Source organism: Prosopis cineraria, unplaced genomic scaffold (assembly GCF_029017545.1).
Source record: "Prosopis cineraria cultivar Desert tree isolate PC_DT_omini unplaced genomic scaffold, ASM2901754v1 PC4, whole genome shotgun sequence".
Taxonomy (NCBI): Eukaryota; Viridiplantae; Streptophyta; class Magnoliopsida; order Fabales; family Fabaceae; genus Prosopis; species Prosopis cineraria.
The window spans coordinates 40,309,674-40,446,414 of record NW_026555335.1 but is presented as its reverse complement, the minus strand read 5'-3'; the positions used below and the strand labels follow the sequence as shown (position 1 = coordinate 40,446,414).

Below are 136,741 nucleotides of genomic sequence, written 5' to 3'. Positions count from 1 at the left end.
TAATATTTACAATAATATATTGGTTAGAATTTGTAATTGATGAAGCAAATCCACAAATATTCCAACTTCATGTTATTCTCACTGTTCTATGCGTTCTTCAGGTAGACTCATGGCTTGTAGAATTCCTTTTGGGAATTGATTCTTCCCGGTGCACTGTACTGCTGCCTGAATTATCGCAATTTTTTGTGTGTTGTTCTGGTGCTGTATTTCCTATCACGAAATCTACAAAGTATTGTGTTTACATTTCATGGAAAACTGAAACCAAAATTATTTGCTACATGTAACGCCTAGATTTCTTTGCTTCTGTTGCTGAATAGTCCATGCATTAGTGGGGATACCAATATCTTTGATTACATTAGAAACATGGACAGTTAACCAAATTTAGTGAAACTATGTACATGAATCGCGCCCTGTGATAATTTTGTCTTTCATTTGATAGTTGATGGTTCCGGATCATCCGAGGATGACAGTAGGGAAGAGAGAGAAGAAAATGAGTGTAAGAGAGACACTGAAGGTCGAGAGCTGAAGGACAAACTTCTTCGTCGATATAGTGGATATATTATTGGTCTAAAGCATGAGTTTTCAAAAAAAAAGAAGAAAGAAAAGCTACCCAAAGAAGCGAGACAAATTTTACTTGCATGGTGGAATATTCACTTCAAGTGGCCATACCCAACGGTAAGCAACTCGCTGCTACTTCAATAAGCATTACGTTAACTTGTTAAGGGTCATGGTTTGGTAGACAAATTGTGAGCTTGCTTACCCATCATCGATTACGATTCTAAAATCTAACACATGGCTCTTGATGGACCAGGAAGCGGATAAGGTTGCATTAGCTGAATGGACAGGTCTGGATCACAAGCAGATCAACAATTGGTTTATCAACCAAAGGAAGCGACACTGGAAGCCAACGGAGGAAATGCAAGCTGCTGTTTTTGACGGCCTCTATGGACCTTTTTCCACGAGTGATTGAGGTTGTATCTCCTCACCATTGACTTTCTCTCTTGTATATATGGTCTGTTGTATCTGACCTGAAACTTTATTATCCCTGGCGGAATATCACTGATGAATTTCCTTTCCACTTCTCTAATAGTTGTATAATATAGCTCCCGCGGTTTGGTTGTATGGTAATAATTGCTATTGACGTTATTTGAACGGTTTGTGTGATTCCTGCATCGACACTGCATATAGCAATTGCTGCTATTAATCAGAATGGATTGCAATTCTATCTGCTTATATTTTTTTGTTTTTTTTTTCCCAACTCATTTTTTTTTTTTTTGAGTTGGTGATATCTTTTTGAGGTTGTCTTGATTATTTCTAAGTTAGAATTATGATAGACGCACACATAGCGTGTCCTCATCACATTCTTGATAATTTAATAACAATTATATGTGTGAAGATGGATTGCTAACATGGAACTAACCCAAAAGGAATCATGGGCTAGCATCAGTTTAATGGGTCTAATAAGTAACTCTTTCATTAATTAAACCAGTTAAAATCTAGCTCCTTATGGTCCAACTCATGTTTATAGTGAGTGCATGTATTGTAACGCCTTACATTATTTTAACATTAACTTGAAAAAAATATGTAATTAAGATCCAAAACATCAAACTATTTGCAAATTTGACCTATATATTGAAGCTCAAAACAATAGAAAACAAGTTCATGAAGTATTTGAAACTCTAAAAGATTGTCAAAACATGTGAAAATAGTGAAACAAGGTTAAAATGGGGTTTCTGGCATGTAGGTCGTGGCTTGCGGCTCATGTTTTGTGGCCTACAGGCTACAACATAGAGTAAGAAGTTCCTCATCTATTTCATGTGTCTCAGCCTGTCAAATGTGTGCGTCACGGTGCCTGGTACTGTGACAACATTTTGCACAGAGCCATATCAAACAGCAAAACACAACTAAGATTTTTTAATATGGGGATGTGAAAAATCTAACTAATGATTTTAGTATATCGAATACTCAGGAACAAAAACAGTAAAATTTCCACTTTAAATATCATACAAGGTCCCCAAAATATAAATCGAATTTCCACTTTAAACATCGCATTAGGTCCCCAAAACATAAATCGAAGCCATTAACGCTTGGTGGACCTTGGTGTTCAAACCACATTCAAAACACTAAACGTGGCATGTACAATAGGTGAAATTGTGACTACTACTCAAACAGATGAATTTCCATGCAATTCAAAAACTCAAAATACGTATATTTTTGTGGTCATGGTAACCTTAAAAGTAGTTGAGCACACAAATCCATACACAAATGTATAATGAGGTTAAGGTTCAATTTTTATGTTTATACCTTTTTTTTAGAAGCATTGGGCATTCTGTACTCTTAAATAGGGGCAAATTTTCTTTTGAATTATTTTTTAAGGGAGCAAAAATTCTCTTTCATCAATTGGCCATTTATTCTGCTGGTATATGGTGAGTTGTCATTGCATGGGGCTCGAGAAAAGCTAATTTGGCATGATCAAACCCTCTTTTGACTAAACAGTTGGAATATTTTAAAAATAAAAAAATGAAAAATTGCTTTTAAACCTTCTTCTTCCTGTGCTCTTATTTGATTTCATTTAAAGTAGTCCCCCCTTTTCCACTTCTTCATCTTCTTCGTCTTCTACTTCCTTTGTCCAAGAACCCATGACCCATTTCTTTTCCAAATTCATTAAACATATCAAGCACTATCGAACATTCGTAGTCGTTCTCCACTGAAAGTCGCTACCATCGATGTGTTGCTCAATATCAGCAATTTGCATTCGATTACAAGATCAAGTTTGAGATCATTGGTGGGAACTACTTGTTCATCTGATATCTATATGTAGCTTCCTCTAATCTCTATGGGTTCACAAATCGATTTTCTTTCATCACATATCTATGGCTTCCTCAAAGCTCTGTTTAAGCTTTTTCCTTGTTCTATGGTTCCCATCGTTGATCTATGGCTTTTGGTTCATGGTGTTCACTGAGTTTTCATGATTTTGTGATGATGTTTTATATGTTTACTAGAGCCTAGAGATGAACAAACATTATCTGGTTTTTGGGTTTGTGAGATTGTTCTTAATTTTTTTATCTGTAGCTATAATCTAGATTTGTGAGATTTTTCTTAGATTTTTGCTTGAGATTTGGATCTTGGATGGAACAGGAGTGGAGATATGAGTTGGGGAGAGAATAGAGAGAGAGATGAATCTAGTAAATGGATGGAGCTTGGAGTATTTTTCTGGGCAAGGAAGCTGAATTGGAATTTGGGTGGTGCCCACATCTTACACATCATCTCATAACAGGAGAATAAACGGCCAGTCAATGAAAGGGGGTTTTTGCTTTCTTAAAAAATAGTTCAAGGGAAAATTTGTCCCATTTAAGAGTATAAGATGTTCAACACTCTTGAAAAAAAAAGTATAAAGACCAAATTAGACCTTAGCCCTATATAATTTCAGATAGCATAGTGATATATGCTAAATTAAGTAGTCTAACATGTTTGAATGCACCATAATGACCTACAATGGAAATATACATTCAAAAACATGTGTAACATGAAAAGGGTGTAGCGATTCCATGCCACATTAGGTTTTTTGGGGCTTCTTCTTGAGCTCCTAGTAACCCTCTCCTAAAAAATGTTTATAACAAGGAAAAAGGCTAGAAGTCCCATTGAATATAGTCAATTTACAACAATGCATGCATATTAACATTTATTAGGTAGTAAAGTGGAATTAACAAAACAAATAAAGAGTTGAGACTTTCTAAATACATAATGACACGTATGAGGTAAAAACATAAAATTGACAAATGAACCTGCATCATGCATTTGTAATTAATATTTAAGTCAATGACAAAGACAAGAGGGAGCAGGGGAGCCATGGCCCCCTCAATTTTTTTTCTTAATAAACTGTTAGAGCGATATATTTTTAACCCCTAAATATATTTGATACTAGTAAAATTTAACTTTACCTAAATTTAAATAATTAATCACTTATTCAAAAGCTAAGATTTTATAGTTGGGATGGGATGATCTTCTAGAAATGTAACTTCTTTTTGTAACAACCAAACTATTGAAATTCTTGATATGAATTATGTTTTACTTTGATAAAATTTGGTGTGATTGACACAAAATTTAATTGACAATTGAGCATTATTATTGTGTTTATATACTTAATTTGTCATAAATTATCAATTGAAAAAACTAAATAATAGATTAAGTGAGTAAGTAACAAAGTTTTGTAAAGTGAGCACAGCTTTAAATCCTTATGATGCATTTAAATCATTTAATGTTAAGACCATTTCCAATCTTGTTGAGAAAAAAAATTTACTCTTCATATTTTTCTGACCAAGAAAACAATGGATTGGAATATAAACATATGAGCTTGATGCTCAAATATCCTAATAATTTTCATAACTTAACTATTATGGGTGAAATATATCTATTGTTTGCAGAGGTTGGAAAATCTAATTTTTATCCTTTCATTGACATATTAGTAAGACTTATACTAATTCATTTAGTGTCAACGGCAACCAGTGAACAACTTTTTTAGCCATCAACATTATAGAAACAAGATTTTGTAACAAATTGGAAAATAAAATTTTTACTAATTTATTGATAATATTGAGAAGTTAATTGCTATAAAGTTTATTTCAATCATGATAATTAATGATGTTTAGGTCATAGTTTAACTATCAAAACGTTAAAAAAAAAATGAAAGTTCATGTTTTTTTAGTTGTGTGTTTGTAAAATTGACTTTGAATATGTTAAAATATTTATATTATATATATATATATGGTTTGTAATTTAGACTCAAAATTAAAAATCCTAACTCTGCTTTTGGTTGGAGAGAATTTTATTAATAAAATGAAATTCAAATTAAAACCCCAAACAAAATAATCTATTGACAATGGAAATAAGGATGATCATTAAAATTAGGGTTAAATGATAATTTAAACTTTAAACTATAGACCCGTAGACGATTAAACCCTGAACTTTTATTTAATATATTTTAAATTTTGAATAATTAAATTTTCAACAATCTTGCTATCACCATTAATTATTAACATATATCACTTTTAGCACAATGAGGCAATCATTTTCTATTATCACTTACTCTCTCACTCTGTCTTACTCTCACTCTTTGTCTTCTCCTCCTCTCTCACACTTCGTAGATGTCTGAAATCCACATAAAGTGCAATGGTGCAAACATTAAATATCTTCCTGAATTTGACATGGACACCATCACCACCACACCAGTCAAGCCACACTAGTCAAGAAGAGGGTTCTTGCTGGCTAATAAAGCACCTGGACAACTCACTTCTATTATCGTCCTCCAATCTTACTTCAATGACGTCTTCTCCATCACTCTTTTTGCATTTTCAATTTCCCATAAACTATGCCACTATTAGAAAAATGAAATTTAGCGAGGACAAATCTCTTACTAAATGCCATTTTTCCTCACTAAATTGTGTTTTAGTAAAAGATTTTACTCCTCGCTAAATTCATAGCTAAAAAAAGGATCACTAAATTTAGCAAAAGATCATATTTTCCTTGCTAATTAGCAAGGAATTCAGTCCCTAATTAATTTTTAGCGAGGGCCACATCCTTCACTATTCCTTCAATAATACTATTTAAAATTTAATAATAATCCTTCGCTAAATAAGCTTATATTTAAAAATAATGATACCATATTATCCATCATGTGTGCATCAACTTGTGATATGTCTTCAACAACGTTGTGTCTCGTCAATTGTAATATTTTAATTTAATTTTTAGAGTTAATTAGAATTAATAAAAAATAGAAAGAATGTTTAAAGATAGATAAATTAATTAGGAAATTTTTTTAGTTTAACTGCGAATATAATTTTATGTTAGGATGCATTTTTAGAAAATGAAATTAAAAAAAAGGTTAAGACTTGTTAACTTAAATGTTAAATAATAATAATAATAATAATAATAATAATAATAATAATAATAATAATAATGAATGAGGAGGAAAGGTGGTGTGAGGAGTATATAAAAGTGCTCATTTTTGCTTTTTTTTCGTAGAAACTCATGCACAAAAGAGGAAGAGAGAAAGGGAGACAGATAGAGAGAAGGAGAAGGAAATGAGGAAGGATAAGGGTTTGAGAAGATTTTGAAGTAAGATCTCCTATTCAAAACTATTCCAATTCTTTAAACTCCTTTTATAAATATTTTTCTCCTCGTCTAGAGTTTTCTAATGATAACAAAATTCCAATGAATAGAGTAAATTTTAAAGTTTGAACTTACAGTAAGTATTGATTTTTACCCACAGAAACTATTAATTAGTAAAGATAAATTAATACTTAAATTTTATTAGTTTAGATTTTTTCTATTAACTGATTTGAGGGTTTAAAATTAAGTTTTTAGTTATAAAATTTGTGATTTTTGATGTATAGGATATCTGTATTGATTAAATTATGTTTTTAAAATTTAGATAAGTTAATTTAATTTAATTTTGGGTTTTTATTGAAGAGATTTAGATTGGAAGGATATGGTTGTAAATTTAAAAAGTTTAGTTAAATTTTATATTTTATATATATATAGTGATATTTGTATCATTTCATGTCATAGATTAATCTGTTATTGTGGCTACAAAGTTCCCTGCACGTATGAGCTAGTTATAGCTTAATAAAGAGGTAACATTGAAATATCATTTCATAAATTGAGATGCTAGTTTTAATTATTTTGTGTGTGTGTGTGTGTGTGTGTGTGTGTGTGTGTGTTAATACTTATGTGATTTTATTGTGGAATGTAGCATTTGTTTTATGTGATGCAAAAGAGTTAATAAGGATAACTAGTAATATGATTGTTTACTTGAGATTGATGGTTGAAGATTTATGCCGCATGGTTTGCCTCCACTACGCCTATAGTGCTTGGCTTTTTTCTTGTAGTTTCTAATGTTTTTAATATTTTGGGACGATGTGTACCTCCTTTTTAAGGAGGAGAGTCTTATTCTAATAGCAATATATATTTGGCTAGGTATAATCTCAATTTAGACTCTAGCTACTGGTAATAAGAGAGTTGGGAGCCATAAGGGTGTGGTTGGGAAATGTATCACCGCATTTTTAATTTGATACTAATTTAAAAATAGTTATATAATTGTGAATATTGCATTTCTTGTTTTGTATATTAGTCGTAAAATACATACATATATATATCTATAGATATGTTTGCGAACTGATTTCAAAAAGTATTATTAGTATATGTTAGAATAACCTACTATTACAGAGATTTTAATCTCACATGTTACTTCTTATTATTTTTAAGTGAGCAGTCAAGTGGAGCTACAGAAAGGGCACTGAAGAAGTGAGCTTAGGCTTCCTTCTCTCGGCTTGGCACGTGGTTTTCTATTTATTTTGTAATTATAGTTGCCATGACTTGGGAATCCTTTATATATTTTATTTTGAATAATTGTTATAGGTTATTTGACTAGAATTACTTAATTTTTTTTTGTTTGAGTTGGATAACTTTTAAACATGTCGATCTAGACCGTGGTTTTTTATTAGACCAGGCCCATTTGTTTTGGATTGTGCATATTAATGGTGTAAAAAAATGTGTGTTTAGCATAATTGATTATATCTATAAACTATTGTTGAACCCTGAACTTGCTGCAAATTGTTTATTGGGCTTCATCTACCTTAGGCCAGTAGGGATTTTTAATTTTGATGTTGTTTTGTTTGGATAGGTATATTTTTGAGAAAAATATTTATTTATAAAGGAAAAAGGGAGAGAAGGTTTTCTTTGGTAAAAAAAATTGTGATAAAAATCAGGTCTGTTACATCAATTGCCATGTCACCTACCATCTCATGCCCTATGATCGCCACATGTATGACAACTCATGACATGTCATTGTATGCCTTAGGCTATGTCACTTATTCTTTACCATATCACATATTTATTATATTTATGTCAAAACCAAGACTTAAACCTTTGACCTCATACCTTTCAAGCTTTATACTTTTTTTTGTCGGTTGAATTGAAAGGCATCTATAGTCATCATATAAGAAATTTAATATATATTATTTAACTAAATAGATATATCAAATAATATATTATAAAAATACATGCATATATACATATTAAATTTTATTTTCATTATTAATATGTTAAACTGATCTGTCTTCACCTTATAACACATACAAAGGTGTCCAAAATAGATAATCTAGTGCCAATAGACATGAAATCACTTAAATCAACTCAAATAGACTACATAAAACCTAACAGATCAATCATATCACTAAAATAATAATCTATACACAAATTGATCACCAAACCCAACACAACTATATAAAACGATGGCTAAAATTCATCGTGAATGTCATTGTTACCAATTTCACACATAATCATCACAAATATATTACTTGCACTAATATTTCGACCTCTCAACACAATTTCAATATAGATATATTATTTTAGGTCGAGATACACACTCATACATCACAATTTTCATGCAAGTGATAGCAAAACAATGTCCTAATATTTGTTATAGTATAAAAATGACAAGAAAAAAGAGCTATACAAATGGAGCCCTTAGTCTTCAGTAGTCCTTTTCTTCCCTTTGCCCTTCTCGAAGCCCTCACTTGTAAAATATAACTATAGGGTGAGATAAATATAGGCAAAAACATCCATTTAGTATAGTCAACAATAATCCTTTCTATAATCATGATGTATTTCCATTTTAGTATAATTATTCTACCATCTGAGCCTTCATATCACCCTGATTAAAACCATAGATCCTTGGACTAAGCGCACATTCACAATGGTCCAAGCTCACATTTAGTGATAGGATCACCCAGCTAAAGGTGTCCTATCATACTTTCAGACCATGTTGTTTCCCCTTATCACAAATGAATCAAGGTGTTGTTACTTTAACACCATATCATTGATGCTAAAGAGCATCAATCTCTAACATCGTATCCCATACATAGATACTAAGGAGATAATTTTCAACACCGTACCTTACTAGATACTAAGGAGATACATGCCATATGGACTTCTATTACTTTTTCTTGCGGGTGAACTCTTACTTTCTATAATGATTTTGCTCACACTTATTATACATATCATATATTTGTATCTAAATTACATTTAACTCATGCAAGAGGCTTTCATAAGTTGTTGTTATTTGAAAATCAATTTAAATGCAAAAAAATTTTCTTTCACAATATACAATTCTTTCAAACACATAGCAATACACATATCTACTCACTGATAGTTAAACACTTTAATTAAATAGTGTAAATTATTTCGTTACCTCAACCTTTTTGTCATAAAAAGGGTTACCGTGGTCTAACGTTTACTTCACACATTTCACACGTACAATAACACTCGAGCAACACTTAATCTACACAATCAGGCAATAATTATCAATTATCACTCCAATTCAACCTCAAAATCACTAATTCTCAGGTACCCATTATAACCAAAATCCTTATTTAATAACATCAATCCTTTCTATACATTTCATTAATTTTATTTAGCATCCAAACATACCAATATCATCAACCATTTACACACATTGTTTCAAAACTCCCAAATTATAATTGTGGTTCATTTAAACCTAAACAAAAAATTTCAAATTTGTGTAAAAGCCATAAACCAATGGTTAGAGGCTTGATTTAACTCTTTAAGATCTTAACTAAATAAATGGGTTCAGTTATAACCCAAGGAAACCAAAATCAAAGCCTATATTACACCCAAGAAGTCAAAAATTCACATAAGGGGAAAAGAGAAAGAATATAAAATTTATCCAATGATGACTCAAGCTTGTATTGCCTTTAATATGCCTTTAGGATCACACCCTAGCAGTCATAAGCCCTTCCTCAAACAATCCTCTTGATATCTCGCTTTCTCCTTTTTGAAATCAAATGCATTTTATGTATGATAAATGCTAAATTTTGGCGATGCACTGCGGCGTGTTAAGTGTGTGCCATGGTATATGGCACATGTAATATCCTCTTTCTTTTACCCATGATTAACTCTAGAACTCCCTAATTAAGGGATTAGCTCAAGATGAAATATATATTTACCAAATTTACAAATAAGTTATAAAGACAGGATCCCAAGTTTTCAAAATTTAATCCATTAACAAAGGTTTTCCAAATGACAAATCAAAGTTTAAACAATATGCAAAAGCATGGGATCATTATAAGGATCGGTGCATTTGCTTAAAAGTGAGAAATAATAGAATTCTGTAGTTTTAGAGGTGCGCGCCGTGACTTATTGGACTCACATTGCGGCTTGTGAGCCTCTATGCCATGCATCGCGGTTTGTTGCACAATACACCACGACGCATTGCACTTTTCATGATAGCAGAATTCTATTGTCAAATTGACAGCTTTTGGGACAACTTTCGATACTCGCTACTTCTCCATCCAACATCCAATTGATTCGAACTCAATGTCTATAGAAAGCTCTTTCTCAACTCTAACAAAGTCTTTGGTTTCACACTCAAATTATTAATCACTCAAAAGTTGGACGCTCATTTCACAATTTGTACTTTTCATCACTTTTCAAAAAAACTAAATGTCTGAATCACAAACTAAAACCAAAAACCATAGACACCACCCATACTACATGCATTAACCTAAAATGAAATCATATACTGTATTACCTCATACATAACACTTATAAATCACATTTTTAATGCTTAACCCCTTAATCTCAAAAATAGAAGGGGGAGCCCAAAACTCACGTTTCAATAAATAATCCACAAAAGTCACAAGTTAAACTCTATTTTTACTTGCACTAATATTTTAGCCCTGCTATAGATATCATAAATCACATACATACACTTTAGGGCCCAAAATATACTTTACCCTTCACAAAAACAAATAATGCAAGAAAGTTTCAAATGGAAATATACCTAGTTGGCAATGTCAATCATTATATAAATATAAATACTCAAAAATAAAGAGGCCTATTAATAGTATGACAATTCTATGCCTCAAGCTGTTTTCCTTTATTTGATCCTCTTAAGCTATTCCTGTAGTATTGAAGATAATAGAGAGAGTACAATCACTCAGTAACTAAAGTTTAACCAACTCATACTAATACATGTCAATTAATTCTAAAAGCAAGTGGCAGGCTACAATTTAATTTTCACAACATGTACACATTCAAGGACATAAATCCATATTTCCAGGCACAATAGCACATACTCATGAAATGATGCCTTACAACAACTTCCATATAGGAAAATAATTAGTCACATGATTAATAGACATATTCTCATAAGGAATTAAAGCTAAATTCACAATCTTCATCGATAGGGACATGATATAGAAAATCATGTGTCCTTTTTCACTATATACATGATCATACCTCCCTTATATTCTCCTTATTCCTCTGACATGAAATGGTAGGTTATAACATATTGGGATAGTCTATGATATAGGACTTTCCTAGTCTAAACACATGTGAGGGTTTACCCAACTAAGGTTTTTCCTACTCACTTGTGGAACACAGTTTCGCTAATCTTGTCACACTATGGGGTGTTATTCTCTCTAAACTAGCTTCCTTATTGAATCAGTGGATAGCTAGTTAAGTTTACGTCCCTCGATGAACCAGTGGCATAGTTCCTCTTTGAATAAGTGGGATAATATATATAAACATCAATCCATGCAAAACTGGGATGGGAACCTTACCATGTGAATTTAAATCTTTACTCCTCTACCTAAGTGAACTCCCGCTTTTCAAGATCATGTAGTGCATAGATATGCATAATTCTAAGCATGCATTTACTTGATGATCAAGCATGCATCACCTTATTGCTATACCTAATCATATACATGATAATAACATAATACAGACAATTAAATCGTTGAACTCCATGTTACCAATCTCATTGAACTCCACAATTTCACAAATCATTGAACTTTCAATAATTACATAGACTTATAATACTTCATTAACACATATTCATTGTATTCCCCTAAAACATGTAATCATTGGACTATTCACAATCGAGTCATTGAACTCACATTTCAAAAATTTATTGTGCTTCATTATCAAATTGTATTATTGAACTCCAACTTAATCATTAAACTCACAATTCATGATTTCATTGAATCTTACAAAGAAAACCAATATAGTGGAAGTTAGAATCATTCATGCCATCCTTGCAATTTATTCAATTTCACACATTCAAATTTTCAAACATCAATTAATAAACTAATTAACATACAAAAGCACAAGGTAAAATTTCTTCAATTACCTCAAACTTTTGAGAGGTTAAAAGTTTCACCCATTAAATTCTCACTTCCAAAGCTTCTAAGAAGCTTGAATAGTATCAATAAGATTACTCTACAACATTTATAATATAAATCATCAATATCTATTTTTTGGATAATTTTCATTATTAACTCAATACTTCTTCATTCTTAAGATTCATTCTTTACTCATGTGAAAATACCTATAGAGTTTTCTTAGCTTCCTCTAGCCCTCATTAATATCATTGAACTCTTTAGTGGCCATTTATGAAGCCACATTTTCCCAACCATTATATTCATGGTGGAATTTCACATATTTAATGCTCCCCAACCATTAATCATCATGAAACAATAAAACTAGGTTTCATTAACTTAAACTACTCCCATAACTTTATTTGAGTCAATGGGTTTAAACCCATAGCTTTTATGGAACAAAAATTATCATTATTAATCAAATTCTAACTTCTAACATCAAGAAAATGAAAGAAGATAGGAAGATTTAAATTTAGAAACCTTACCTCAAATGTTTTCTAACTCCAATGTACTCCCGCTGGTTGACTTCCTCAAACTCTAGCAGAGCCTCTTACACTTTCTTTTATTTTTCTTTCTTTTCTGCACCATATTTGCGATCTTGATCTGTAAAAAAGTGGCCATGGTTACGACAAATGCACAATGCGCAACGATGCATGGCATAGAGAACATCTCCTTCGAGCATATCAGCATACATGCTTTGCAGCGGTTTGACCCACAAGTTGTGACACAGGGCAGAAAACCTTACGCTTCAATTTTCTTACTCTTTTCATATCTGATGACCCAATTCTCATTCAGACCTGCTTTTAGGGCTGAAAATATAATTAAACATGCTCGTTAAACCTCCATACACCTCTCTAATAAACTTAATTAATTTAATCAGGCTTAAATAATGAGATTAAAATTTGAGGATGTTACAGCATAGAATATGCCTAATGCATTTTTTGCCACCTTCTCGAGCTTAGTTGATCCGTACACTATCTTAGCTCATTCCTAAAGTTGTTCAAAGGTCAATTAACTATGTTAATCCTTAAGACATCATTAAATTATAAATTCACTTAAATTGACCAAAATATCTCTCTCAACACTTAAAATTTTTCAGATTGAAATCCAAAATGTTACAATTAAATTGCACCATTTTAAAATGTTGAGGGAACAATTCGCATAATAAATAAATTCAAAGTCTATAGTGTTACTAGACTTAAAATTATAGAGAGTAATTTACTTATTTACCCTTTCATATATCTCCATATTATTATAGCATTATCTATTTGTAGAAGGTATTAGAAACATGTTTTTTTTTTAAGATTTTGATTATTTTAAAAATTTAAATAAACATCATAAATAGATTTTTTTCCAAAAAATAATTGAATTTTTTATGAAAAATTTTAAACAATCAAGCCCTATAACATCTCCTTTCCCCCCTCAATATTAGAACACTTAGTTGTAAGTTACAATATAACACCATGCATTTACATACATCATATTAAAACAATTTTAGCGCGTTTGGCTCACTAAATGAGAGGGAATGTAATGGAATATAATGCTAGGGAATGGGATGTAATGTAATGATGATTACATATATTTGTTTGGAATGTTATTGGATAAATATATTTTTTATAAGAAAAATATCAAAAGATTTATGAAATGACATTTTTGCCCTTAATCAAAAAAGAAATTCTACACATCTTCCTTCTTCTCCTGACGATAGCTTTTCGGAAACATCATTATCGCCTGGTACAGACCACACACAACAACATAATCAAACCCAAAAAACCCATATATAATATGAAAAATCAAGTTAAAGATGATGGGGATTTGAGGAAGATGCAAATAAGAAGATTGGGTTTGAAAAGAGGTGATGGACAAGTCTCGTGAATTCCAAATACCAAAACCGAATTAGAGGGCTTTAGAATAAGGCGGAGGTGAAGACTTTGCTTCGAGTGATATCGGAGAGCTTGGGATTAGAACCAAGGCCCTTGTGGAGTTCACTAGTTTTGATTTTGGTTTGTAGATTTTCATCTTCAACCTCCTATACTAGAATGGGATCAAAGGGCTTTAGATTAAGCATGCCGGCAGGTTACACTTGTTGTTCTCCATTTGTTTTCGCTTTGTCATGGATGGACTTGCTAGTGAACATACACCAACAAAAGAGATGAATAATAAAGAGGGAGGGGTATTTTGGGATAAAGGATGTTGTGATGGGGATTGCATATTTGAGGTAATTTTTTATCATATGTAATCCCTTTTACATTACTTGAGACTAATCAAACAACCAGAATGATAAAATGCATCAAGATTATAATTAATCCCATTTCGTGGATTCCAATTGAGTGGGCACTTTGTTGGTAAAAAAAAAAAAACTGAGTGGGCACTTTGTTACATCTACCCATAATGCATTATGTTTCCCGTTCTTGCCTTGAATAATGACACTCTCCTCATAAAATTTTAAAATGAAAAAAATTAAAATAGTGAAAGGTGATAAAAATAATTTTAAAAGGAGAGGTATTAATAATTATACTTGTAAGTCACCACTCACTACAACTATTTCCTTTAAATATAATCCTTAATATATAATACTAGTTTTTTAAAATTTCAAAACATAAAAACTAATGAATTTAGTTGAAAAGATCTACCTATTATTCTTAATATCTTGAAAAAGCTATTTTCTATTAATGGCAAAACCTATTTTTTATGCTTAACTTATCATGCAGTTACGTGCCCACACACACAAATTTAATTTCCTTCCCTCTTTTTTCTTGTTAGCTCAAATTTAAATTTTAATTAGCTTTTCTTTCAACCCTACCCCTATCTTGGGAGACAAGGAAATATATACACATATATATATATATATTCGTCGTATTCGTCGGTTCCTCTTAAGCAGCGAATGTCTCTTTGCCTGTTCGCTCCGTTCGTCCCGTCGCGTGGCATCTGTTCTCCGCTTCATATCGACGGTGAATAGTTCTCCGCTTCGTTCGACCCAGCTGCATGCATTGCAACCTAAGTACACATTTTCAATTTCTCAGGGATTTACCAAACCTCGTGCTCTATCTCAATCGACGAATATCTGAGTGGGTTGACACTCAAATTCCATCCTTCATGGCTTCATTCCTCTCAAACTAGCTTAATTTCTGTATCATTTTACTGGGTAAGTCAAATTTTCGACCCATACAGTTGCTTGAGTTTTGACTTTGATTTTTTTAAAAAATTGTGGTCTCTATGCTATTCTAATAATTTTTGAGTGCTATTTCGTTTGTGATGGACTGGGGGATCTTGAATGATTGTAACCCAGATAACACTCTCACATCTGTCTAATTTTGTTATTTTGAAATTTGGAGTTAGGTAATGTTTGGGAGTTTTGGTGGGTGAAAAAAGAACGGGCATGAAACTTATTATATTTAAGTTTTTCAATTTTAGGCTATGAGTACGAGGAAGAGGGGGAGCCGTGAGTAAGAATGCGATAATTGATTAATTTTACATTAGTGTTACTTGTTTCAAGCTGTTCTATCCTCCCTCTCGAGGGGAAAAGTGGGGTTATAATGACTAAAAATGATTTGAGTGGAAGGAATCAACTGGGTGAATTTTATGACATCATTGTATTTTATTTGACAATGGGATGGTTTGTTCATAAAAAGGCCATTTTATATAATGGCGCGATAAAACTTCTCATAAAGCTTAGTAGGATTCTTGTGATAACAAAGAACTCCTAGTGCTTTCTTAGATTTTGTCCAATGGACTTGTATCCTATGCTCAGCATCATCAATTTTACCATTTAGTTTGTAGAATTGATTAGAAACACTTAAACTTTGTGACTTGTGGTATGATTTGCTTTTCAAACTTCACCTCCTAGTTATTTCCAACTTTCCTTCTACAAATTTGCAATGCATGTAATCCATCTTGCTCCTACTTAAGCCAAAGTTTGACGAGCTAGCACTTAGAGATTTTCTCTTGCATAGGCATGGTTAGAACATTTAAAACCAATTCAAACAAATAATGGCCCAAGTATAATCCTTGATGTAAACCAATTCTTATAGGAAAATTCTTTGTTTCACCCCTATCATCCTCACATTAGTTGATGCTCCCTCATTTATATCTTTTATAGCTTTAATATGAGCAACACATACATCTTTCTTTTCTAGAGATTTTTAAATCACATCTCTTGGCACCTGATCATAAGTTTATCCCAAGTTAACAAAAATCATATGCAAGTCTTTTTTAATTGTGCTCCAGTACTTCATCAACCCCTTTGAGAGATAAAGAGCCTCCATTGTTGATCATCCTTGCATATGTCCAAATTAGTTCTTTGAGATAAAGGTCTCATTTCTTAGTATGTGCTCATTACTCTTTCCTATAATTTCACACAGCAACAACAAACCTTATTCTCCTTGGTGGGCCTGACTACATGATTACACAGCACTATTATGGTCTATTAATTACCAAGTTTTTGGGTATATTGTCAACCAAAAGACCTCTTTTAACTAGTTCCTTGCGTGTTCTCTTTGGTTTTTCTTTGCCCCTTTTTTATAGACTCAACACTATTTGTTTCTCTCTTCTCATCGGTGCCTTCTGGTCTTCTCTATATATGTCCAAATCATTTCAAACAATTTTCTACAAGCTAGTCCTTAATTGATGCCACATCTACTTTTTATTGTGTATGCTTAGTACGGATTTCTTCTTTTGTGTGTCCATACATTTATCTCAATATCCTCATTTATGTTTTTCCAATTTTATGATCTTGTTGTTTCTTTAAAGTTTAACATTTACTACCATATAACATGATTGATCTTATAGCAATTCGATAAAATTTTCCTCTAAATTATTAGATACCTTTCAATCATAAATAACTCCTGTAACCTTTTTCCATTTGAACTACCTAGCTTATCTTTTGTTAACATGTCCGTCAATTTCACCATCATTTTTGAAATTATTTTGTGTATTTCATTGAGGAAAAAGCTAATACATATATCGGTGATAATAGGAGAGAATGGATCTAATTAAATCCCTAAACTCTCTAATAATATAAAAGCTAATTAAATCCATAAATTAGTAACATTATGATGTAATCCAAAAAATGAAAAGTACGTCTAGATATATTAGCGGGCTTGAAGCCCAAAATATGAGGGCCTACATCCAATGCTCCCCTTCAAGCTAATGAGCAAATGTAGGCCATTCCCAACTTACTTCTAAATGCTTCAAACTTTTCTCAGGATAATGGTTTGTCATCACATCTACAATCTATTGCCCCAAAGGAATATATGATAGATCAATGGCTTTTGTATTAATTTCTCTTTGATAAAATGCTGATCAATCTCCACATGTTTGGTACGACCATGGTGGACCAGATTGTTGGCAATCTTCATTGTAGACATGCTATAAACCATGCTTTATTAGGTCCAAGAAGTCTGACAATCCATATTCCTTCACAAGTCCCTAGGGCAAATGTGCTATATTTAGACTTAGCAGAGATTCTTGGAACCACTAATTGCTTCTTCCTTCACCAAGTCACTAAGTTGCCCTACATAAGAGCAATAGCCAGTAGTAGATTGTCTTTCTACCTTTGAACCAGTCTAATCAGCATTTCTGAACAATTTTATATCTTGAGTGTCACCTTTTGTGGAAAAAAAAGCCCAGTATTGTAGTCTTCTTTAGATGCCTAAATTTCCTGTAAATAGCAGCCATAGGTTCCTTTTGAAAACAACTTGAGAATTGGCTAAGTGCACTCACAGGGAAACAAATGTCGGGTCTAGTATGAGATAAATAAATTAGTTTGTCTACCAACTTCTGACATCTTTCTTTATTTACTGCAGTCCCATCATATTTGATGGTTAATTTTTGAGTCAACTCCATCGGAGTATTTGCAGGCTTTGCTCCCAATGTCCCCGTTTCCTTTAATAGATCCAGGGTGTATTTTTCGCTGTGACACACTAATTCCCTTGTGCGTTTGCAACACTTCCATACCTAAGAAGTATTTCAAGGATTCGAAATCTTTGATCTCAAATTTTGTTGCTAGGTTGGCCTTTAGTTTGGCAATTTCTCTATCATCATTTCTTATCAGTACTGTGTCATCAGCATGCACAATGAGAGCTGTTATTTTATCACCACAATGTTTAACAAATAAGCTATCATCTACCTGGCATTGTTTGTATCTCTAGGCTTTGACAACCTAAGTAAATTTCTTAAATCACACCCTTGGTGACTATTTTAGGCCATATAGGGACTTGATCAACTTGCAAATCTTGTGCGAATTGTTAGAATTTTATAATCCCAATGGGATCTCCATATAAACTTCTTCCTCAAAGTTGCCACTGAGGACTACATTTTTAACATCAAGTTGATGCAAGGGCCAATGTAGATTTGCAGCAAGAGATAGCAAAACTTTTACAGAGTTAAGACTAGCAACGAGAGGAAAAGTTTTCTATTAATTAATACCACAAGTTTGAGTAATGCCCCAAGCAACCAATCAAACCTTATATTTGTTCATACTCCCATCATGGTTATGCTTCACTGTAAAGACCCATCTACTACTTACAATTGAATTCCCTTTAGGCAATTGGCTAGTGTAAGTCTTCAAGATTCTCCTTAGGTGTAGATACATAGTTATGTATTGGTATGGAAATGAGATCTCCATTTTGGTGTTGCTCAATAGAACTATTTGGTACTTCCACCTTAGTCTTGGTGTCAATAAGGATATTGAGAGGTTCAAAAGAATTTGTATCCTGAAATCTGGATCTGTTTGAGCAATTTCTGGAGCTTGGAGAATTTGATTTGATGACTTTAGAATTGTTTGGAGGCTCCATGGTTGAATTATTGTGATTTAAAGAGGCATTTGTGGGTAGTTTTAGTGATATATGGTGTCCATGTGGTTTAGTGTGGTTTAGAGAGGTCAGGAAAATTGTTATGATTTGTGGTAAACAAATTGACCATTCACTTGTTTCTTTCTCCCCTTGAATGGATGATTTGTGGAAAGAAGGCTGGTGTTCAACAAATTTGACATTCTTGGTGATGTACAAGCGATTTGTAATAGAGGAATAGCATTTATACTCTTTTTGAGTAGAGGAGTAACCTAAGAACACACACTTGATGGCACGAGAGTTTAGCTTCCCCTTAGCCTTGTTGTACACAAATGTTATGCACCCAAAGACCCCTTTTCAGTTTTGTGTGAGATGGGAGTTAGGATAGATCTCGAGAAATTTTTGAAGAGGGTTTTGAAAATTTAGAGTCTTAGAGGGTAAACAATTAATTAAGAAGGCAAAGGTAAGAATAGCATCCCCTCAAAATCTATTAGGAACATTACCACCAAGCACAAGGGCTCGTGCAAATGTCTAGTTTTCCTTTCAGATATATCATTTTGTTGGGGAGAATAGGCACAAGGTGTTTGATGGTGTATCCCATTTCTTTCTAAATAGTTTTTGAAGTTGGAGTTCAAATATTCTCTTTTGTTATCCCTTTGGAGAATTTTATTTGATGGTTGAAACTGATCTTTAATGAAGGCATGAAAATTTTTCAAAATTGTGAAAACTTCAGATTTCGCTTTCATTAGAAAAAGCCATGTTACCTGAGTATGATTATCAATAAACATTAAAAACCATTTGGACTTAGAGTTGGTTTCAAATTTAAGTGGACCCCACACACCACTGTGGATGAGAGAAAAGGGATGAGTAGGAGTATACTTGTTTAAGGAAAAAGAGGTTCGAACTTGTTTTGCAAACTTGCATATATTGCAATGAAAATTAAAAATGGCTTTATCATTGACATATGCGAACAAAAATTTTATATATTAAGGACTCGGGTAGCCTAACCTTGAGTGCCACAAAGCAAGATCAGTACTGGTCATAGCTTAATAAATATTATTTGATGAGGATTTGTGGATATATTAGAGCCCATTCAACTCTCTAGCATCGTCAATCATTATCCCCAAGGCCAAGTCTTGAAAATCACAACCATTGTGGTCTAAAATTACTAGACAATTTGCTTGAGCCATGATACAACTTGCATATAATAGACTATACTTAATAGTCAGAACAAACAAAACCTTTGTCAAAATAGTATGTTTAGAAATTACTATGGTTTCAGAACTTATGACTTTTGCATGTTTATCATTAGCTACTTCAACAAATTTGCAGTCAAAGATTCATTGAAATCAGAAAATAATTTTTTGAACCTTGTTATGTGATTTATAGCACCAGAATCCACTCCAAAATATTTTTGGGTGTTATTATCCCAGCAAGAGCTTTGGCAAGGGTAGTATCTGATTGGGCCAAGGTTACCGAATGAGTTTTGGCCTCACATACGTCCTAGTATTTTCTGAAGAATAGATAGCTTCTCAGCACTCTATGTCCCACTTTTGGAATCTGGAATACTCACAATAAGCCCTTTTTCTTCACCCTTAGCCTTATTTTTGAAATTTGGAGGCTTATCATGTAACTTCGAGCGGTCATCCTTGGCATGACCACCCTTATTGCAATGGTCACAATACTTTCTTGATTTCTTTCCCGTTCATATCTCCTTGGGTTCCTTGGACAACAAGTGGAGAGGCATCTTTTGTAAGAGAATTTGGTACAGTGGAGCTTTGAGTCAATACTTTCCTACACTCCTCGCATCGCACCATGTTAAAAGTTTCCTCCAACATGGGAAGGGGTGTCATGCTTGTAATTCGGCCTTGGATATCTTCAAAAGTATCATTGAGGCTTACCAGGAAATCATAGCATTGTTTTTGATCAACTAGTTTTTTTTATAACAAATGTCATCCTTGTGACAAGATCACTTGTAGATCTCATAAAGATCAATTCTCTGCCAGTATTTCATTAGAGCAATAGAATATTGGGTCATAGATTTGTCATTCTAAAGAAGGCTTCTAAGGGAACGTCTTACTTGGAAATTGGCAGTCATATTTTCTCAAACAAAATAAGTGTTTTTAGCTGACTCTCAATTGTCCTTGGTGGTGGTTGCAAGCAAATAATTCTTGCTTATTTCAATTGTCATGGCAATGTCTTAAAAGCCGGATTGGATGTTGAATCGAAAATTCAGTGGTTCTCAATTTTGATGGTTTAATCAGTTTAATCAACGGTTGGACTGGTAATGTAATAATTACATAATATAAAATGTCTATATAAAATAAATATAAGAAAAAAATTTAATAATATGTTAATAAAATGACATAAGATGAGTGTAAATTAATAATATTATAAATTATAATTTTATAACTTGTCAAATATAGATGGATTTTGGTTAAATTAGATATGAGTAGATTCAGAAGTATCTATATTTGCACCTATAACTATCAATATCTTTATAAAAAAAATGGTTTTAAATGATAATTTATACATGTGAATTATCCAAAAATAACGTTGGCTTTTGGTAGGATCTAATTTTTGAGTTTTTTTTAAGCTTGTTTTAATATTATGTTTTAAATTGTCCGGTTTTCTAAAAACTACTCTAGTTTCTTGTTTAACTCTAGTTTCCGGCTTAATAGCGGTTCAACTTTGGTCTGATCCGGGTCAATCATGAAAATGGTTTTTTAGTCCAAACTGAGCCGTGAATGGCTCCAATCCATGGTTTGACTGTTCGGTTTTTAAATCACTGTGTCATGGAGTTCACAAGTCAGGACATCAAGCAAGACATCATACTGGGTATTTATAGGTGGTGGTGGAGGAGGAATGCTTGTGAGATATTCTCTTTGAACCATCAGATTGTTCTAGGACTGTTGTAGATAGTTATTCCCATGCAAACGATGAGCAATCATGATTTGGGAGAATGCCTTGGGAGCTAACATGATTGTTCTAGGGAATAGAGTAGAACCCTTTGATCCACTGTCAATAATTGGACCTTTTGACCTATTGTCTCTGGTCGCGCCCTTCAACACAAATTAGTCGAGTTTGTCTTGCTCCTATTGCCTATATGAAATGTTTGTGGTGATGGATTTTTGACAGTGCCTACATGGGACATTAGAATAGAGGGGGTGGAAAAAGAGAAAGTCAAGAGAGCTGAGATGATGGCTTTAATTACCATGAAGTTTTTTTTTGAGTAATTTTTGTGTATTTCATTGAGGAAAAAGCTGGTATATGTATAGGTGAAAATAGGAGAGAATGAATCTAATTAAATCCCTAAACTCTTCTAAAATCTATAGTAATGTAAAAGCTAATTAAACCCAAAAATTTGTAATGTTATAGTGCATTCTAAAAATGGAAAAGTAGGTCTAGAAGTGTTAGTGGGCTTGAAGCACAAAATACGAAAGCCTACATCCAACAATTTTGAATAATGGCTCTCAAATATTTAAACCTTTACATTTGTGGTGTGATTTGATCTCTTAATCTTACTTCCAAGTTACTACTAACTAACTTTTTATCAAAATTGCAATGAATGTATTTTGTCTTACTTTTACTCAACTGAAAACCTTCAACTCCAAGGTCCTTATCTATAACTTAAGTTTGGGATTAATCTCTTTCTCTTTCTCTCTTTTTTTGACTGTGAGAATTATATTATCCACAAGAAAGTATGCAATTGGAGATTTCCTCTTTAATATGCTCAATTAAAATATCTAAAACTAATTCAATTGAGTAAAGGCTCAAAGATGATCTCTGATATAGGCCAATCCTTATAGGAAAGTTCTTTGTCTCATCGTCAGATATTCTTATATTAGTTGCTGCCCCTTCATACATATCTTGTATCATTTTGATGTAAGCAGCTTGAACTTCTTTCTTTTTTAAAGCTTTCCAAAGTACTTCCAAAGTACAATTATAAGCTTTTTCCAATTCAATGAAACCATGTTTGAGTCTCTGCCTTAGCTTTGATACTTTTTTTATTAATCTCCTCAATAAATATGTGGCTTCTGTTGTACCCATTCTTGGCATGAAACCAAATTAGTTCTTAGAAATACCATTCTCTAACCTCAACCTATGTTCAATCGTCCTTTCCTACAATTTTACTATATGATTTATACGTTTAATTTCTTTGTACTAAAGCGTTTAAGAACTAAAGTGCTTCTCCTCCATTCTTTAGGAATTTCCTTGGATTGTAAGATGTCGTTTAATAACTTAGTTAGCTGCTCCCTCTTCATCTAAATATTTCCATGCTTCAATAGAAATACTGTCAGCTTTGGTGGCTTTATCATTTTCCATTATCTTAAGTGCTTCCTTAGCCTTGCTATTCCAAATCCTATGATAACATGTTCTCCTTCTCGAGTTACTAAATCCTCCAAGTCACTAAACGAGCGCCCTCTATCATTGAAAATCTTGTAAGAGTAGGTTTCCCATATGTCTTTAATATCTCCAACTATAACCAAAACTTGTCCTTCTTCATCTTTCTTCATCCTTTACATATCTTGTTCCAAATTTCTTGATTTTCTTTCTCTACTTTATGCAATCTTATAAATTTTCCATTCTTCATCCTTTGTTCTTAAACGCTTTTGTACATGCTTTATATAATGCTTTCTCAGCCTCTTTCCTAGCCATACCATATGTTTCCAATTTTCAGTGTTACTTCACAAACGTATGCCTTTAAAATTCTCTCTTTTATGGTTGGCTTTTTCCTATACGTTTTCATTCCACCTGCAAGACTTCTTATCCCAAAACTTTTTGATTCTTCCAAAATTTTTATAGAAACTTTTTTTATTTTCTTAGCCATATTCTTTATTGTTAAGCACCCTAAAACCAAAACCACCATGAGCCCTTGCATAATTACCTACCTCCTTATCGACATGACTATTAAGGTCTCTTCCAATTAAGATTTTCCCACCTTTTGGTATGCTTTGAATCAACCCCTCTACCTCTCCCCAAAACAATTCTTTAAGATGGGCTTCTACCCCTACTTGAGGGGCATAAGCACTAATAATATTGTGAGCATCACGTCTAATGATTATTCTTGAAGAAATAATTTTGTCTCCAAGGCTTTTAACTTCTACCACATTCTCTCTTATCAGCAATAATATCCACCCCATTCTCTATGCTTACTTTGCTTGTGCACTAAAGTTTGAACAATTTGGGTTATTCTCTTTGTTCTTGTAAATAAGTACCAAAGTACTTCTCCATTCATCTGACGTTTCCTTTAATCACTGAATCTCATTGAAAAACTTAAGTGAGCTAAAAAATGTCCTTATCTCTTAAACACTTCCACAATTCAATAGGAATACTGTTAGGGCTCATGACTTTGCCATTGTCCATTTTCTTAAAGGCTTCTTTAACTTCTCTGACTTGAATTGTGTTAAAATGTCAAATTTTGTTCACTTTCATGGATTTTTAAATCTTCCACATCTCCATTCGGCCCCAATTCATTATTGAAAAATTTATAGACATAGTGCCCCCCCTGTCTTCCATAGCTTCATTTGTGACCAAAGCATTTCCTCTTTTTATCCTTAATACATCTGGCTTGGTCCAAATATCTTATTTTCCTTCCTTATTCTTTGCAATTTTATGAATCTTTTATTCTCCATTTTTCATTCCTAAATTTTGGTAAAACTCCTCAAATGCTACTTTTGTAGACTCCCTTCTTGTAGTTTTCTATTTTATTCTATTATTATTTTAAAATTTCAGGCTTGGTCTTCTAAGTTGTTTCTTCCCTTTCAGCATCTAGGAACATTGAGGCACCTAAGGAGCTCATCCTGACCAAGCACAAAGTGTCAAAGGCATCACTGGCTTGAGCTAGGGCATCTCATGGTGTGAGGGGCACTGGACTTCTTTAGAAGGCACTTGGTTGCGTCTTCAACTGCATTGCTGGGGCATGTCTAGCACTTGAATGTCTAAATTGTCTATGTCTTCAAGCTTTATAGTACCGGTACGAAGAAAATATATTATTTTTCTTTTATTTTTAATTTTTAACTTTCATTTTTCGAGGTTTTCTAAAAATCTAAACATTTTGCTTCTCTGCTTGCATAGAATTACTTTATTTTTGGTCGAAATACCACTTCTATGTTGGTTGGAAGAAACTTAATCTTACTGCCTTTTTAATTACACCAAACTATTGGACAATTTAGATACTTTATTTCAATTTTTTTTTTTGGATTAAATAAGGAGTGTCGATAATGTTGAGTATTGACCGTGGGTATTGCCCTCTACTATATGAAAATGTGATAAACCCAAGTAACTTAATCGCGGGTATAAGAGATATTTGAGAACTCTTTGTGCTTGCATCGTGATTTGGCATGCTACTTGCAACTTACACTTTTTCCTTTGTTTTTTTTCTGTGTGACGTTTTCCTCTTTAACTCCGCCTATGTTTATAGCCGGTCCCAAGCCCGGGTAAAGGAGGAGGGTTGTGTTAGGCCATCAACAGCCAATGTAAAAATTTGTTGAATCTATCATGAACATGGACAATAGACGTTATAATGTTAATGCTAGGTCGTTGCCCGTAAGTAACGCGCTGCATGGCTCGAGTACAGTGATAAGTGAGTTAGAGCCGCTGCATCGGCGCCCGGATGTAGTGTTAAATGAGCAAGGGCTACCGCGTCATTCTGGACGCACGCGGCTAAAGAAGTTAGTCCATAAGAGCAAAATTAGATTTGGTACTTGGAATGTTGGGACATTAAATTGTAAATCTGTAGAGGTTGTAGGGGTTATGATTCAAAGGAAAATCAATATCCTTTGCTTGCAAGAAACAAAATGGCGTGGAGAAGAAGCTAAGGATATTCAAGGTTTCAAACTTTGGTATACAGGAAAAGTAAGTGCACGCAATGGAGTAGGCATCATTATAGATAAGGAGTGGAAGAAGAACGTTGTAGAAGTTAGCAGAATTGGAGACAGAATTATTTCTTTAAAAATGATAATTGGACGTGAGACTGTTAATATTGTTAGCGCTTATGCGCCGCAAGTCGGGACAGAAGCCAGTCTTAAGGAATTATTTTGGGAGGATCTGGAGGGGTTGATTCGACACATACCACAGAGTGAAAAGATTTTTATTGGAGGAGACTTTAATGGGCATGTCGGGAGGGAAGCTGGTCAGTATGCGAGGGTGCATGGTGGTTTTGGTTTTGGAGAGCTAAACAATGAAGGGCAAACTCTTCTTGATTTCTCATTGGCGTATGATTTTAAGATTGCCAATACTTGTTTCAAGAAGAGAGATGAGCATCTCATCACCTACAAAAGTGGAGCCTCAAGGTCGCAGATTGATTTTCTTTTGGTTAGGAACACAGATAGAAAACTTTGTAAAAATTGTAAGGTGATCCCTGGAGATGCTGTAACGACACAACATAGGGTCCTAGTCCTTGATGTGTGTATTATGAGTAAAATCCAAAAACGTCGACAAGTAGTAACACCAAGGATTAGGTGGTGGCAATTAAAAGGTGAGAAGCAAGATATTTTCAAGCGAAATCTTTTGGATAAAGGAATTTGGGATTCTCAGGGAAGTGCTAACATCATATGGGAGGATATGGCTAAAAAGATACGGGAGGTTGCAAAAGTAGTTTTGGGAGAATCGAAAGGTCCTGGTCCGAGAGATAAGGAGTCTTGGTGGTGGAATAATAGTGTACAGGACAAAATCAAGTATAAGAAGAACTGTTTTAAAGCCATACATTTGTGTAACAATGAGGAAAATTGGGAGAGGTACCGTATGGCTAAGAAGGAAACTAAGAGAGCTGTGGGTGAAGCTCGTTCTAAAGCTTTTGAAGAATTTTATAAGAACCTTGAGACGAAGGAAGGAGAGCAAAATATTTATAAGATTGCCAAGAGTAGGGAAAGAAAATCAAGAGATCTAGAACAGGTAAGGTGTATTAAGGATGAAGAGGGAAGAATTTTAGTTACAGATGATGAAATTAAAAATAGATGGGAGACTTATTTTTCTAAACTTTTCAATGATGGAGAGGATTCATCTAGTAACTTGGAGGATTTAGTAACTGGTGAAGGAGAACAAAATTTGTCATTCTATCGAAAAATACGTGATAAGGAGGTAAAGGAAGCTCTTAAGAAAATGGCAAATGGTAGAGCTAACGGACCTGATTGTATATCTATCGAAGCGTGGAAATGTTTAGGTGAAGAAGGGGTGAGATGGTTAACTAAGTTATTTAATGTGATTTTACGGTCCAAGAAAATGCCTGATGAGTGGAGGAGAAGTACATTAATTCCTATTTATAAAAATAAAGGAGATATTCAGAATTGTACTAACTATAGAGGGATTAAACTCATGAGCCACACAATGAAATTGTGGGAGAAAGTAATTGAGCATAGGTTGAGATTGGAGACAAGTATTTCTGAGAATCAATTTGGTTTTATGCCAGGTAGATCAACTACAGAGGCGATTTATCTACTAAGGGGATTAATGGAAAAGTATCGTTGTAAAGATAAAGATCTACACATGGTTTTTATTGATTTGGAAAAAGCTTATGACCGTATACCAAGAGAAGTGCTTTGGAAAGCGTTGGAAAAAAAGGGAGTACGGATTGCTTATATTAAAGCCATACAAGATATGTATGAGGGGGTAAAAACTAGTATAAGAACGCCTAGTGGTCAAACAAAGGATTTTCCTATAAAGATTGGGCTACATCAGGGATCATCTCTGAGTCCTTATTTGTTCAACTTGATTTTAAATGTTTTGACGGAACATATTCAAGAGGAAATCCCGAAATGTATGCTCTTCGCGGATGATATAGTTCTTATAGCAGAGACAAGAGAAGAGGTTAATTGCAAACTTGAGTTATGGAGGAGGACATTGGAGTCGAAAGGTTTTCGTCTGAGTAGAAGTAAGACGGAATATTTATATTGTAAATTTGATAAAGGACTATTCGAAAATAATTTGGAAGTAAAATTGGGAGATCAAATTATACCTCAAGTGGAAAAGTTTAGATATTTGGGAGCCATTATCCAAAATGATGGCGAAATCAGTGGAGATATTTCACATAGAATTCAAGCTGGGTGGTTTAATTGGAGAAAAGCTAAAGGAGTTATTTGTGACCGTAAGGTGCCTAATAAACTTAAAGGAAAGTTTTATCGTACTGCTATCAGACCGGCAATGTTATATAGTAGTGAATGCTGGGCTCTAACGGGACAGCAAGAGCATAAAGTTGGAGTAGCAGAGATGAGAATGTTACGATGGATGTGCGGACATACACGTAAAGATAAAATTCGAAATGAGCACATACGTGAAAAAGTGAGGGTGGCACCTATTGAGGAAAAAATGGTAGAAAATCGGTTGAGATGGTTTGGGCATGTACAAAGAAGACCAAGGGAGGCACCAGTGAGAAGAGTGGAACATATAACTTTGAGTCCGATTAAGAGAGGTAGAGGAAGGCCTAAGAGAACACTCTTGGAAGTTGTTGAACGTGATCTCTTAATTAATAATATTTCTAAAAGCTTAATAAATGATAGAGCACAATGGCGTCTTGCAATCCATGTAGCCGACCCCACCTAGTGGGATAAAGGCTTGTTGTTGTTGTTGTTGTTGTTGTTGACGTTTTCCTCTTTAAAATCAAGCTGTGCCTGAAGTTATTCGGCTATGTATTGATAGGCTGTGCTATTGGTGGTAGATTTCCTGTTTAACATCAAGGCTCAAGCTATGCCTGAAGTTATCTGGCCATGCATTAAAAGGATTTGTTATTTGTGGTAGCTCCTTTTTGCGGTGTTCTTGGTTCATCATTCCACTCAATTGTATATGATTGACTTGGGTGACAGGGATAATGAAGGGGCCTTCAGAAATTATTGATTTATCTAGTGACGATGAATGTGATGTTGGTTTAAAAGCTGTTAAGCTGGAGTCAGATTTTGCAGAGCATGCAGAACAACAAGCTGAGTCCGACAAAGTCCAACAAGCCACTCATACCTGTTCTGCTAAACATGACTCTGAAGAGAATAGGAACTCTAGTGGCCCAACGCAAAGTACTGGTCACAGTAGCTCTAGTGTGTTGGAGCAGGGGCTGTCACCAGTTGATAACTCAGGCCTATCTTATACATCACCAATTGCTGCTGCACCCGTTTGTAGGCAGTTTTGGAAAGCCGGGAATTATGATGATGGGCTTGGTCCTAAAATCCCAGTTCAAAGTAATCTTTTTTTTTTTTTTTTTGGCCAGTAGTTCAAAGTAATCTGATAGCACTGATCATGTATTAGTACTTTACTTAGTGAGGAATGTGCATGCATTATGGAATATTTTGCAGTTGATTTACAGTAATTTTCGCTTAACTTTCATGTGGATTATAGCTTCAAGATATTAAACGCATCACGCTAAGTTTGTGTGTATTGGATTGTTTTTCAATCTGAGTTCATTAATGCAGAATGAATTTTCTTGAGATTGCAGATGCAAACCACTATCTACATGTTCACCCCGAGTTCCTTCATTCAAATGCAACTTCACATAAATGGGCATTTGGGGGTATGTTATTTTTTTTTTTAAATTGATATAAACCTATTTAGTTTGATTGCAACTTTGGATCACTGAAAGACAAACTGATTGGTTTTTGTTCCTTAGTTCTTCGAATAAGTTTGAAATCACTCATGATTCATAACTGTCAAGTTGCTGTTGGAAATTTACTTCCATATCAACAAATCGTTGGGTGTTGCATCAGCAACACTTCCATGTCTACCCTTGACATTAGTGTTTGACTAGGGTCTTATTGAAAAATAATGTTTTGTGAAGACTAGATTGAATTGATTATTTTTTAAGGTATTCAACTGATCAAATGTGTAATTTTAAGGATCCTTGGTGTAATTTAATCAGCTTATTTTCATCTTTACATTTCTCTTAATTGGTTTATTTTCTTTATAATCCTCTTATTAGTCCACCTTTTTGACCCTTTTTCTTAACCATTTTTTTTTCTTTGTTCTTATATACAGCCATAGCTGAGCTTCTTGATAATGCATTCGATGAGGTGATTTTTGTTTATATTTGAAGCACTTGCTTTTCTTATTTACCATCAGCTATTTAAGTTGGCTATTAGAATGAAAAATATTGCATTGTGTGACACTTTTGTGATATCCCCCCATTTCTAGTAATATTATCATAGTTTCTAGTACCTTACCCACCACCCCCTCCCCCCCAAAAAAAAAAAGAAAAAGGAATCTACAGTCAATTATTTTCTTATAATGTCTTTTCTTACTCTTGCGTAAAGAGTTTAAATGTATGAATTATTTATTATTGTGAGAGGTATTTTATGAAATTATGGCCACGCTAATGCAAGTACACTTTAAGGGATTGTTGGGGTTTACATGTTGATTGTTATTACTATGTTATAGAAATGTTTATGATATTATATTTTTTTTAAAGGTTATTGCATTGGTTAATGGAAAAGCCTATTTTCTTTTGCTGTTAACTTGTTACAGTGTTAATGTCGTGTTTTTTTCCCATGTTTGGTGCTTCCATTTAAACTTTTCATTTCATTTTAGTTCTTATGTTTTATTGCATTGTTGACTTTGTTCTTAGGATAGATCCAAAATGGGGCTACTTTTGTCATTGTAGATAAAACATCAAACCCAAAGGATGGAAGTCCTGCTTTGTTAATTCAAGGTATATTGAAGTTAATTGATTGTGTCGTTTTGAAACATCCTTTTAACATTGGATGTGGTGGATTGGGTATATATGTTGTCTTCGTTATTGTGATTATAAACTGATTCTTAATCAGCAGATGATGGTGGTGGGATGGATCCAGAAGCTATGCGTTGTTGTATGAGCTTTGGCTTTTCAGATAAGAAGTCAAAATTTGCAATTGGAAAGTGTATGTATGTTGACATTCTTTTTGTGAATATTTTACATTTCATGTCATATTTATTTGTCAAATCTGGCCTTCTAGATGGAAATGGCTTCAAAACCAGCACCATGAGACTCGGTGCTGATGTCATTGTCTTCAGCCGTCACCTGAATAAGGGGTAAGAGTTTATAATTGAAAAGTTTATTAGATGTAAATGTATTTTTGCAGTACATGTGACCGAGATGCTCTTTCCATTTATTTAAGGTTAATCGTAGTTCTGATTGGAAAATGAAATTAATCACCCCTTCAATTTTTATTCATTTAAGCCTTGCTGAAGGAGTTAAATTGTGTAGTGTTTCAGAACATTGGAATTGTCATCTACTTTAGAAACAAGAATTTGAGCATGTTTCTCAAGGCTGTTGCCTGAAACCTTTGCATTCTATGTACATATATCATCAAATTCTAGTTGGCTCTCCCTCTCTCTCTCTCTCTTTTTCTGTGTATTGTTCTCCATTCCTCACTCAGTCACAAAGATGGTGTTTTCTATCAGTGTGGGAAAGATGAACAAATGTTGAAATTATTGTAAATAATTATGTACGTGTTATAAACTCACTGTTTGTTCTTGATCAGGGTTATGACTCAGAGCATTGGACTTCTGTCTTTTACATTTTTGATGCAAACAGGGCTTGACAGAATAGTAGTACCTATGGTGCGTGGTATTTCTCAAGTTCTCTACTCTAATGCTGTGGGTTTTGGAAGTACATCAACTAAGAATAATACTTCTGCTCTTCATGTTGATTTTTAACTTGAGGAATTTAGAATTTTAACTGGGTAAGGACTGGAATTTGTTGATGGTCTATGTTAAATTACTTGGCTACGGTGTTGCTGCTTACATCTGCTTGAATTGGCAAATTTCACTTTTTGTTCTTCTTTTGCTCGGCAGTTAACTTGAATGGTTTGTTCTGGGCACTTGTCTTTTGACCTAGTATTATTAAGCTGGATGCTGCAAGGCCTAATATATTGTTTTTTTCCTGTCTGTCAATCATTTTGGTTGTTTGAAACATTCTGTTGGGCAGTTGTGCTGCAACTACTGCAGTCACACTAGCCCAAGATTGACAGCCACAAGAATGTACAATAAATCAGCGGTCACAAAAAATGCAAACGGAATCTCTTAAGATATGGACAATGGAATCTTGTTGGAAAAACTGTTTGTAACGTGCAGTCTTTCCTATTGTCTTACATTCTATATGACAGAAGGTGCAAGTATCTGTGTATAACAGAAGGTGCAAGTATCTGTGTATGCATGTCTGTCAGTCTGCGTGCACATCTATAGAGAGATGGGATAGACTAATATTAGAGGAAAACATGGTAGCACCTTTTAGATGACCAGCTTATAATGTAACTACTGGAAGATGACATGATAACTTCTAGAACGCTTATTGTACAAAAACTAATTTTCATTTCAACATTTGTGCTCTGGTCCCTTGAATGACACTTTTTTCAAATGATTCTGTTGTTTCCATGTCAATTTCAGGTTAGTTATGAGTTTAATACGTCAACCAATATGCTCGAAATGTTAAATGGTAGAGAACATTTTATGTCCAATTTATCCATGCTGTTAAGGTGGTCTCCGTATTCATCAGAAGCAGAACTTCTGAATCAAGTAATTTCTGAGCCTTCCTTCCTCCAATAATACTTTTGAGATAAAGTTGAATAGTTTTCATTTTTAGTCTTTCTTTGTTGTTGTCCTGGTCTTTCTCCTGTTCTAAACAATGCATACTTTTAGCTTAGAAATATAGTTTATGTTCTTTTGAGTCTTTTATTTTTTTTTTTTATGTTAAACTAGAGGGCACATGTGCATTGTATGGATCCTGATATCATGGTCACGATGACTTTCTTGAGATGTTTAGATTTGCCTTCAATGTTAGAGAGGAAAACCAGAGGTTCCCTTTATAGGATCTTATAGTTTTTGTTTGATTGATCAGCTGCAGCTCATGGCTTTTATTAGAGTGTTTGTGATTTGATATACAAGGACACTGGAGAGATGTTCGATGACATGCTCTATCTCTTCTTCCTAGTGCTTTTAGAGTGCTTTGGCGCATGGTATAATATATGTACTTTCTACTACTTATTAGATTGTTTATTTGACTAGAAATAGAAACATTAGTGGTTGAGGTAACCAAAATGCATGTTTATCCTTTAGAGGAGTCCCTCCACACAAGCAGCATCAGATTGATTTCTTAACTGAAATCATTGATAGCCATGGCGCTTCTTAAGAGGCAAGTTTACTTCTAAGCTTGCCATTTCCATGGCTCTCTTTGGTCTGCGTTTATGATTTTGTTTGGCAGTAACGATCCAATGAGATAGAAACACATTGAAGAATGGGGCTCTCATTGTAGCTTCAAGTATGTTATATTAGTGCAGATTTCACATGCCTGGTGTCTACAATGTAAGGCAGAAACTCTTGGATGAATATGGTGCCCTGTTTCATAATCTTCTTATTCTCCTGAGAGGTGGTTGCTACTGTTGTACTAGTCAAGATTTAAAGGAAAATTTATGTACATGGTCGCTCTTTTGTGGTATGCCATCCTGTTTAAATCTTGCTGGTTATATTACCTATGATGAAACTACAGCTTCTTTGGTATAGAGATGGAAGAGTAATCCATCACCAATGCACTTAATTTTTTTTTTTTTTTGGGGCAATGTCTTGTGTCGTTGTCATCATTATTTAACAACTTTGGTCCTTTTGTATTACTTCATGGAAGTAGGGATGTGCTGATTGTTCCCGTTCACAAAATCACTGTCTATTTAATTTTTCTTTTCATTCTATTCCATGTTGTGCACTGAATGACCGTCACTATATTCTGATTAAAATGGAACAGGTAGAAGGTCAACCCATTTGACCTCATTTACATTATATTATCATTTCAAGAATATGAGTATTGGCTAAATTTATCCTGTAAAGTAATTAGTGTAAGATGTAAATTTTTTGTAATGTCTATGCTGTTTTGCTACATTAAGAGCATAATCATTTTAGGATTTTGATTTACTCCAACTGCTCCACATTCTCTGGCAGCTTGACGATATTGGACCTCATGGTACTAAAGTCATAATCTACAATTTATGGTTCAATGACGATGGCAATCTGGAGCTAGATTTTGATAAGGACCCTGAGGTGGGATCTGCTGTTGGTTGGTTTTCCTGTTTTTACCTCGTTCCATTTTATATGGATTTCCTTTGATATATGTTGGGTGCAGGACATTTGTATTGCCGGGGATATTAAAAAAGTTGACACTATTCCTGCCTGGAAGACAGTTAATGAGCAACACATTGCTAATCGGTTTAAGTATTCTTTAAGGGTATGCTTGAATAAGATATTTTTTCCTTCAATGGCTGTGTATGATGATTTTTTTTTTTTTGTTTCTGAGTCTATTTTTATTTTTTTATTCTGTAGGTTTATTTGTCTATATTGTACCTGCGGGTGCCAGAAAGTTTTAGAATTATACTGCGAGGGCAAGGTGTGGAGCCCCATAACATTGCTGATGATCTTAAATTTCCTGAATATATCTTGTATCGACCAAGTAGTGGTGGATGTAAAGAGGTTGTTATCTTATTTTTGAAAGCCTTTTCACTATTGTCTTCAACTTTGTTGAAAGTGTGTCAATTGCATGCTTGTGCCTATGTCGATATGAGTAATTTGGGCATTATATCTCAAGGGATAATTGAATTGACCGGACTCTTCACACAGTAATTAACTCTTTTTTTAAAAAATTATTTTCTAATGAATTATCTGTGCAGGGAACGGTTGTGACTACAATAGGATTTCTTAAAGAGGCTCCACATGTTAATATCCATGGCTTCAATGTATATCACAAAAATCGGCTGATACTGGTAATTATCACCCAAAATGTATTGTCTAGTTTGAGGCAACTATTTTATGGTGTAATTGAGTAGTTGTTGGATGTCAATGAAATAGTTTGCTGAATGAACTAGTTATGTTTTCACCATGTGGAATGTGCGTATATCACAAGAAAACATACAAGTCTCTATCCCACTAGGTGGGGTCAGCTTAATGTCCATATCCATGTGAGATACGGCAAGGTTTTTACACGGGTGCTGGTTTTCTGATGCAATTAGAATGACAGGAAAATAATTTATGGGTAAACATAACTTTTGGCCCCTATACTTTACTCGCGTTTTGCTTTTGATCTCTATATTTTTTTTTTGTGTGTTTTAAGTCCCTACACTTTTGTTTTCCATTGTTTTGGGTTCTTTCAAGGTTCCTATACTTTGTTCATAAAGGGACCAAAAATAATGGAAAGCAAATGTGTAGTGACCTAAAACATCGAAAAAAAAGAATAGCGACTAAAAGCAAAACACGAGTAAAGTATGGAGACCAAAAATTATGTTTACCCATAATTTATTTTATTGTGTGCTTGTCTTTTTTGTTTAACCTGTAGGAGACAGGTAAAGCTAATTAGGAACGATCTGTTCTATGGCTTGCAAAGAGAGTGGAATATCTTTCTTACTGTACAACAGTGTTTGATTTCCACATTTAGCAAAATTTATTGATTTGATTTTGTGGTAGAAGAGTTTGGTATTCGCTGGATTTTTTTAAAGCAATTATGTTGTAATAAAGAAGGAAAAAGGGTGCTTTTCTCCCTCTTTAGAAAATTAGTTTGTCAAACTATGCTGACAACAAAATTTCAAGTGATTTATATTTATTTTCTTTACCCTCAACATAGATTTGCTACCTTGGTGCTTCTATTTTTGCAGCCATTTTGGCAGGTTGTGAGCTATTCTGATAGCAGGGGTAGAGGAGTGGTTGGTAAGCAGTAACTGCTGCTTGCTCCATGTTTTTTTGGGGCTAAGGTTAGAGATATTCTGAACCTGTAGAGAGCTGATACCTTACTGTTTAATCTCATTCCTTCCAGGTGTCCTACAAGCAGATTTTATCGAGCCTATTCATAATAAACAGGATTTTGAGAGAACTTCCTTGTTTCAGAAGCTTGAAATTCGCTTGAAGGAAATGACATGGGAATACTGGTATAGTTTTTTTTTTTTTTTTTATTCTTATCTGTTGCTGCTCTTTATATGTGGATTGCAGAAATAATTATTTTTGCCTGTTCTGTCTTCCCCTGGCCTTCATTTCTCTAATTCTGCAAACATGTTTGAATGTTTAGTATGATAACTGTGTACTATACCCTGCTGTAAAGATTCGGCTCTTGTGGATACTACTTGGAAAGCTTGCTTATTTATATTTTGTTCTCAGCAATTCAGATGTACCATTTAAGAGAAAAAAAGTCTTATTAAATGTGAGTTAAAAACACTTGTAACTATGTCATCAAAATCAATGAGAGGTAGTTAAATTGTTGATGATGTCTGAAAAAGGAAGAAATTTTCTAATTTATCCTTATTAAATGTATTATCTTTAGAAACACTTTCTCTCATATAACGTTTTATTCTCTATTCATCAAAAATTGTGAAAGGGTAAAATGGAAGAAAGTAATTAATGATCCACTTTTTATGCAAAGTCACTTATAAAAAAGACCATAAATTCCTTCTAGATTGTTAGAAGGTGACTTATAAATAGATTGTTTGAGTGATTAGTGGATTTTAGAAAATAAAAATACCATGTTAGCACCTGTATGTATATGAAGGATGTGTAATCTGAAATTATGCTATGCTTAATGAAATTCAGAGTACTATTCAGAAATTCTCCTCTCTATCTCTCTTCTCTATTCCTGTCCTCTCTGCTCACTTCTTTCTTTTCTTTCTCCTCTTTCTACCACTACACATCATACTATCTGACATTTTGAGGACTCTTCTTTAATTTCGGCAGGGATTATCATTGTGGACTTATTGGATATCAAGTAAAAAGGAAGTCTCCATTACTGCAACTGGAATATCTTAGCCACCCACCTGGTATAGAAAAACCGCTCACAGTGGACAGAAAAATTTCACCTGTTCTTAGTAAAAAGGCAGCATTGCAAAGCGGATCTCAGCAAGGTAACTGCTTAAGTTTGAAACAAGATATTACATCACTGCACTGACTTATTTTTATTGAATGATTTCTTAATGGTGATTCAGGATCTCGTACCAAGAGAAAGACACATGAATTGATAGACGTTCCGGATATAAAAAAGCATGCAAGGAGAGAAAATGAAATAACTGGTGTAGCGTGCAGTCATGATAACATACAGGTCTGTATTGATAACTTGTATACAAATTTTGTTGATACCGAGCTAGTTACCTTCATTCATTCTAATTTAAAGCGCATGTACCTCTGAATATCATTAGTTTTTCTTTAAATTTGAACTGCAATCAGTTAGTGGATGTCATTTCAAAACCAATACTTTTTTCCCCAAAAGGCAAATCCCTTTAAATAATGAAACCGATTAGCTTGTCTACTTACTCATTGCAATCATTACATGTCATAGAAAAAATAGACTATTTTCCTTATAGTTCAAAGCAGTGCCTTTGAATTGAAATACCAATCCATTCTATTAATTTGCTTGATTTCCTTGGCCATTGTGAAACCATCTCATCGTTAAATTCACTCATGTTTTCTAATTTCTATGTAGACCATGTCAGCACCTGCAAGATTAGTGGGGGACCAAGATACTATATATTTGATGGAAGAGAACAAGAAACTCCGTGCAAAGTGAGTATACCCTAATTATATTTTTCAGTACGACTGTTGGCAACATTCTCGGTCAACTGTTTAGCATATAACTTGATTTCTTTATTTTCCCCTTCCTTTTTGGTTATTTGGCTTTGTCAACTTCTAACGAACTAACGGTTGTCTTGAATTCTGAATTTCATGGCAAGTATATGAAGCATAGAACTTACTCTTCCACCCTCTCCTTTCTTTTCCCTCTCTCACAGATGTTTGCAATTTGAAAAGGAGGAGCAAGAACTTAATCTAAAGGTAAATTCTTGCAAACTAAAATGGTTCAGTGTCTTGCTTGAGTGTTGCTCTCTAATTTCAAGGTTTTTTTACTTTTTCTTTTTATCTGTTTTTTTTTTAAATATTCAGCTTCTCCATATCTTTGCTATCATATATTTATTTTTACGAATCAGCATTGTATTATTGTTTCTTTCAAAGGATTTGACACGCCATAAGTTTATAAAAGACCCTGATGGTAAAGATATAATAGATGGCAATCAAATTTATTTCGTTATCTTTTACCCCAACCTTTGAAAGGAAAAGCTGTTCATACTTCTGCTGTACTTGGTTGAAGTTTATTATACTTGTATCCTTTATTGCAACTGCAGACGGTACAACAGTTGCATGGTTTCTTGTGACTAGGAACTAACCAAGTTGTTTTTGAGCTATATATATTCGTGATGGCCTTTTGTGCATGGACTTGGTTGAAGCTAGTTATTAAGCTTATTAAGCTGGTTAAGTAAATGAGTTGAGCTTGAAAGTTTGATCTTGGCTTGCTAAGCGCAATACCTAAGTTATCATTATAAGTATTATTTTTTTTTTATTTTTTATATTTTATTTTATATAAAATTATATATAAAATACAATCCTCTATATACCATCAAAGGATTACATATAAAAAATCACAGTTCACTATACTTTTTAAAGTTTAACTTGTATTTGTGCATGTATGTATATTTGATTGAATGTGTGTTAAGATTAAAAATCTTAAGCACCGACAATTGTTAAATCTAAGGATTAGGTGGTGGTAGTTAAACAGCAAGAAGTGGGAAATTTTCAAGAGAAATTTTTTGGACGAAAGAATTTGGAAGTTTCAGGGAATTATTAACATTTTGTGAGACAATATGACTAAGAAGGTAAGAAAGGTTACTTAAGAAATTTTGGGAGAATCAAAAGGTTTTAGATCGAAATAAAAAGAGTCCCGGTGGCGAAATGAGAAGATATAGAAAAAAAATCAACCATAAAAGAAAGATTTTAAAGCCATACATTTGTGTAAGAACATTGAAAATTATGAAAGGTATCTTATGGCTAAGGAGACTAAGAAAGCAATGAGTGAAGTTTGTGCCAAAGCATTTGAGGAACTTTACAAGTATTTAGGAACAAAGGATGCAGAATGTAAAATTTAAAAGATTGCAAAAATTAGGGAAGGAAAATCAAGGATTTTGGACAAAATGAGATGTAAAAAGGACGAAGGAAAAAATATTGGCTGTAGATGGAGATGTTAAAGACAGATGGGAGGCCTATTTTTACAAGCTTTTCATGATGAAGGAGGCTTGTCTAGTAACTTGAAGAATTTAGTAACTTAAGAAGAACATAATTTGACATTTTATTATACAATTTGTGATAGCCAGGTTAAGGAAGTTCTTGAGAAAATGGAAAATGGTTGAGCTATTGAGCATAATATTATTCCTATTGAATTGTGAAAATGTTTAGGTGAAGAAGGGATGCTGTGGCTAGAGCTGGGAAAATAGGTTGAGCTCACGGGCTAACCTGTTCAACCTGTCAAATTCGATAGGTTGGGTTGAATTGGCCCATTTTTTAAAACGGGTTGCGCCCAGCCTGCAAAAATGGTAGGTTAAAATAGATTAGCTCACGGGCTAAACAGGTTGGCCCGTGGGCTAGCCTATTTTTTTTTTAAATAGTATATTTTCTTATAAATATATAATAATGACAATATTTCTTAAATCTATAATTTATAAGTGGTAAATATATTCTTTACATTTGAAAGATGATGAAATCTTTCTTACAATTTGCAAATGAAATTTTTATTATAGTTTGTAAATCAATTATTTATTAGTTTTTATAGAAATATTTTGAATACATATTATTTGTTAATCTCATAAGATTTATTGATTAAAATCACAAATATAAATTCATTGAGAAAAATAATATGGATTTATATTCAAATTTTATTTTAAAAAATAATATGAGAAAAATCATTGTCTATATATATGATGTGTTAATGATAAATTTTAAAAAATAAAATTGCATTTTGCAGGCTAGCCTGTTAATGTGCGGGCTGGGTTGGGTTTTCTTAGCTCGTTTATCTTGGTGGGCTGGCCCAACCCAACATGCTAAAATGCTAACCCCGTACGGGCGAGCCTGCAGGCTGGCTTGCAGCCTGTTTGTATAGCTATAGTTGTGGCTAACTAAGCTATTTAATGAAATCATAAGGTCTAGGAAAATGCTTGAATAATAGAGAGTAAGCACTTTAGTTTGTATTTTCAAGAATAAAGGAGATATTCAAAATTGTGCAAGCTATAAAGGGATTAAGGTTATGATTCATATAATGAAATTGTGGGGAAAAGTGATTGAACATAGGTTAGGGTTGGAGATTGGTATTTTTGAAGACCAATTTGTTTTTATGTTGGGAAGGGCTACAAAAGAAGCGATGTATTATTAAGGAGATTAATGGAGAAGTGTCTAAACAAAGGCAGAGACTTGTATGGTTTTCATTAATCTAAAACAATCTTCCAATCATGTCCTAAGAAAAATATTTTAAAAAGCCTTGGAATGGAAAAGAGTTCTAGTTGTTTATATCAAAGCTGTACGAGATATGCATGGAGGGGCAATGAGTAGTATAAAGAACGTTTGATGGTGAAACAAATGACTCTTCTATAAGGATTGAGCGACATCAAAGATAATATTTTAGTTCTTATTTATTTGACCTTGTTTTAGATATTTTGTGACTCATCATATTTAAGAGGAAATCTCCAATTGCATGTTTTTTGCGGATGATATTATTTTTGTTGTGGAGTCAAAAAAAGAGATTAATTCCAAACTTGAGAAGTGGAGAAGGATCTTTGAATCAAAATGATGGTAAAATTGATGGGGTTGTTGTACATGAGATATAAGTTGGGTGGTTCAAATAGAGAAAGACTGTAAGAGTTATTTGTAATTAGAAGGTACTTAATAAATTTAAAGAAAAGTCTTATCAAAACTGTTATAATACTAGTCATTATATGGTAGTGATGTTGGGTTTTAAACGAATAACATGATTATAAAGTTAGGGTAGTGGAAATGATAATGTTGAGATAAATGTTGTCCATACATGAAAAGATGAACTCTATAATGAGCATATGCGAGAGATAGTGGGCATGACATCTATTAAGGAGAGGATGATAAAAAATCATTTGGGAGAATTTGAACATATACATAGAAAGCTGTGAGGGGCATCGATGAGGAAAGCGGACCAAATAATCTTGAGTACTGTGAAAAGGGATAAAGGAATATAAAAGGGAACACCTAAAAAAGTTGTTGAACGAGATCTTTTGATTATCAATATAACCAAAGGCTTGGTTTTTAATAAGGTATAATAGTATTGTGCAATTCATGTAGTCGACTCTATCTAATGGGACAAGACTTGTTATTATTGATGATGTATATTTGATTGATGGTACCATTTGCAATCTACCCAAGTTTGGCCTAATTAATAATCTAGACAAGTTTGATCACAATTTTTCATAATGTCTGTTTACTTGTCTAAATTTAGATTTGGTTTTTTACATTGAAGCTTGACCTGGATCCATTATTTGCCTGCCATTTCAGAGTTGCGTCATGCTTTTTGTGCAGGTGACAGAACTTAAAAGTAAAATACTAGGAACAAAACGTGAGTATGAACGACTTTTGGCAGAACTACAGTCTCTAGGCATGAAGGAGGAGTAGTATTAGCTGTGCATACTGATGTTTCAATTCTTTTGTTTGTGAAAGTGGTGTATGTATAGCAAAATGTAGTTTATGATATGACACAGTCACTGGGGCTGAGGGTTATTAGATCGAACCAAATTGCCATCCAATGTCCCACTCCGGATCTCTCTCTGGTTGAGTTGCCCTCAGAAGATTTTCTGGCCTCCCTCAATGTAAATAGATGAAAGCAAGCAACAGGTCAGATCTCCTCTTTTATCTAAATTAATATAATCTTGAAGCTTCAAGCTTGCTTTTTTATTTTATTGTTTTTCGGTTAAAGAAGCTTCATGCATGTTATGCTGGCCTGTTGGTTGTTTTTGCCTGTGTCATGTTTCATTTTAGGATGAGGCATGTTTAGAACAAAAATGAGAAATTTAAGAGCTCACATACATAAATGACCTTCAAGCTGAAAAGTAGATTGAGTTTTTTTCCCCCGTTTTCCTCCTCTATATCTTCTTCAAGCTAACAAGAGAACACATGCAATAATCCTGCTGCATCGCTGCATTTTACTTTTCCAACATGCTCTGGACAATTAGTGAAATCCACGTTGAGGGCGGTTGGGAGGGCACTAAGAAAGTTAAGCATAAAATTTTTAAAATGAGAATCAGAAATGTATTTTAGGCATTTAAGTTTTATTGGTTACTTTTAATGATTTACATTTGAGTACTCGATATTTGTGACCATTTAAAATGGTAGTTATAAAATATCTTTTGGCAATTTTTTTGGAATCTTATTGTAAGTAAATTAAACTTCATAAAATGTTGGGTTAAAGGATTAATTTAACTTGGAAATTTAAAGCCATATACAATCGATTTCTTGTAACTTTCGAAACGTGATCTTTGAAGTTTCAAAATCGGCATAATGTATGTTTATACTAATGTTTGACGAGTGTTAATCGTTAGATAAACAATTATAAGGTGACAGAGCAATTTTGTTTTGTTTGGAAAAGTAATTAGTATTTTAAAATTTTACTTATAACAATCCTGTCATTTGCTTTGAATGAGCAGTAAAGGATGCTTTAAAGAAATTTCCATCAAGTGGTAAGTAGATTCTTTTGGTAAGAACTTGAATTTAAGATGGGGTAGGTTTGACCAAGCCTCTTATTTTTACTAGGGCCCTCTTATTTTATATTTTGAAATACTAGGCCGTGGATAAAGATTTGTGCCAAAAGATGACTGATTAGGTCATGTCATAATGCAAAAGGTTCTTACGTTAGCAAAGGAATTGAAAAAGTTAGAGAATTTAAATCGTCATGCATCGCCTGGTGAACAAGCCAATTGATGCATTTATTCGTTTCTTTATTAAAAATGATTGTTTAGTCTTTCATTGTGAGGTATCTAATATTCTTTAAGATAGTAAAAGGTAGGTAATTTTGGGAGAAGTCATACTCAGTGAAAATGAGCTCTTCAAAAAAATTTAAGTTGATGTTAATTTGAGTGAGTTTACTATTCCAACAAAAGTTAAGACTTTCTTGAATGGCTCCACCTATTTTGAGTTAGTTTATGTTGTCCGTGAGAGGGTTCGAGCAAGTTTCTATTTTTACAACCACTATAAAAGGCCAAATTTTTTTCATATAGACACTGCTTTGGACTTAATAAATTATAATTTTTATATATTTTATCTTGCATTTTTTATTTACTTTAATGATAATTTTAGGCTTGTGGGTTTGTTAGATATTATTTAGATTATTGGTTAATTTTAAATAATAATATATTTTTTAAATTAATTATAGAGATTTTAGATTTGTTAATATTTTTTTTCTATGTTTATGATGGTTTAATCTTGTCAATGATCTTATATTTATTTTTTAGCTTAATTTTCTCCATCTTTAATAATATATATTTTAATTAATTATATAAATTTTGCACTTGATTTTTTTAGGTCAAAAAGATAAAATTAATCAAGTTCAATGGGGAAGTTTGAATCTTAAAAATTAAAAGAATATTCAAGGATTATAAAAAAAATAAGACAAGGGAGGAATTCTCAAAAAATTTCGGAGACACGAGAGATATTTTTAACCAAGAAAAATTGAGGATGTTTTACACTTTCCTATCCTTTTTCTTCTTGATTTTTTTTTTAATTCAATAATTTAGATTTTTCTTAAACTCTTCCTACTCTTCCAGCAGTTAGATCAATTTTCCTCTAACTCTTCTTTCTCTCTTCTTTTCAGCTTTATGCTTGAACGTTTGTTTTTCCTCTTCAGATATCACTCACGGACACCACTTCAATACCATTATGAGCCACAAAAATGACGGTCATCTTCCACCTTGACTATGCATCACTCCATCCTTCCTTCTTCCATTCTCCTTTCCAATTTCTTGCAGTGCCCACCTAACCTCTCCATTCTCCCATTCCAAAGTAATTTCCCCCCAATCTCACATTCAACCACGTTCCATCTCCTCCCATTAATCATTCAATAATCCTTCATCAAATTTCGCATAGTAGTGACTCATAGTAAGCTTGGGGGAAGAAGGAAAAATCACGTGTGCAATAGCTAGCTTGAAAGACAACATTGGATGAGCATGGAGGACTGGGATTTGCACTTGAAGATCGCATGGGAGTGATTGTCCATTTATTTTTTTATTTCACATGTTTAACATTATTTAGTCTTAAATGATTTTAAGTTGTATTGATTGAGGACAAAAAATTAGTTCTAAATTGTAAATACATTAAATCTTGTATTTGATTGATATTTGGATTGAATGTGTTAAATGACTTGCTGGAATTTATATTTATAAGACTTTTGCTTTGCCAATTATATTAATAATTGAGTTCTCATTGTTAATTTAATTGTCATTAATGTATTTGTTATGAATTCAGGACATTCTTTATATATCTTAATTTTTTAGAATTATTTTTGAATTAATTGTTATTGGTTTTAATAGGTTTTATTGGCTTAATTTATAACGTAATAGTTGGATCATTGTGAGATTTTTAGTGGATTTAATGTTAGATTTTTGTGTTTAAGGATTTTTTATGCTTTAATTGGATAATTAAATTTATTAATTTCACTTTATCATTTACCTTTGCTCTAATTAATTGAATTGGGCTAGAAAAGTTAGCTCTACGTGAAATCTTATATTGTTCTTTTTAAGTGCAATTGAATGACTATTTTTTAATTTTTTATTGTTAATTGATTCAATTGGTTAATTAATTTTTATAGTTAGCACTTTTAATTCCATTGACATAAAACTCCCAATCATTACTTTGAACTTATGCATTGCATGTAAGCATTTAGGTATTAGACAAGCATTAACATTCATATCGAAAGTTTTAATTATAGAAATTCCATTTTCTAGTTTACATTTTAGTATAAAAACCTAGCACTTAGTTTTAGATACTTTTGGCATTAATAATTAAATACCTATAACCAATTTAAGATAACTCTCAAATTGTTTCTTGAGAAGAATGATTTATAGTGATCCTATACTATATTAAGTTGATTTTAATTTAATTGAGTGTTGACACGATTTAGATATCATCACTTGCTCATGAACAAAATGAGGGGAAGTTCATGAAGTGTTAGAATGGATTTTGCACCTAGTTAATTTTGATTAAGACCTTTAGTCAAAATTTAGGAACACAAATCATTTTTTAACATTGACAATGAATTTTTGGATCTTCAAATTTGAATATTGATAACACAATTGTGCTAACCAAGTGTTTAGAATACTACTGGCTCTTTTAGAAAAACTTTGGGAAAAATGGACCTTTAATCTTGATCAACAGTGTTTAACTAATGATCAACATTACTTGAACATTATTACAAGGCAAGATTACACCATTTTAAATACTTTTGGGTAATAGTAATCCAATCAAAAGATGAATACTAAATGCACCTAGTAGAAAACTTTGTAAAACAAATTTGCCCTGTAATCCTAAAACATTTAATATTTACTATATATTGTTTCAAAATTCTTTCATCATTTTAATGATCATTATTCAACCAGATATAGAACTGCAAGAATTTAGTGATTATTCAGCATGATTTTAGTGATTATTATTCATCAAGATTCTTTTATTTCATTTGCTGTTATTTTTCTTTATCTTTTTCTAATAATTTTAATGTAATATTCCCTCTAATCTAATAAATTACTTCGAGCATCTTTTACCAAAATTAAGAAAAACTTTAAACATTATTAACTCTGTCTTAAAATTTAACAAGTTTTCACCTTTACTCCTAATAAATATTGTTAAATTTTATTAATGATATTTTTATTCAAAGCATTTAATAAGGATAAAAATGTAAAGAAGAGTATCGAAAATTGACAAATGCCCTATAAATAGGATTAAATTTTTTTATTCTCTCTCTATCCTATAAATAGGACTAGAGGAGCATTTCTTTCTTTGATTCTGTTAGCCAAATCAACTCACCCATCCAGCATTCAAGGCTTCTATATAGATGCTGCTTCTCTAGTAGCTACTGTGAAACTTAACCATGATCAGCATTAATATCCTTACACAGTAATTGGGATTGAACTCCTAAATCATACTCTCTGCAAATTCCCAAGAGAAAAACTGCTGTCTTACTTCTCAAGAGGGCAAGTAAAACAGAAGCATAGGTTTCATCTAATTTACTGATCACAGCTCCCACAAAAAAAAAAAAAAGAAAAGAAAGAAAGACTTGCATGATTTATCTTGCAACTTCTTTTTACATTATACAGAAGGAAAATTTTGTCAGAAAGAAAGAAAAGGAAAAGGAAGAAAGAAAAGAAAGAACAAGGATGCAGCAAAGCAATGCATTTGTCAGTAGTTTATAATACTGTGCAAAAGCATGACAGTCCTTTGACAGCATGAAAGGCATTTTAGACACATCATCTCATTGAACACTATAAACTCTAGTACTTCTACCTCCATCACGAGAACTAACAAACACTATCCACTCCAACCCAACTGAGAGCCGTTTCCTTGGAAATCCCTCTCTTTTTCATTATTTCCCTAAGTTCACTCACACCATTCCATTTCCCAGCAGCTGCTAAAGTGTTTGATAGTGCCACATATGCCCCAGGTCGTCCATCAGTATTCAACTTGAAAAGCTCATTTGCTGCTACTTTTGCCATCTCTAAATTACCATGGAGCCTGCATGAACTAAGTAGAGCAGCCCAAACATCAGAATTGGGTCTCTCAGGCATCCTCATGACAAAGTCCCAAGCCTCATGCAACCTTCCTGCTCGTCCTAATAGATCAACCATACAAGCATAATGTTCCATCCCTGGCTTTAGTGAGTATTCATTCTTCATACTGTAAAAGATCCCCCAGCCCTGGTCTACAAGCCCAGCATGAGCACAAGCTGATAGAACACTAAGGAATGTCACAAAATTAGGTTCGATGCAATGCTCTTTCTGCATCATCCAAAATAGATCAAGCGCTTCATTCGAAAAACCATTCTTCCCATATCCATCAATCATAGATGTCCATGAAAAAACATTCTTTTCAGGCATGCGGTCGAAAACTCTCTGAGCGTCAGCCACTCTTCCGCATTTGGAATACATGTCTATTAGAGCACTTCCTATTTTTATGTTAAAGAAAAATTGAGTCTTTATCAGCTGACTTTGTACCTGCTGACCTATTTCAAGTGCTGCTAGCATTGAACAAGCACCAATTATGCTGGCAAATGTAGAAATATTTGGTCGAAAGTTCAACCTTTGCATGTCAATGTAAAGTTCAAGAGATTTCGAGGCATATTCAGATGATTTACTGTATCCTTCAATCATCGCATTGAATACTACAATATCCTTCTCCACCGTTTTGTGAAATATATATTCAGCGTTTTCCAGAGAGCCTTGATTCATGTAACCAGAAATGAGGGACGTTGAACATATCACATTGTTTTCGAACATCATATCAAAAACGACCCTTGCATAATCAACCTGCCCATTCTTAACATAAGAGTCAACAAGAGCCGTAGAAAGAACATCATCCAGCTCCACATCAGATTTGAGGATTTGCGCATGTACCACCCTTCCAAGATCACCAAGAAGAGTAACATTAGCGGGGGAAGTTGATGCTTTTAAAATCATTGAAAAAGTATAACCATCAGGTTTCTCCCCTGAGATTAACAGCCTACGCACCAAACTAATGGATTCTTCAACTTGTCCATGTTTAAGGTAGCCACTAATCATGTAGTTATAGGCAGATAGTGTTTTCACAGGCAATCCATCAAACATCTGGCGTGCAAATCTTAAAGAATTACATTTCAAATGCAATATTAGGAGTTTAATGGAAATACTCTTGTTTGGAATAAACCCAGTTTTTAGAATGTGGGAATGAATAGATAGACCATCAGAAGGAGCATCTGAATTGATGTAACTCTGTAAAGTGTTGGATAGCAGGATAGCGGGAGAAACAGAGGTTTGGGCAGGCCAAAAACTTTGATATGACGGGATGAGAGAAATATTCCTATGAAGTGATGAGAAGAAACGTGCAGCTACAAACAGCCTCCCATTTTTCATATTCCAACAGCTGAACCAATATTGCGTATGTTGGCAAGTTTGTGATGGCAGAACCAATACAAGCAAACCTTTCCGGGTTGCCAGAGAGACCCAGAAAAGGAACTGAATTATGACTCAGCAAAACAGCCTGACCACAAAACAACTATCAGCCCCCATGCACACGCTCTTTTTGAGCTCCCCCTTCAATTCAAGCTATTCTTTTATGAAAAAGTTGCATACTGCATGCCGTTTACCTGTTTAGCTATCTTTCCCTTCTGAAACAGTATATGATAACATCTCTGAGATCCCTTTGGTGGAAAGAAAGCATTTTTAATAGGATGGGAAAAAATGACAGCTAGTTTGGTATGCAATAGAAAGAAAGGGAGATTGGTCAATTAAAAATACCAAAATTGTGGTGGGGGTGGGGTGATTTCAAGCTGCCTAATATGCCCTTGACCAAGTAAAAAAATCCCAATCATTCATCGTTGTCGACTGTGGAAAGCCGGAGAAAGAAATTGTAAAAGACCAACAGGCACAAGTCATCGTCACAACCATTGAGCACAAATCGAAAACCAATAAACACCAAACATTAAACTCAAATCCAGATCAAACTCAAAAAATTACCAGTTAAAGGGTAAAAATATTTTGAAAATTTTTCATCAAAAATGCCTGGTGTTCTAAACTTTTATTTGAAACAATGTGGCATTAGGACTTTCAAAAAATGTGCAATATGATCCCACCACTAAATATAAAAACGTTGACAATTAAAAGTAAGGCTTGATTAAGGACATTTTTGACCAATCATTCCTTCTACATTGTTCGTTTGATAGGTTCTTAAAATAATAAAAAAATAAAAAAAATAAATGTATTAAAATAATATAAAACAAAAATTTTATTTCATACTTTTTTTAATAGCCATGTTTAGAAAATTTTTTTAAAAATTTAAGATTATTTTATTGATAATATGCTAACTTCTGAATTACTAATTATATTTATAAAGATAAATATAAATGAAATCTAAATAATTAAATAATGAAAGATTAAACAAAATTTATATCTAAATAAAGTCTAAATAAATGAATAAAATCTAAATTTAAATAGAAATTAAATATTTAAATGAAATCTCATAATAAATAAATTTTTTTAAATAATATTTAAAAAATAATAAAATTTAATGTCTTTGCGAGAATAAGTCTTTACGAGAAGGAATCTTATCATCCTTCGCCAGCCTTTCCTATCTTCTCTCTTGCTTCTTCTTCGACAAATCGATGGGAATCGAAGAACGCTTGAAAGATGCTACTGAGATTGAGGGAGCTGAGGCGGTACCCTCAGATGGTGAGACAGTGGAGAAGGCGAAGCTACGATTCTTGGAGCAAAGTCTATGAATCTTCTTCGTCTAGTAAGTCTTATTGGAGATGCTCTCTTCTGGTCTTCATTTTCAAATCTAGCATGAGGCTACCATGAATGGACAAATGAAGAGATGCTCGCGAATTTGAATGCAAGAGGAACTGATACATATTTCTGGGTGATTAGATGGAAGCGAGAGGATGGGGATCTGGTTTCTGCAACCTTCTCTCATTTGAGAGTGAAATCCACGATCCAGCGAACTTGGTGTTTCGACTTCTGGGATATGTCTAAAATTAGATTCGAGGGAGAAATTTTTCAACTTCTGACATTTCCTTCGGTGATGAATCAATGAAAGATGAACCTGGCGTGGAAATAGAAGAATTTGATGACAACGTTCTCATAGTTAAGGAAGGGGCAAGTCTAGGATGAACCAGAACCTCCAGATCTTTTTCTTTCTCCTGCTTGCAATTTCTACCTCTCCAAGCTGGCAGCCATGTTTTGTTCCTTGTTGAGTCTTGCAAGATATCTCTCCCAACTTAGTCAAAATTCGCTTACACTTTGATCATTTTTTTTTACTTATTCATTGTTATTTCCATGTCCCGCCCTTTAAGTCAAGATTAAGCTATTATTATATAGGTCATTAGTTAGTGAGTTTGTAGGCGTTTAGCTGCTCAATCCAGGAGATGGGTGGCCATGAAAATGACATGGGTTTTCAACACGGGCAAGAGACAATCCTAGCACATCCTCGGGCCTAAGCACAAATGTTTCTGAAATCACAATTAGCTCTATATCTATGGCCAAGCCTCTTGCTATGACTAATTCCTTTCTTGGGCCGTCTTCTCTTACCTAGGATCCCCTTTTAGACTCAAGCTTTTGGGCTCTTCCAAGGCTTCTCATAGAGTTTGGCATTTCATCTTACCCACTCATGTTGGAAAATCGAGGATTGAGTAGCACCTCTCACCTAGTTCAATAAATGTCCGACTCCAATTTTATTGTTCCTTCCTACGCAAGTGGAGGCTTCTCCGAAATGGAACTTAACAAAATCAAGGAAATTGCGAGTAATGAGGCGCTTCTTAGAAATTGTGCCATGGCCTTAGGAAAAATAGAAGAGTATTAGTAGCCTATTTAAAGTGCTTGGCCAAAAAAGTAGCATAGATCAGTTGTTGCTTACCTTCTTTATGTTTTAAAATTAACTAGTATTGTTTATGTTGTTAACTTTATTTTAAAATTAACTGTGTTATTAAACTCTTATTTTATGTGCTTTATTTTAAGTTATGAACAATAATGTAATAGTTGTTAAATTATGTTATGCAATTTTTATGAATTAAAATACATAGTCTTACTTATTACAATTATTTTTACAAAAGAAAGAAGATGAGGTTGAGGCTGTTATTGCAATAATAGCCAATTACTCAACAATATATTTATTTAAAAACCCTTGCAGAACTAGCTTGCAATCAAGTTATATATGGGTGCAAGAAATTTTGCTAAGGCATCCTTAGCATTATTATGACATGGTTCACATGGAAAAAGATGTTTTTTTTATTTTAACTTTGTAATGAATTTGTGCAATATGGCCTACATCCAATCAAAAAAACAGGGGTTTATGAAAATGGTCGGTATGTTTTTAGATATTATTAGACATGGGGTGGTGAGTAAAATGGCATAAGAATGATTTTAACATTTAACAAAGACTATTCACAGACATTTTAAAAAGGAAAAGTTATATGTAAATTTTGTAAAGCAAACTTATTTAACAATAAGTTTCGCAAAATTTAGAAACCACAACTAGGTTCCTTAAGATCTGAGTGTAATTTAAAATTGGTGTTCAAAAAAATAATACCCCCATTAAATATATATACATTACATTAGTCAAATAATTTATAGCCATTTCATCATTAATTTATAACTACAACTATAACTTCTTATATCTAATTAAACTAATCATTTTAACTATTGAATATGTGAAGTTACAGTTGTAAAAAATTGAAGTTATAGTTGTAAGTCACTAATGAAGTATAACTATTAGATATATGAAGTTACAATTGTAAAAAGTTAAAATTATAATTGTAAATTTCTAATGAAGTAGTTAAAAATTAGTTATTTGATTGATGAAATGTATATTTAATAGGAGTTTTATTGTCTTTACATTTTAATTTCAAATTATACTTAGGTCACAAGGGACCTGACCGTGGTTTTTAAATTTTGCAAAACTTATTTGTAAATAAGTCTATTCTACGAGACCTATGCATAATTTTCCCTTTTAAAAATGTATTGTATGCTTGTAAGAAGCTAGCAAAGGAATATGTCCAAGCAAAAGATCATACTTTTCAAGATATACATTCAAAAATTTTTGGTGACCCATAAATTGGCTATTCTTCAAAGATGCCATAGGAGTAATTGATGGAATGCATATCCTGTGTGTGATTAGTGTTGAAGAGCAAGGAAAATATATTGAAAGGAAAGGTATTCCAACACAAAATATAATTGTCATATGTGATTGAGATATGTGCTTTACTTATGTTATGGCTAGATAGGAATAGACTGCCCATGATGCTTGTATATTTGATAATACACTCAGAAGGCAGAACATGAATTTTTCACATTTACTCTAAGGTATATTTCATATTTATCTAATTTAAAATAATTTGTTTCAATATTTAATTAATTCCTACAATTTTTATCTTTTTATTGATAGGTAAATATTATTTGGTAGATGCTAACTATCTAATATCACATGAATATTTAGGTCCTTAAAAATCTCATAAGTATCACCTCCTAGATTTCAAGCATTCATCTGGATTTGTAAACAATAATGAGGTTTTTAATTATTATCATTCAAGTTTAAGGACCATGATTTGAAGGACTTTCGGGGTTTGAAAAAACAAATTCACAATCTTACAGCGCATGCCTAGTTATTCATTTGTGACACAAGTACATATAATTAGTGCAACAATTGCTATACATAATTTTATTAAAAAAAATATGACTTTAGGCATTTTGAGGATGAAAATATAATTAACACTCATGATGATATTAATGAGTATGCATTTCCATCATCAATTCTAAGTGCAATTTTAAATGTAGTTTCTAATAGAAAGATGAATAAGGTTTGCGATTCTATTTGAAATTAGATGGTATATATTACAGATCGAATCGTTAATTATGTAACTATTCAATATTAATAAATGTTAAATTATTTATTATATAATTTTTTCTAATATTAAACTTTATATTTTTTATTCTTATTATTTAACATATTTTATGTTATTTTAAATTTTTTTCACATTTTTAAACACTTCTAATATATTATATTTGTATAGCAAAAATTATAAATTATAATGAATTAATATCCTTTTTAGTCATTATATATTCAAAAACACAAATCATCATTAATCTAAACAACTTTTAATTTATCAAACTAACTTTTAAAAAAATGTATCCAAACAATTAACTTTTATTAAATGAACTTTTAACAATTAATTTTTTGATAAATTAAAAACCAAACACACAATTAAGCATATGACTTCCGCAAGCTCTAGTTTATTTGAAACCATTGATTTCATGGTAGAATTTTGTCAGTCTTCATTTGGAGAAATTAAATGGATGTTAATTGGCTAAGACTTATAAGATGATTGAATCAGTTGAGTTTTTAAGTTGTGATTTAGTTTGCAAATCCACAAAAGATAGTGATTTCTTCATTAATTTGTATAACTATTTTATTATATCCACAATTTGCATGTTACTTATAACAAATAATTGACATAATTAATCAATTACATTTTAAAATTTTATAGAAATGTAACAAAATTAATAACACATATTTAGATTATTTATGAGCGCTGAATGATATTAATGTCTAATTAGTTTACACTTTCCGTGAGCGTGGTCGTAAATGCTAGTTAAAATTGAACAATTTTCCTGCCCCAATTTGCTTTGTCTCCCTAACTCTAAACGTTGTTTATCCAATGTTCAGACCTTCGGACCAATTCTTCAGCATGCAGCATACGGGATATGTAGAAAGTGGGAGAGTGGGAATAATAGAAATGAAAACGATCAATGAAGATGAACAGTTGTCAAATCAAGCTCACTTACAGCCTCAAAAAAATGAGCAGTAATAATTCAATAAATAGACACAACCTCGTCTAAGAATAAAATACAATGTCGCGACCATTCTCGCTTAAAATACCAAGATCCCAGCACAAAATGGGACTGGCCACCTCCGTTTGAAAATTCTGAACGCAAACTCAGAAGATTACTAGGACTACTCTCAGAATAATTTCAAATCTAAATGAGATTAGCCCTCTTAAGAAACCTAATTGTCCTACAATAATAGGGCCATATTGATTCCACGGAATCAAGGTATTTCTCCACTATCCATTCTTCCAGTTCTTTCAATTTTCTTCTTGATTGTTCTTTATAATCAATATCTTTTATGCTCAATATAGGCTGCAAAATAAGAGATTGGATATCTTCTTTGATCTTGACACCAAAAACGTAGCTGTACGCCAAAATGCAGCAAGAGGGAAAATTCTTAATTACTTTGACAGTTTGCTTGAAGCTGAAGGCATAGAAGGACCATAACTTCCGGATTATTACAACGTAGAGAGCCACAACTAATGGCCCCACAACCCACAAAGGAGTTAATTCCTTTGAAACTTTGGCTCCGTATCTGACATTAACAGCCAAATAAAAAGGAATACTGCAAATAAAAGATAAAATTATAAGACACAGAAAAGACTGCAGCAATGTTGACTATCAATTCTGTTGACATTATCTACCAGGCAAGAAAAGCTGAATAACACAGTGAAATATTTGCCCAATATTGGGCCGAAGGAAAATTTTTCCTGTATTTTAAAACCCTGACCTCGAATGCATTTAATTTCTCAGACAAATTAACAAAAAAAGATCCACTAAATGGGTGATCCCACAATTACAAAGGATCCCCATAGAAGGGGGGAGAATAGTTGCCCAGACATCTAGGAGAATAGTTGCCCAGACATCTAACAGATAACACCAATTTTGAAGCGTGAATACACTATCTTAAACCTTAAGAATTTCACCATCGTAATGTATTTTCTTGATAGCATGCAGGACGCTGTGATAACAAGGAACAAGATAATCATTTAAAGTTTTAATCAAGCATTCCCCCTCCTTCCCTTCACAAGGTCCTTTTTACTTTTTCTCCGTGAAATCAAGTTTGATAGCATGAATTTTGCTTCAGCCAACAAATCCAAGCTGACAAATGAGAAGTGTCGTGTATATAACTGACTGATGGCAAAAACATTCAAAAAAAATCTCAGACAAAAATCCTTCTTTCCCGGATTCCGGATTCCCAGTATAGTGAACAAAAGCGATGTCCCAAAAGGCAGATAGCACAACATGCATGGAGGAGAAAGCCATCATACTTACAATACTAATAAAGGAATCTTTATTGTCTCGTCCAGGGCCAGAAAATGGGTCCATGCTACCTTCAAAACTTCACCTCTTTCCTTAACTTGTGTGCCATCAAGAGTTTCTGGTAAAGCCCCTTGAGTTGATTCTCCCAAAACTTCTTTCACTTCTTCACTTGATGGCTGTGTGAGCAATAATGTCAGCCACTTCTTGAAAAGTTTATGAATAGCAGTTGATGTTGGGAGATTATCATTTGCAAGGTCGTTATTTGCTTCAGAAGCATAAGAAAGTGGAACATTTTGGGCCTCTGGAGGTTCTGATTTGGCCTCCCCACTCTCTTCTAGTCTAACATAAGCATTAGGAACTTTCAATCCGCTAGGTCTACTTCCCTTGTGATAATTATGGGAACTGCCTTTGAAGGCTGAGATTCTGAAAGGTTCAATCTTGGCTCCAAAAATGTAAGAAGGCCCTACACTGAAACAAAAAGTTATTCAAATGATGAAGACAAAAAGGATCATGTGCATTAACTCATATGCATTTCCATATGTTCAAAATTATCAAGGGCATAGAGAAGGGGAAAAAAAATAAGTATGAAAGCTAGAACAAAGTAAAAATGAATTTGGTATTAGCAGTACAATGTTAGAAACAAGAGCCGCTGCTTTAGCATCCCATCAAACAATTAATTTAAGTATAATTTACATGCATAAACTCCCTCCCTAGACAGTTCTGCTCTTGCATAACATGAAATATTCAATTCTTCTAAACTATTTTGTCATATTTTAATTCAATTCCATTGAGTTGTTTTGTGAATCAGTACTGTCAACTCTCCTCTGTTTACCTCAGAAATTGTAAGGCAGTTCTACATGTTAGCTTCTCCCAAACATTTTGAAGTTCTTGAAACCAGTGACCCCAAACATAGGACCTTTATTAGTTTTGAGTACAAGGAAACCAGACACAAATGAAATAGCTACACCTTAAAGTACCCAGCTTAAGTAGGTAATGCCAATCAGTTCTTCCAACCCTGTGATGTTTTGTTAAACACTGCTTCAACTTCAGACTTTTGCTCCATGGCATATGCCTTGAGGAAAATGTCACACACGAGCCCTGGACACGAGAAAACAGAGGCTATAGATTTAAGCTGGCAGTTTTAATTAGAAGTTATGATCACTAAATTTGGGGTAACAATGGAACCCTCACCACCACAAAAGGTCATTAATCATTAATGCGGAATATCTCGTACTTCTCTAAATGTGTTGCACTAAAAGTGAACTTTGAGCACATCATATTGCCATAACAAATTATCTTAAACATTTCATTTCCAAATAATCATGTAGATATTTTTTTAGCACCATATGCCAAATTTAGGCCACTTAATGCGATGATGCTATCATCAATTCATCATCAGCCAACAATTTTTCTGCTCGCCCAATTTCATACGTAGGAGGCATAAACTTGAAAGTAGTCGTAGTTGGAAGATTAAAAGCTGACAAAGTGAGGTTTCTAACCAAATAAGATGTAAACAAGTACCTGTGGTTGAAAGGCTATTAAAGCCATTTCAACTCTTTATCCACCAAATGATCTGCGAGCAAGAATCTATTCAATAAACACCAAAAAGTTTAAGAGGTAGGCATCAGTTAACTATCATTAAATCAGAAGCATAATTATAAACATGTTGAATAACATGTGTAAGGTATAACATTTAACTTTGGGAATTGAATGTGTTCATCCAATTAGCTCGTGTAACAGTAAACACAATGAAGAAAGGTGAAGTGTGGCATTTAGTATGATAGCTCGTAGTGTTCAAATTTTAATGCCCAGGAAAGCCAAGGTAAGCTTTAAATTCAGCTAAACAATGATACACGAAAGAACCCATGACCCCAATTATGAATATGTTTCGGTTATGTTACATTTTAAAAAAAGGGCTCAAAAGTCAAAACAGACCACGAGAACTAAGCGAAATCGGAAAAATTAGTAGAAAAAGCGCATCCTTCTCTTATGGAGCAAGAGAAAGCACCGACAATTCAAGTGGAATGAGCTCACTGTTCCGTTTGGAGGCAAATAAAACAACATAAAAATGCAACTACAATTTCTTTTCCTCCCATTAATCTTTGATGTTCCCCTCACCCAAACTGGCTAAGATTAACCAAACTGTAGCACATATGAGATTAAGAAGCTTATCGAAACAAGCAGAACCCATATAGATAAGAAACAGAGTTGAATGCAACTGACCTGCGTAGTTGAAATCATGAGCAACTCGAATCAAAACCTTTCATCAGCATAGTTGTAGTTGGAAAATAACAATCCTTCTATCCATATGCTCGAAGGATAGAGAGAGAGAGAGAGAGAGAGATATGATGAATAAGGAGAAAGCTATGATTGGTTGATTTAGGGCTTTTAAGTTTTACTAGTCCTGTTTGTTTCTCCAAATGTTTTCGGGGAGCGCATGCGGATGAGCACCCCCAAAGCAATCTGGATGGTTAAGATTAAATTATTTTTTTTTTACTTTTACATACAAGTTTATAAAATTTAAATTAAATATTTATTATTAACATGTATTATTTATATTTAATTAAATGAGTTTAAATTTAATATTAAATTTTTTATAATTTTTAATAAATTGTCTATACAAATTTAGTTTGTAAGATTCAAATTTTTTAACTTATTATATTTTCAAATTCAAAATAACTCAAAGTAAATTTGTATTATCAATTTATAAAAATTATAAAAAATTAATATTAAATTTAGACTAAACTGATTAAATATGAATGGTACATATTAATAATAAATATATTTATTTAAAAATTTATAAATTTTTATTTTAAAAAATAAAAAAAGGTATGATCAAGATGATCCAGATTATTTTAGGGGTGATGGGCACGTGCCTAATGAGCATTGAATGTGCTCCCATGTTTTCGACCGTTGATGGTGCTGAGGTATGAAACAACAGTGTTAGATAAATGGAAGTCGTTAAGAGGAGAGAAATCAAAAATGAAATAGGGGCCAAAAAAAAAAAAGACTTAATTTTATATGGCTATCGTGGTTCGTGGATGCAAATATGTTTGGGATCCTAAAGTATCGGCTCCCCAAGCCAATATGTGACTGCGGTGGCCCACAAAAGGGATCTGGGTTATACAGGTGCTTTGATATGATTTTGTTACAAGGTTATTATTTCCTCTTCAAAGAGTTAATCCAATAGAATATACAATGCACTTATTCATTAAAACTGTCAATTAAAGTTAAATTCATCTATTAACCCTTTTAAATTTAAAAAATTTATTATCAGACTATTGCTTTAAAGTATAACCTTTTTAAGTTTTAAAATAAAAGGGCCAACCCTTTAGGGCTAGAGCCGGCCCTTTTATAATTTTTTTAAATTTTAATATTAAAAAATTAAATATTATACTAGTTTTAAAATTTTAGTTTCATTTTCACAAGGATAAAGAAAGAATATATAAAAAGCTAAATATATTTATCATTGTTGAAGCTTTACAAAGAGAATGATAAAATTATATTGATGTCGATGACAATAAAAATTATTGAGATTTCGATAATGATGATAGTAAAGTCTGATTGTTATTGATGTTTATTTTGTGATATTATTTTTTATTAGACTTAAATTTATTTTTACATATTTAATGTTATGTGTAATAATTTTTTTGAGATTTTAAATATGTTTTTTAGATTCTTTAAATTTAAAAATAAAAAATATATATAGGAGCCAAGGCCAAGCTAACCAAAATAGAATATTGAGGTATAATTGAGTTTTATAGGGTCAGCTCGTTTAGGCTCTGACCCTTCAAATGCTGGCTTTTTAGGATCAAAATAATTTTGATTGACAAGTCTACTACTTGTATATCTAATATTCTCCTCAGGTCCTTTGAATATAGGATGCAACAATCAGCTATCTATTCGTGCGCATTTTTTATCAAACAAAGTCCTTTTGTTCAATCAACACACACACACACACACACACACACTCAACACACACACACACACACACACACACACTCCTTCCATCATAGACGTGAGAACTGGTTGAAAGGTTTGATTTGATCTTAACATCTATTTTGTCTCCTAAACTTTATAGTTTTTTTCCCCTAAATCATGAACATATTAAAAAGGGTTTTTATTCTCTTCCTTCTTCTGCTTGTTTTTTTTTTAAAGGGGTTTTTATTAATAGGGATAATTCTTAATGTAAATGGTTAAAGATGGTATTTTAGAAAAGCAAATGCGTATTTTTTTTTACAAATAATTATCTTAACGAACTTTCTTAATGTTTAACTCTTATATTTAAAGTTAAATGATTATTTATATAAATGTTTAAATCTTATATATGCTGATCTCATCATTTTTTTTTAATCTTTCTTCTATTTCCGAAAACCAAAACTTCTATTAAACATATCTTATTATATTTTCAACCTTCATTCACGTTCATTTATTCGTTAAATTAGATGATAAGCCCTCTAGCACTATTTTTCTTTTGCCATTTCATTTGAAGCTTTAGTGGTAACTATAGGAATAGATCGTGCAGGCATTCAATGTCATTTTGATGCTTTGCACTCGGCAGGTGTCTTCACATTGAATTCAAATGCCATATGAGCTGAGTTCTCAACCATCTCATGACCAATTACATAATATATTGCTACCCTTCAGCAGTGCATATCACCTTCACTCACACACAGCAGCCTTTTGAGTGTCCATTGCATTACCTTGTTTTTTATTTTTTCTTTTTCCTTCATATAATTTCAAGAGAATGAAAGAAAGGTCCCAAATAAATTAATTAATTTAAATTAGATTTAAAATGCCAAATTTTAAAAATTTAAAAATTCAACTTTCAATTTTACAATTTCATTTAGATGAATTTGTAAATTATGTTTCAAATTTTAATAGAGAAAATAAATTTATTTATTTTTTAATCATATTAAAATTAAAAAATAAATTATAAATTCATCAAAATGAAGTTGCAAAGTTTAAAAATAAACTTGTAAATTTTTAAAATTTAACAATTTAATCCTAATTTGAAAAAACCTATCTATTATTCTCCCTGTAATTTCAACCAACTCTTATCCAATGCCAAATATTTTCTCCCTTGTCCTTCTAGACTGGCAATTTCTAAAGCCTTATCTCTGGGAGTCCAAAAAAACAAAAACGAAAAAACAAAAAGGACAAAAACGGAAGGGCGTGCCATGCCATCATTTTTACTGGTGGTTCAGTATTGGGACAACGTTCGAGGTTAATGCCATCAAGGCATAGCACTGTGAAGATCTTAAATATAGGTTTTCCTACGGGAAGGGATCCAACAGTTCTCACTGCAGAGGCACTCTCTACAGTCTACAATATGCTCCCACTTACTTTCGAGTGTTGTCTTCGACGCAAACGTTAGTTGGAAGGTGAACATGCCTTCTGAACACAATGTACAGACGCTGTTGCCCCAGTGCCTCAGCCCTGCTTTTGGCTTCTAATCTTGCACCACGCAGCCTGCCTACTAGAAGTTCTGGGGCTAGAATCTTTTTACTTCTGGCTAAATGAAAATACTCATTTACATTCAACAAAGGGATCGAGTAAGAACCTTAGCTATAGATTCATTTACAATAGTTTACACAAATAAGCCAGTGTATTATAGGTTTTATAGCGCAATTACATTGATATATACAGGCATGCGGAACCTATGGGCACTCAGATATACCTGATCTGGCGTGCAAATGGAATTAAGCTTTCTGCAATAATTCAATATGCTGCAACGCCAACCGATTCACAACCTGCTAATTTTGGCGCGTCAATATCCACCCAAACCTCATTTGTACGCCCAAAAATACGCAAGGGAGAATTGTATTGGGCAATTGAGTAACCCTTGGAAGAAGTAGCATTTGCCCATGGAGATCTGCTCAAGCTGATGTCGAGCTTTTCTGCCTCCTTTACAATATTGTCATCCCTTGCATATCCAGAGAACTTTCTGACGGCAACACAGTGACTGTCCCATTTACAGGGCTTGATATGCAGTTGGGGAAGCGGGAGTGGTGGATTAGCTTGAAACTTTACAGGCAAGTAAAAACGAACAAAGTAGGCCGATGAGTGAAGGGGACCTGCTCCAGGGACTATGCTCGTCAGGACAGGAGTAGTCATTGCAATTCGAGAGAAGTTGAGGTTAGCACCTTGCGTGTACTGGAACAACCTGCAAGATCCAAAAATGACTCTTGTATGAGGATGAAATTATATTTCATTCCAATTTGAGAGAGAGGCACCTGACTCTCCGCATGAATGCTATTAAGAATAAAGAAACACAAGATGAATGGGAGGACAAAAAAAGCTTATGTGGTAAAAACTGTTTCCAGAGGAGCATTTTTCATACACTTTTTTCCTTCCCTATTTCCAGTTTCCACCCCTTCAAGACAAAAAATTTACAAGTTTTGATCCATCATTTCTAATAGGATCACATCATGTTTACAAGCATTGTAAAGAGATAGATCCATGGTGTTATGAAAAGAGAGAAATGTCACAAGGCCACTAGAATTACATCGTTAAAGAGAATTTTTCAAAAGAAACAATTGCAACTTAACCAGGTGTTACATGCATATTGTGAGGTATGAAGCTAAGCCAGATTGAGACCAGTTAAAAAGTGAAAGCGTTTGGTTTTCACTCCAATTCCTGGTTCAGCAAGCGGAAATGGAAAATTCAAGAGCATTTACTTTCCTTTTGCTTGGTAATTGGATTAAGAAAGAAGAAAGATGCAGGGAAGGTGAAAAATAGCAAGGGAAAGTTGGAAGTAGAAAGATTGCTCTCAATGAGGCCATGAGGGCAGGGTAAAAAACCAATCATTCAACTTTAAGCCATTTACAATTTTTTCTTTTGGTGTCAAGGACAAAGTTTGCTTCCATATAAAAATTCCCACCCCCGCACTTACTATCTTCACTCCCATTTTAACTAGGACTGAGAATAGAATGCTGGGCGAAAAAAATTGTGGTGTATCTACATTTTCCCATAGTTCATGGTGAAGTCAACACGTCCGCGTCTTCTGCAGCAGAGGGTACACTGACCCCACACAAGAAAACCACTTTCTTCCGTACTTTTTATCCCCCTTGAATTGAAACATCTACTGGACACCAGATGCTGTCTGAACAGAGCATTTGTCTAATACACTCAAGTGGATAGATATAATAATCTCACTTCAAAACGTCTGAATTTACATAAATTTTCTGAAAGCTCAGTAGCAGTTTGGCACATACCTCTATAGGGGTTAAAATCAGAGTGCCTGTTTGGTTTACCAAACAATATATAATTTCCAAAACCAAAGTTAAACATGATTTTTTCTACCAACTTGAGTTCAACCAATATCAATTTTGCCTAAAACCATGTTTGAAAATCAATTAGGCAAGAGCCGTGTTTTTATTGAAGGTCAACAACATATTCATGATTGAATGTACAGTAACTTGTGAATGCTTGCCCAAAAAAAAAAAAAAACAAGAAGAAGAATCCACAATTTTCAACCTGGATATAGAATATTTCACAAGTAGGCACATTGAAAAGTGAGTATGATGAGAAAACCGAACAAGGTCCAAGAAATTTCCTACACTTTCCGGAAATCATATAAAAGAACTACACAATAAATATTTGAAAAATTAAGAGGGGGAAAGGTCCATCATCAACTAAACAGAGTGGAAATAAACAGAATCGAAGAGAAATATAGTTAGTTTAAACAAAAATTACCGGTGGAAGCCATTCCAGGTAGCCTTTACAAAGGAAATGTCCCGAGCGGGGGCAGAAATCCAGACGGAGTCTCTGTAGAGCCTGATCTCGAAATCGGACTCCAGGTGCACCACCGTGTACTGTGGAGACTCGATCGCACCACATACGAAAACTAAAGACATGACGTTGACCGCCACATACACACACCCGATCGCTTCCTTCCTCATCGTCGCTTAGCCACGAAGAAAGAAGTGTCTCTTGCGTTGAAATGCAAGATGCCGCAATTCAGCATCGGTATCTGCCATTGGTCTCATCAAAACTTGTGTCGTTTATCTACAGCTATACCGCTGTGCACGTCGGCCTTCAAATTCATTGATAAAGACAAGGAATGATTTAGACGGTGTTAATGCTCCGTTTGGATAAAAGAAAAAGTTAAAAAGAAAAAAAAAATAAGAGAAAAAAATAAAGAAAAAAAAATCTGAAGAGATAATATTCTCACTTTTTATGTTTGAATGGATAGAGAAAACTACCAAAAAAAAAACATAGGCAAAAATCAAAATGAAAATAGTACTCTTATATTTGGATATACTATATCATTTTTATTGAACAAAGGATATATTATGTCATTGTTCCATTAAAATACACTAAAAAAATAATATTAAAATCCATTAGAATATTTTGAAATAAAAATATTTGGCCAAAAATTATATTTTTATATTTTTCTACTTAAATATCAAAATGAATAGTTTTTTAACATAAAATATAATAGCCAAAAAATCAAAATGGATAATTTTCTATTTAAAATTTTAAAAAAATCAATGATAAGCAATAAGAGATTGTTCCTTTTTTGAAAAAAAAAATTAAGAGATTGTTCCATATTAAACACCAACTAGAGCACATAAAAGAAAGGATTGTTTAGAACTAAATAAACACCAAGTGAAAAGGAATAAATAAAAAAAAACAGCGTAACAGAAATTTCATCTTAAATCAAGTGGCATATACAAGTCCTCAAATTGTGGAGGTTTGAAACAGAGTCCAAAGTCTTGAAGGAATTGGCTTATGCCTTTTTAAATTTGTTCTTTTATGTGTTATTTTGTTTGCCGTTGGTTTATACTTGTGCTTTTGCTACTGTACTCTTGGTTCCCTGGTTTCAGTAATGAATTTGCACACTTTTCATGGTCTAAAAGAAGAAATGGAGTTCGAAGCCTTGGAGATCGAAGGAGAGTTCAAAGGTGGAGACTAGATCACTGGAAAGCTTGCGTAAGTGAACTAGAATGAAGGTGTGACCATGATGTAGGGGTTTTACCAGGGAGAGAGAGGTGAGGGCAGATGTGGAACCAAGAATTTCTTTTCAAAATCACTTCATGTAGAGAAAATATGGAAAGAAAATATGGGCAGGTCTCATGCTTTATTTTTCTTTCCATTTTTTTTTCTCTCACTTTTTTTTCATTATTCAAACAACAGAAGAATTGTTTTCCTCCCTGTTTTCTCCCATAATTTTTTTCATCTCATATTTTCTTCCCATCCAAACAGTAAAATAAAAATTAAATATAAATATTCTCCTCAATTTTATTATTTTGAATTACTTTATTATTTTCCAAAGAACTTTAACAGTCATGCCATGTGAACTTTAAAAGAAACCATTATTATTTGGATTTCGGAGCGAGAATAATAGCAAATCTTGGACAGGATTGATCATTCATAAGTTGCTAGAATACTAGTGTTTTTTCTTTATTGGCTGCCAATTAAATGGCTTAGCGTGTAAAGTTAAGGATTTGGACCTAGTAAGTGGGTTAAATAGTCGTTAAATTTAATTAATATTTAAAAATTATTAAGACACATTTCCTTTTAAATATTCAAAATGATTTTCACAATTAAAATATTCCTTACTGATATCATCCCTTCCAAAAGTTTAAAATTTAATATTTTAAATAGTATATGACAAAATTTTTTTTACAACTGTTTGATTTAATCAAACCAATGTTATTATGTTATACTAAACACTTATTTAGTAAATGTACTTAAGTTAGTTACCAAATCTAAATCTGTAAAGTGAATATATGCATATATTGACTTGCTCATTATGCATTAAATGACAATTTATACACAATCACTCCATTAGGATGGAGAGAAGAACAGAGAGAAGAAAAAATTAGGAGAACAAACTCTTAAAAATAATAAAAAATTATTATTTTTGTAAATTTCTTTTTTATATACACAAGGAAAAGCAAACTAAAAAAAGATTCTAATGTCTTGCACTAAAATAGCTACTAACTCAGGGGAAGGGGAGAGGATAGGGTGAAACCCAGTAACACAAGAAAAAGCTAATTTGGAAAGAAGGTTTGCAGCTTTATTAGTGTCCCTCGAAATCTGCTAAATAAGCACTGCCCAATCCCAAGCCATCAACGATTTGATTTCACTAATAAAATTGATGTTCAAATGGTCAAGGGGATCAATACCATTAATTACTTTGATGGCTTCACATGAATCAAGTTCAAGTATGAGCTTTCTAAAGCCAAAATCCTAAGTCATTTTAAGACCCTACAAGCAAGCCCAAAGCTCAGCACAAAGCAAATTTCCATCATTCATTTTAAACATAAATCCTGCTTCAAACTCCCCTTTCAGGTTACACATCAGTCCACCACAACCGACCTTATTCATATAAGTAGAGAAAGCACCATCCACATTAAGCTTGCACCAATCATCCTTTGGTGGACTCCAAAAGCCATTAAGTAATGGCCCATCCTATTCTCTCCACATAGTGCTTTTAAGCTTACTTCAATTCAATACTCCATAAAAGTATTAATGATGGCAACTATTTGTGCATTAATGGAAGCATTAGAAGTGTTTTTATCATGAAAAATCATCTCATTCCTTCGTCTCTAAATAAGCCAACAGGCTATCACAAAATAAAAGCTTCAAGGAACCCCATGTGTGGTTGTCATTGACCAAACATTTTGTTTAATCCATCGTTGCAGGTTGATATCAAAAAAAGTCCTTTTATCACCATCGTCTAGACTATCTAACTAAAATCTTCTCATGTTCGGACAATCTCTAAGTGTATGTATGATATCTTCCATCGCTATCTTGTAGATCCCACATCTATCCTCCGCATGGATTCCTCACTTCTTATTACCTGCATTAGTAAGTAACTTGTTATGATAAGATAATCATAAAAAAGACTTACATCTTTTAGGAATTTGCAGCTTCCAAATCTTCCTCCAAGTAGTATCACAATTAGTAGGAGGTGGGTCTAAAGATTCATAGGTTGACTTGACAAAAAATTGACCGTTACTGCTCCATTTCCACGAGACATCATTACAATTAGCACTCATCACAATTCCAGACTGAACTGACTCCTAAATTTTATACTAGTCCAGATGCTAGAGCTCAATCTTTTCTTTTCAACCCTTGGAATCACATCTAAGCCACACTTATACTTGCTACAAATGACTTGAACCCAGAAGGCATCTCACTGTTTAACTAAGCCCCAACCCAATTTCATTTGAAAAGCTTGGTTTTGCTTATGCGCATGCCTAAGATCAAGGCCGTCATTCTTCTTAGGTTTACAAATTTTGTCCCAAGCAACCAAGTGTACTTTCCTCTACTCATCAGTAATACCCTAAAGGAAGTTGCGATTATTCCTATCTAACTCTTCACAAGTAGCCAAGAGAGATTCATCATTTGCGTAGTATAAATGGGTATACTAGAGGTAACAGAGTTAATCAAAATATTTTGTCCCACAAGTGCAAGAGAAGATGTCTTTCAGTTAGCCAACCACCTTTTTACCTTACCCACGACTCCACTATAGGTATTCTTGTCAACCCAAGCTAGCACTTATTTTTGTAAATTTCTACTCTTAGTTTTTTCACCATCTCATTTTCTTACGACTTTTTCCTTCATCCTAACCTAGCTTGTGATTTTTGTAGAAATACTCTTAGGTTTTGGATTGATGGATTTGAATTTGAATTTAAAATTTAAAATCTTGCATTTTAATTCACACAATTGAGATCCATATATTTAAAATTCTTTATTTGTATAATCTAAAATATTTCAAATAAAAAAAGAGATAAATTAATATTCAAAATGAAAATAAAAAATTAAAAATAACAAATTTATTTCTATTTTTAATCGATGAAAAATAAGAAAATATAAAAATGATAGAGATATCAATAGTGAAACCATAAAGAGAATAAGATGTTTAAAGTGATTAAAATTTTAAATAACTATAGTATAGAAGAAATTTATAACTATAAAGAAATTATAATTTAAAATGGAAAGTACAAAAACTTCATATACTTTGACATACACGGATTAAATCCCTACGTGACTTTTTGTGGCCTTACATTGAAAAAATGGTTTAGTGTGTGTATTAGTCTTTTTAACCAATAGTAATTGAATTATCTATAAAAAAAATTGTATTCTTAAAATAATTACAAGATAATTCTCCTAGGAAGGAGTTACATTAGCCCTCATTAAAACTGATACACGAGGACTCAACGTTGTCATACATTACCAACATCACTGGATAAAATTCATATAAGTGTACCCATAAATTGTGCATCCTTGTACCGAATTCAATGATGGCAAAGTTTTCCATTTTGCCTCAACTGTAACACTGATGGCATACTCATATTAGCGAAGATCCTGTCATTTGTTTTCATTTAGGAAGAAAGCAATATTACTACATGAAATATAAAGAACCAAATCTGACTGAATAGTTCTGCACGCCAGCTGTAGATGAGAATGTGGTATGGTACAGATTGTAATTTTTACCCCTTTGGTGAAGCAAGAATAGAAATGGTCAGCACTCTGCAGCCTTTATATAAATACAATCTTATCCTTAAGAGGTACTGACAACTCTTGTTTTCCATTTAATACACGATGTCTGGTGCAACGTGAAAACGTTTGAAAACTATCGGCTCAATTAACTCAACTCAACATGATTTTTTTTCCAACTATGAGATTTGAATCCTCAACCTTGTAAGATGTCTACAACTTCAAATAAAATCAGTTACCTTTTACCCTAAAACCGTGGAAAATCTGGACTGCTAACATAATTATCAGGAACAAGGGATATGGATGCCAAACAGCGGCTCTTGACAGTAACGAAATCTATCAATGTCTTGAGAGGAAGGGGAGGAAAACCGGTGTCATCTGCCACTCCACATATGGACATCGACACTGCAACACAAAAGCTATAGAGTTCGTACAGTTCGCTGCAACTTTGTGTATCTTCCAAAACAAGAATTTCCTTTCATGAAAAGCCCCATCAATCTCCAAAGCTGGCAGGGAGTGTTTCTGGTGTAAAATATTCCTTCCTGACAGACTCTGCAGAGCAAAATTTCACCTGCAAAAGAAAACCAAGATGTATTTAATTTTGTAACCGGCCGCTCTTAATACTTAATGCAAGAAAACATGGAAATCGATCAAAATGTGAGCCATGGATCTTACCTTCAATGCCCGTATTACACAATTAACATGAATAAGATTCCTCTGATTAACTCAATGAAGCTGCATAGTTGATGCAGGACAAACACAGCAAGAGGGGACAAGAGGGGTTTGAATGCAGGACTAGTTAGATACGCAGCCCAAATGAATAACTATGCTATACCAAATTACTGATAGTCCATAATTTAAGGTAAGTAACCAAACCCATAATCCCAATTACCCCCCTTCAATTCCCTTTGTAGATGGAGAAAGCGACTGAACAGGCTGCAGACATGAGAGAATGTTCACTACAGATTTGACTGGCGACATACAATAAGTAATTTGAATGAATCGCAACTTAAAAATTGGACTCTCTGCGTCTAATAGGGATGCTCCAAAAGTTCAACCCTGAGAGAAACCCTTAGAGGTACAGTAGGCTGCCATCACTAAGCCAACACCACAGGCAGCAATTACCATAAACTTTTATTTTACAAGCTACCCCCGTCCCAACCTAGCCAACTCCAATATTTTGAGAACATCAGCCATAAAAAGTTGAGACAATTATAACAAAGTAGAAAGTAATTTGTGCACCGTAGTTGAGAAAGATAATAGTGGATCCATGAGTTAATCTTCATTACAAGAAGATAAATGTATTTTCTAGTGCATATCCATAAATACACAAAGATGATGGGTACTACTTACCAGAGAAGCATATGATTTTAACAAGGGCCTGACCATTTGCCAAATCGGCTTAAACACAACAGGAGCATCCACAAATAGTACTTGGGCCACTCGCCTTGGATAGTAGTAATAAAATACATCAAACTGGCAGAAGAAATAAAAATTAACTGCCAGAAGAAATAAAAATTTAGTCCATGACACTCTTGTTACAATTTGCTTCTAGCAACTACAGCTGTCAATTTATCCAAGTGTAATGCATATTGTTAATTCTGCCATGTGCTATATGAGATAAAAGTAGCATTGAAAAGAGCTTGTATATAATAAATTGATGGCTAATTAACAGTCAAAGCAGATTAAGTATCTTTTATCAGAAAAGCATAAAAGCAATTAATTCCATGAATGAGAAATAATCACCATTACCATTACAATTTATAAGCTCAATATTGATGGTAGTTTAACAAGAACAAGCATCTCTTTGGTATATTTTGTATATTAAATCAACTTATACTGTTTTACATCAAATGAAGCCAATGATTTCAGTAGGCTTAGAAAAACCAGCACATGTATCACAGGCATATATTGAATGATAACAATACAGGCCGCTCTTGAGCAACATTTTCAGCAGCTGGTTAGAAAATCTTACCAGGAAGGTCAAGAATTTAAGATCTGCATTTTCTGTTCTGAAACCCCTGAGGTCAACTATGCCAATTATCTGTTCTTTACCAGTTGGAAGCCTGCTTAATGCCTTCTCAAGTAAGAAGACACACAGCTTCTCGTCGTCTGAAGGATCAAATTCCTGTGACATAATTATTTATTTTTCTCATTACGAACAATTTTGCTAATTGGCAAAGAATATTTAGACAAACACCATCAGTATGCTACAAATATAAACACATTGCAGAAAATAACACCAACAAATTCAATTACTCAGACAACAATAGCTCATGCAAATTATCATTCATAACCAGGAAAATGTAAATTATGAAAATTTCCTTAAGAAGAGTGAAAGGCATATTCATTTTATAAAGCATTGCAAATTTCAGCCGCAGGCTTGTACCATATTTATAGTGTCTCCAATTAAGTTAACAAAGCTTTTGAAGTAGAATGCAATGCAATTGAGAGTAATTCCTTCAACTTCCAGACTTACTAAGGGAACATGCTTTGATCCCACCACGACAAGCACAGGTCTGCCATCAACGTCAGGAAAATCATGCACATATGCTTTTCCAGTCTGAGCTACAGCTTTAACATTTTCTTCAGACAATTCAGATACCCCAAATTCTTGACGCCATTTCTTACAGGGTAGAAGGAAAACTCGAAGGCATATAAATTTTGTGAACATGAAAAGAATTTGATCAACTAAGCCTAAACTAAAACATATAAAGGATGCGATGGCACATTTGAGGGAGATACTTCTAGGTCTGTTAACTTTTGAGCATGCAATTTTTTACCGCTCACCCAAGTACTTGAATGGGCAGCGAGACCTACACAATCAACAAATCACCAGACTTGAGGCCCATTTGGATAATCCTCAAAAGAACATTTAAACCACATTCAGAATGTACTTTTATCAAATGCAACAAATAGTTAGACCCCCAAATGGACTTTCGCCAGCTGTAAATTGAAAACTAAACACACATAGTTAGGCACATGATCTTACAATGATTTACTTATGTGAAGGATACAATGGCTTTACTCAACTTTGAAACAGCTTCTTCGACAGAAAACCTGCGATCTTTCAGAAACCAAAGTATCATATCATCGTCATCTCTTCCATTTCTACCTAAAGGGAGGCTGGGGTATTCTTTCTCAAGCTTCTCCTTCACTTCCAGCACTAGCTGCATAATTTTAAAAGATACTGACGATGTAATAGCTGAATAACTTGGTCAGGAAACAGTTTAATTACAGTACAAACGGTTTAGCCAAGTCTAATGTTCATTTACCTTTAATACAATACAATTCCAAACGTTCAGACTGAAATTTAAACAAGGTTCGAGATTATAAAGAGGAGCCAGCACCATCTAACTACAAAGAACATACGAAACCTCTCGTTTGCAAGATTAAAACATACTATTCAGAACTGAGGGGAGCTAGGGGGGGATGAGGGGAAAACAGGAAATTCCAACTGAAATTTAGTTTCTCCGAGTTTCTGAGCCACCGAACACCGTTGTGATTCAAATGAAAACGAGGGAAATACCTTGCGTGACTCGTTGGGTTCCAAGATACAGTTCCGAATCGAACACCTGCGGATTCGGCTAGTGTTTCCGACGGAAACGCTTGAAGCAATCAGAGGATGGCTGAAACTTGGACACAGCCGAAGCGCCATCTTCCAAATTCTTCACAATCTAGAGTAGAATCTACTAGGTGCAAATTGCATCCCTGCCTTACAGGCTAACGTGTGAGTATGCCGTTCATTCTACCAAGCAATGCCCACTTTTAGTTTGAATCCATTTTCTTTTTTCTTTTTTTTCCCCCGGTTTTTGCGAGACCGTTGGTTTTTTATTGGGAAAAGTTCATTAAGACACCTGACTAAAGTTGAAAATAAAAATCAGACCTAAAAATATTGTTTAAATAAAAATTTAAGTTTGAAAAATAGATGATTTTTAAGGTAACTGAATTTTTAGACCCAATATTGATATTTTAAAAAAAGACTCAGACTCAAGTAGTTCTCCAAACTCTATTACAATTAAAAAAAACTAAAAACTCACCATATAATTAGATTATGAATCTTTTTAAATGTAGGATTTGCTTAATTTTAAGAGTAGGAATGTCTCTTTCATTGAAAAATCTAAATTAGATTATCACTTGAAAGAAGCTTTCCTTAATGGTCATCGATTTCTAGAATTAGATGTGTTGTATTTATAGAAGATTAATCAACAATGATTTCTCAATCTTTTAAATATAGCATGTGATATTCTAAGTGTCGCACTCAAAAAATGCGACCCGAATGGCGCATAAGCGGAGGTCCCGGCCTTCACAGTGAGAACAATACAGAATGAGGAGTCGCCACCAAGATTTTAAGGTAAATCTTGGGAAATCGTTTAAAGGAAGATAAGGATGGTCTATGAAAATAGAGAATAAATTCGGGAGTCAATTAAGTGTGGGAAGGTGTTAGGCAACTCACAACACTCGTTCGTCAGAACAATTACCTGAAGTTTGTTATGCTCTTTTAATATAGTTTTATAATCATTTTAATTATCCCTTTTTATATTCATATGTTTCAAAAATGATAAGAATTAAATGAGAAATGTTTATTTATTTATGAGGGAGAACTTGACTCAGAATTTAACTGTGAGGCCTACATACTCTTTGATGAGAATCAAAGTCCACATACTTCAGGTTTGAAAGTTGTTGGTGAAAATATTTTTGAAGAGAAATTAATTAGAAATAATTCACTATTTTACAAATAAAACAATTTTTAAAATTTTAATATATGTGTTTTAAATTTCAAGAAGTAATTTAATTTTAATTATTTTCTCAATTTTGAGTTTTTGGAATAAAGAAAGAAAAGAGTTTAAAATTATTCTTCTTTTATATTTTATGATTGAGAATTCTAACTGCTATACCTACAAAGCCTTATTGGTTCATACGGTAATACAATTATTCTATATATCTACGGAGATTTTGAAATCTCACACGATGAAAGAATCCAGCAACTTAATATATTTATTTATATCCTTATATATATTTTTAAGTATTAATAATATATTATAAGTGTGTGTATATATGTTTTAAAGATTCTTAATCATCATACCTATAAAGTCTTATTGACTTATACGATAATATGATTATCCTAAATATTTACGGAAATTCTAAAATCTCATACAATAAAAAAATTAAATTTATTTAAATATATCTTTAATTTAATTAATTTAATATATAATTTATATATATATATATATATATATATTTTAAAAAATTAATCGTTATATCTGTAGAATCTTATTAACTCATACGATAATACAATTATTTTAGAAGTCTACGGAGATTCAAAAATCTCACATGACTAAAAAACTATAATTGATAAATATGATTACAATTTAAATACATTAATTTGGTTAATTAATTTTTTAAATTGTGTATTATATGATTATTTACAAAAAATAATTTATTTATTATAAAAATTAAAAATCACTATATCTGTGAGGACTTATTATCCCATGCGATGATGTGATTAATTTAAGTCTCTATAAAGATTCTTAAAATCTCACATGAGAGTTAAATATTTAGTACAAAGAGAGAATTAATTTTAATAATAGGCCTTTGAAACTCATATAAATACCTACAAGATTGATCTTCATACCTACGAAATTTTATTGATTTACATGGTATGAAATTATTTTAAATACCTATAGAGATTTTTAAAATCTCACACTACAAATTAGTAATTAAAATATTTGTATTTGCAGTCGGTGCATAATATGAGTTTAGCATTCAAAGGAATAGAGAAAGAAACTATTTTGACACTTTACTCCTCTTTTGACTTGAAGATATGTTCCTTAAAATTTTTCAAATTGGTTTAATGCTTAGATATGAATTTCGAAAGAAAATGATGAGAGTAGTGGTAATAGTATCCAACAATTAAAATTAACAAGATTCACATACCATCACTACCATTAATTACCTAATTTATTTCCTATAAAAATCAAAATGAAGTTAATGTCTTAAAATTATTTGTGAATAAACAATAGTCCTATAGAAGACATATGCATACTTTTAATTTTTTTAAAATAATATGATCATTTGAATGAATGAAGCAGGCATATGAAATTTTAAAAGAAGTATAAAATTTTAAACAAGAAAGAGCGTATTCAAGATGGCCTTGGATCCCCATTATGTGATCACTGAATCTAAACATTTCAATCCCTGTCTTCTCTAACCATGCAATAATCTCTGCCTTTGCCGGAAGTTCTCTTACCTCATCTCGATGGCATTGGATTATGGAGAGCTTTAATGGCAGCATGATAGACGTCAGAGATAATGGCGAGGATGATGTTAAGGTTATGCTTCTTACACCGATGTCCTAACCAGTATGAGATCGGCTAACCTTCCCTCCTAATGCACAACATAGTATCTAGTGACTGAAACAAATGCCGAGGATTTCCTTCTTCATGGAATTAAGTTTCTGAATGAGAGTGATGAGGCGATGGCTTTAGGAGTCATTTCTATGAGTGTTGTTGCAGCTGTTGGTGAAGATGAATCCATTATATAGGTTGAGATCACCATGTTCCTTGGTATTTCTTCCTCACGTACTCGGAATCCTCTACGTATAGCAACAGTGCATGCCTTTTTTCTCTCTCCTTCTCTTTCCTCTTCACTTAAAAGCTTTTTAAGGTCTCTTTCTTCTCAGGCTCTCCATTCCAGATTCCTTAGAAATCTCTCATGTTTTAACCTCTTCTCCATCATTCTCTTGCTTCCACCTTCAACTCTCTGTCTCCATTCGTTCCTTGTTCTAGCTGCTGTGCTCTCTCACTCTCCTTCTCTATCTCTCTCTCCTTCAAAAATTCCTCTCTCTCTTTCTTCTTTTCTTAGTTTTAGATCCGTCTATGCTTTATGCTCTATTTTTTCTTTTTTTTTTGTCTATCCTCAGTCTCTCCTTCCTCTAGTTTTCCTCATCTCGATGCTCTGTTTTTGCTTTCTCCTCTAGCTTTTCATGAGAACTCGATGCTCTGTTTTTGCTTTCTCCTATAGCTTTTCATGAGAGCTCGATGCTCTATTTTTGCTTTCTCCTCCAGCTTTTCATGAGAGCTCGATGCTCTTTTTTTTCTTCCTTCGGTTTTCTTCTGCGTCTACTGTCTTTTGCTTCTCCTTCATTGGTGTTTTCTCCCTCTTTTCTTCCTCCAGTTTTTTCTCTTCTCTGTCTAGTTTTTTGCATCTGCGGTAATGTCTTGGTGCTCTATTTTTTTTCCTATTTTCAATTTTCTCTTCATCTCAATTTTTTCTCTCGGTCCCCTCGTCCGTTCCTCCCTTCTTTTAGTCCTTCATCCCTTTTAAAGTAGAAATAGGGAAGAGCTTGTGTGTGAGGAGAGCTTATGTGCTTTCTGGCTCTACTCTGCTGTGTGCATGTTGCTATGTGTTTGCTTCCCTTTTTTTTGTCGTGTTTCTTTGTGTTTGCTTTCTGCATTAGTGTTTTGTGTTTCTGTTTTTGCTTTTTCAGTGCACACCTCTGCTTCTTCTATTTTTATTTTCTCTCGTCTGGTCTCCCTTAGTCTGGCGCTGTTATCATTTTGCCTTTCCTCTACGTGCTTTGATTTCGTGTTTTCGGTTGGTGGCAGAGTCTGGTTCTGCTTTTCTCTTCTTCTGTATCAAAGGATCTATTCTCGTCTTTTTTGTTTTTTTTTGTAGGTGAAACGCACACCCAGCAATTAATTAGGTTTTTTTATTTTAAATTAATGTTTACCTTTTTTTTGAAATTAGATTATATATTTTTTTAAATAAAAAACAATAAAATTTAAGGAGAGAAATTTAAGAATAATTGGGTCTCAAAAAGTTAATTCACAATATCTTTGGATGGTTGGGATAAATTAGGAGAAATGTTAAAAGATTTAAACAAAATTTTTTTATTTTGTTAAAATTTAATCTTAACAAGGATTAAATTTTATTTTTGTATATTTTTATATTTTTTGATTATTTATGAACTAAAAGAAATAAAATCCTAACAAAAAAGGGTTATCTAAAATAAAATTAAGCCCTATCAATTAAATTAATTTTTTATTTTGAAAATATAATCCTAAAAAGGATTAAATTTTATTTTTGTATTTTTATATTTTTTAGTTGAATTTATTTTGATTTTGTTAAATTTAAAAAATGCCTGAACAAAATATAGTGTTGACACTAAGTATGTTACAGTAGCTAGTAAATCAGCCTTTAACATAAGCTTTCATGTTTTAACAAAGTATCATCCTTGCCTCTTTTCAAATAATATGAAAATATTAATTCATACCCGTGGTTAAATAGTTTTGTGCCATTTTATGGTAATTTTTATATTTTGTCTTTAGATATATATATATATATATATATATTTGATAATAAAACAATTTAGTTAATATTCATTGTAAATAATGAAAAAGAAATTGCAGAGATAATTGATATTGAACACCCATCTCCATTTTCAACAAGTGGACCTATATTTGAGAAATTTAATATTCTATTTTTAGATGATGAGGAAGAAAATTCAGTTTTGGATTGATGAAAATTTTAATCTACATCTTAAATTTAAACTTTTCAGTTTTTGTTTGATGTGAAGCCCTGATTTGTTTTATGTTGAATTTTAGAATATTATGTTTAAATTATAATATTTATTTTTTTTAAATTTTTCTCAAAAGCAGGCTATAGGCCCAACCCTAAACCCTTTGAATAAGGGCTAGGCCTCAGGATAAGGTCAAAAATTAGGACTCGCTTGGTTTTTCATCTCTACCCTTGATCATTTTTAATAAAAAAGAGGGCCCTTAAACCTAAAAAAAGGAAAATTTTGCTAAAGACCCTTTGACCATACATATTAAAAAAGAAGACCTCAAAAATACTGATATATCACTATAAGGCAAAAGCACTAATTTGAGATTAAATTTCACAGCCAAATGACATTGCTCCTCATTGAAAGAAAAAAGATAGGCATAGATCAAGAAAATGAACGATGCATGTAGTAAAGCTGAAGATCACAGACACCCTCATCGTTTGAGATGAATCTCTCTAGGACTTGAACTAAGGTGTCTAAAAATCAGCAAGACCTCCATCGATGGAGAGGAATCTCTTCAGGACTTGAACCAAAGGATCAACTCTTATATATAATTAATTTCAAGAAAAGATTATTCATCATAATTACAAATCTTAAAATACAAAAATATAAATAGAGATTCAAAACTAGGGCATCTAAAGATCAATAACACTTTCATCGCTGTAATTCCTACACAAGAATCATTTAATAGAAGAAGAACCATAGGTAATGTGCAAAAAACTGGACAGAGAAAACATACATGTCATATCAGTGTATGTTTGATATACTAATATGTCTTTATTAGCCTCTATCACACCGATATGTTATTCTGATACTGGTAGGATTTCATATTTGAATGACTTGTTCATCACTTTAGCATGCATGGTTAATTACCTTATGATAGTTTTTAATTTCCTTATAGCAATTGTTTGTCACAACATTGATTGAAAAACTTTCAAGCAAAACATACCGGTAAGACTTGCTTATACCAGTATGATTTTATGTTTGAAAGACTTATTATTCACCTTAGTGTGTTTAGTTAATTACTCAACAATAGTTGTTAATTTCCATACATCACTTATTTGTTTCAATATAGACTTGAAAGAATTCCAAGAATTAGTTTCATACCTGTGAAACATGCTCATACCAATAGGATTTCATGCTTGAACGATTTATTCATAACCTTAGAGCGTGTGGTTAATTACCCCATTACAGTTGTTAGTTTCTTTATTGCACTTATTTTTTATAATATTGAAGGGTAAAAATTTTCAAGTGTTGGTTTAATGTTTTAATAACTTATTTGTTACCCTACTATGTGTTGTTCATTACCCTATCCTATATTATTAATTTTCCTACCTCACTTGTTCTTTACAACAAGCATATACGATAGAGAAACTAAAAAAGAGGTACCAGTATATGTAACACATATACTGGTAAGAAGCACATACACTAGTATAAGTCTTCGATAAGCATAGAGGAGTAACTGAGAAGGAGATACCGATATGTAACACATATGCTAATAAGAATGACATATACTAGTATCAAATACTCAATCGAACCCTCTTCTATGCCTAAGCTGAGGGAAGAATGTAAGGTCTCCCTTATTGATTTTCAAATAACTCCAAATTTAAGGTAATCAAGGAATTATTTCAAATAGGATTATCAAGTTTGTAAAATTAGAAATTAGAATCCTAAGTTTTTTCAAAATTTAAAACCCTCTAAAATATCTTTGCAAGTCAAAAATTATATTTTAATTAGTTACAAAAGCATGAGATTCTAAAAAGAGTTAAAGCATTTGCATGAAAGTTGAAAATAGTAAAATAGTATAGAAAACAAGCGTACATGCACATATTTGACAATAATGGGGGCGAACTTTTAACATGCTCCATTTCTCTATTTGACGTTTGATTGAGGTGTTTACAGAGAACTTTTTCCTAACTCTAGCTAACAGCATTGCACTCACGATCATAACATTTTCCAATCAAGCACCCATTTCAAAACTTTCTCTTTTTCAATCATATTGCACAACTCAATACCTAATACATATTTCAAGTGCTAAAAGCCAAATTCACACCCTATATCACACTCAATAAACCATAACAAACTTGTGCAATACACCACATCTTACAACCATCATATACAACACATTTTTTAATGCTCAACCCGTTAATCACAAAAATAGAAGGGGGAGCTTCATCAATATAATCATCGTAATCTTTAAACATCATAATCATTCAATAACATTCACATTTTTACCTACTTCTTACTTGCACCAGTAGTTTAGCCCTTTTTAAATTTCACAATTTACACATGTATTCAACTTAGAGCAAAAAATACACAGTTTAATAAAATAACACATAATGCAAGTAAGTGCACATTTAAACTCTTAGTTGGCAATATCATCAATATTTACATACATAATATACTCAAAATAAAAGAGGCTTATAATTTTAGGATCGAAATCCTTAGCCTTAGTCTATTTCTCTCGGTCGTGTCCTAATAAGCTAGTTCCTATAATATCAAAGAGAAAGGGGTGAGGGGTGAGTATAACCACTTAATAATTAAGGCTTATCTAACTCATACTAATGCATGTCAATTAATCTAAATGCAAGTGACAAAGATATAATTCTCAAACCATTTTAGCATGTTCAAGAATACTATTCACATTTCTCATTTATAGTAACATATAATCATGAGATAATAACTTGATAATACAACTTCACATAGATATAAGATTAATCACATGATTTTCATCACTATGGTTACAACACAAATAACCATATGCCTTTTATTCACTATATGTATAATCGCACCTCTCTTATATCCTCATTATGCCTTTTACATGAAATCGTAGGCTATAATACACTAGGATCATCTATAAAATGAGACTACCTTAGCCATTCACATGTGAGGAGCTACCCGACCAAGGTTGCCTAACTCACTTGTGAATCACAGTTTTCTCCAAATCTCACACTGTAAGGTGTCATTCTCCCTAAACTAGCTTCCTCTTCGAACAATTAAAAACTAATTAGGTTTGAGTCTCTCATTAAACAAGTAAAATATTCCCTTATTGAATAAGTGGGATAGTTCCTTGTCGAATAAGTAGGATAATAAGTATAAATAAATTCAGGCAAACCATCAAGCTTTGATGGAAGCCTTACCACATGGACTTTCAACTCACAACTCCTCTTTAAAGGCAAACTCTATTAACCTTTAGAATTTCATATTATTTCATCACATTTTCCTTAAATTCTAATCCATTTTAGTTCATGTATATATATTTTTATTGCCCAAATTAGGAAAATATGCATTTTACTTTAGGTTTGCATTCTTGGCTTTAATTTAATACTTTTAGGCTAATTTCATGTTATTTTAGTTTAAAACTTGATTAGAAGCATTTCTGGAGTTTTGTTGATATTTTTGAAAAGCTTTTGGATGAAGAAATCAAGTACAAAGTGGATAATTTTTGTTAGCTACAAAAATAGTTCAAAACTACTAAAGTCGTCCTAAAGTCAAAACTTTCGCTCACGACTTTCGCCGCTAACAGCAAAACGCTTCATTTTATTTATTTGAAAATGTTTAGGTATGATGTGTATATGCTGTGAACTTGAACCAGAACGCATTTTACTCACTTTTAAACACATTTGGAGCTTGGTTGTGTTAAGATTTGAGCATTGGAAGAGTTGAGATCAAGAGATTGAAGCTTTAAAAATATTTGGAGCTCATTTTCTTCAGTTTTTTATTCCTCTTCCCTTTAGTCTTTGTAATTTGAAATGGGTCCAATTATTTTGTATATTTGTAGTTTGTAGATGATTATGAGTAGCTAAACTCTTTGTTCTAAGATTATTTGAAACCCTTGTATGGATTAACACTATGTTCCTCCTCTCTTCTTGTGATTAATTATATGTGTGTGTGTGTTTTTTTATTTTACTTTTTTCTTAATGCTTCTAAGTGATTGGCCACCATTTAAATATTAGGTTTATTTAATTGATGCTTGAGAAGGCTAAGTTGAGTGTAGAACTTGAATAACATGGTACAAGAACTTGATATTTACATGTTAAATCGATAGTTTTACTAGTAAGATAGAGATATACTTGCTAGCCTTGCATAGCCACATTAGGGTTGGAGCAAAAAATTGAGTTTTATTAATTGTAATAAGAGATTGGGTAACTAATTTAACTAAACACTTATTTGTGACTTGAGAAAATTTGTCCAAGTATTTTTAAAACCCTAAATTAACACTTATCTTTATTAAAAGTATTTATGAGAGGAGGTAATTTTAGTGTTATGAAATGCAATGGAGATAAATAATCTTAGGTCTCAATTTGTGTTTAAAGTGTGTAAATCAATTGTTTTTGTTTATTTTCTAGTATTAGTTTAGTTTGCAAGATCAAATTTTTCCTAATTATATCACTTAATCTTTTGTTTAATCATTGTTTTTAAACAAATCCTCAAAGGAATGATACTTTACTTTCATTATATTACTTGCTACGACCCATGCACTTGCGATGAACAACAAACTCCCACCTATTGTAATCATGCCGTGCATAAAATGCAATATCTTATAGCATGCAATATTCATTGTATAGGCATGTATAAGTTTATCATTGTACTCTAGTCATAAATAGATATCATATAACACATATATACCAATCATTGAACTCCCTTTCACTTCACCTTATCGAACTTCTCACTATACATATTCATTAAACTTCACAAACATGACATCATTGAACTCCTAGTAATCACATCATTAAACTCCCCTAATCATTTCATTGAACTCCATACAATCATTTTGTCTAATTTTTAAATATTTTATGTCATACTTGGATTAAGTAATTTCACACACTTCAATTATAATATATAAATTAATAGATCAATTAACATACAAAAGCACAAAAAAAAATCTCTCAATTACCTTAAACCTTTGAGAGTTCAAAGATTTATCTCTCAATTACTCACTCTTAAAGCTTTCACAAAGCTTGAATGTGCCAATAAGTAGTTGATCTATAATGAATCATGATACAATCATTAATACCCTCTTTTAGGATAATTTCAGACACTTAGTTCAAACCTTCAACACTCTCAAAATTCAATCCCTTCAATTATAAGGGTAGCCATAAGGTTTATTAGCTTTCTGTAACTCCCTTAACTTTATTAAACTTCTAAATAACCATTAATGGAGCCATATTGCTCTAACCACCTTATGAATAGTGGAATTTTGAGTATTTATGACTCCCAACAACAAAAAATGCATAGAATCATAAATGATAGGTTTAAATAGCTTAAAAAAGTTACATTAACTCTATTTAAGTCATTAAGTTTAGACCCATAGCCTCTATGGACCAAAATTTATCTTTCTCAACTAAACTTTAACTCCCAAATTCAAGAAAATGCAAGAGGAAAAGAGGAAAAGAACTTAAGAGTCTTACTTTTAGTGTTTGAAAGCTTTAAAAAACTCTTAATATGCATCTAAATCTCAAGCCCTAGCTGAGGTATCCACAATCTCCTTCATTTATCTTTTGTTTCTCTTTTATTTTCTATCAGTTTCACATGTTATTTTTGTAGAAAATGTATTGTGTCCAGAACACCTATACCATGCGCTACAATATATGGTACGGAGAGGGGATTACTGCTGTAATGACTTTAAATTTTAAATTAAGTAAAATTTTTTTCCATTAAAATTTTATTTAAACTAGTTCCATAACAAGTGAAGGATGGCGGTTCGTAGGAGCTTATGTTAGCAATTTTCTTGAGGGTTCTAAGTTTAAATTTTATTGAGCAAAAATTTGGTTTTATTTTAAAACTTTGTGCCTTCTTGTGATTTTTCCCTTGGGCCATTCTTGTATTTTCTCAAATACTTCCTTCAGCATTTTTATATCTTCGTAAGAAAGGAAAAAACGGAGCATCTCACTTTACTTCTCCACCGACCTTGAGCTTCTTCTCTCTCATCACTGTCAGGCTGTTCTTCTCACCGTCGACTTGATCTCCTTCTCGCTGTCGGTCTGCTTCCTACCTCACTGTTACGTTTCTGCTACTGGAAGTGTTGGGTTGCTGGAGTTTCTTCCTTCTTTGCTGTTCTTTCTGGTTTCTCGGTTCAAGGTCGACAGTGGAATGTGTGTGTGCATTCAGCCTCAATTCTTGCTAATTCTTAGCTGCTGAACGTCTTGTGTATGTGTATATTAAGCTTAATTCCTTTCTTTTCTTAGCTAGCAATTTTTGGTCTTTCTCTTCCTTGCTCGAGCTGCAGATTGGTGCCCTTCTTTCCTTCATTAGAGTCAACCATATATTGGTTTTAAGTTGTCATCACTACACTTAAGGTTATTTAGCGGTTCTTCTTTCCTCTCCTTCGATTTCAGTAGCAACCTGAATTTTCCTTTCCTTTTCCCTGAACGAAGAACGTGTTTCTGCTCCTCATAATGGCTGTTATAATTTTGTGGAAATTCATTTGCATTTTGAGCTGATTCTGTGCATTATGGTAACATGGAAATGAGCTGAATGGTGATAATAGAGTTATTGTTGGAAGTTAATTAAATTGTTGGATGATTATTATGAATCAAATTTTTGATGCACTCAAGGTATTTGCCAGTATGCTTAAAAGAAAAAGTTGGTGAGGACAAGATTATTTAAATTTTTATATTAGAGATTAGAGGAATTATATATGCTACTTGAGGAAGTATATATGTGTCTTCGAAGAAGGAAAAAAATGTAATGCTAATGTGCCTATTGGAAGTGTACAACACCTAAGGAAAATTATTAGACTAGATGATATTTTAAATACTGTTGAACTTAGAATAAGAATTGTGTTAATGATTATGATTGAGTGTTGCCTATGCTATTGACTACTTGATTGATGTTGTTGAAGGGTTTGGTGAAAATTTAAGAGGTTAATGAAAAATTTAAGGAATATTTGAAGAGTTTGAATGCTAATTTCACTTGCTTATATAAAAAAAAAGGAAAAATCATAATGATATAAGAATTGTTAGTTTAAATGCCAGATTAATTTAGGATATCATTGGAGTATGCTTGAAATTAAGGGAGTCTAATTATAAGATCATTGAAAACCTTCAAGTGAGTGGGTAGCATTCCAAATCAATTTTTAACAGAATGTTTATAAAATTTCTTTATTTAAATTTCACCATTATTCCTTTATAAATTGTACAAATACTTTTGCTAATCTTATTTTTCTAATAATTGTTTTATTTTTGGGAAAATGTTAATCTTATTTTTCTAATAATTTTTTTATTTATGAACACATGTTAATTTTACTAATGATTTATATTATTGATAAGCAATGATTAAAACGGATATATGATAAATTGTATTATTTTTCATAAGCAGTTTAATTATTTAATTATATGTTGATATGAAAAATTTTTATTGCAATAATTTGTGCATGGAGGAAATGATAATAAATTTGGATAATGAAAAATGATAGTTGGACAGTATTTGCAAGTGAAAGATTTAAAACTATTTTTCTTACGCCATACAAGCTTGATTTTAATAAAAGGGATTGAGCTCAGAATGCTGAATACTAACAACAGTTTCATTAGCCCTTAACGTGTCATGGTACACCTAGCTAGTAGGGGTGCATGTAGGAGGTGCTAGCCCCGAGCGATGGGCAACGCACGTGGAACAGAGAAATGGTTATTCGTGAGCATTATATTCAAGCGTTGTAATCATGATAAAATGAGTTAATCATTGCCTATACTGATGTTGTTCATTTCCTTATATAAAATTGTTTATTACCTTATAGGAATTGTTTATGCCATTATTAAATTCTAATTTTATTTTAATTATTGTAATTATGATAAAATGAGTTGTTCATTATCTAAATTGACATTATTCATTGCCCTATAGGAGTTGTTTGTACCATTATTGAATCTTGATTTAATTTCAAGTATTATAATCATAGTAAAACAATTTGTTCATTGCCAGTATAGAAATTATTCATTTTCCTACATAAAATTATTTATTTGTCCTACATAAATTATTTGTGCTATTACTAAATCTTGATTTTATTCCAAATGTTGTAATCATGGCAAAATGAGTTGTTCATTGCCCATACTAAAATTATTCACTTCCCCACGTGAAATTGTTCTTTACCCTATAGGAGTTATTTGTGCTATTATTGAATTTTGATTTTATTTCAAGTGTTATAATTATGATAAAATGGGTTGTTCATTTCCACATATGAAATTGTTCATTGCTCTATAGAAGTTGTTTATGCCGTTACTGAATCTTGATTTTATTTCAAGTGTTATAATCATAGTAAAAGAAGTTGTTTATTATCTAAATTGACATCATTTATTTCCTTATATGAAATTGTTCATTGCCCTACAAAAATTGTTTGTTCCATTACTGATTTTTGATTTTATTCTAAATGTTGTAATCATGACAAAATGAGATGTTCATTACCTATACTAAATTTATTATTTCTCCACATGAAATTGTTCTTTACCATATAAAAGTTGTTTATGTCATTATTGAATCTTTATTTTATTTCAAGTGTTATAAATCATGCATGGTAAAGCAAGTGGTTCATTGCTCATACTGAAATTATTTGTTTCATTATATGAAGTTATTTATAATTACAGCATGTCATTGAGGAAATTTTTCTTGAACCCTCCAAGATTTTCTTAAAATTTTAATTCCCAAGCAGAATGCAATATAGTTGCGGAAATAAATATTCAAAAGCATATCTGTAATCAAAAAATATATATATTCAAAAGCATATATACTCTCATTACTTGAACGAGTCAATAAATTAAATGCAAATAGAATGGTATAATAATAATAATAATAATAATAATATTGGTGAGATTTACAATAGAGGCACTACGAGGCTTGAAAAGAGAAGGAAACAGGCTTAAATCATGGCTAGAAGTGAGAAAAACAAACTTCCATAGTATCTGAAATGGAACCAAAGTAAGAAAAAAAAAATGGACGTCTGTATCTTCATTTGATGATAAAATCTTCCCATCACATTTGCCGTACTTCAGGAATATTTTAAATTTATTATTAGTAGTATTAGTAGAATATAGAAGAACGAATAAGTGAATGAGGGCAAAATTGTGACAGTGAGAGAAATAAAGGATCATGTGAGAGCAAAAAGAAACACCACCGTTGTCACAGCCAGGCATCCCCTCGGAACGCAAGTCCTCGTGGATTTCACAATATCAACCTCCGTCGATTTCTCATAAATCATAATTGCCTTCCACTCCCATTTCTCGCTGATTACGCTGATTTTTATTCCAAGACATACACTTGTTGAGCTTGGTTCATCTCATGTTCGGGCCATTCATTTCTTCTTCTGCATATGAGGAATGAGGGAGTGTTGAGAGGGAGAAAGTTTAAAAAAACAGAAAGTTAATATTATCATTTCTTTTAACGTTTTATTTTTTTTTTCACTATCCCTGCACTGAAGTAAAATTTTAAAATTTAAAGAATCATATTTTTTACTAGGTGTGATCAAAAAATCTTAAATTAAATTCTTCCTTCTTTTCATTGGGACTTGGGAGAAAGATAGGGGGAAAAAAACAAAACAAATATATGATAAAAATTAAAAAAATAACGAAATCGCCTAATTCCTCTCGAGTTTCAATATACAGTACTTTCTTGTCATTGAGATTTTTATGAAATAACTTCACTATCTTTACGTAACGAAAAAAAAAATTCTATCATTGTTATTATTGAATGAAGTGATTCGGAAATCATTTACTACTTCATTTTAAAAAAATTAACAACTTTACTTATATAAAATAACAACAAAACCTTTAACTACGACAACTGTTATATTGAAATTCATGTAATGTCATATATATATATATATATATATAAGGCTGTGATTATGATCATTAAGACAATGAAGATCTTTATTTCCTTGATTATTAGTCCCAATTAATGTAGCTTTATTCCTGGCCGATAGAACTTGGATAATATTATTGTAATTTAGGAAGTGATCCATTCTATGCGGAAATGAAAAAGTGAAAAGAGCTACATGGCAAACAAAATTGATTTAGAGAAAGTTTATGATAGGGTGAATTGAATTTTTTTGAAAAATTGCCTTTATAAGCTTCATCTTCCCAATTAGATGTATGAACATTGTATTTTGTCCATACATTTTAAATATAATAATAAAAATAAGAATAATAAAGATATTAAATTTAATCAAAAAATGAAATTTTAATAATATAGATAAAAATGAAAAGATAAAAAAATTAAATAGGGATTAATTTTATTTTAGCCCAGATAATCTTCTATTACCTAGGATTTTATTTCTTTTAAAACAATTGGTTTGAAAATTAAAAAAATTTTAAAAATATTTTCTTTTGTTTTAAGTTTTAAGAAATAAGAAATTTAAGATTAAAGAAGATCTTCTATTTTAGATAATATTTATTTTTAAAAATCAAAATTTAAAAATGTTAGTCAAAACAAATCTAACAAAATCTTAACATTAAAAAAAACTTTCCTTTTAATTTTTAAAAATGAAAAAATCTAAATTTAAAATAAAAGATCCTTGATTCCAAATATTCTACTTTTAAATTGAAAATGTGATATAAAAAATAATAAATATCATTAAAAAGCAAAAAAAAAAAGGGTTATAGTTAATATATCTATAAGACTAAAAAGTTAAATGCTTCAGTTCATTCAAATACCTTGATGCTTCAATCACGATGAGAGCACAGCACAGAAGGAAGAGGAACACGCTTTCTGAGAGCATAAATGGTAGGGAGGAACACGCATTCAATCTCTCACACAAGTCTCTTAAGGTTACTTAGTGCATCTACTTTTGGGATCAGACAGGGAAGTTTGGCAAGAAGAGGAAAGATAAAAAATGACATTGAAGAAGACGGGTGTTGCAAGAGATGAAATCCAACACCATGTGATGAAGGGGAAGCCAAATCAGGTTAAAGTTCATAGATTTATATGATCCAGGTACGATATTCATCTTGGATAAAGGGGGGAGTCTGAGTATGAGAGGGGAGGTTGCAGATGATCTAAGCTTGGAGAGTGTGAGCAAGATTTAGGGAGATGTTTAGGAGTGGAGACTGAATTTAAAAAGAGAAATAGAGTTTTCAGAGATTGATAAAAATTTGGGAGACCATAAAGAAATGACTGAGAGCCAAAGGGGAGAGATTCAACACTCACAGAAGCAAAGCACGATGCAATCGAAGGGTAGACCAAACATTCAAGCGAGAAGAGCCAGTTGAAGACACTTATCTTTGCTTACTACAATAGGTTTGAAATCAATTTTTTGTGCTTTATAGTCTCACTTGTCTTTTGATTCCATGATCTATTTCAAGTTCTACTTCATAAAAGTTGGATTAGTTTTGAAGGAAGTTTTTGAGTGCGTGCTTTCTAATTGATAATATAATTTTTGTATCCCTTAAGGGGATTTTCTAAGTATATGCTTCATTCAGATTTCAATTCATGTTATATATGTGTGTATAGTATAAGACATTATTTTAATTGGGTGTTATTTTGGGGAGGGAGGGAGGGAGGGAGGGGGGGGGGGGGGAGAGTGCGCGCGCGCGCTCTCCTTGTGTGCGAATGGAATTGGGAGGGTACACAAAGAAAGTCTACAGGGTTGGGGGCGCCAAGGCCCCCTTACGGAACACATAGTTTTGCCTCTACTTACTCATTTGCACCCTATCCTATTTAAAATTTTGTTTGGAATTGCCTTGACCTTGATGTTTGATAAACATATGTATATGTATATGTATATGCATATGTAGTCCAGGGAAGTCTTTCTTTGGTTGGCATGTGTTTGACTTCAAATTGCGGAATGTAGCTTGAGTTTGTTCCCCTTTGCAAAATTTAGGCTCTTTAAGTGTTTGTGATTAAACTTAACAAATGAAATTTTATTAATGCTTTCACTTTATGCTGTTTCAAATTATGAAAATTGTTTTCCCTAGTGATGGTTAAGTGGTTTGGAATAAGTTGATGTTTATATATGAATTAAATGATCAGCAAAGTGAAATTCACAACACTGTATGCACATATTTATATACCAAATTTTGACTCCTGATTCTCATTGTGATCCCATTTATGTTGAATTCAAATTGATGTTAATTTAATTTGGATCCTTGTATCAATTCAAGCGGTGCATGTTTTATTCAAAATAGTGCCCTATCATAATTTGTTGCAAGTATAATGACTTAAATATTGTCATTGAGTGGCTTTTGTGAATATTGAAACAACTAACAATAGGCAAAGGATTATATTAGTTGATAATATTGCTTTTCAAATGCATTTGAATAGCTGATTAAATCTAAAATATATAATAATCATAATGATGATAGTGATAAAAATAATGATAAGAGAGGATATATTTGTGTTTATTTATTTACCGCATGAGATTTTAAAAATCTCCGTAGGAATTTAAATTTAAATTGATCATATACTGTGTAAACTAATACTTCCTCTGTCCAAAAATGTAAGACATTTTTAACCAAATCTCACCTTTCAATAAAATAATTACCTACTTTTAAACTAACCTTATTTTTTTTATTTATCCTTATTAAATATCTTATAATAAATATCAAGTTATTATCAATAGGATCACTTTTAAAAAAAGGCAATGATTACACCTCGAATAACTAAAAATGTCTTACATTTTTTAACATCCAACTCCTCAAAAAATGCCTTATATTTTTTAACAAAGAGAGTAAGATTTTACAGGAATGGAAATCAATCTTGTACATATTAAACATGAGCTCCAACGATCCCTTATTCAAATTCACTCTTTTATGTTTTTAATAAAAAAAATTTTAATAGTATCATGTGAAATTTAAAGAATTATAGTAGATACTTGGATTAATTGCCTCATCGTGTGGAATAATCCTCATAGAATTGTGATTATTAATTTGTATATAGTAAATAAATAAATGAATTTTGTAAACAATGACTATTAAAAAAACTAATTAATTAAAATAATATATTTAAAGAATAATCATTAAATTTTTTGATCATGTGAGATTTTTGAATCTCTATAGACTTTTAGGATAATTGTACTACTTTTAGGATAATCTCTATAGACTCTGTAGGTATAGCGATTAATTTTTTTAAAATAATAATAAAAATTATGCATACATAATAAATAAATTATTGTGTGAGGATTTTAAATTTTTATAGATATTTAGGATAATCATATTACTGTGTAAGTCAATAAGGCTTTATAAGTACAATAATTAAGTTTCTATATAAAATTATAAGTCATATATACATAGGCACACATTAAATAAATTAAATTAAAATATATTTAAATAAATATTATTTAATTCTTTTGTTGGGTAATGGTTTTGAATTTTTGTGAATATTCAGGATAATCATATTACCATGTAAGTCAATAAGGTTTCATAAATATGGTGATTGAATTTTGAAAACATGTATATAAATGCTTAAAAAATTGATAAATAAATTAAGCCATTTGATACTTTTATCTTGTGAGATTTTAGAATCTCCATAGACAATAAGAATAATTGTATTACCATATGAGTCAATAAACTCTGCACGTACAATGATTAAGTTTACAAAATGTCTAAAAAAAGGGCAATGATTTTAAATCTTTTATAATAGAATATTTATTATTTATTTTTATTTTCCTTATTTCAAAAACTGGGAAGATAATTGAAATTAAATTGCTTTTTAAAATTTAAAACATACATATCAAAATTTAAGAAAATTGTTTTATTTGTAAAATAGTAAATTATTTCTAGTTAATATCTCTTCAATATATACATATATATTCACCAACACATTTAAAATCTCAAAATACATAAACTTTGATCCCCATTGTATGTATATAGGCCTTAGAGCCAGATTCAAAGTCAAATCCGTCCTTGTACATAAATAATTATTTCCTTTTTTAATTTCTTAATATCTTGCACATGAATGAGGAAGGGTAATTAAAATAACTTTAAAGTTATATTAATTTAGGATAATCAACTTTAGATAATCATTCTCACAAATGGGTGTTGTAGGGTGCCTGACACCTTTTCTACATTCAATCGATTCTCGAATCTATTTTCTAATTTCATAGACCATCTTTATCTTCTTTAAATGGTTTTTCAAGATTTTCCTCAAAAATTTGGTAGCGACTCCCATTCAACAAGTTTTTATTTTGAAGACCGAAACCTTTGCTTTTGTGCCCCATCTGTGTCACATTTTCAAGTACGATAAGATGATAGATGTAATTTGGAATTGTGTTTCTTCTTCATCCATGCAATTACATTGGAATGGGGGTAAAGCTAAGTCTTTTGTTCCTTCAAGAAGGGTCTAACAGGGAGATCCTATTTTACCATATCTCTTCATCATATGCAGGAAACATTTTGCTCACTTGATTTGGCAAAATATGGAAACTAGTGAATGGAAACCAATCAAAGTCTGAAGGTGAATGCAGAAGCTTCTTTACAGCAAGTTGAAGCAATTAATGAATGTTTACATAACTTTTGTGCTAGCTCGAGTTTGAAGGTGAACGCGATAAAGACTAAAGTGTTTTTCTCTTTTGATGTCTATTATCATAGAAGTCTTAAGCTGAATAATGATCTTGGTTTCACTCAGACTATGGATCTTAGGAAATATCTTGGAGTCTTTATTCTTCATAAACATGTAGATAAGAGTACTTATAGTGAAGTCGTTGATAAGGTGAAAAGGCAGTTGACTAACTGGAAGGCATCTTCTTTTGCGCTTGCGGGACAAAATACTTTGATTAACTTTATTACCTTTAGTATACCCATATATACTATGAAAACAGTGAATCTCTGTAACACACCAAAATTTTTTTTTAAATAATTTAACTCAACTATAGTTGGGTTACAGCCACCCAACACATTTTTATATCAATAATTTCAATATAAAATATTTTATAATTGGCTTCAACTCACACACTATAACATTTCAGATAAATTTTTACCTCCCACATGCCATTAGGCTAAATCACATTTGTCCATCCTTATACTCCCAACAAGTAAACTAAATCACATTTGTCCATCCTTATACTCCCAACAAGTAAAATAAGCAATTTAGTCAATTTTCAACACAAGCCAGTTATTTGACCTTATAATCATGCCATTTTAACCAATCCAAAGTAAACTTAATATTAAAATTACAGTCATCCAAATTGTACCAAAAATAGAAATAGTTTGAAAGGCATGATTACATTTATATATTCATATAATTGACAATAAACAAAAAGCCCTAATATTGGCAATATAACACATTATAAATCATAAATTAAATACCCAAAAGAGACAGTGGATCTATACCACTAAGCCTCTGGGACTCCTCTATGTGTCACTCGTGTCTCTTCTCCTGAAAATTGTTAACCACATAATGAGACTCAAAAGTCCCAGTAACCAAAGCCAATTTATGATAGTGTATACAAACAGTTAAGTGTGTGCTTACTAAGTGAGAATTAAAAATAATATAATTCCAATAAATATAAGAAATATTACAATATACACAAACAACCATCCTTATATCCCTCCATTAACCTCGAGCCGTAGCCCTCACTCGGTGTTAAATTACATGGCCAAAGGTAGATTAGCCCGAGCCCTTACAAACCACCTATTGAGCTCCAATAGGGGCGTACCACGTGGCACATAAATACAACAATAATAGCAAGTCTCCCAACACCTCCCACAATAATGAAACAAATTCATAATAATATTACACAATTATACAATATTACAAAATTTATAATTTTCTCAATAATCACCCAATTAACATGAAGTAACACTAATCACAAATTAAAAGCATGGTTACCTTGTGGCTTTTTCAATAAATTATTCCTTAAAATTTCTCTCTCACCACAATCTTCACCAGTAATACAATCTACAAATAACATTGTTGCTCACAGCAAGTGCACGGGTCGTAGCAAGTAATATAAAATGAGTAGAGTATCGTTCCCTCAAGGATTTGTTTAAAAACAATGATCAAGCAAAAGATTAAGCAAATTTGATCAAGTTGAGCTACACATAGTTAGGTGAAAATGATTTTGCTTATGAAGCTAATACTAAAAAATAAAGAAAAATAAGTGATTCACAAATTTCCAACACAAATTGAGACCTAGGATTAATTGTCCCTCTTGCATTTCATAACACCAAAATTACCTCCTCTCATAAATGCTTTTTAATGAAAATAAGTGCTAACCTAGGGTTCTAAAAGTACTTGGACAAGCTCTCTCAAGTCATGAACAAGTGTTTAGTTAAATTAATTGGCCAATCTCTTGTTACAATTAATAAAACTCAATTTTAAACACCAACCCTAATGTGGCTATGCAAGGCTAGCAAGTATATCTCTATCTTACTAGCAAAACCATCCATTCAACATGCAAATATCAAGTTCTTACACAATTTTACCCAAGTTCTACACTCAACCTAGCCCTCTCAAGCATCAATTAAGTGAACCCAACATCTAAATGGTGGCCAATCAAGTAGAAGCATTAAGGAAAGAGTAAAATAAACACATATATATATCATTAATCACAAAAAGAGAGGAGAAATATAGTGTTAATTCATACAAGGGTTCCAAATAATCCTAGAACAAAGGGTTTAGCTACTCATAATCATCCACAAGCTACAAATATACAAAATAAGTGGACCCATTTCAGATTACAAGAGAGGAAAGGGAAGAGGAATAGAAAAACCAAAGAAAATGAGCTCCTAATGTCTTCAAAGCTTCAATCTCTTGATCCCAACTCTTCCAATGCCCAAACCCTAGCACAACCAAGCTCTAAAAGTGTCTAAAAGTCTGAAGAATGCATTCTGGGTCGAGCTCTCAGCTTATATGTATCCTAGCCAACTAATTTCTGATAAACGAAACGCAGTGTTTTTCTGACAGCGGTGAAAGTCGCGAACGAAAGTCACGACTTTGGGACGACTTTGACAGTTTTGCACTGTTTTTACAGCTAACGAAAATCATTCAATTAGCTCTTGATTTCTTCATCCAAACGCCTTCCAAAAATATCCACAAAGCTCCAGAAACGCTTCTAATCAAAATAACATGAAATTAGGCTAAAAATATCAAATTAAAGCCAAGAACACAAGCCTAAAACAAAACGCACATTTTCCTAATTTGGGCAATAAAAACATATACAATTGAACTAAAACGGATTAGAATCTAAGGAAAATGTGATGAAATAACATGAACTTCTAGAGGTTAACACACCCCCAAACTTAGATTTTTACTCGTCCTCGAGTAAAATAAGTAATAAAACAACTAGATTGACTAATTATTCATCTACTAAGCATGCATGAAAATATCCTCACTAGTTGCTCCAAATATATGTTAAAGAGGATAGCAGTGAAATATAAAGGAATGCCCAATTCACAAATTAAGATCATACTTTCCAACAATTTAGAAATGTGTGTGTGTGAGACCAGAGAACGATTTTCCTGCAAATATCAAGTCAAAATGTAACAACTTAATATGCATAGAACAAGCTCAATATCAAGACTTCATATGCCTAAACTCTTCTTCTCTCTCCACTAAAAGATCACTTCACATAATTCAAAATCAATGGGACTTTGTAAGCTTGTAGCGTGGCCAAAGGTTTTGGGCTTATTGAAATGAAAGGATAAATGGAATTCAAAGAACTTGAGATAAATGACAATGAGAAGCCAACCATTCCATTCTTGCTAGCCAAATACTTTCCCCCAAACTTATCCCAAATACCATTCCTTGTACTCCAAATTTATTGATATTGAAACTCTCTTTTTTTTCATTGCAATTTTTTTTTCATGTATATTTCTATATTTTTTTTTTTAGGAGCACAATTAGTAGAATTTCAAACTTCATTTCCATTCCTCACACCCAAATTTACAATAACAACACCTCCTTGAACAACTAAAACAAACTTCCCTACTAGCACACAAATTTTTTTTATCACTTATCTCAAGAGTAAGATAGTTCATGGTTTTTCAAATTATAGAAGCTAGGGTCTAATGAAGGTTTCAAAAAGAAAATACATAAGATTTTCAATTCCAGGCTCAAAAGGGGTTCAAGTAGAAATGATGCAATAGGTGGGCTTGAAAGGCTCAAACGCAATTGAAAGAATGCCTAAATCATATTTTAATATCATGCAAAGTGATTAAAATGCCTCAAGAGATTTCAAGATAGATTCTAGAATTTCTCAATTGAGAGAGAAAATGCACATAAACTTGCCACATAATTTCCTAATAGAGGCATTCAAATCATTGTGTGGTTCAAAAGTGCAAAAGAAAATTTCACAAAATTATTAGAAAGCAAGCCTTAACCCTGCAAATCAAGCATGCCAAAATATTTATCACAACTTCCTATAAAACATACAGTTTAAGCAATGTTCTATCATTGGATCACACATTCTGTTCAACAAATAATTTCTCAATCTAGCTCAAATTTTAGAAGAGAGGAACAGTAAATAGCTAAGTTTTAAAATTAAAGTTCATGTCAAATCAACCAAAATAATACCCTCACCCCCAAACTTAAATTGAACAGTGTCCTCACTATCAAAAGAGGAAAGTAAGGGCCCTTTCTTATGCAACTATACAACCAAACAACAATAGAAAGGTTGCATGAGAGACACAAAAAGCACAACCTGTAACAAAAGAGTATTTCAACAATATCCACAGGTAACAAAACAACTATAGAACTAGAATTAAGACAAGCTAATCTATGTGATCTCTTGGAAACTTTGAGGTAGAAAAGAGGATGAATGACAAATGTGATTCATGCTAAAGAAGAATGAAAGTAGACAAAGCTCAGGTGGCTAGAATTATGGATAGTGACAAGGGAAAGAACTTGAAAGATTTAGGGGGAAAAGGTTTGTATTAAAGTAATTGAGTGAGGTTAGCATTCATTGAGGGTAAAGTTTGGGCAAGAGAAAAAAAACAAGAGGAAAAAATTCTTTCTCTTTTTTTTTTTAATTTTAACTTTTTTTTGAAATTTTTTCCAAAGTCATGAATTTCAGATTAGGCTTAAATTCGAAGTCACGACTTTCATCTTCTCTGGACGCTTATCAGAACTTTTAACAGCAAAAATTCTGCAGCAATCTATTTTCAAAAATCTGATTTGTTCACCCCTTAAAACCTCTTCCAAACACTCAAATCACTCCAAAATCAATCTCTAACCATCATTCATCAACCATACACAATTTCCTTCAATTTAAATGCAATCAACCCCCAAAAAGAACCATTTTTCATGAGAATCAAACCACAAAAAATTGCATTTACTTCAATAAGCTCAAAATAATTACCAAGACAAGTTTATAAGCATAAAAACAACTTAAATAGCTTGACTTCCCTGAAATTTTCCTTCCTTTTGTGCTCTTTTGTTCTTTGGGCACATTTCTTGCTTCTCCAAAGGCTTATACTTCCTCATATCTTCTTGTTAACCTACAAAAGAGACAAGATCACACATAACTTCACCAAAACAACTAATCTACAAAAGAAAAATCAAAAGATAAGGTTTAGAGCTTGGGTTACCTCCCAAGTAGTGCTTGTTTTATAGTCATTCAGCCTGACTCTTCTCTCCTTCAAGAGGCATCAGATAAGGGCAAGGTAATTGCTTCACGGTCTACCTCACCACCCCAGTAATACTTCACTCGTTGTCCATTGACTTTAAATCTTTCTCCTTCACTGCTCTCAAGCTCAATAGCAATATGAGGAAATGTTTGGACCACATTGAACAGTCCCGACCATCTAGACTTGAGTTTGCCAGGAAATAATCTCAATCTAGAGTTGTACAAGAGTACTTTTTGGCCTGGCTCAAATACTTTGCATAAAATTTTCTTGTCATTCCATCTCTTTGTCTTCTCCTTGTATTGCCTAGCATTCTCATAGGCATTTAACCGAAATTCATCAAGTTCATTCAATTGGAGAAGTCTCTTTTCACCCACGACTTTAAAATTAAAGTTGAGCTTTTGGACAGTCCAATAAGCACCATATTCTAGCTCTATGGGTAGATGACATGCTTTCCCAAAAACTAACCGGTATGGAGACATGCCGATAGGAGTTTTGTAAGCCATTCGATAAGCCCACAATGCATCGTCAAGTTTGGTGGACCAATCTTTTCTTGCCACTCCTACTGTCTTCTCAAGTATCTTCTTGATTTCCCGATTAGAGATCTCAGCTTGCTCGTTAGTTTGAGGATGGTAAGCAAGTGCAACCTTGTGCTTGACACCATATTTCTTCAAGAGAGATTGAAATTGGTTGTTGCAAAAATGAGTACCACCATCACTCACAATGGCTCTTGGTGCTCCAAAGCGGGTGAAAATATGCTTCTTCAAGAACTTGAGCACCACTTTAGCATCATTAGTGGGAAATGCCGCCGCTTCGACCCATTTTGAGACATAGTCTACAGCCATAAGGATATATTGATTGTTGAAAGACATGAAAAATGGTCCCATGAAGTCTATGCCCCACACGTCAAACAATTCTACTTCAAGCATGTTGTTGAGTGGCATTTCGTTCCTTCTAGAGATATTACCCATCCTTTGGCACCTATCACACTTTAAAACAAAGTCATATGCATCCTTGAATAAAGAGGGCCAATAGAAACCACTTTGCAAGATTTTAGATGCTGTCTTGTCACCCCCAAAGTGGCCTCCATAGTCAGAAGAATGGCAACATCTTAGAATTTCTTGTTGCTCACACTCAAGAACACACTTTCTGATTATTTGATCAGCACATTGGCGAAACAGATAGGGTTCTTCCCAAAAATACAACTTAGCATTATGGAGAAACTTCTTCTTTTGATGAAACTTCAAATCAAAGGACAAGATGCCACAAACAAGATAGTTGACAATGTCCGCATACCACGGTGTTTGAATATTGTCAACCTTAAAGAGTTGCTCATCAGGAAAAGCTTCATCAATAACAACATTACATTTAAGTTGAGCATCAGTACTCAACCTAGAAAGATGGTCCGCCACTTGATTCTCAGTACCCTTCCTATCAATAATCTCCAAGTCAAATTCTTGTAGAAGTAGTACCCATCGAATTAACCTTGCTTTAGACTCCTTCTTGCTAAATAGGTACTTCAAAACTGAATGGTCAGTGTAAACTGTCACCTTAGTACCCACAAGATACGATCTAAACTTGGTAAAAGCAAACACCACTGCAAGAAGCTCTTTCTCAGTTGTGGTGTAGCTTTCTTGAGCATCATCAAGTGTTCTGCTAGCATAGTAAATTGGGTGAAGTACTTTTTCTTTCTTTTGGCCAAGCATAGTACCCACAGCAAAGTCACTAGCATCACACGTCACAATGAAAGGCAAACTCCAATCAGGAGCCATCATGATAGGCGCAGACACAAGTCTTTTCTTCAACTCTTCAAATGCTTTCAAGCATAAATCATCAAATTTAAATTCAGCATCTTTCTCAAGAAGAGTGCAAAGAGGTTTGACTATTTTGGAGAAGTCTTTGATGAAGCGGTGATAAAATCCCGCATGACCAAGAAAACTCCTCACACCCTTAACATTAGTAGGTGGAGGAAGTTGCTCAATCGCCAAAATTTTGGCTCTATCTACCTCCAAGCCATTTTTAGAGACTCTATGGCCAAGAACTATGCCCTCCTTAACCATGAAGTGGCATTTTTCCCAATTCAAGACCAAGTTGGTCTCTTCACATCTTTTCAAATCATTAGCCAAATTGATCAAACATTCCTCATATGAATCCCCAAAAACCGTGAAGTCATCCATGAAGACTTCCATAGTTTGCTCAATCATATCAGAGAAAATTGCCATCATACACCTCTGAAAAGTAGCCGGTGCATTACATAACCCAAAAGGCATGTGCTTGAAAGCAAAAGTTCCATAAGGACAAGTAAATGTCATTTTTTCTTGATCCTCTGGAGCTATGGCAATTTGGTTATAGCCTGAACACCCATCAAGGAAGCAAAAGAATTCCCTTCCAGCTAATTTGTCAAGCATTTGGTCGATAAAGGGAAGAGGAAAGTGATCTTTCCTAGTAGCCGCATTTAGCTTCCGATAATCCATGCATACTCTCCACCCAGTGACAGTGCGAGTAGGAATTAGCTCATTGTGGGTGTTAGCCACTACAGTCATGCCTCCCTTTTTTGGAACGCATTGAACTGGACTCACCCAAGAGCTATCAGAAATAGGATAGACAATGCCCGCCTCAAGCCATTTTAAGATCTCTTTTTTCACAATTTCCTTCATAATAGGATTCAACCTTCTTTGATGTTCCACAGAAGTTTTATGATTGTCTTCAAGGAAAATCTTATGCATGCAAATTGAAGAGCTAATACCCTTTATGTCGGCAATAGTCTACCCAATAGCTCTCTTATGAGCTTTCAAGACTTCCACAAGTTGCTCTTTTTGTTGTTCATTCAAGTCCGCAGCAATAATCACTAGCAAAGTGTTGTTGGCTTTAAATAGACATACCGAAGATGAGAAGGTAATGTCTTCAACTCAAGATATGGTGGCTCTTCAATAGAGGATTTCAAAGATGGTCTACCAAGAGAAGATAAGTCTAGAGATTCAAATTGGACACGGTTTCTAGGATAAACCGGTGATGCATTCATGATAGCCATACACTCTTCTCCATCTTGAGTCTTTAATTGAGCTCCTAGTAATAAGGCTTCTAAAAAATCATTAGGAATTGCCTTATTAAATTCTTCTTGTGCAATTTGATCAAGCATATCAACAAAGAAGCATTGCTCAAGATCTTTGGGAGATTTCATCAACTTGTGCATGTTAAAAGTGACTTGCTCATCATCCACCCTCATAGTAAGCTCACCTTTTTCAACATCAATCAAGGTTCTAGCAGTTGCCAAGAATGGTCTTCCTAAGATAATAGGAATATCACGATCCACCTCACAATCAAGGACAATGAAATCAACCGGAAAAATGAATTTATCCACTTTTATAAGAACATCTTCAATAACACCATGTGGATAAGCCAAGCTTCTATCCGCTAATTGCAAAGTCACGGTTGTTGGTCTAGCTTCACCCAACTCTAATTTATTGAAAATAGAGAGAGGCATAAGATTGATACTAGCTCTAAGATCACATAATGCCTTACCCAAAAATTTATTCCCAATATGACACGGAATTGAGAAGCTACCGGGATCCTTCAACTTTTGAGGTAGTTGCTTAATGATATCCGTACAACTCTTTGTTAGAGCAACCGTCTCAAACTCATTGAACCTTCTCTTTTTAGAGAGCACATCTTTCACGAATTTAGCATATTTGGGCATTTGCTCCAAAGCTTCCACAAAAGGAATGTTGATATGCAATTGCTTGAACATATCAAGAAACTTTTTGAATTGGCCATCTTCTTGTTGCTTCCTAAGCCTTTGAGGAAAAGGTGGTGGAGGCATATATTTTGGCTTGGCCTCTAGTTGCTTTTTCTCATCACCAACCTTTTTGGCTTGATCTTCAATCTTTTTCTCTTCTTGGTCATTCTTCGAGTTATCACACTCTTCAACCATAATTTCTTCATTAATCACTTCATTATCAACAATCACCTTAGTAGCACCACTACTCACACCACTTGCACTTGGCATAAGAACTTCGGGTAATTGCATCCCACTTCTCAAAGTGATGGCTTTACACTCCTCCTTACCATCCCTTTTAGGATTTGGAATGGTGTCACTAGGGAGATTACTTCTTGACATAGCATTCATTTGTGAAGCTAATTGCCCCATTTGCACTTCGAGGTTCTTGATTGCGGTATCATGAAGAGTAAGAGTTACCTTAGTTTCAACTCTTGCAGACTCTTATTACTCAAGATTTGTGCTAGCATCTTTTCCATTCTAGACTCCTCTTCTTTAACCGGCATTGACTTTGGTGGAGCTTGAAAACCCGGAGGGTGAAGTGGCTTGACATTAGAGGATGAAGGTTGATTTGAAGAATTCCCTTGACTCCATGAAAAATTAGAATGATTCCTCCATCCTGAGTTGTATGTTTGAGAGTAAGGGTTGTTGTGAGGGTTTTGAAACTTGCCCATATAGTTGACAGACTCAGTGGTCATATAAAGAGGACATTGATCGGGCATGTGCATATCATTGCATTGATTGCACACAATTGGAATGGCTTGGACAGCATGCACATTATGAGAATTTCCCTTTTACATTTGAGATTCCAACACATCAAAACGCTTGTTCATTGCATTCAAGATGGATACAATCTGGGAAGAGGAATCATCTTTAGCACTAGTCACCATTGATGTATTCCTTCTATTCGTGTTTTGAGTGTTATTCGCAGACAATTGGTCTAAGAGGCGAAAAACTTCATTAACAGGCACATTTCGATATCCCCCATTTGTGATAGAATCAACCATGGCCTTCGAAGATGGATTCAGACGATTACAGAAAATCTGAATCACTACCCATTTGTCCACTCCATGATTAGGGCATTTCTTCATCAACATCTTGTATCTCTCCCAAGCTGCATAGAGATGTTCCTCTGGATATTGCTTAAAACTAAGAAACTCATCTCTTGCTTCTACTGTTTTATCATCAGAGAAGAATCGGGCTCTAAACTTGTTCTCAAGATCCTCCCATGAACCAATAGAACCTTCGGGAAGATTGTTGAACCATTCTTTAGCCTTATCTTGTAGAGAAATTGGAAATAACCGCAAGCACAAGACATCTTTAGGCACCCCATTTTGTCTGAAAGAATCACATACTTCCACAAAAGACATCAAGTGCTTGTTAGCATCTTCATTGAATAAACCATGAAACACACCATTCATTTGAAGCATTGTGATCATGGCGGGCTTGATCTCAAAAGTATGTGCTTGAAACTCCGGCATTCGAATACAAGATTGAGTACCCCTCAGATTCCGGTTAGCAAAGTCATTGACTGAGGCGGTGTCATACTGGTCTTCTGCCATGTTTCCCGATTCAAGAGTTCTTTCAGAATTAGGAGACTCGGTTTCTTCAAAGATTGTCAATCCTTCAAGTATCACTTCCAATCCTTCTGGGCCTATGACTTGCATATGCCAAATGGGTACCTGAAGAAGAAACAACCCAAGAAGTATTAAACTAAAACAAAAACACTGAACAAAGACAAAATAAAAATCTAGAACTAATATCTACAAAGCTCAAGCGAAATCTAATATTACTAGTCTAAGGTTGACCACAATATTTTCAAAAGCAACTCCCCGGCAACGGCGCCAAAAACTTGTTGCTCACCGTAAGTGCACGGGTCGTAGCAAGTAATGTAAAATGAGTAAAGTATCGTTCCCTCAAGGATTTGTTCAAAAACAATGATCAAGTAAAAGACTAAGCAAATTTGATCAAGTTGAGATACACATAGTTAGGTGAAAATGATTTTGCTTATGAAGCTAATACTAAAAAATAAAGAAAAGTGAGTGATTCACAAATTTCCAACACAATTTGAGACCTAGGATTAATTGTCCCCCTTGCATTTCATAACACCAAAATTACCTCCTCTCATAAATGCTTTTAATGAAAATAAGTGCTAACCTAGGGTTCTAAAAGTACTTGGACAAGCTCTCTCAAGTCATGAACAAGTGTTTAGTTAAATTAATTGGCCAATCTCTTGTTACAATTAATAAAACTCAATTTTAAACACCAACCCTAATGTGGCTATGCAAGGCTAGCAAGTATATCTCTATCTTACTAGCAAAACCATCCATTCAACATGCAAATATCAAGTTCTTACACAATTTTACCCAAGTTCTACACTCAACCTAGCCCTCTCAAGCATCAATTAAGTGAACCCAACATCTAAATGGTGGCCAATCAAGTAGAAGCATTAAGGAAAGAGTAAAATAAACACATATATATATCATTAATCACAAAAAGAGAGGAGAAATATAGTGTTAATTCATACAAGGGTTCCAAATAATCCTAGAACAAAGGGTTTAGCTACTCATAATCATCCACAAGCTACAAATATACAAAATAAGTGGACCCATTTCAGATTACAAGAGAGGAAAGGGAAGAGGAATAGAAAAACCAAAGAAAATGAGCTCCAAATGTCTTCAAAGTTTCAATCTCTTGATCCCAACTCTTCCAATGCCCAAACCCTAGCACAACCAAGCTCTAAAAGTGTCTAAAAGTCTGAAGAATGCATTCTGGGTCGAGCTCTCAGCTTATATGTATCCTAGCCAACTAATTTTTGATAAATGAAACGCAGCGTTTTTCTGACAGCGGTGAAAGTCGCGAACGAAAGTCACGACTTTGGGACGACTTTGACAGTTTTACACTGTTTTTACAGCTAACAAAAATCATTCAATTAGCTCTTGATTTCTTCATCCAAACGCCTTCCAAAAATATCCACAAAGCTCCAGAAACGCTTCTAATCAAAATAACATGAAATTAGGCTAAAAATATCAAATTAAAGCCAAGAACACAAGCCCAAAACAAAATGCACATTTTCCTAATTTGGGCAATAAAAACATATACAATTGAACTAAAACGGATTAGAATCTAAGGAAAATGTGATGAAATAACATGAACTTCTAGAGGTTAACAAACATATTATTTATAAATATTAGTTTCAATTTTTGAAACTAATAAAATATTTCTAATAATAGAATTAAAAATATAACATAATTCCTAATCTCAATCTTAATACAAATCTAGAGTTAATACTATTAAGTAAAATTTTTAACTCCTCTTTTAATTATCAATAAATATTAATAATCTAAAAATCAACTTCTAAACTAATTTCTATTATCAAAATTTTCTTTTTATTTCATAAATTCGTACCTAAAATATCTAAAAATTAAAAATTGAGTCTCTAGCTTAGAATCATAATCCTATAGCCATAATAATTCATTTCTCATCCCAAATAATCATCTAAACCTCAATAAATCAACATATATTTTCAGATCTAGTTTAGAATTTGATCCATAAGCCACAAATTCAAAGATCATCAACAAATTTATACTCTAAAACATTTATTATACTACCGACAACCTCAAAAATCATATTTATTCAACATAAATTCATCCATCTGCCAGATCTTAAATTTTCTACCACTACAAACTTAGAAACCAAAGAAGAAGGATGACTAAGAAAATTTTTTAGAACACTTACTTAATCTTGAAAAGCTTAAAATCACACCCTAAATATCCTATTAAAAACTCTTACCTTAAAACCCAGCACCGGTGAACTTGGCTCACAGATGCTCTCTCTGCCTCAGCTCACGCACGAAAGAAAGAATGAAGAAATGAAGGAACAGGTGAGTTTTTATAAAAATTCAGTGGGTCCCACACATTTTTTTATTATTTCTTCTTTTCTCTCTCTCCCCTTTTTTTATATTATTATTATATACAATGATTGTTGTGGGCGGCCGAAAGCAATTTTGTTCTTCTTCTTCTCTTCTTCTTTTTTTTTTGCATACCTTTTCCCTTTTTTTATTATAAAAATAATTTAATAATATTTTTATTTATTTATTTTTTCAATTATTATTTTTTTTAATTTTTTTAATTTTTTTTATTTTTTTTAGAATTATATCCTAAGTTAGATTTAATAATCATCTCTTACTAATTTTCTTACCTCTAAATATTATTTTTTTAAATTTCTATTAACTCAAATTAACTATTAAAATTTAAATTGGGATGTTACAATCTCCCTACAACTACCTGTGAAGAGTTGAAAGGAATAATCATAACTTCTTCAGGGCGCTACTGATGAGCGAAAGAAAGTACGCTTGGTTGTTTGGGATAAAGTTTGTAAGCCTAAGAAAAATAGTAGCCTTGGTCTTAGGCATGCGCATAAGTAAAACCAAGCTTTTCCAATGAAATTTGGCTAGTAAGATGCCCTTAGTTCAAGTCATTCATAGCAAGTATAAATATAGCTTAGCTGTTCCAATGAAATTTTCTGTCAAGTTAGCTTATGAATTTTTAGAGCTACTTGGTGAAAGATTTAGAAGCTGTGAATCCCTAAGAGATGTTAAGTGTTTTTTATGGTCACCTTATCATAACAAGTTCTCATGAATGCAGGTTACAAGAAGCAAGGAATGTATGCGGAGATCACTATGAGATCTGCAAGGTTGCAGTGGAAGACATCATGCATGCACTTAGAGATTGTTTGATCATGAGAAGATTTTGGCTAAATATTCTAGACCATGGAGACAAAAGGACCTTTTTTAATGTCAACCTGCAACAACAAATTCAATGGAATGTGTGGTCAATAGCAACCAACCACGGGGTTCCTTGGTGCTCTTATTTTGTGAGAGCCTGTTGGCTTATTTAGAGATGAAGGAATGAGATAATTTTTCAAACTAAAAATATTTCTAATTCTTCCACTGATGCACAAATAGTTGCCATCATTAATACTTCCATAGAGTATTGAAGTAAGCTTAAAGGTACTATGTGGAGAGAACAAGATGGGCCTATGCTTTGTGGTATTTAGAGTCCGCCAAGGGATGACTAGTTCAAGCTTAATATGGATGGTGCTTTGTTTACTTATACGAATGAGGTTGGAGGTGGTGGACTAATGCAAAACTCGAAAGGGGAGTTTGAAGCAGGATTTATGTTTAAAATGAATGATGGGAATTTGTTTTATGTTGAGCTTTAAGCTTACTTGTGAGGTCATAAAATGGCATGGGACCTTGGCTTTAGAAAGCTCATTCTTGAATCTGATTGGTGCGAAGCCATCAAGGCAATTAATGTATTGATCCTCTTAACCATTCGAACGTTGATCTTGTTGGTGAAATCAAATCATTATTGGCTTGGGATTAAGTGGTGCTTATTCAATATATTTTAAGGGACATCAATGAAGTTGTCAACCTTCTTTCCAAATTAGCCTTTTTCTTGTATTAATGGGTTTCACCCTGTTCCCTCCCCTCCCCTTAAGTTAGTAGCTATTTTGGTACAAAACATTAGCACTTATCTTTAGTTTTTTTCTCCTTGTGTATCAAAAATAAAAAAATAGTGACACATAATTCAACAATTTCTCCACTTTGAGATATATTAGCATTTGGTAATAAAAGATAGTATATTAATATTTACCTGAGAATGAATTACTAATTCAATTTAAGAAATAATAATTTTAATCATATGAAATGAGAACAAGAAAATTCATGAGTAAAAACCACTATATTAAAGTTGTCTTAAGAGAATAGTTGTTACTAATCAAATTGCTGCTGCCATTTCAAATAATTAAGTTTGTTATTTTTTAAATAGTTATTGACCTCCAATTAACCTAAAAACTGAATTTCATGTGAATGGCTGTAACAAGCATAAGAAATAAAAGAATAAGATGTAACTGAGCAAGACATATGTCTGTCTATATTATAAAATTAATAATTGTCAAATACGTATGTACTATTTCACTTTTAAAATTATAAAATATTCTGAAAGAGGACGATCCATTAAATAGCATTTTTAAATAGTGCTCAAATTTTTTAAGAGATTAATTCATAATTGCTGACTGTGAAAGTAGGAATACTTTAGGCAACTAAAAAAATTACAAAATATTGATTAGCTTTTAAAAAAATTTTGCTTGAAATTAAATTTTATATATTTATATTATTATTTATTATCTTTTTTATTTAAATAATCGGTGCCTATTTAAAAATATTTTACTTTAATCCTAACTAGTTTTCAATATCTTGTTTTTCAAACATAAAATTATAATAGGAAAAAAAAAAGTAAGCTAGAGCTCAATTACATTGAACACCTCCATTACAAAGTTAATTCTCCCATCTCAAATTATAAAACACACTTCGGCCAAAAAAAAATATAAGACACACAAAATTACATGTATCAATAAAGCTTATTAAATCTATTTTATAATTTTATTTTTTTAAAATAAAAATATAAACTTTTAAAAATATTTCAGTTATGGAAGAAAATTAAAAAGAGATAATATAATGAAAAAGTATTATTAGTGAAATCTTATTTTTATTAAAATATTTTATATTTTTAGATGTCAAATCTCTTCCACAAGTGTTTTCTATTTGGACGGAAGGAATATTAATTTGATCCTGCTCAGTGTCCGGGGACTTTATTATTAGATTAAGTTATAAGCCTAAAGCACACAAAACGCTCAATCCTGAAAATATTTGTCCATTTTTTTCATCATTTATAATTTGTCAACAGTTTTATAAATTTCACCCTCACCTTGTCCTGGGGATGGTGTTAACTCTTAACCTTTACCCCATCTTTATTCATGATAATTGGAAACAGGTTTTATAGTCTAAAATAAAATTTCTAGCGTGTGACACGCGTATAGCATGAAAAACGTAATGACTAAAAAACAACCAAAATTCTTCCAAAAACACCAATAAACTCTGGCCTGAAAAGCCTTGTTGTTAAAGAGCACACTGGTTAGCCAACAAGATTGACCCGGGCCTATGGGTCGGCGGATATGGGCTCGAGGAAGAGGCTCGCTTTGGGATGGAAGCCGGCATCTTTGAGAGTCATTCTCATTTCATCTACGCCGTACATTCTTCTTGGGAAGTTTGACACCAATCTGTAGTTCCCAATCCCAGGCAAACCCAGCGAATCAATGTACGCGAAAATTGACTGGACTTTGTCCGTACACTCAAAACTCTGCTCACGTCTTTCCCCATTTGGAAACCTTATCAATATCTGCAACATGACCCAAATAAATGAATCAATCAACCAACCCATTTGAGAGACAAACCTATGACCTGACAAAAGAATTTAGATTACTTTCTTGTATAAGAATTATAGGACGGACAGACATACTTGAATGGGTTGAGAGTGACCTCCCCGTTTAGGAACTCCTTTGTTTTGATGCTTTGTAGTGATTGTAGATTCATTCACTTTGGAGTTGTTGCTACTGACAGGCTTGTTCTTGAGGTTCTCATGATTTCTGGTATTCAATGCTTCCACTGGTTTCTGAACTCTTTCTCCCGAAGTTGAATTCCTGAGGTTTTCTTTTTCCTTGTCAATTTGCAAAGCTGCGAAATATGCAGCATCTTGTTCTTCTCTCAGCCGACGATCAGCTCTGATCTTTTCTTCCCGCCGAGCTTTGTCACTTCCAAAGGCCAGTCCTTGCTCTTCCATTGTTCTCTGTAAAACCTCCACAAGCTCCGCTGCTGAAACTGGTCCTTCAATCTGAAACAAGCACAAATTTAAAATTGTGATAAACCAACCACTAAATGTAGATTAGTTAAAACTGTGTAGGATAAACCTGTTGCAGAACTGCCATGGTGTCACCGGCGGCAGGGGCGACGACGGCGCAGAGGGGAAAGCTAGCAGGGCGGAGAGTGGCCACCATACGCAGACCTTCGCCCCGATCAGCAAGACCTCCCCAGCAAGCAAAATTCACGTCAAGAAACTCAGTCACAAGCTCACAACACAGTGTTTCCCTACAGAAATTGTGCGTGAAAGGGTGTTCTGGCGAATGGATGTACATGAACACCAACTTCTTGTCTTGCTCTGCGAGTTTCAGAACTTCCATTAAACGGCACGCGTAGAAGAAAGGATGTACGGTGCCGTATTGATGCTCAAAGCTTTCCAGAAAAGCCCACTGGTTCTCCCGAACTACCGGGGCATCCAACGGCTGGAATTGGAAATCTGAAGAGGAAGGAGCGAGTTCGTTTTGAGATCTTGATCCTCTTCTTCTTCTTCTTCTTACTGATCCTATATCACTCATGGCCCTCGAAAACTCCCCCATAATACTTCTAGGAAGGCTCGCCATCCGGCTAAAAATCCCGTGATCCCTTGTCGCCGATGACATTCTGTATGGATTGGTCTCTGCAAATTTGCGCTTTGCAGGCTTCAAGCCTTCAATTAATCGCCTTCTTAAGAATGATCTGAATTTTCTTGGGTTCAAAAAATGAAAGATATTGAATGATATAATTAGGTTAGAATCACAAAACTCTTGGTCCAACCAGTGTAGCAAAGGAGTTGTATCCAAACTTTTAACGAGAAGCACGAGTCTTGAATTTGAATCCTGAAAATGTAACATTAGTGGTGGAGTTTTTACTTTCTATCCATCCTCTTTTGATTTAGATTAGTCAGAATTTCCATTAAACCCTATTAACTTGATGTGAAGCGAATACTCCGCACAGAAAAAAAAAAATATAATTAGGTGATCAGTTGTTAAAATGGATAATCAACATTAGATTCTTTTTTTTTTCAAGAAAACTATTATTAAATCTAATATTAAGCGTAACAATTGGAATATATAAATAGATGGAAGTGGCCTATCTTGAAGGAAAATGACGAACCCTGTAATGCATTTGATGTCTTATCCGAATTGAATGTTTAGTTGCCACCTTTTTTTTTTTTTTCCTTGGTGCTTTCGTGGTTCGAGAAAGTATAAAGAAGATGCTTTGCTTGAGGCGGAATGTAGCGCAAATTTAAGAGGAAGAAGAAATATGGCGAACATATAGAATCGTAATCGCAATACAATGATCTGCACATAATCCCAAGGCAGCATGTGATCCTCGTCACTTTATTCAGATGTTGATTTTAATTCCCTCTTTGGACGAAAACCAATCGCGTGACTAGATTTCCACACCCGTAATCTGGACGTCGTTCACGGCTCCAAACAAGAATTAAAAAAAGTGTGTTGATGTTTTGTGACGCTGGCATGACAGCACTAGCGTTGCTTTGTTTGCTTTATGTTCTTTAATGGGTTCATCATGAAGCTCATAGATATGGTGCTAGTACTATATAGATCATCATCAAGATGATTGTTGAGGGACCAAAGGACGCTCTGTAGAATCGAATTTTGGAGAGTGACAAACACAATAATTAACGTGATTTTAAAGATATCGTCCTATCAATACCTCGCTATTACTATAAGGTCTTCTCGTAAGGGGTCCAAATTAGTTTGGGACGGATAATAAACTCAGAATACCTTAAAATATCGGATGGTTTACCAAAAAAAATAAGATGATTGTTGAGGGAACAACAGTGGCATTGTGAATTTTTCTTTGATTGTTTGTTTCTTTTTTTTCTTCTGCCAGAGTAATGTGATTAATTTACTATAAGCACGACCTTGAACACTTTTAACGAGTTCAGTTCAACTTGCGTTGTTCGAATACCATTCTCTCCTACGTCCTAGTCTCGTTCACAATCGATGATATTCCTTTCATGAGCTGTTTCCCACACCGCTTCATCCAAAATCATGTAAACTTACAATATTACTCCTGGAAAACGACACTTGCAATTATAATTTAATATTCCCTCTATTTTAAATTAAAAGATATTTTTTAAGGTCATATCATAAAATATAAAGCATATTAAGATTTTATTAAATTATTTTATTTTAATATTACCCTCTCTCTATTTTATTTATGTTTCTCTCTTTTTAATACATTAAATAAATAGAGTTTTTTAAAATTTATATTTTTGTTTTGAAAAAATAAGTTTGTTAAGTATATTTAATAAAATTTATTAATATGTAAGATTTTATTTAAAAATATTTTATAATTAAAAAATATGGAGTATTACTTAGTAGCTAATAAATGTTGGTTAAGATGATAATTAACAGGGTGGTGGATTCAAATCTAATTGTTGGTACAAAAATCTTTATCAATAATAGGCAATTTGTAAGTAAATTTTTTTAACATGACTAGAGATATATATATGTCTTGATTTACTTAGCAAGCTGCTATGGCCCAACTCCTTTTAATTTGATATATCAAAAATGATATATATTAGGCATTCAGTATCTTATTTTGTCACGCCCACTTCTAGCATTCTAATATAATTTTGGGATAATCACATTCAAAAACGATTTAAGTAAATTATTTACAAACAATAATTAATATGAAATGAATTATTGTTAAAATGAAAATATAATTTTTTTTCAAATGGGACTGTTACTAGTCTTTATATGTGAATAATTTATTTAAATGATCATTGAATGTAATTCTCTTTATAATTTTCCCCTAATTTGTTTCTTTCAAAACTTCAGAGTTTATGAAATAATGTCTGTTTCACTTTATTTTTATCCTTGATTTTGAAAGTAAAACTTGTAGGGGTTTAAGTTCTAGTTAATCAACATTTTTAAAAAAGTTATTATCTTCGACATCTTTCCAATTTTAAAGATTATATTCAACCAATATTTTTTTTTTGGCGTACAGATTTTCAGTAAAATTAAAATGAAATAAAATAAAATTGTTTGATACATGAATATTATAAGGTCACACTTGATTGCTAGCTGGAAATGATGAGAATGAAATTGACTAAAAAAATTAAAATTAAAATAAATTAAATTACTTACTCCCTCACAATAAATATAATAAAACTTAATATTATATATTATAAATGTGTGAATCAAAATATCTTTTAAAAATTTTATGAATGATGACTTTTAATTCTTTAAACTAAATTATCATTTTTCTGTGTGAATATATAATTTATCTATCTCTCCCCACATGTTTATCATCTTACTTTATCTTTAATTCCTCGGATCATTCCATTTCTTTTTTTTATTTTTAAAAGCAACCAAATGAGACCTACAATAAAATTGTTCATAGTTCATATGCATTGTAATTTGTAATTTTTCTTTTTTATGACGTAGATTGAACTGTGATCTCCATTCCCGCTCCCACAACCACATATGTGTCGGTGATATCTTCCGTTCTTCACGCGGCGAAGAAATCTCGTCTCTCGGGCTTTTATTATTATTATAATTATTGATAAGTAATTTTTTATTTTTTATTAAAAATAATTATATTTAAGATATAATCCGATTTTAAATATAAATATTTTTTTAAGTGGGATTCGAGCCACTTTTTTATTGGTTTATTCACACCTCTGTAGACCAATATTTTTCGGAGACTATGAAGGTAAATTCTTAAATAAATGTAATCATTAACAAATATTAGTTTATATACAAAAAAATTAAATATGATTGTTAAAAATTAAAATGCGGCAACATAACTGAAATATATTCCTCTGCAGAAGCATCTTTATTCCCCGCATAACATTTTTGAGAGGGGGAGAGAGACAGAGTGGAGTGTACGTGAAAGGAGATGTGGTCAACAAGTCAATATGGATGTGTGAGAGAAATATAAATATAAAATTTGCAAAAGCATCTCTGCCAAAAGTTGACGGAGGAAGTGGAGGGTCTGTGAGCGTGAAAGGAGGTATCAATTTGACAATTAGTCAATATTAAAAAGAATTCATTATAAATTAAAATATTCACAAATTATGTAATATGATTATCTTTTCACATGGTTAACATTGTTTTTTGACCATGGCTTGGTTAACATTGTTACACTTGCAGGAACCTCTCAGTTCTATATGAATTTAGGCATTTAGCAACTAAATGTATCCTAAAAAAAAACCAATGACACAAAAGGGAAAAAAAAATACGCCGATCATCCTCATTTCCCTCCTTAATTTTATAAATTATCATTTCAATCATTTAATTTTAATACAGTTTTAAATGATAATTTTTTGCCAATTATTATTATTATTTAAAAAATAAACTTAATATATTAATATTTAAAAATATTTTGTTAATATTTAAAAATTCAACGCAACTAACAAAAGTTAGTTTAATTAATAAATATTCAGCACATATGACATAGCCTACAAAGTAAAGCGGGTTTAAATTCTACTATCAATATAAAAAATTTGTTGGTAAATAAATTATAAATACTTTTATAAGAACTTATTAAATCTAGAAGTGCGCTCTAATGTGAATGGGGCCCGTGACCAATCGCCAACCACCTAGCTATATTTGCTTATAAAAAGAAAACCAACGCAAGAACTTTTTCTTAATTAAATTAATTATGTTAAGATTAGAGAATTAAAAAGATATTTTAAAAAATTAAGATATTAGGATGAATTTTTTATAAAATTAAATGACAGAGAGTGCATATTTTCCCAAAAAAATCAATGAAAATAAAGATTTAAAACATTTTCAAATGAATTCTTTTTTTCAAATAAAATGAAGATATTGAAATAGGACTTTTTTTGAAAGTGTGGTGAAGGAAAGGGACGAAAGTGTAAGTGGGAAGCAAGGAGCGCCACGATATCCAAAAAAGATAAGCAAAAGCGTTAGGGCCCATGCTGCTGCGCCTCACCAACAAAAGTTACTCACAGCTCCAAGGCCGACAAAACACTTTCTTTCAATAACTATTTGCAAATTATAATTATTTTATTTAATTGATGATTTACATGTTTAATCGTAACATGCTGCCTTCTAGTTTGTTTGTGCTTTTTAATCATTCGTTATTTGCTTCCTCAGGTTATATAGAAATGTACTTTTGAAAGTGATGCTAATAATAACTCCAATACAATATTTATTTGATGCAATAATACTTAAATTTCGAACCTTTTTTATAAGCAATATAGAGAGAGTGGGGAGAAGGGAATTTAGTCGTCGCATTACTGAAAATCATGGGATAAAAAATTATCGAACCGGCCCTGGTCTTTGACTAAAAAACTACTCATTATAGTCTAATATATAAACGGTTTTTTTTTAATCTATATATCAATAAAGCTTTTATTTTCATAAAAATATATATTACTTTTCCTTTTTATCTTTAATCCCAATTACTAATACACTCATTTCATTATGAGTGAGAGATAACTTTACATAATGATTTAAGTTAATAAAAACAAGGGTAAAATGGAGGGAAAATTTTCACATGTACTAAGTTAAGTTATTTATATTTTAAACTTAGTTGAAATAAAATGTTTATCTTTTGGACCAAAGGAATATGTCAGATGTGATTATAGTAGGGATAAATGTAATAATTACCAGGTTTAGAAAATTAATTTAATGATAATTTGGTCGTGAAACATTTTGAAAATCAATGAGCTACAAATAACCATGTGATTCAGAAGCCCCTATTCTCAATTACTTGCAAAATATTTTTTGAACTCAATTGTCAATAAAATAGTTTTAAAAATATATATATTTATCACTCTCTCATATGTTTTGAAATTTATTAATATATATAATAAAATTTATATCAAATTGTAGCATTATTTATAAATTATATTGTTACTATTACTTCTCGGAGAATGACATTAAAATCTCAAACTAATAAATTTATGATAGTAAGTCCCCAAAAAAAATTTTAAAAAAATTAATTTTAAATATCGATTTAGATAATCATAAATTCAAGAATTATAACTACAAATAAGATATTTAAATTTTAAATATAACTCTCATTTTATAGTTGTGATTCATGTTTGCAATTATTTAAATTAATATTTATAACTTATTTTTTAAAAAAAATTTATTGAAAACTTAACTATAATAAATTTTAAGTTTTGAGACTTTACTGTCAATTGTCATTCTCCTTTTTTTTTTCTCTCTCTCTCTCTCTTTCTTATAAGGAACAAATACTTCACCAAGACCATGAAAGATAGGCAAAATTAGTTGGAAGTTATAAAAGTTTTTTTTAATACAAAAGTGTTTCATCCCCTATCAAAGTCCTTTACATATTGTACTTAATTAACCTAATTTTTATGAAAATTTTATTCAGCAGTCTGTCTCTTTTTTCTATGCCATCCATATAAGTATCCAACTTAGGGCAAATGTAGCTAGCAAGCTCATGTTAGCGATTCTCCATAAATGTACATATTCAATAAAACACATCTCACAGAAAATAGATGAAAAGTAAAATTACTATATGACTTGTAACAGTTGAGCTGCAAATTTTCTAGAATTTCAATAGGCAAAGGAAGGGGGGAAAGTAATCTAGCACGGAAGACCCAAATGTCCGGCGTGTGTATGTTGCTTGGGATTTAAGAACATTCAATTCAATTAATACTAAATCTTCAATCACTTGAATTAAAAATAATTTTTTTTAAAAAAAGTACAACCCCACAAAGTGTGGGTCAACACTGTGGTGACTGAATTTTCAGTGCATGGAAGCACAAAACCATCACCACCAGAACTTCTCTCTCACTTCTTGACCAGTTTGAAGATTTTTTTTTTTTGCTTAGGTTATCGCTGGTCGTTCTTCTTTCTGTTTTTGGATAGACATGAAGAAAAACTCAATTTCCTGTACAAATCATGAGAGTGAATCATTTTCTGCAGAAACAAGAAGACAATACCACCGTGTTGTCACAGAACAAACAAGAACACACGATCAATGTTCTCTGAAATTGGCTGCTCTAGTTACCTCCCAAAATACTCCAACTGTTCTGCCTGCATTTTTTGTTGCTTTCCTGCTTCTTCTTTCTTCAATTAGCCCCCCGGTCTTGTCTCACCCCTTACCCTTCAACCAAACTCTCAGAATCAGAGCTCTTTTAAGCAAGATCAACAAGCCTTCTCTAAAGACAATTGAGGCATTCTCTTCTGCTTTGTTTGAAGCTTTGATGTTGATGACTCTGTAAGTGACTTGAATTTTGTTATTTTGTTGCAGAGCCCGGATGGGGATTTGATTGACTGTGTTTTATTTCATCAGCAGCCAGCTTTTGACCATCCTGAGCTTCAAGGACAAAGACAGAGACTGTTGGTAATTTCTATGAAAACTTTCTCGCTGAAGAAAATGACTTTTTCTGCAGGGGTTGAATATTATTACAGAAGAGTAAGAGGATATATGTGTTTACAGGATCCACCAGAAAGGCCAAAAGGCCACGACAAGGCAGAAACAGAACAAGAGAGCTTTCAGCTATGGACCGATTCTGGGGACTCATGCCCGGAAGGAACTGTTCCAATTAGAAGAACAAGAGAGGAAGATATTCTGAGGTCAAGTTCCATTCAGAGATTTGGAAGAAAACAAGGTAGGGGTGTACGGAGAGACTCATCTGCCAGCGGCCATGAGGTTAGTGTTCCACCACTTTATATGCAGAATATTTTTCTTGAGCAAAGCAAGGGAATACAAGCCAGTCGGGTTATTTGTTCCCATCGTTCTGTTCTGAAATACGTAGTGGATGATTCAGAATACAAATCTTGATGCAGCATGCAGTGGTTTTTGTGAATGGAGATCAATACTATGGAGCAAAGGCAAGTATAAACGTATGGGCTCCCCAGGTGACGAATCAAGACGAATTTAGCTTGTCACAGATATGGGTTATTGCTGGATCCTTTGGGAATGATCTAAATACCATAGAAGCTGGTTGGCAGGCATGTACATTATTCTCATTTACACTCTCTGTGATCAAAGCTGGTTTTTGTGATTGCAATTACTTTATTGCCCGTCAAAGAGATGATGATCAGAATTCAGAAATGCAGTACTCTTTCTGACTAATTATAACAGGCACTAGTGTTCTCCAGGTGAGCCCACGGCTATATGGAGATAATAATCCAAGGTTCTTCACTTATTGGACAGTAAGTTTTTGAAAGGACCGAGATTATGCAGTTTTCTCCTTCATTTGATTAAAGGAGAGTCTGATCAATTGTGTGTTTATTATAAAACACAGACAGATGCATATCAAGTGACAGGATGCTACAACTTGCTGTGCTCAGGCTTTGTTCAAACCAACAACAGGATAGCAATAGGAGCTGCAATATCCCCAAGATCTGTATATAATGGAAGACAGTTTGATATTGGCTTAATGATTTGGAAGGTGAGTTTGGATCCCTGGCTTGTTCTACAATTTAAAGGCAAAGAGTAGTTCACATGATCTCAAGTAGGAAATAGGATAGTATAGTGATACACGCGCACATACATACCCTATCTACTAAAGCATCTTTATCCACTTTAGTGGAATTACATAAAGGTGGTTAATTCATTAATTATATTTGGAGATAGAATAAATTTTTTTTGTTTTACTCTTATTTAAATGATTTTTTTAAGCTATACTACATTCTCTCTCATGGTTAATTACTTTGAATAGGAGCAATATTAAAAAACTTTAATTAATTCAAGTGAGTCATAATAAAAACTTTCATCTTTTCTAAAAAGTTCCTTATAACAAGGATAAGAGGGAGTGTGTGCATAAATATAAATTTTTTATATTAGATTCTTGAAAAAATTAATTATTTGGCTCTTATAATTTTGATTAAATTATAACTGAATTTCTAAATTTTAACTAGTTGCAACTTAAGTCTTATATGACTATGTTGAAACTCAGTTTTTGAATTTTAAATTATTACAACTCAGTTTTATGGTTTTAAAATATATAAAACATTAGTCCCTTAATTTTTTTAAAAAATAAATTTATTTCTTATAATTTTATTTCTTAAAACGAAAGGATCAATATTTTAAATACTTAAAAGTATAAAAATTAAATTATATTGAGTCAAAATTTTAAAAATTAAGTCTTAACAAAATCAAAGTTATAAAAATTAAGTTGTACAGAGCCAAAGTTAAAACATTTATAGCCGAACTGAAACTATTGGAAGCAAATATTTAGGTTGCTTTTCTCTCAGCCTCCACCCCATAATATATGAGGGTAAAGATGTAAAATGAGGGTTGTTTTTTAGGACAATACCAAAATCCGTTGTGGTTTCTCAAGTTCCTTTGAAGAGAAAGTTAGGGGAATGGGAAAAGAGTGTCGAAGTGGTAGAGAAACAATAATTCGTTTTGATTGTCGGTTTGCTTTTGATTTGTTGTCCATGTTATTGTTATTTAATTATTTAAATGAAAAGATTCGCTGGCTTTCCCTGTACGGCCGTCCTTCATGGGGTCGGCTCTACCACGACCATATGGCTTTTTTTCCTTTATTAAAGCCACAGCTCACGGTTTCCTCTTTTCCTCTGATTTTGCTGTTCTTCGTCCATGGAAAGCAACCACTGAGCCAGGCCTCACCATTGCTTCTTCTTCACACTTCACACTTTACACTTAATCACCATTATCGTCTCTCAAATATTCTACTTTTTTCAACCCTTCACTTCACCTCCAACAAATGCTGACCATGGAATGAGTCCCCTCCTCTTTGTGTGTGCATGTACCCACATCAATCAATTCCTGTGTCAGTCACTCACGTTAATCTCACGTGCAAGTTACTCTAGAATTAAGGCGTTGTTTGGATGTGTGTTAGAAAAAGTGATTTTGTGGCTTCCAAAATAAACTTAGGGGAAGATGACGTTTAAGTATCTATTAAAAATATTAATTACAGTTAAAAACTAAAATTAAAAGAAATCATGGCCTTTAGTTGAGATTAAAATCTTTTATTGAAAATTTTCAATTCTTAATAATAATGTTCTTCAAATATTGATCTTTCACATGCTCAAAAGTATTCTTTAACAATTTTAGCACTCATTTTTTACTTTTCAATAATCATTTTAGCTGTTCTCAATATTCATCTTCTGTATGAAAAAAATTAGTATGGAAACCATAGAAAATGTGTATTGAAAACATCTAAAATGGCTACTGAAAAATATTAAAGAAAAAACTGAGTACAATGTTTAAAAAATTAACACACCAAGTTTGTAGTTTCAGTTGAAAACTATGGTTCTTTTTGGGAATTTTAAAATTATATAGTCCTTGACTGTAAATAACGTTCTTAGGGGTCCTTAAATGTCATTCTTCCTAAAATTACTCTCTTTTAGGCCAAATTCAACTGGTTTGTAAATAGATGTGAGTGTGAAGTGAGTTAATAAAGAAGTGTGATTGGGTAGGATCCGAAACATGGGCACTGGTGGCTGGAGATCGGGTCGGGCAGGCTGGTCGGGTACTGGCCGGCGAACTTGTTCAGTCATCTGAGGAGGGAAGCGAGCATGGTGCAATTTGGAGGGGAAATAGTGAACTCAGAGTCAAGGGGTTACCACACGAGCACTCAGATGGGAAGTGGCAAGTTTGCAGAGGAAGGGTACAGAAAAGCAGCATATTTCAGGAACTTGCAAGTGGTGGATTGGGATAATAGCTTGCTTCCTCTATCTAATATTCACCACTTGGCTGATCACTCCAATTGCTACAGTATCAGATTGGCAGCAAACCAAGTTTGGGGCACTTACTTTTATTATGGAGGCCCTGGAAGGAATGTCAGATGCCCCTGATGAAATAAATGTCACTGCTTTTGTTTTTTTGGATTTTATTTTTCTCATGGTTTTTCATTGTTTTGCCATTAAAAAAAATGTCCATTTGGTTTATTGTTTGTGTTCTTCCCATTATTTTATCAGCAACGACTCAAAAACAGATAAATTTAAGTTTGGTTGATCAAGACTAGTATATATAATTTGGACTCGAGCTGTTAAATTCGAAGCAACCCAAATACTGTTTAAAAGCACAAGATTGTGACCAGTAGAAATTAAGTTTAGTGTAATATCTTAAATTTTAATCTTTATATAATAAAATAATTATAGGTAATTTTAAGTTGTAGAGAAGGAATCTCAGACTGTGTAAAATCACTGAGCATTTATTGAAGATTAGAAATTTGAAAAAAAAAGTAAAATAATCTAAAAAGAAGAATTTATCTAAAATAAAAATAATTTTACAAGGACTAAATTTCAGGAAAAAATATAATAATAATAATAATAATCATAACTAGATATATAAGAGAAAGGGGATGAATGATTTAATAAATAAATACATGTATGTATGTATAAATGTTTGCATATATATATATATATATATAAAATATACGAAAGTTAAAAAACAAAGAAAGAAAAGGGCCCAAGCCCACTTTGTCAACTAATTGAATGGCCTAAAACCTAGACTAAGCATAGGCACAGTACATTCATTTGCGCACTTCCAGTCTGGTGACTGCGGAGACCGAGACCGCAATAGAGAGCACGCATGAGAGATTTTTAATACTTCAGCTCCATAATCAGATATTTTAGGAGTCACTTGAAAATTTTTAAAATTAGTTAAGTATTCTAATTTTTTTGGTTCTTGCTGTTTATCATCTTAGCTGTTTAGATTCTTGAGGGGGAAAAATCTGGAGTGTGATTTATTTAAAAAAATTTGGATCTTTTTCCTAGTGGAAAATTATTCTAATAATATAGATAAATTTATTTTGAGTATTTAGGATAAGTAATATCTAAAGATGACTTTGTGTTAGATTTGAGGACTGTTAAGAGTAAGGTTTTGGGATGAATAGGGACTTTAAATTAATACTTTTGAATTATAACAAAAATTATTAAAAGTATAAATATTGAAAAATTGGTTTACATGCAAGGCCATGGATTTAGGAGAAAATTGAGTTCTCTAAGATAGTTTTAAGGTCCTAAAGTAACCATAGAGTAGTTTTAGGAGAATCTTTTAGTAGATTTAAATTACATATTATTATTTCTATATGTATGTGATTTTTGTAGACTTTTAATGAGAACTCTTATTGTTTGGATTTGCTATGTGATTACTTGTAAGTTAAAAGAGAATGGGTATTTATTGTGATTTATACATGTATAGTTTTGACTAATACAACTATATAAACTATGTGATAAACTCTTGAGAAAGGGTGTGATGAATTTACTGAAGCACGCGCGCACTTTTATACACACTCTTTGATTTACAGTATAAGGTTGGGCAGAGTAATAAGGAGGGTTATTTATTATACATATAACTATATGTTGCATATTATTATGATAGCTTAGTTTTGATTTGCAGTATAAGGTTGGGCAGAGCAATAAGGAGGGTTATCTATTGTGCATATAACCATATGTTGCATATTATTATGATAGCTTGTAAATTGGTTAGTTTGTATATGGTAAACTCTGGATTACTAAAACATTAATGTTCATTTCTCTGACATTTTTTAGATGAACTTAGTGGAGGAAAGGAAAAATGAATGAAAACTTGAGGCTTAGCTTGAGTAAGCTTTGTGTAAATATAAAAATTCATTTGAGATTCAAATAAAATTTCATTTGATAAATGCAACTTTAAATAGCTTTTAATTTTTGGAATGTGAATTAGAGTTAATTTCAATTTATTTTCATATTATTCAAATAAATTTCATTTTATGAAATTGATTTTTGAATAAAAACATATCCAAACAAAAATGAACTTTTAACAAACAAATTTTTGACAATTGATTTTACCAATAAATTTTTAAAAAATGAATTTTTATCAAATTTAAAACCAAACACGCACAGGCACAGCTATGTTTAGGTTGCCCAAAATTTGAATTATTTTTCTTTGCAAAAATGTTATTATATTTTAATGCTTTTATTTTTTAAAAAAGAATTAAAATAAGGATATAATATGTTTTTTTTAATCATGAACGGGGCAAATGCCCAAGCCTTTATTTAACTGACAGTAAAGCAAGGGTCATTCTTGGTCCATCCAATCCTGGAGACCTACAGGAGGTTCGCTAAGAATTATGCACTCATTACAACCATTCAAAGCTGATTTAGCCAACCAATCAGCGCTCACGTTCCAATCTCCAAAAACATGTTTTACTATAACGTGCCAATCCTCGTTGATAAACTTGGCAACTTGACGCATGTGCCTTATTGGTCTTCCTTTCCGTCACTTGCTGCTTGGAATTCATTAACCATTAAGGCCGTGTTTGGTTACTAGAAATAAAATAAAATAATTGAAAAAATGAGATAAAAATAAATTAAATTATCCTTTCTTTCATGGTAAGTATGATAAAACTCATCAATATATACTATAAATATGATAATCATCACACCCTCTAAAAATTTCGTGCATCATTATTTCTAATCTCATAAACTAAATTACCCCTCTCTTTTATAAATGTGTTCACTTATTCCATTTGATAATATTATCTTTACTTTCATTTTTTCAATCCATTACTTTTTAGTAAGCAAACGTGACCTAAGATAGAATCACATTCCATGATTAGCTTAGTATAGTGGAGAGCTCGTGCCACCTGTAATCCATGGTAGAAGCCTTAGAATTCATCTTCTTCAGCTAAACAGGTACCTAGTCCACAAACAAACCTACCCATCCACCTTCCATTACAATTATGAAAGAGTCCACCATAACTAAGAGCTCATGGGTTGCCTACTTGCCCCATCAATGTTTAATTTAGTCTAGCCATGTGGTGGTAGTTCCCAACTAGCTCAAGTTGCTCTTAGTACTATCAACAAGTTTGCCTCAAACTGTGAACTAGATTGCACCCCCACTATATAGTCGCATATACGTCTCTTAAGTCTTTCCAAAGAGATATTGTCTGATTTGTTGAAGATTCATTCATTTTTGGCTTTCCAAAGATGCCATATCGTGATTGGAAAAGTTGTAACCTCCCCTAATATCCATCTGACATTAGGAGGAGTGAACAAATTCACCACATCACTACAGTCATATATATATTGAAGGAAGGATAAATTTTGAAAAGTTTAGGCCTAAGACTTTGTTTAATAAAATCATTAATATCCTCCACTTATCAAAGTAATGCATGACGGAAAATAATCACACGTATTCATTCCTTCCAAGTCACAACTTGAACAAGAAAACAAGGTTAAGAATTAGGCCATGCACTGCGATGTACACCACATGTACCGCAGCATGTGGCACAAAGCCACAGGCTCTCCTTTGTTATGTCATATGTCGCGGTGCACATAACAAAAAATTTTGTTGTTAATATGACAGTTCGCATAGTGAACTTTTGATGTGCATTGTTTTCACATATGTTTGATCAGAGTGGTTCAAATGCCCACATGAAGCTTGTTTCATAAGCTAGCAAATGAGATAAGTTTCGACACGATCCAATGGTCTAATCTAAATTTGGATACTTGGATGCAAAAAGTTACTTTTTTTAAGAATTAAGTGCACCAAAGTGTTTGAATTAATCATTTAGTCTCATGTTGCTCATCGCAAGTGCACGGATTGTAGCAAGTAATATAATGAAAGTAAAGTATTATTCTCTCAAGGATTTGTTTAAAAATGATAATCAAACAAAAGACTAAGTGGGTTCAACTAAGTTGAGCTGAACATAATTTGGTGAAAAATAATTTTACAAACTAAAACACTAGAAAATAAAGAAAAGCAATTTATTCACACACTTCAAATACAAATTGAGACTTAAGATTATTTAACCCCCTTGTATTTCATAATGCCAAAATTACTTCCTCTTATTAATGCTTTTAATGAAAATAAGTGCTAACCTAGGGTTCTAAAAATACTTAGATATACTCTCTCAAATTATGAACAAGTATTTAGTTAAATTAATTACTCAATCTCTTATTATAATTAATAAAACTCAATTTTAAACACCAACCCTAATGTGGCTATACAAGGCTAGCAAGTATATCTCTATCTTACTAACAAAACTATCCATTCAACATGCAAATATCAAGTTCTTGCACTATTATATCTAAGTTTTACACTCAACCTAACCCTCTCAAGCATCAATTAAATGAATCCAACATTTAAATGGTGGCCAATCACTTAGAAGCATTAAGGAAAGAGTAAAATAAACACATATATATCATTAATCACAAAAAGAGAGGAGGAACTTAATGTTAATCCATATAAGGGTTCCAAATAATCATACAACAAAAAGTTTAACACATCATAATCATCCATAAGTTACATATATACAAAATAATTGGATCCATTTTAGATTACAAGATAGAAAAGGGAAGAGAAATAGAAAAACTAAAGAAAAGGAGCTCCAAATGACTTCAAAACTCCATTCCCTTGCTTCAATCACTTCCAATGCCTAAATCCTAGCACACCTAAGATTTAAATGTGTCTAAAAGTGAAAATAATGCCTTTTGGGTCGATCTCTCTGAATATAAGTGTCATACTCAACCAATTTCAGATTTAATAAAATGTAGCATTTTTTGACAGTAACAAAAGTTACGAACGAAAGTCATGACCTTAAGATGACTTTACCAGTTTTACACTGTTTTTGCAGCTAACAAAAATTATTCACTTTATGCTTGATTTCTTCATCTAAAAGCTTTTCAAAAACATACACAAAACTCCAAAAATGCTTCTAATCAAGTTTTCAACTAAAATAACACAAAATTAGACCCAAAAAATTATCAAACCAAAACTAAGATACAAACCCAAAATAAAATACACATTTTCCTAATTTAAGCAATAAAAATATATATAATTGAGCCAAAATGGATTAAAAAATTAGGGAAAATATGATGAAATAATATGAAATTCTAGAGGTTAACATCTCATTCAACCATTTAGGGACTAAAACCAAGTTCAAAAAGACCTTGTACACTTGATTGATCACAATTTATATCATGCACACATACAAATCAAAATTTGGCCATTCAACAGTCCATTTATGCATCAGGAAACTTTTCTCAACTTGATACAAAAACATTTGTTTGGCCATATTCACCACAAATTCACAAGTTTCTATATACACATCATGTTCACAACTAAATCTTAGCCATGTTACTCATTTCTCCATATATTCACACGTATAAGTTAAGATTTACAAAATCACCATAAGTAACAGATTTAAACATGCATATGTTATCCTATGGCAACTTTTCATATATAAGCATTCACAATATGTTAAGTTCATTATGAAAAATTTGATTCTACACGACTTTATCAATACTAAGCCGGTGTTGAGTTTTTCCCTTTACTCAGCTTACTATTTTGACCTGTAAAAATGTAATCACAGGGTAAGATAATAATTTCAAAAATAGAATAACTTACCACTACTAACTATGGCAAGTAACCAAAAGCAAGCATTGCATAATATACATTTGAACATAGCTAATAATACAGGATTCACTTTGTCAATATCATATTTCACCACTATTCGCCACTTTTATAAGCATGATTGTTACCATCAAAACCTCAAAATCACTCCGACTCAAAACCATAAGCTCACCTTAGACTAATTCACACACTCATTAGCCATGAGCATACATTTAATGGTATAATCACCTAGTTAAAAGTATTCTATCTCACTTTTTGATTATCCCCCATTACCCACCATAGGGTGTCATTGGCTTTAATGCTACATCACTTATGTTAAGGGGTTGAAATCTCCAACACCATGCCCCATATGGGTATTAAAAAGATAATCTCTAACACCGCACCTCAAAGGTACTAAGGAGATACGATTCTCCAATATAACACCCCGTTGAACAATAAAAAAGAATGATACCATATAGATTTTCACTATTTCTCCATACGGGTAAACTACCACCCTTATATCATGCTTCCGTATAAACCACATTTTATATATATATAAAACCATATGTATGTATGTATGTATGCATGTATGTATGTAATCACAAAACACGCAAATCATAAACTCAGTTCTTTAGAAATCAATTGTATACATTAAACCTTTATTTAGCAAACATGCTTATTCTAAAACATTTTTATGCAATAATATTCATACTCCCAAATAGTTACAATAGATAATTTAATAGAAGAAATTATTTCATTACCTCAACTTTTTTGTCATAAAAAAGGTTACCTGTGGATTCAACAATCTCTAATGCTCTCTACAAGCTTCCTTTCTCAACTAACACGTGAAATATGTCACTCTACACATAATTAACACTATTAATCAATTAATAAAATTAACCAAAAACATTTAATTATTGCTTAAAACTACATTTAGTTACTCACTCACTTCCACTTAACCAATTCAGGTCTATCGCCACTCATTTATCACTTTTAGCGATCCTATTTCACATTTACCTAATTTCCACCCCATTTAACCATTGATTTAGGGCCAAATTAAGCTTATAGTTTCAAAACTTTACCGTTCAACCTCAAACCAGTCATAAAGTATTAATTTAACTCCAGAGAACTTTTTTATTACTATAGTGTAAGAAACTAACCCCTTAAATTTTCTTAATTTAATCTTTCTTTAACTTATATTGAGAGAAATTATAGTAAAATTAAAGTTAAGGACTGTATAAGACTTACTTGATAAGCTATTTGTTGAAATATCTTCCAAGCTCCCAAGAATCCTTGCCTTAGTAAAGGATTACTTCCTTTTATCTCCTTTCATTCTTTCCTTCTTTCTCTCTTTTGTTTTCATGAGCTAACCAGGACTTATTTAACAAGTTTCTATGCCATGCGCCTTGGTGCAGGCAACTTGTGCTATGGAGCGTGGCACAATGAGAAAAATCCTCACCACGTGCACACGCTTCATTTCGAGATGAAGTTCTTCCACTCATATTTATTCATTCAGCATCCTAAAGACTCAAATCATTAAATTGTCACTCAAAATTCTAATCACTCACTAATTATTAATTCACCCTTAATTAGCAACTAGTTAACAAGGTTAAAAAATCATGATATTACGGTTTTCCCTCTCCTTTTAAGAATTTTGCCCCCAAAATTCATAAAATACTTAAGCACATATCCTATGAAAATACATGGGAATATTGTTGCCTCATTTAATCCTTTGTCTCCCAGGTAATATCACCAGGAGCCATGCCTCGCTAAAACACTTTCACCAAGTGAATAATCTTATTTCTTGATTGCTTGTCCTCCATATCTGCAATTCGCTCTGGCTCAATTAAATTCTCCTGGAACTTAATTTCTTCTAGTTCTATGACATAAGAGGTGTTTGGTTGGTAAAATAGATTGAAATTGGTTTGATGTTTGTGAATGGCTTCTTGAAATACAACTACTAGAAGATAAAATATTAGAACAAAGGCTTGTAATTTCTTGGCTAGCTGAACACTTTCACTACCTCCCAGATGATGTAAATGATGTACAAATCCAACAATTCATAAGAGCTTACATACCTAGGTTAATTGGTGGGTATTTAATGCCAGATAGGTCAAGTCATAAAGTTTATTTAATATATCTTCCGTTGCTTTAGAATTTTGAAGAAGTTGGTTGCTTTTTCATGGGATTTGCAGTATTAGCATATTTTTATAGAGAGTTATGTAATGCCACCAACCGAGTAAGTAATAGATGGATGCTTAGCATTACTTCACTTATAGGCATATGATCACTTTGTTATGCTTGCACTAGAGCGACCTCCAACTCTAGATATATAAACAGATATCTATCCTTCCATACCCCCTCTTAGGTTTGTGTAATACTTATTTTAGTATTTCATTAATGTGTTTACATTATTTATTTAATCATATAAATTTAATAAGTTGCAAAAATTAATCATAGATGGAAAAATATGGGGTGACCACCTCATTTAAGCACCATGGCATTACAACAATATAAACTTTGGCTCGATGCAATGGCAAAGGATGAGAGAATTCTAAAACTAAATGATTCTGAATTGGTGCAACTTTTAATTCCAAGCTATTGTTTAGTCACACTACAAATTTGGAGGGCTTTAGTTCCCATAATATGCTTTCACATAATAGAATGGTACTATCCTAGTCACATCATGAGACAATTTGGTCTTCAACAACCAATTCCTTTTCCTTCAGTCAGATTGGGGAATGTCCACACATTATAACTTAGGGGAAGAACATCAACAAATTAGATTGAGGAGTATGCAAACTTCATCAATGCATGAAAAGGATGGGAACATGCTATTGTAAAGTCTTTTATATCAAACGAGCTATTGTGCATGTGATGGTATTGGAAACATGCTCAAAGGTGGATTAGCTTAAGAATTGCTGCAACTAATTTTGCAGTAAGTATTCACTATCATTATATTTTTACAATTGATATTCCCATTTCTTAATATATTTTTTAACTAATTTCAAGTAGATATAATGAAAGGTTTATTATAAGATAAGTCTTCAAATCCCTTTAGAAATATCAATAATAGATTATCAAGAAAGGGTTTGTCAAGATCAACACAACATATTACTTGCGTTAAGAGAGTAACACTTCACAATGGTCTCTCAACTTGCTCCACCTATAGTAGATGTGCCATACACACATATTCCTTAAGGTAGACAAAATAGGAGACACTCAATCCCATCACATGCCCCTATCATCCTTGTCCCACTAGTTTAGCTCTCCAGATATTCAACAATTTAGCTCATACACTTTTTTATTTGATGATCCACCGTTATTTGTAGTTGAACACGATGGTTATACATTTGAATATAGAGGGCCCTCGAATGAAATATTCACGACTCCACAGCATTTGATCTCTCCTATAGAGTCTCCTATTTTTTTTAATACCCCACAAATTGTACCAACCACAGAATAGTCAGAATCTCAACACGAAGAGCCTACAAGACAAGAGTGACCATAATGTGTTATAAGAAGACCAAGATGTGACATAGGAAGCCATTGTATATAGATTATATTTTTTAATGTAAAAATATTTAATCTTTAATTATTATAAAAAACAATAGCCTTTTGTTATTATTGACTCATTTTATTATTTTATATTTTTCAAATCATTATCTATTCTACTTCAATCTAATTAATTACAAAAAGCTATCATTATATAAAATAAAAAAAATTTACTTAGTATCTTATCATTTCATTAATCATTATCCCATCAATTATTATTGTAGAAAATAATTTAGTAATCATAAAAATAATCATTTTATAATCATGATTATGCTAATAAAATCAATGATTTGCTAATGATGGATTAGGGTAGGAATAAAATGTGAAAATTGGCTTCAATCAAACTAGGTTGTGTGCATTTCTATCAAATCAATTTTTGGTTCCGTAGCATTTTGAAAAATATTTTTTTATATTTCATTCATTTAAAAATATAAGATATTTTTAATCAAATCTCACCCTCTAATAAAATAGTTACCTATTTTCAAACTAATCCTATCTTTTTCATATTTATCCTTATTAAACACCTTATAATAAATATAAAGTCACTATTAATAAGGATATTTTTGAAAAAAATGTAATGATTACATCTCGAAAGATTAAAAATATTTTATATTTTTTAAGATTTAATTTTTTAAAAAATATTTTATATTTTTAAAGGATGAGAGTAATATCTTAGCAATTATTTTTTTTTTTTATGTAGTATCTAGGCGTTTTTGCCTAGAAGTGCACTCTATATATTATATGATGATAAGGCCCAAGAACTTTCTCGGAGACCAAGAGGAGGAATGGGACATCCGGTCATCCCTCCACTCAAACTGAATTAAACTGCTAATTACTGTACACTCTTGTAATTAAGCTAATCTTGAAAATCAACAACCCGGAATACCCAAATTACCCCTGCTTAATTAAGCTTTACAATTCCATTACCTCAACGGTCATTAACTAACGCCGATCTAACAACTAATCGCTAACTAACTCCTCAACACAGTAATCTCAAGGCACTATATCTCATGCACTCCTTCCTTGCAGAGTAGAAGACGAATAAGCAAGTGACGAAGAATGAGACGAAGGATGGTCAAGAAGCAACAACTGAGCGGGACTGACAGAGGAGGAAGAAGAAGAGTTGGTGGTAGGATTGGGCTTGGGCTTGTGGGCGTCGGGGCCGGCCGGAGGATCGTGGCGGATTTCCCGGAGCAAGGCGGCGACGTCTTTCATGGTGGGACGATCGTCGGGACGAGTGCTGGTGCAGAGGAGGGAGATTCCCAGTGCTTGAAGCATCTCTTGTATTTGTGTGTCTGTGTGGCCTTGAAGCTTTGGATCCACAATCTCCACAGGGTCCTTCTTCTTCTTCAGATGATCTCTCACCCAATCTATCACATGTTGCCCTTCACCAAACGACGCGTCCACCGGTCGTTTCCCTGTTATTATCTCTAAAAGTACCACTCCGTAACTATACACGTCGCTCTTCTCTGTTATCTTCAACATGCAGCCATATTCTGACAGCACAATACAAACAAATTCATTTCCAGTCCAAACAAAGTTATTGAATTTTCATGTTTTCTCATTTTTTTATTTGAAAATGATGATAATAGAAGAAGAAGAAGAAGAAAATATCCTAGCTGGGTGAATAATGGTTAATGAAACAGAAGATAGTAAAAGCAGAATAATAGATCATTGTTGTGTTAGCATATCTTTCGCTTTTCCGATGAGAGAGATCGTTTGGAAGTAATTATTGTGCATTCATGTAAATTTGCGTCAAGTACATAAGTTGTACAAAGAATGAGTCCAAAAACGTCAAGGCAATAATGAACCAAACCACAAGGCCACCACAAGCCCTGTTTTCTGTGTTCAACTGTTCATTAAAGATGGCCGTGTGATGAATTTCTCAATCATGATAATTTAAAATATTTTTATTATATATAGAGTATTTCATATGGCCTGAAAAATGTTACCGTTGCTCAAAATTAAGTATAACTAAACGAACAATATATAAGTTTTAAAATGAACAAAATACCCTTCAGAAAAAGAGCAAAAAAAAAATCAAATCTCATTTCACTTTTTAAAAAAAGTAAAATAATTCTCTTAAGCATCGTGTTTGAAGTTGAACTAAGCCAAGAATTCCATCGTCACGCAATTCACTACCAAAATTTTCCCGTCTAGTTCAAAATTATTTCACTAAATTACAGCAGGCGAATCTATAATTGAAATTCAGCTCAACCCAAAAAAAGATAGCATATCATGCAGTTCTCTGTGTATCAGAAAAACTGTTTGAAAATAATGGCAAATCAAATTTATGCTCTATTATTTTTCCTGCTGCTAAAATCTGTTAGGCCCACGTTAACTTACCTGGCGCAATGTAGCCGTAAGAGCCAGCGAACTGGGGATTCACGGAGAAGGAAGCGTGGTCGTCGTGTACAAATCTGGCAAAACCAAAATCTGCGAGGCATGGCTCGTACCTGTCTCCTAGCAAAATGTTGTGCGCTTTTACGTCCCGGTGCAAGATAGCAGGCACGCAGTCATGGTGTAAGTAAGCTAAGCCTTCCGCCACGCCTAGTGCTATCCTGAACCGTGTCTCCCACTCGATTAATCCTGTGCACCCTTCGTGTAAAAGTGTATCCAGGTTACCGTTCGGTAAATAATCATAGAACAGTAACTTCGTCTTCTGGTTCGCCGCCCAGCCCAATAGCCTCACGATATTACGGTGTCGTATTCTCGCCAATGTCGCTATCTCCGACGAGAACGCCACCGCTGAGAATTTCTCCGACGATCGGAGCCTCTTCACGGCCATGTCTAACCCCGCTGGGATGTTCATTCTGTAAACCACCCCGGATCGGCCTCGACCGATGACGTTTCCAGCCGTGAGACACTTCGCCACGTCAGAAATTGACAGGTCGAGTTTCTGGTATACTGTCACCTCCCATGGTGGGCCCATCTCCAAGTCGCTATCCCTCCCATCGAGGTCGAGATCGTTACCGTGGCCCCTTTGTCGTCGTTTTGCCGCGACGACGACGTACAGCGCCGCCAAGAGGAGAGCACATGCGGTGCAAAGTAGGGCCACCATAGCTATACGCGCCGTCTTCGCGCGCCTGCCTGAACGACTTCCAGAATCGTCTTCTGCACACCGGTTTACGGAGAGGCAGAGCGAAGGGTTGCCGGCGAGCATATTTAGAGGAAGTTTTGCGAAAAAAGGCGTGTCCGGGATGCGGCCGGAGAATCTGTTATACGAGATATTGAGGACGACAAGATTTTGGAGGCCCGCGAGATAGCGAAGGTTGCCGTTGATCTCGTTGTGGGAAATGTCTAACATGCCCAGCTTAACCAAGCCTGAAAACTCCTGAGGAATCTCGCCGGAAAGTTTATTCCAGCTTAGATTCAGTGCAATTTCAAGACCCGGAATATTACCAAGACTACCGGGAATATTGCCGGAGAAATTGTTGCAGCTGAGATCCAGCAACTGAAGCTTCGAGCAGGAACCGAGTTGACCCGGAATTGATCCAGAAATATGATTCTTTCCAAGAACCAGTTTTGTGAGTGAACCAAGCGATCCTAGTTTCGGGCTTAGTGTGCCTTCAATCATGTTATTGGAGAAGTCAATAAATTGCAGGGAGACAAGCTCACTCAGACTCTCCGGCAAGCTCCCGGCGATCATATTGGAATGAAGGTCCACAAACGCGAGATTCCTGCAGCCTGACGTCTCTTCCGGAATGACTCCGGAAATCCGATTGTTTGCAAGATCCAAAAAATTCAAGTTTCTCAGATTCCCAATCTGTGGGGGGATGCTCCCTGTGATCTTATTATTGCTCGCCCGGAACCGAATCAAAGACGAACAATTTCCAATTTCAGATGGCATGTTTCCGGAGAGATTATTAGAAAGTAGCAAAAGCTTGTTGAGATTCTTGAGCTCGAATATGCCCTTCGGTATGGGACCCGTTAGTGCATTCTGTGACAGATCCACAGCCTCCAGGTTTTGGCAATTCGAAAGTGAAGATGGTATATTTCCTTCGAGCTTGTTATGCCACAGGAACAACAACGTCAGATTACTAAGGTTTCCCAATTCAGAAGGTATCGTCCCCGTGATTTGATTGTTGTCCAGTTCAACATGAGTAAGTTGCTCACAGTTCCCTAGGTCTGTAGGAATCCCCCCTGAAATCTGGTTTTCGCTGAGTTGGAGTTCTTCCAAAGCCGTCAAATTTCCAAAACTCTTGGGAATGCTTCCTGTAAGCGAGTTCATTGAGATGTCAATGACCGATAACTGGTAGCAATTCCCAATTTCTTGTGGGATGGTTCCAACCAAATTGTTCTGCCACAAAAGAAGATTCTTGAGATTCCTAAGATTTCCCAATTTGCTGGGCAATGATCCGGTGAGGGAGTTCTCGTACAAATAAATGTTCTGAAGTTCAGTGCAGTCACCGAGTTCAGGAGGAATCTGACCAGAGAGGAGGGAAGTGTAAATTGCAATGGTGTTCAGCTTCTTGAGAAGACCAAGAGTAGGTGGGAGAAATCCTGAGATACTTGTTTCAGCTAAACCCAACATGACCAATTTGGTACAATTTCCTATTTCTTGAGGCAAAGCACCTTCAAGGTTCTTGTTTCCACCAGCACGAATCACTTGCAGATTCTTCAGATTCCCAATCGTTGAGGGAATCTCACCACTTAGCTGATTATCATATAAGATCAGCCTCTCCAACTTTGTGAGGTTCCCAATTGCAATTGGAATCGACCCCTCAAGCTGGTTTGAGTTCAGGTGAAGTTCTTGAAGCTCAGGCAAAAAGCAGAGCTCGCTTGGGATCTCACCAGTCAAGGCATTGTCACTCAAGTCCAAGTAGGTGAGGCTTGCAAGTGAGCCTATCTCTTTTGGGATTGAACCAGTGAGGTTCGTCCCAATAAGGATAAGCTTGGTCAAGGAACGCAATGAGGTGAAATTAGAAGGAAGGCTTCCAAGCAAATCAACATACCTCAGATCTAATTGAACAACCTCGTTCTTGAAGTTGCAGCTAACTCCAAACCAACCACATGGAACATCGTCAGTTGGGTTCCAATTACTCAGCACCTCCAAGGACCCGTTCAGGGTCGTCTTCCATGAAACAAGAGCTTGCCCTTGTGGGTTAACAGAAGAAGCAATAGAAGATTGGGAATGAAGTAAAAGAGCAGTTACTAGGAAGAAGAGGGTCCATGGATTTTCAGGCATTACAACTAATCAACTATATTGCTGCTACGAACTCCAATGAGAGAACAGAGAGAAAGGTTGGAGCCTAGGGAGGAGGAACAACGAGAAGGAACCAAATCATGTCATGTGGGCTACTTCGTTTTTTTCAAGAGTCATATGTATGCATATACAAGTTGGAAAAGAGAAAAAAGAAACGAAAAAAGACCCAAAATCTCCGGATCCAAGAAACCAGCTAGGCCATGATGCTTCGTGCAAGAGAGAAATGGAATTTAAGATGGTCTGTTTTATAAAATTATCATACAGGTATTTGTTTATGTTGTGAAGAAGAAAGGAGTGGGTGGGAGGATTATAACTGTTTTCTAATTTGACAGTGAGCAGCAACAGGGGTGGGGTGGGTGAGTGGCTCTCTTTCCAAATGTTAGTTTTAATATGAACCGTTTATCTTTTGATGTAGCCTTGAATATATCTGGTTTTCTTTTTTCCTTTTTCGCTTGACATTTTTTCCCTAACTAAATTAGACGAATTTGCAACAAATTAAAAATTGTGGGCTAGGGAATGAATTTTGTCTGCTACGATGCCTACGAACGTTGTCTGAAACACCTTTGGTCTCATAGCAGAATTCTCATTGGATTTATATTCTATGTTTTTTATACGTAGCTATTGCTTGCTTGTACGTTGATACATCCTTTTAACCTCTTCTATTATTGTGCCCAATGAAAAAACGATTAATAATTTTCAAGCGAAAAAAAATTAAAAATAGCCGAAAAAATAAATTTTAATCATGTACTACAGACACACACACATTCGTATTTTTATTTTCTATATTCACGGCAGAGATACACTTTGAATTATCGTCTACTTTGAGTTGGCAGTGTTTGGCGAGAGCAGTAAAGCGGTACAATGAGATAAGCTTGATCGGCCTTTTTTTCTGGCCTTAGGTGAAGAAAAGGAAGTTCCCGGGAACGCTTTCCCATAATCACAGACTCTCACATTTTGAAAAGCTGCGAGATAACTCGCACCAGAAAGTATTTAAGCACTGAAATTTTCGATCAAGGATGAAGGATCTGCCCTGAATGAATCTGATCTTATCTGGCTATCAAATTAATTTTTCTATGACCTTCTTGTGTGGACTTGGAATTTTAGAAACCACAATATAAACTGACAAGGATTTAAAAATAAATGCGACTAGTAGTGTGCATGTTGACGCGCACACACATGATGCGATCTATGACAGCGTCTATTTGTCTTGAGAATCTGAGAATAATTTAAGACTTTATCATCTTCTCATAAATCTGAAATGTTTATGAAAGTCGCGGGGAAAGATGAACGGTAGTGAAGGTGGAAGAATTATAAACAAAAAGAGGAGGATGCATATTTATAAATTACTTTTTTAACATATTTTACACTGAAATCAAAATGAGGAGGATGCATGTGGTATTTACTTTCTTTTCTTCTATTTATAATTATAAGGTGGAGAGAAGAAATTTTTTAATCTTATTTATAAATCATATTATTAAATTTATATTACAAACTTTTTCGTTTATCTTCAATATTAGCATTGGTAATTATAAAATATGTATATTTTACCAACAAGTAATAAGATCTAGTGGAAGCTAAGGACTTATCTTTCACAACATAGCAAACTAATTTTTGAATCCCTATTAAGCAAAATGTTCATATTTAATACTCAATTGTATATCGAACATGAATATTTCTAATAGGAGGACATATGTACAATAAAAAAAGCACACATGTTTAATAAAAACAAAAGTAAAAACTTATTAAATTTTTAAATAACATTAACGAGTTTTAATTTTCTTGTTTCACTTAAACATATTAAAAATGATTTATAAATAACAAGAATTAAAAAGGTGGGAGCGGATTAGAGGGGGTGTGAACGTGATGATATGGATTAAGTGGGGATCACGTGATGCCGCGTGACAGTGTGAGGATATGAACATAGAGAGAGAGGGAGGATTCAGAAATGTTAAAAAAGAGAAGAGTGGGAATCTAGGCACGAGCTTGCTCATACAAACAGCAGAAGCAGCACATGAGAGACATTTCTAGCTGTTAAAAAAGGCATAGCAAGTAACAAGCCATCGTGTACGACAGCTTTTCTTATCTGCATCTCCAGCTCCCTTTTCTTTCTCCAAATTACATCTTACCCTTCTTTTTCATGTGAATCATAATAATATATCCCTGATTGTTCATAATTATATTTCTGAAACACATTTTCTTTTCATGTATTTTTGTATCATTTGTATTGATTTATTAGCAGGTCTTAAAAAAGATTCCTAGATTATAAGAAAATAACTTTGTGACAACATTTGTTGGTTGATAGACAAAAATGATCAATAAGACCCATGGGTGTGTGCTCAAATTCCCCCAAACCGTCCAAAGCTTCGCATGATGAGTGTTACTCCTTCAAAAGAAAATCCTGTGATGGCTAGCTTGGATCTAAGTCTCTAATGATCCATATCTTAGAATATCTCACTGTGGCGGTCTTTGCAATTGGATAATTGAGCTGTCTCAGATCAGCTCTCATTCTCGTTAGTTAATTTGTCAACAAAAATTTCTCAAGCAACAAGTGAAGTTGTGGAAGGGCCAAAACCTTAAAAATGGAGTCCAGTGATTACTTGAGAGAGGCATTTTTGTAAAAATAACGATGGAAATTCATGGAAGGGACTAGCTCAAGAAGTTGAGTTTAGCATAAAGAATAACATAGTAAATTAATATTTGAATCCTGTTAAAAAAGTGCTTACATATAAATCTGACCATGTTTTAAACAAGACAAAACTTCAATAGAAGAATACCTATATAAAATTAAAAAAAAACCAAATATTTATGAAAGTTTGCAATATTTATACTCTCTTCAATTCTATATATAGGATAGTTTGGGAGATTGTTTTGATATTCTAATGTAGGCCCTTAATTTTCTCTCTCATATCTATTAATTTTTCTTAAACCATCTATAGGTTGATTCTTATATAATGATAATATTTTAATGTAATTAAAACGAGAGATAATTTTAGAAATACTAGTACATATTTTTTTTACAAATAATTAACTTACCTGATTTCTTTAACCCATTAATTAATTATATAAATTACATTTAGGCTTGATTTGGATGCTAGGAGAAATGGAAAAAGAAAATAGGAAAGGGGAGAAAAATAGAAGAAATTGTCAAAAATAGTGAATGCTTATATTATTTTTAGGATTTTAGGACTTGTTTGGTAATCTGTTTTGAAAATAGTTTTCTATTTTTCAAAACAAAATAATAAAAAAATTTATTTGATTATGTATTTTTAAAGAGTATTTTAGAGAATAAAAAAAATAAAAAACAACTTTCAGGTGTTCTGAAATTATTGTTCTAGGAAACAAGAGAGAATAAAAAAAACACCTATTTTCATTAATTTTTTTTGTTCTTAAAACATGTTTTATAAATTATTAATTCTCAAAATAATAAAATAAAAATAGTTTTAAACGACTCCATTTCCTCTTATATATCTTTCTTTCCTCCCTAATTTTCTCTCCATCCAAAAAGGAAGGGTTAGAATCAAAGAAAGGAACAAAATGTTCTTCTAATTTGTTGCTGAGATATTTGATAACGAAGGCAGTGTAAGAGTAAGTAACCGGCTACTTCCCCGTCTAGATCCGTCGGCATGTATTATTAATGATAACAAATAAGTAATTAAATTTTGGGTGATCCATTATTTATGTTGAAAGTTAATCTTTGAAATAAAATGACAACAATATCATCTCAAGGGGACCTTGAAAGTTCGACGAAACGGAGTGAATGGAACTGCTGAGCCTGAAAGGAAGAAAAGTAAATTAAAATTTGAAGAAAATAATAAAACAGAAGATAAATTATGTGGTATATATTGGCACTGTGTGTTAGCTTTTTGGTTGGAGGCCTGTAATTCACAGCACCAACTTTGTTTTCCTTTTCAATCATTTTCGTTAACGGTTTTGGTCTTTTCTCCTCCATGTTGTTTTACTGTTAGCTCTGTTGGAACCCACGATCCAGCCATTCTTAGTATTGTTCACAACTTTTTCCAATAATATATGCCACGCTGACTGCCAGATATTTTTCATTTGATGAATTTGTAATGTGCATATAATCAATAATAACACGTTATTTATCATCATTAACCTCAAAATAATTCAACAACAATATTAATAGAGGTGGAGGCTCTTCAAATTAAACATGTGTTTCAGTGTTTGTAGGCTTTTCAATTTACTTGGCTTGCTTAATTTGAAACGTTTGCTAAATGGAAAATAAACACACTATTTTACTTTACTTTTTTTATATTTTTGATAACGCACCTACTGTTTTACTTTTATTGGCCCTTAGGTTGACCTTGCTGCTATAAATGGATTACTTTAGTTTTGGCCTTAACCATAGACTAAAGTGAAGGGATTCAAAAACTAATTAAAACAATCATTTCAATTTGACAAGAAATATAACTAGAAGAGTTAAGTACGGGAATCATATTGTTGATATGACCATATTTTGGTGGAGTTGAGATCATCTACAATATTTAGAGCTTGCAAATAAGGTAACTCTGTCTTTTCTTTATATTTTATACTCATGTTAACAATATAATTAAAAAAAATTAAATGACAAATTAACCCTTAAACTATAGGTTTAAAAGTATCCAAGATGCATTCCTTAATATATTCATCATTAGTGCAATAATGTTCCCTTTCAATTTTAAAAATTATCAAAAATAATCTAAAAACTTATAAAAAATAACCCAACATTAAAAAGAATTAAAAAATAACCCAATATTGCCTCTATCGTTAATATTGGTTAGCAATGGAGGTAATGTTGTGCCGTTTTAAAAAATAAAAAGGGAGTATTGCATTAAAAATGATTTTAGTCTCAGACACTTCTAAATTTATAGTTTAAAGGTCAATTTTTTATTTAATCCAAAAAAATTAGTTAATGAAAATATAATGAACATTGTGGATATATTAAATTTAATCAAGAGCTGTTTAAATAATAAAATATATAACATTATTGTTTGTAATGCTTCAACCAAGAGGACGATGGTTCTTAGCAAAGGTCAACTTT

At 32.9% G+C, this 136,741-nt stretch overlaps 9 protein-coding genes and 1 non-coding gene across 21 annotated transcripts in view; 4 read left to right on the top strand and 6 right to left on the bottom strand.

Moving 5' to 3' along the window:
• LOC129308334 (homeobox protein knotted-1-like 6) overlaps nucleotides 1-1,233 on the top strand; it is a 16,772-nt gene extending 15,539 nt beyond the window's left edge. For both annotated transcript variants that reach the window (XM_054949418.1, XM_054949417.1), the window contains exons 4-5: nucleotides 440-675; nucleotides 812-1,233. In XM_054949418.1, coding sequence (XP_054805393.1) covers nucleotides 440-675; nucleotides 812-970 — 395 coding nt within the window. In that variant the 3' untranslated portion in view covers nucleotides 971-1,233. The remainder of the gene's footprint in view (nucleotides 1-439; nucleotides 676-811) is intronic.
• Nucleotides 1,234-15,117: 13,884 nt separating this feature from the next.
• LOC129308557 (protein MICRORCHIDIA 6) lies at nucleotides 15,118-44,228 on the top strand. Of its 6 annotated transcripts, XM_054949744.1 has the most exons (23): nucleotides 15,135-15,190; nucleotides 15,263-15,384; nucleotides 24,797-25,004; nucleotides 28,828-29,193; nucleotides 29,448-29,522; nucleotides 29,984-30,018; nucleotides 30,575-30,653; nucleotides 30,772-30,861; nucleotides 30,937-31,012; nucleotides 31,465-31,543; nucleotides 32,369-32,497; nucleotides 33,911-34,009; nucleotides 34,092-34,193; nucleotides 34,289-34,435; nucleotides 34,633-34,725; nucleotides 35,611-35,662; nucleotides 35,769-35,880; nucleotides 36,677-36,843; nucleotides 36,925-37,037; nucleotides 37,419-37,498; nucleotides 37,723-37,765; nucleotides 41,357-41,668; nucleotides 43,641-44,228. In XM_054949744.1, the coding sequence occupies exons 4-22, from the start codon at nucleotides 28,833-28,835 to the stop codon at nucleotides 41,447-41,449; spliced, it is 2,025 nt and encodes a 674-aa protein (XP_054805719.1). In that variant the 5' UTR covers nucleotides 15,135-15,190; nucleotides 15,263-15,384; nucleotides 24,797-25,004; nucleotides 28,828-28,832; the 3' UTR covers nucleotides 41,450-41,668; nucleotides 43,641-44,228. The 6 variants fall into 6 exon arrangements, with proteins under 6 accessions (XP_054805721.1, XP_054805717.1, XP_054805722.1 ...); XM_054949746.1 differs by having other exon boundaries at nucleotides 15,118-15,384; nucleotides 43,674-44,228; XM_054949742.1 differs by having other exon boundaries at nucleotides 15,118-15,384.
• A 1,855-nt stretch (nucleotides 44,229-46,083) lies between these two features.
• LOC129310122 (pentatricopeptide repeat-containing protein At1g28690, mitochondrial) lies at nucleotides 46,084-49,805 on the bottom strand. Of its 3 annotated transcripts, XM_054951982.1 has the most exons (3): nucleotides 49,102-49,805; nucleotides 48,307-48,393; nucleotides 46,084-48,176 (listed from the first exon to the last, which is right to left on the bottom strand). In XM_054951982.1, the coding sequence occupies exon 3, from the start codon at nucleotides 47,920-47,922 to the stop codon at nucleotides 46,336-46,338; it is 1,587 nt and encodes a 528-aa protein (XP_054807957.1). In that variant the 5' UTR covers nucleotides 47,923-48,176; nucleotides 48,307-48,393; nucleotides 49,102-49,805; the 3' UTR covers nucleotides 46,084-46,335. The 3 variants fall into 3 exon arrangements, with proteins under 3 accessions (XP_054807957.1, XP_054807958.1, XP_054807959.1); XM_054951983.1 differs by lacking the exon at nucleotides 48,307-48,393; XM_054951984.1 differs by lacking the exon at nucleotides 49,102-49,805 and having other exon boundaries at nucleotides 46,084-48,049; nucleotides 48,156-48,755.
• A 3,481-nt stretch (nucleotides 49,806-53,286) lies between these two features.
• Nucleotides 53,287-57,043, bottom strand: LOC129307677 (uncharacterized). Of its 3 annotated transcripts, none has more exons than XM_054948535.1 (5): nucleotides 56,872-57,038; nucleotides 56,170-56,221; nucleotides 55,616-55,746; nucleotides 54,661-55,116; nucleotides 53,287-53,950 (listed from the first exon to the last, which is right to left on the bottom strand). In XM_054948535.1, the coding sequence occupies exons 2-5, from the start codon at nucleotides 56,194-56,196 to the stop codon at nucleotides 53,536-53,538; spliced, it is 1,029 nt and encodes a 342-aa protein (XP_054804510.1). In that variant the 5' UTR covers nucleotides 56,197-56,221; nucleotides 56,872-57,038; the 3' UTR covers nucleotides 53,287-53,535. The 3 variants fall into 3 exon arrangements, with proteins under 3 accessions (XP_054804510.1, XP_054804509.1, XP_054804511.1); XM_054948534.1 differs by having other exon boundaries at nucleotides 56,170-56,235; nucleotides 56,872-57,037; XM_054948536.1 differs by lacking the exon at nucleotides 56,170-56,221 and having other exon boundaries at nucleotides 56,872-57,043.
• A 3,121-nt stretch (nucleotides 57,044-60,164) lies between these two features.
• LOC129308252 (uncharacterized) lies at nucleotides 60,165-62,638 on the bottom strand. Its single transcript, XM_054949315.1, has 2 exons — nucleotides 62,347-62,638; nucleotides 60,165-60,814 (listed from the first exon to the last, which is right to left on the bottom strand). The coding sequence occupies exons 1-2, from the start codon at nucleotides 62,550-62,552 to the stop codon at nucleotides 60,370-60,372; spliced, it is 651 nt and encodes a 216-aa protein (XP_054805290.1). The 5' UTR covers nucleotides 62,553-62,638; the 3' UTR covers nucleotides 60,165-60,369.
• Nucleotides 62,639-67,120: 4,482 nt separating this feature from the next.
• LOC129308216 (CRAL-TRIO domain-containing protein C3H8.02) lies at nucleotides 67,121-70,877 on the bottom strand. 2 transcript variants are annotated; one of them, XM_054949260.1, is made up of 6 exons: nucleotides 70,634-70,871; nucleotides 70,122-70,274; nucleotides 69,584-69,730; nucleotides 69,080-69,232; nucleotides 68,458-68,580; nucleotides 67,121-67,675 (listed from the first exon to the last, which is right to left on the bottom strand). In XM_054949260.1, the coding sequence occupies exons 1-6, from the start codon at nucleotides 70,760-70,762 to the stop codon at nucleotides 67,598-67,600; spliced, it is 783 nt and encodes a 260-aa protein (XP_054805235.1). In that variant the 5' UTR covers nucleotides 70,763-70,871; the 3' UTR covers nucleotides 67,121-67,597. The 2 variants fall into 2 exon arrangements, with proteins under 2 accessions (XP_054805235.1, XP_054805236.1); XM_054949261.1 differs by lacking the exon at nucleotides 68,458-68,580 and having other exon boundaries at nucleotides 70,634-70,877.
• Nucleotides 70,878-99,991: 29,114 nt separating this feature from the next.
• Nucleotides 99,992-100,097, top strand: LOC129310217 (small nucleolar RNA R71). Its single transcript, XR_008593055.1, has one exon. It is a non-coding gene; the product is annotated as a small nucleolar RNA R71 (small nucleolar RNA).
• Nucleotides 100,098-105,684: 5,587 nt separating this feature from the next.
• On the bottom strand, nucleotides 105,685-107,676 carry LOC129309522 (plant UBX domain-containing protein 10-like). The gene is made up of 3 exons (XM_054951127.1): nucleotides 106,736-107,676; nucleotides 106,288-106,659; nucleotides 105,685-106,167 (listed from the first exon to the last, which is right to left on the bottom strand). Exons 1-3 carry the CDS (start codon nucleotides 107,513-107,515, stop codon nucleotides 105,928-105,930), a joined length of 1,392 nt encoding a protein of 463 aa, XP_054807102.1. The 5' UTR covers nucleotides 107,516-107,676; the 3' UTR covers nucleotides 105,685-105,927.
• Nucleotides 107,677-113,391: 5,715 nt separating this feature from the next.
• On the top strand, nucleotides 113,392-117,508 carry LOC129308030 (uncharacterized). Its single transcript, XM_054948994.1, has 7 exons — nucleotides 113,392-113,817; nucleotides 113,895-113,987; nucleotides 114,084-114,296; nucleotides 114,434-114,598; nucleotides 114,749-114,802; nucleotides 114,895-115,041; nucleotides 117,038-117,508. Exons 1-7 carry the CDS (start codon nucleotides 113,512-113,514, stop codon nucleotides 117,413-117,415), a joined length of 1,356 nt encoding a protein of 451 aa, XP_054804969.1. The 5' UTR covers nucleotides 113,392-113,511; the 3' UTR covers nucleotides 117,416-117,508.
• A 9,751-nt stretch (nucleotides 117,509-127,259) lies between these two features.
• Nucleotides 127,260-132,059, bottom strand: LOC129309086 (LRR receptor-like serine/threonine-protein kinase RGI3). The gene is made up of 2 exons (XM_054950454.1): nucleotides 128,844-132,059; nucleotides 127,260-127,993 (listed from the first exon to the last, which is right to left on the bottom strand). Exons 1-2 carry the CDS (start codon nucleotides 131,683-131,685, stop codon nucleotides 127,506-127,508), a joined length of 3,330 nt encoding a protein of 1,109 aa, XP_054806429.1. The 5' UTR covers nucleotides 131,686-132,059; the 3' UTR covers nucleotides 127,260-127,505.
• Nucleotides 132,060-136,741: the final 4,682 nt, after the last annotated feature.

Coding starts and splice junctions, on each gene's coding strand:
- LOC129308030 (XM_054948994.1), top strand. CDS start 113,512: ATGAAGAAAAACTCAATTTCCTGTACAAATCATGAGAGTGAATCATTT. Junction 113,818..113,894: donor CTTCTCTAAAGACAATTGAG/GCATTCTCTTCT, acceptor ATTTTGTTGCAG/AGCCCGGATGGGGATTTGAT. Junction 113,988..114,083: donor GACAAAGACAGAGACTGTTG/GTAATTTCTATG, acceptor ATGTGTTTACAG/GATCCACCAGAAAGGCCAAA.
- LOC129309086 (XM_054950454.1), bottom strand. CDS start 131,685: ATGCCTGAAAATCCATGGACCCTCTTCTTCCTAGTAACTGCTCTTTTA. Junction 127,994..128,843: donor TTACGGCTACATTGCGCCAG/GTAAGTTAACGT, acceptor TTGTGCTGTCAG/AATATGGCTGCATGTTGAAG.
- LOC129308252 (XM_054949315.1), bottom strand. CDS start 62,552: ATGAGGAAGGAAGCGATCGGGTGTGTGTATGTGGCGGTCAACGTCATG. Junction 60,815..62,346: donor ACCTGGAATGGCTTCCACCG/GTAATTTTTGTT, acceptor TGGATCTTGCAG/GTTGTTCCAGTACACGCAAG.
- LOC129309522 (XM_054951127.1), bottom strand. CDS start 107,515: ATGTTACATTTTCAGGATTCAAATTCAAGACTCGTGCTTCTCGTTAAA. Junction 106,660..106,735: donor CCATGGCAGTTCTGCAACAG/GTTTATCCTACA, acceptor TGCTTGTTTCAG/ATTGAAGGACCAGTTTCAGC. Junction 106,168..106,287: donor GTCACTCTCAACCCATTCAA/GTATGTCTGTCC, acceptor GTCATGTTGCAG/ATATTGATAAGGTTTCCAAA.
- LOC129308557 (XM_054949746.1), top strand. CDS start 28,833: ATGAAGGGGCCTTCAGAAATTATTGATTTATCTAGTGACGATGAATGT. Junction 31,544..32,368: donor ACAGAATAGTAGTACCTATG/GTGCGTGGTATT, acceptor TGTCAATTTCAG/GTTAGTTATGAGTTTAATAC. Junction 35,663..35,768: donor CAGGGGTAGAGGAGTGGTTG/GTAAGCAGTAAC, acceptor CATTCCTTCCAG/GTGTCCTACAAGCAGATTTT.
- LOC129310122 (XM_054951982.1), bottom strand. CDS start 47,922: ATGAAAAATGGGAGGCTGTTTGTAGCTGCACGTTTCTTCTCATCACTT.
- LOC129308216 (XM_054949260.1), bottom strand. CDS start 70,762: ATGGCGCTTCGGCTGTGTCCAAGTTTCAGCCATCCTCTGATTGCTTCA. Junction 69,731..70,121: donor CAAAGTTGAGTAAAGCCATT/GTATCCTTCACA, acceptor CTACCCTGTAAG/AAATGGCGTCAAGAATTTGG. Junction 69,233..69,583: donor GATCAAAGCATGTTCCCTTA/GTAAGTCTGGAA, acceptor ATTATGTCACAG/GAATTTGATCCTTCAGACGA.
- LOC129307677 (XM_054948535.1), bottom strand. CDS start 56,196: ATGGCTTTAATAGCCTTTCAACCACAG. Junction 55,117..55,615: donor CTTAAGCTGGGTACTTTAAG/GTGTAGCTATTT, acceptor TTTTTGTTTCAG/TGTAGGGCCTTCTTACATTT. Junction 53,951..54,660: donor AAGATTCCTTTATTAGTATT/GTAAGTATGATG, acceptor TTTTATTTGCAG/TATTCCTTTTTATTTGGCTG.